The sequence below is a fragment of the Rhodamnia argentea genome, chromosome 3 (assembly GCF_020921035.1).
Source record: "Rhodamnia argentea isolate NSW1041297 chromosome 3, ASM2092103v1, whole genome shotgun sequence".
Lineage (NCBI taxonomy): Eukaryota > Viridiplantae > Streptophyta > Magnoliopsida > Myrtales > Myrtaceae > Rhodamnia > Rhodamnia argentea.
Window position 1 is genome coordinate 18939639 of NC_063152.1, and position 144179 is coordinate 19083817.

Sequence of the window (144179 nt, forward strand, 5' to 3'; positions counted from 1 at the left end):
TCAAGAGAAATCACTCAATCTTTCCATCATCGCATTCGATAAGGATCCAAGTAATCTCGCAATTGATACGACCGAGTCGATCTGGAGGTCTTGATTAGGACCGTAATGAGAGCTAGGTCAAAGGTTTACAAAGGGGACTCCAGGTTGAGTCAAGGTGCTTGAAATGAATTTCTTCATCATTTGCTCCGGATTTACAAGTCAAGAATCCTGCAAAAATGAGAGAGAAATAATCTTGCTCGAACTTCTTCGAGTGATGCTTAAAATCATTTAACTCTACGTTAACTCAAGTGCCCTAATCGGAAGAGACTTTGGAGGGTTATAACGTAGGCTAGGATTGGGGACCGAGGAACGAAAAGGCTCGTTTTGGCTCGGAAATTAAATGAGAAGGGGCTTGACGTTGGTGATCATCGCCGACCAGTCACCGATCTTGGTCTTCCGGAAATGTCTTGAGAAAGAATACCATCATTGAATGAGAGATGGTAGTTTTCTACGAAAATTGCACTTTACAAACCGATTTCTTGGGGAGTCTTCTTCACAACAAGTGTCTGTCAAGGATTTGCAAGAGACACAATGCAAACATGTACATGGAATTTACAACTTAACATGCAAAAATGTACATTCAAAATTCAGAAGTACTTTACAAATGAATGTGCATTGGCCTTACTTTTGGTAGGCACTTTGCTTTTCCTATGCTTGAAATTTTCATATGAGATCGGCCTTTGCTTTTCTTACTCCCGACTCTCATTTTTCTTTTTTTCTTCTTTTTTTCGAGAAAAGATTTCTTTTCCTTTTTCTTTGAGAGCCCTTCGACATCTCTTTATTTTGCTTTTTTTGTTGTTTTGTTGTTTTTTTTTTTTTAGAGCGGGCCCTTCTCCTTTAAGTCGAGTTTGCCTCTCCTTTTTTTTTTACAATCCCATGACTTTGAACCAGGAATTACAACAAGCATAATGATCATTCGGGAATTCTCTGTTGACTCGACCATCTCCAATTCTAATCCTTGGGAAAATGCTAACTTCGCCTTTGGAATGAGCAAATGATCACCAACGGGGGTTTAAGAAATGAATTTGCAGGCTCAAGTGGGCTATGCAAAGAATGAGGTGTATAGGATAGAGAAGTGAATGCTCTTCATCATCCTAAGGCACTTAAATTAAAATTCGAGTATAAATGCAAAGAAACACCCGCAGATTAATGTTAGTCCGAGCAAGAAAATTTCTAACCATTTACCTCTTGTTGCTTTGTTAGAATTAACTTAGTCCGGACCCCGATGTAGGGTGGTTCTTGAGGGGGTAAAGAAATGAAACCACCGCTCAAAAGGGATAATCAATGGATAACTTGTAGTGTTTAGGATAGAGAAATGAACGCCTCCGTCACTTCGGTTATCGTACCTTTTGCGAGAAAACTCTTTACCTCGGGGAATGCGGAATTTGGCCACCGTTCATCTCGCTTGAAAAAATGGGACGTGTTTGGAAAAAGATTGCCTTTCATCATCCCGCCCTGCCCCATTCTATACATTCGATGTATCTTATGCGGTTCATGTTCCTTATTCAGAGTTGGTAAATTAAACATGAGGAACAGTCATGCGCAAACTATGCAATGTATAAGTGTTTTTGAGCATGTAAAATGCAGCAACTTTTTATCTTGGTGGACAGAATTCGCAAGCACATAAGAAACTTCTTAGGGCGTGGATCGTGAGTTGCCCCTGCTCATGCAAATAAGTTGCAAAACTTCATTATCTGGTTCGAGACATGAGATTGTCAAAGGCTCCGGGAATTTCTCATTTCATTAATTTTAGGGAGAAGGGATACTTCCCTATCCTGGAAAGCGGTGACCCCTGTAAAAATCAAAAGGGAAAGCATCAATGTACGTTCTCATGTTCTAAACGAGTTGAAACGATACCGCTTTACCCTTGTACGTATTCCTTGTGAACTTTGAATTGAAAGGATCAACTCATCTTGATCGGATTGTATGTCCGGGATGTTATCTCTCCGGTTTTGTAATCATCTGGGCTGAGCTTCAACCGATCTTGGACTGCCAAGCAAAAAAATTTGGAGTCAACGTAAACCTCAATCTGAGACCGAACGGCATCACCCGGGAATTCTCCATGCCTTGTTTTTGCTATCATGTCATCAACGTAAACCTCAATCTCATTATGCATCATGTCGTGGAAAAGGGCAACCATGGCTCGTTGGTAAGTAGCTCCAGCATTTCTGAGACCGAACGGCATCACCCGGTAATGAAACATTCCCCATGGTGTGGTGAAAGTGGTTTTCAACTTGTCATTGACATTCATCGGGATCCGATTGTACCCGGAGAAACCATCCATGAATGAAAACAATTCAAACCTGCAGTACTGTCAACGAGCATGTCAATATGTGGGAGGGGAAAATCATCTTTAGGACTGGCCTTATTCAAATCTCGGTAATCGACACGGACTCGAATACGTCCATCCTTCTTCATGACTGGGACTATATTGGCAACCCAATCAGAATATTCTGTAGTCTCAAGGAATCTGACGTCAAGCGACTTCATGACTTCCTCTTTGATCTTCCGGACCAGTGCAGTCCGGCCCTCCTTGACTTTTGCACTAATCGGCTTAGCCGAAGGATCGATCGGCAAACAATATTCGACAATAGAACGGTCAAGACCGGGCATATCTGCATAGGACCAGGCGAAAATGTCCTGGTAATCCTTCAGGAGCTTAATCAAGCGCTCGGTCATCTCTTTGGACAGGTTTGCCCCGATCTTAACTTCTTTAGGGTTTTCCGCATCGCCTAGGTTGACCGAGATAGTTTGTTCACCTGTCAAGGGCTTGATCTCCTCATGTCGTTCGAAATCCCGACGAATTTCCTCATAATCTGGATTGGACTCATCTAGGTCGTATACTTCTAAATCCACTAGGTTTCCCTCCTCATGTTTCCCCCTAAAACATAAAGTAACAAAATCAGAAAAACAAACAAGGTTTAATTGCGGTGTGATTTTTTTTTTTTGGAACTTTATTTATTTATTTTTGTTATTTTTTTTTTCAAAACCGTGGGACATGAATTCTTGAAGAAGCTCAACCCTCGGTTCTTACCATGATGACAAACTTGTTGGTCGTTGGTTATCGTCATCGGGTTGGTTTGGGATACTTCAACAAAATTCGAAAAATGGTGCAATTTTATTGATATGAAATTACATCTTCTAGGAAAGAAAATCCAAGAGTGCAAGACATAATAGAAATCCAAATGCAATCCAAAATCTAAAGGAAACAGAAAATGTCCCACGTAGGGGATTGCATAAACATAATGATGTTACTCTGAATCTAAACCCTCCAGTGGATCATCACATATGGCATTAATGAATGATTTGGAAGGTTTAGGCGTCGGGTAAGGTTCCTCCTTATGCGCTCCGTCTTCGGATATAGCAGCAATGGTTACATCATCAAAACAACCGGCGATATCGAAGACTCTTTCATCCTTACTAGCACCAACCTGTCTGATTCCCAGCCCCAATACAACATTAATTTTACCGGAATGATCTGGCAAAGGATTATTCTGCATATTTGGCTGTTTGTTGTCTTGGAACGAGAATGCCTTAGAATCGAGAAGATCTTGAATCCGATGCTTCAGTATGAAACAGCCGTCAGTGTCATGTCCGAGCTCCCCGCAATGGTAATCACATTTCTTTGATGGATCATATCTCGGCGAGCTCGTGTCACCGGGTCGTAGAGGCTCGGAAGTCGGTAAACCTCTCTTACGCAGAACCGCAAGTACCTGCGACGGGGTTCCTGGTAGAGGAGATCGTTGATTCCCTCTTTGTCGTTGCATGCCGAAATTAGCATGCTGCTGATTAGGAATCTGTACGACCGGCGTCCGGGTCGTGGGTTTTTGGCTGTAGGTCATGTTGACCTGTGGGGCCGGCTCCTTGTCTTTCCTTACCACAAACCTCTTAGTTGTCATAGCGACATCACCGTACCATCCTTTCTTCATGCCGTTTTCAATTTCTTCAGCCATTGCGATGAGATGGTTGAATGACGTGGCAACAGATCCCAAAATTCGAGTTCTCATAACCGGCGGCGGGGTGGAAACAAACAATTTCATGAGTTCCCTTTCGGGAGGGACTGGTTTCATTTGAGATGCCACGTTCCTCCACCTGGTGGCATATTGCTTGATTGTTTCTTCCTTTTTCATCTCAAGCTGCTCAAGGTCCTCTCCGGTGTTGAGCACGTCCAAGTTAAAGCTGAAATGTTTGATGAAAGCATTAGCTGCCTTCTCCCAATCATCCATCCGGTAGATCTCGTAGTCTGTATACCATCTCATGGCAGCTTCTTTTAAACTAGCCTGGAAGGTCTGAACCATTAAGGGGCCGTTGGTCGCATGCTTATTCATTCTTGCCTGGTACATCCGGACGTGCTTGAACCGGGTTGGAAGTTCCATCATACTTCTCAAAGTCGGGCATCTTGAACTTCTCTCGCACCGTGACCTTTGAAAAAACAGACAGGTCAATCAGGGGTATGTTGTGAGTCCCTTCAACCTCTCGGATCCTCTGTTCCATTTGGGCCAATAGTTTGGCCGTATCAACATTCAATCCGAGGGCCACGGGGCTGGCTTGAGGGATTGGGACTACGGGCGGCGTGCTCGAGCTCATGCCTGTGATGATCACATCCTCTAGCGGCATTGTCGGATAGGGAGTAGCTTCCAAGGCTTTACCGAAGTTGTCCGTAGGAGGAACTAGAGCAGGAAGCGGCGGGCTGACGACGGATGATTGAAGTTTGGCGGTGAAGGTGGCCATCATTTCTTCCATCTTTCGGGACATCATCCCTTCAAAGCGCTCAGTCAAGAAGCCAAGTTTCTCGTCTAGGGCAGCACTAACGGCGGCGTTAATGTCGGCCATCCTCTTTGCGAGCGATCGAGTAATATGTGGAGGATCCGTGATAAATTACCTGTACGCAGTAACAAACCCAAAATGAGTACGGGGAGCAAGAATAGCGAGCCGGCCCATGACATCCCTCTAGACTCAAATGAACAAAGTGATTATGACCAAAGGATTGAAACATGTAATTTTCAGTTTGTCCGCTTTTACGAAAAAATTCGTATTAATTCGTACGTTGATTAAAACATGTCCAAATTTTACGAGCTTGTAGTTGAGAAGGTGATGAACAACTTTTATGTTGGCCAATCAGACTAGAAATACACGGATCAAATCAGTTTAATGTGTCTTTCCAAAAAAATCACGTTCAGAAAACTGTTATAACCGCATGTTGTTGAAAAAACGAAGGGCCATCTTAAATTATGAATTTAATTCTGAAATTTTGCAAGATATTAGTTGAAACATAGGTCTACAACTTTCGTGTTTGGCACTTACTCAAAGCTCGATCGTAGAATTTAGTAAAAATCGCACAACAGGAATAAGCCAAATCAGAATTGAGGACAACCGATGAAATTGTAAAAGCTACGGAAGCAAAGTGCGAAATTGGAAATAAGACAATGAAACTTCTAAACAATCAACCTAAACCATGGACCGGCCCAAAATAAAAATGAGATAACAGGGTACAAGAGACAAGAAATTACCTCTCATACGAAGAAAATGCCAATCACAAAGACATGCGCATGAATTGTGAGTTTAAATCTTATTCTATCTATCCAAAAGGCTTTTGCAAAGTGAAATGATGAACGAAATGACATGTCGCAGCCTCGCGCGCAATCATCATGACTAGTCGCAACCTCGCGTACAATAGTCATGACTAGTCGGGTCCAATCACTTCGGCTTGGTTCGGTCGACAAGGGCAATTCTCATGCATCGTAGCCTCACGTGTATGAGAACGACCCTTGAGCCATTTTTTGAAAAAATTTTCGGGATCCAAATGGGATAACCTTTAGCGAAACCTTACCGCCAAGGTTAAAGAACCATCTAAATACCATCTTAAAACTATTAGTGTGACCCGGGTCCGGTCACGGGTTGTGTGCAGTGTAGTGCAAATACGATAAATCATGCACAACAATTAGAGGCAAACACCGCTTCAATGATTCAAAAGTTAAATCACAATTCCAATTCACCAAGCCTGCAAAACAAAGGGTTAGCCGATCACTCCTCCCCTTATAACTCCCAATCTGCAAAAACATTTAACACCTAAGAATGAGAATTCAACCAAAGTTTACCAAATCAAGTGATTTCTTTTTCATGAAATTATCCGGCCTAAGTCCTCTTTGGGTCCTCAGCGGAGTCGCCAAGCTGTCGCGACCTAAAAAAAATAGACAAGTTAATTTTCGGGCTAATGGATTATCGGGTTAATTAATTAACTAACCTAACTCGGACTCTCCCAAGTCCATACCAAATCGCAACATAAGGTTCAAATAATTAACATGCAATGTGATTTGAATTTGGAGTCGCCACTAATCATTTTCGGTAGGTTGATTAGAAACCTAAATAAAATAGCGGGAGAAAACTATCTTATTTCCGCGAACCGGAGATTTTGAATTCGGGGATTTGGTTACGTCAGATTTCTCTAACGCCCTTTCGGTACCATTTTCATGAAAAATATTTGATTTGGCAATTTTGATGGATTTTACTTGAAATTCAAAGATGCAATTTTTTTGGTTTTTTCTTTTTTTTTATGGGGATGTAAAACATTGAACTTTGTACGATATACACCATGGGTGATTTAGAAAGAAAGAAAATGCAGCCGATCACGAGTATTTATAAAAATAAATTAACATGTAATAATGCTAAAATTTGAAACACGTGGCATGTCTAAAATAAACAAACAAATATTCAAACCAAACGATTACATTTTTGTAGATCGAGATGGAAAAGATTACCTTCTATTACACAAAATCTTACTCACATACACGTTATAGTTCCCTTCAAGATCTCGGAGTTGGAAGAACGCGGCTGTCGTCGAAAATGGCAAGCAATGGCCTTGTTGGGTTGCGAGGGGCGAAATATGTGTCGGGACTCGTCGAAGATGATGCTCGACTAAAACACTTTTCTTCACTCTCGAATTTTCTCTTCTGATTTTTCTCAAGAACTCTCTTTTTCCTCTCTAAAAATTCCTCTCAAAAACTCTCTCAAAACTCTCTCAATTCTCTTCCACTCTTCCTAAAAAACTCTCTCAATTCTCTTCTACTCTCTCTCTCAATTCTCTTCCACTTCCCCCCTTCTCAAACTCTTCTCAAGAGCTCTCTCTTTTATAGGCAAAGTTCTTCATCCTTCATTCTTCACCTTCATTTCTTCACCTTCCATCTTCATCTTCTCTTCTTCATCTTCATTTCTTCACCTTCCATTTTCATCTTCCCTTCTTCATCTTCATTTCTTCACCTTCCATTTTCATCTTCCCTTCATTATCTTCCCTTCATCATCTTCCCTTCTTCATCTTCTTTTCATTATCTTCCCTTCATCATCTTCCCTTCTTCATCTTCTTTTGGTATTTGCAATACAGTCCACGAAGTTCCAAGTATTTGCAATACACTCCCCGAAATTTTAAGTATTTGCAATACAGTCCTTGAAGTTTCAAATCTTCTCGGTGTATTTTTCCATCCCGTGCCTAGTCTAGACGCATGCTAAATTAAGTGTTCCGCTTGCCCGATTATATGCCAATGCAATGTACGCTAAAAATAAATATGTGAGATGATTTTTTATAATTTTTATGCAAAAAATAGATTAATCAAAATTTAGGCGTCAACACTTTGGCTATCTCGCCACTTTCATGAAACTTCAATATGAATCATAGAGTTACGAAAAAAAGATAAGTTTTGACTCATTTGTGCTTTTGTGACTTTGGATGTGAAGCGGAGAGCTACGGGGGAGAAGGAACTTCGACTTTCTCGTCATTTGCGTGGAGTTTTAATGTGAATAAAGAAATCTAGAGAAGCCGTAAAGCTTCAACATGAATTAATAATATGGAAAAGAAGGAGACAAAGTGAGTTAGAAAGATCCGTTTCAAGTTTGAATTTATTTATTTAAAATCGGAATTCTTCTACTTTATTTTTATCTACCTATGTTTTTATTATTTTTCTTCTCTTTTTATATTTCTTTTTTTATTCCCTCCATCATTCCTTAATGAAAAATTATTCAATAATACATTATATTACTATACCTAAAACATGTAACAAATATATGGCACAATCATATATATATATATATATATATGTGTGTGTGTGTGTCTTGTTGCGCACAAGCGCGCGCGCATATAGAAAGCATATATATTGTAGAATTAAAAGAAATTCAAAAATATAAATTAAATTAGAAATAGAAATAGAAATATGAGAATTTTCCTTTATTTTTTTCTTGTTATTTTATGTTCATTGTCATATTAGAATCCAAATGTTAGTTTGTATTTAATTATTATTTTAATATTTTCAATTTAAGAAATTTTTTATTCGAGAAAAATAGCTTTTATGTGATGGATATAAAAAAATCATGTACATATTTATCCAACCTTCCGCATGAGATATTTCTATCTGGGCAATATTGCCTCATATATGATTTTATTCTATCTTTAATAGGAACCAAACACACTCCATCTAAACCTTTAAGAAGAGAATCGTTGGTTGATCGACGAATGGGATATTATAAAACTATAATATCTTGACTTTTATCCTAATTATCAAATGTAACCTAAATGTTTAGCCTCAGATAATTGTTGGAAAAAATAAATCATGGAAAATTACCTCACGCTATCAAAACACCCATGCCTTCAATAAGACAAGCGATCTTAATTGGATGGATTGTACGGAGCACCGAGTAAAATCCACGAATAAGAGGCTATGAGTATAGGGATAATATAAAAAAAAAAGTCTTAAATATATTGTAGTTGTTCCAATATATGTTGGTGAATTCAACTTTGGTGAATTCTGTACAAGCCAAATTGGACTCTTATTCATGTGCGAGATATGTTGGTGAATTCTGTTTCAACTTTGGTTCATGGCCTATATATAATCCAAATTGTGCTTTTTGTGTTTAGTTGTTTTTTAGCGGCACAAAAGAAGTTCACAAACCGCTTGAATATTCAGCAAAAAATTACCAAAAAAGTCATTAATTTATTGCATTTGTTTCAATTCAATCCTTCACCTTTTTATTTCGTCAATCTAGTTCTAAATTTTTTAATAATTTGTCAGCATAGTCAATTCGACCAATTTTGACCGGAAATCGATAATGTGGACACTAGCCGTCCTACATGGCACAACCATTATGATGTTGACATTTTTAAAAATTTTATTTTCTTTTTCCTTTTCACTTTTCTTTTCTTCTCATTTGCTTCTTTTCTTGTTTTTCTTTTTCCACTATGATTGCCCATAGCTGGCTAGGCCATGGTGAGGCTAGCCTTGCCTGCAATTGCGATGGCTTTGCCAGCTGCGGACAAAGGCAGCCTCTCTCATGGCAATGATGATCTGGGTGAGGCCTCGCCGCCATGGAGGATGTTAGCCTTACCATGACCTTGCCCAAATCTAAGCAAGGAGACCTTGCCCATGGCTGCGATTGCCTTGCTTAGATTTGGAAGAGCGTAGGCGAGGGTGTCACGGCCCTTGCTCGGTGGTCGGCGAGCTCCAAGTACCCTCGCCTGCTATAATGAAAAAAGGAAAAAAAAGAAAAGAGAAATACAAATTAACTAAAATTTAGGAATACATCAAAAAATTTAAAAAAATTATTCAAGTCAAGGTTGCTTGTGTCATATAGGATAGTTGACGTCCATGTCGGTTTTCAACCAAAATTAGCTGAATGGATTACATTGACAAATTGTAAAAATGTATATTATTAAATCAGGCAAATTGAAAATTTAGAACTAAATTGGAACAACTACAATATATTTAAGACTTTTTTTTTTATATTATCCCTATACTCATAGCCTCTTATTCGTGGATTTTACTCAGTGCTCCGTACAATCCATCCAATTAAGATCGCTTGTCTTATTGAAGGCATGGGTGTTTTGATAGCGTGAGGTAATTTTCCATGATTTATTTTTTCCAACAATTATCCGAGGCTAAACATTTAGGTTACATTTGATAATTAGGATAAAAGTCAAGATATTATAGTTTTATAATATCCCATTCGTCGATCAACCAACGATTCTCTTCTTAAAGGTTTAGATGGAGTGTGTTTGGTTCCTATTAAAGATAGAATAAAATCATATATGAGGCAATATTGCCCAGATAGAAATATCTCATGCGGAAGGTTGGATAAATATGTACATGATTTTTTTATATCCATCACATAAAAGCTATTTTTCTCGAATAAAAAATTTCTTAAATTGAAAATATTAAAATAATAATTAAATACAAACTAACATTTGGATTCTAATATGACAATGAACATAAAATAACAAGAAAAAAATAAAGGAAAATTCTCATATTTCTATTTCTATTTCTAATTTAATTTATATTTTTGAATTTCTTTTAATTCTACAATATATATGCTTTCTATATGCGCTTGCACAAGCACACACACACACACATATATATATATATATGATTGTGCCATATATTTGTTACATGTTTTAGGTATAGTAATATAATGTATTATTGAATAATTTTTCATTAAGGAATGATGGAGGGAATAAAAAAAGAAATATAAAAAGAGAAGAAAAATAATAAAAACATAGGTAGATAAAAATAAAGTAGAAGAATTCCGATTTTAAATAAATAAATTCAAACTTGAAACGGATCTTTCTAACTCACTTTGTCTCCTTCTTTTCCATATTATTAGTTCATGTTGAAGCTTTACGGCTTCTCTAGATTTCTTTATTCACATTAAAACTCCACGCAAATGACGAGAAAGTCGAAGTTCCTTCTCCCCCGTAGCTCTCTGCTTCACATCCAAAGTCACAAAAGCACAAATGAGTCAAAACTTATCTTTTTTTCGTAACTCTGTGATTCATATTGAAGTTTCATGAAAGTGGCGAGATAGCCAAAGCACTACATTTTTTGTAATTGTCAATGTTGCTATAGTGTCACCGTTAAACTTGTGGCTCTGAAATGCTATAATGAGCTCTTTTTCTATTTAAGATGTAAATCGTTCACTAAATATGAATTAATTAATGGAGTTCACTTGCGTTTGTGCACTTGTGGTTTCTTTGGTAATGAATGATGAGAGATTCTTACTATTGTTATTTGTTCATTTACCAACAAACATATTGTGCAAAGTTGAAACAGAATTCACCAACATATTGTAGTTGTTCCAAAAAAGTCTTAAGCCAAAAGCCCTAAGAGCCATCACGGCTCAAGAAAGGCCCTCTTTAGTTTTCCTTTGCGAAACAAAAAATCAAGAAGGGGCAGTTCAGCGTGTAAGGAAAAGACTGAAGTTTGAGAACCAATGGGTGGTGAATCCAATCGGCATAAGTGGTGGCCTAGCTCTGCTTTGGAAGGATGACGTGGGTGTAGAAATACTTTATGCCTCAAATGAGTACATTGATTTGATATATGATGATCCAAACCGGGGTAAGCCCTTCGGACCGACTTGTGTTTATGCACCGACGAATTATCAAGACAGGCTCGGGGTTTGGGGGAATATTAAACAAATGAAATCTGACAGAAACCTCCCTTGGGTCCGGATAGGCGATTTTAATGAGACGCTCTATACTTGGGAGAAGGTGGGCAGAAGAGAGACCGAAAACTATAGGATGCAATCCTTTAGAGAATTATTAGCAGATCGCGCGATGATGGATATCGAAAGTAAGGGCTGCGCTTTCACCTGGTCTAACAATAGAGATGGGGAAAATGTGGTGAAAAAGAGGCTAGATAGGGTCTGTATGTAATCTCGCTTGGAGGGTGGCTTTCCCAAGAGCGGAGGCCTTTGCTTTGCCAAGAACGGGATCGGACCATAGTCCTATTCTGTTGTCTTTAACCTCTGACAGGGTAAAAAGGAAAAAATCCTTCAAGTTCGAATCCTTCTGGCTAGAAAGTGTTGAGTGTGGTCGAATAATTAAAGGAAAATGGCAGGAAGCGAGATAGAACAGGAGCCGATCCGGGTGGAGATATTACGTGTTGTCTCCGTAGCTTTGGAAGAATGGAGTAGAAATGAGTTCCCTAATAGTAAAAACCAGATTCGTAAGCTGCAAATGGAGCTTCAGAGGATCACAAATGACAGAAATATACCTGCAAATAGAAATACCCAAAAAGAAATTGTCGATCAAATCCAAACCTTGTGGCGGAGGGAGGAAATGTATTGGGGATTAAGGTCGCGTATCGGTTGGCTGAGATGGGGGGACAAGAACACCAAGTTTTTTCATGCGACAACTATCCAGAGACGCCAACGAAACAAAATATCGATGTTGAAGACAATGGAGCATGATACATGGATTAGAAATCCAAATCTCTTGAAGGAAATGACCGCGTCTTTCTTTGTGGACTTATATACTTCAGCTGGTCCTCGAAACTTTGAACCGGTGCTGGCCCAATGCCCCAAGCTAGTCCCGGATGAAATGAATGATGAGCTTGAAGCAGATGTTACTATGGAAGAGGTTCGGAAGGCTGTCTTCGAAATGGGCTCGGAAAAGGCACCTGGACCGGATGGTCTAAATGGCTTGTTTTACCAGCAGAATTGGGAGAATATCAAAGCTGGAATCTTCAAGGAAGTCAAGCGCTTTTTCGACACGGGGAAGATGAATCCAACTCTGAATAGAACTCATATCACACTTATTCCGAAAACCAGGAACCCCGAAAAACTCGACCGGTTCGGGCCTATTAGTACGTGTAATTTTGCGTATAAAATTATCTCAAAGACTCTAGCTAACAGGCTGAAGAAGTGGCTGCCCAAGATTATTGCCGAAGAGCAGAGTGCGTTTGTAGGAGGGAGGCAAATCCAAGATAATATCCTGATTGTACAGGAGATTCTCCATCAACCGAGAATTCGAAAGAGAAAAAAGAGGTTTCAAGCTATACTGAAGTTAGATATGAAGAAAGCCTATGACAGAGTGGAATGGGATTTCTTAGAAGCTTGTCTACTCAAGATGGGATTTAGTTCTAGATGGGTGTATAGAGTAATGGAATGTGTAACTTCAACCACATTAAGCGTGAAGTTCAATGGAGAACCTTTACCGTACTTTCAACCTTCGAGAGGCATAAGACAAGGTGACCCTATTTCTCCATATCTGTTCATTCTTATGGCGAATACTTTATCTATGCTGATGAAAAAGGCAGTCAAGTGAGGGGACAATCAGGGGTATTAAACTTAACAGATATCGCCCTCCTCTTTCGCATTTGCTTTTTGCGGATGACTCAATATTTTTTCTGGATGGCAAGCTAATGGAATGCCAGAACTTGGCGATAATCCTAAACCAATCTTGCTATGCCTCGGGTCAAGAGATTAACTTGAACAAATCGGGTATCTTTATGGGGCCGAACTGTCCCCAACAGCTTCAAGAAAGCCTAGCTTCTGCGCTACGAGTTCCAATTATGAGGAAAACGGGGCAGTATTTGGGTATTCCATCCGATCGGGGCGGAACGAAGAAACAGATGTTTTCTTGGATCAATGCGCGAGTAGATATGAAGCTTGAAGGGTGGAAGGAGAACTTGTTTTCAAAGGCTGGAAAGGAAACTCTCATTAAATCAGTGGTACAGGCAATCCCCCAATATGCCATGTCGATATTCAAAATTCCAATATCGATCCGTAAGTCCATCGAGAGAAGAATAGCCCACTTTTGGTGGAAGAATAGTGAAACAAAAGCTGGTCCGCATTGGCGCAAGTGGGAGCTCTTGAAATCTAGAAAAGATCACGGAGGATTAGGGTTCAGAGATATGGCTTCATTTGACAAAGCCCTATTGGGAAAACAGGCCTGGCGACCGATTCAAGATCAAAACTCCCTATGGAGTAAGGTTATTAAAGGCATGTATTTCCCAAATAGAAGCTTTCTAAAGGCAGAGAGAGGTACAAGACCTTCCTGGGGGTGGCTCGGCCTTCTACATGGCAAAGAGATTATAGCAGAATCACTACGTTGGTCCATTGGTACAGGTGAAGTTGTCAATATCAGAGAGGATTGTTGGCTGCGTAGGGGAATCATTGGGGGTCCGGCAAATAGATTGGATCCGGTGAAAGTATCGGATCTTATTCTCAAAGAAAAAGCAGAGTGGGATGTTGAAACAATCAAAAGCCTATTCGATGCCGAAATTGCCACAGATATCCTAGCTATCCCTTTGAGCCCTATACCCCGGGAGGACAAAATGAAATGGACGGAAAACGCAAGGGGGGAATTCTCCGTCAAGAGTGCCTATAATTCCATAAGAAAAAGAGAGTCAGAACAGAGCAAGTCTCTGACGTCCACCTCCTTTCAGCCTTCAAAGGGACTATGGAACGGGATCCGGAAGGCTAACATCCCCGCTAAAATACGGATCTTCCTTTGGAACACCGCCCGTAATGCCCTACCAACCGGAGAAAACCTCTTCCGACGAAATATAATTCCCCACCCACTCGTCCCTATATGCAGTAACCAACCCGAAACAGCAGAACATATATTCCTATACTGTCCGTGGACGTAACGTATCTGGAGAAGTCTCAATTTATGGCGCCGATTCTCTCGGACACACCGTATGGATGCGTGGATCCAAGAAATTTTAGAAGACCCCCCCTGTCCTATTACGATGGAGTTGATCGCCGTCACCCTCTAGGGTATCTGGAAGTCAAGAAATAACTTAGTTTTTCGAGGTGAAATACCACGCGTAGTTACTTTAATTGATGAAGCGGAAGCTTTACTTGAAAGCTATAGCAGATGGAGCTCTAAAGATCGAAACTTGATAAAGACAGAGACACGCACACCTACCCGTTGGGTTCCGCCCAAAGCCTCGTAGTTGAAGTTGAATGTCGATGCTTCGGTAGGTGAAGCCGAACTAGAAGGAACAATTGCAGGAGTTCTCGGGGATTCCAATGGGTCTTTGTTTGATGGCTTTTCCACGAAAATCCCATCCCGTGCAGCGTCGGTTGCTGAAGCGCGAGCCCTGGTTGAAGGGTTGAAGATGCTAGAAGATAAGGAAGAGATCTGCAAAAAGCAGATTCGTGTAACAGTGGAGTCCGACTCCCTAGATCTAGTTCGTGCGGTCAACAGGGAGATGGAAGCAAGCTGGGAAGCAGAAGCTCTCATTTTTCAAGCCCAACAAATCTTAGCCCGTCTCCACCACATATCTGTGGCCCATTGCAAGAGAACAGCGAACCAAGTTGCTGATTGGGTCTCAAAGACGCACCGTCGATTTGGTATTCCGACCCATTGGTGCTCTTCCCCACCTCAACCCTTATGGGATTTATTATGTGTTGATGCTCCTCGTTTAGCCTCTTATGTACGAGACTCTATTTAGTAGCAATGCCAGTCTTTTTCCGACCAAAAAAAAAAAAAGAATAAGAGTCCAATTTGGCTCGGATTTCGTATATTGGAGACATATATCAACAATATAACCATTTATATTAAGATGCAAATGTACTACCGCAAATTATTGAACTTGTCGACATATCTTGCCAATAAGAGTCCATTTTTAGCTCCGAAACACGGGCTTATCGTCCTCTTGGAGACAACACCGGAAAGCTTTGCTCGTTCCAGAAGAAGTTGGTCGGATCGGACGCCGTCTTCACTTTCACCAATCTCCTAAAATTGCTCTTGAAATATTTCAAACCCCAGACACTTGCTTGAGCATAACTAGCATTAATGTTATAGTTCCTCCCCAAGTCAAGATCCCTATAATTCATATAAGCTGTTCTTGGAAAATTTGAAACATAAGGTGCCATATAATGATACAGCTCTCTCATCCAGTTAATTTGCTGGCTGCTTTCCTCTTCACTGTCCCAAGTAACCATGTACTGAATTTGGTACATGTTCCCTCTCCGGTGTGGGAAAGGGGTCTCCGATTCGGAGATCAGGCTCATTAGCCCACCGTAAGGTGTTAAAATCAGGTAAGATGACTCGTCTTCGATAAGCTTATTCCATAGACCTTGCAAAGCGGTTTCCGAAATGGGCTTCATCACGTAGTCGGATTTCGCCTTGAAGAAGGATTTGGACGATTGAGTCCGGTTGAGCAAGACTCCAAGAGATTCGTCTTGAGAATATCCCGCAAAATAAAGGACGGATTGTATCCAACTCATCTCCGTGCAGCTTTCGCGTTTCAAACCCAACTCGGGAAAGCTTTCCCGGATTAAAGGCAGGAGTTTGTCAATCTTGCCGAGGTACAAACCCCCGAATGAGATGCTGATTGTGTTGTTCGCCAAACCTGAAGATGGAGTGACAACTCCTATTACAGCATGGAGAAAGATGTCTTCCTGAAGCTTGTGTGCAACATTTTGCCACTTGTGCAAGATCATAGTTCCATTTTCTTCAATGGTCTTTCTTGCTTCAAAGACAGTAACGGTTGGAGGGACAGGAACCAGCATAATTTTCCATGCAAAGATCACACCAAAGCTTGCTCCTCCACCTCCTCTAATAGCCCAAAAAAGATCTTCACCCATCGATTTCCGGTCCAAAATCTTTCCATTAACATCGATGAATTTGGCATTGATCACGTTGTCGGATGCTAGACCGTACTTTCGAAATATCGTGCCAAACCCGCCCCCGCTAACATGTCCTCCAACTCCAACAGTGGGACAACTACCAGCTGGGAATCCCAAAACCTTGCTCTTTTGAGAAATTGCATAGTACACTTCTCCTAATGTTGCTCCACCCTCCACCCATGCACTCTCTTTCTCTACGTCCACCTCGACCGACCTCATGTTCCTGAGATCGACTATGATGAAGGGGATTCGGGATACGTAGGAGAGGCCCTCGTAGTTGTGGCCCCCACTCCGCACCTGCACGTGCACACCCTGCTTCCGGGAGCATACTATGGCTGCTCGTATCTGAAGTGGATGGATTGGGGTCACAATGAGTTGTGGTTTTGGTAAGGAAGTGTTCAAGAATCGGAGGTTTTGAATGGAAGACTGCAAGAGAGAGATATAAGTTGGATCGTTTCTTGTTGCAATGGTTTTGGAAGTGGAGTTGGATTGGAGGGAATGAAGGGAAAAGCATTGGAGAAAGGCGACTTGATCAAAGCTTGAAGCCACATAGCAAAATGAAAGGAAGATGATGGAAATTAATGGAATATTATCTGCCATTGAAAACCCAGTGAAAAATAACGAGAGGGTGGCTTAATATATAATGTAGGAATGAGCTGTAAATTACGCGTATGAGTTGTAATTAGCTAAATTAAAAATTATACCTTTTAAGAGTCTTTCCTTCTTTTATATATGGGTGTGTGTGTGTCATTGTAACAGTTATAGAAGAAGATATACATAAAATTGAAGAATAATGTTTTTTCCTCTAAAACTCTCTGTGCTAACATATAAAGGGGCAACCAAATTATAGTTGAGAGGAAACCACCATAGAGAAGTGATGCAGGAGAATCAAGGCTGATGAGGAGACGTCATTTAAGATGTAGTGCTTCTCAATATGAGTGCTAGTTTTTTGTCCTAGCTACTCTATAATAAGAGGTGCTTCTCTATCATAAGATTCGGATTTGTGAGCTGATAATATACGAGAATTCCTCTCTTTTTTTTAATTGGTCAGAAGAGAATTCCTCGAGTGAGCGAATTTTTTTGGTTCTTTATCCAATTCACAGTGGCGATGAACCTTAAAATCTTTTGGTTCTTTGGCCAATTCATCTCGTGATAAACCTTAAAGGTGTTTATCCTTGACTGGTGGATTACTCTTTTATGTCTGGGTGGTGAACTCTTCTATCCCAAAGTTCTTTCTTCCGCAAACACATCAAACATTGTCGTCCAATCAAACACATTTATCATTCTCACCCAATCTCACCACGCATTAAGGAACACAATTCAATTTCTTTTCTTTTACAAACCAATTCATGGTTAGTTGTACAAGGTGGTATGAAGAATCGAATCCTTCTTATGTGCCTCATTCACGGACGCATGCCCTTGTTCTTTGAACTGATAAGCCTACCCCCATGTGGTTTTCGTCCAAGTTATGAATCGACTTTAGCCCATACCGAATGATGACAAATCCAAAGTTTGAAGACTTCTATTTTTTCCGAGGTTTGAATATGAAAGGAGAATATTGTTTGTTATAGCATTTCTCAGGTGGTATTTTGGCCTTATTCTCTCGGGGAATATTATGGGGTAGATCTCAATGGCTCCTACGGACAGCTTGTGACCTCTCGTATGTCGTGAGAAGAGAAAGAAAATGTTCCAAGTCTGTTTTCTGATAGTTTGACGTAGCTTGCACAGGGAATCCATCTTACAGCTTGAAGAAAAGCCGAAGAAATAGGGTTCCTAGAGATCGCTAATCTTTAGTCTTTAAAGATTAGTTTTGACATCTTATTCATGTTTCATGAGCCAAATCACAATGAACATGCAGCTTTCTTAGGACGGATTTGCATTGTAGCATTTATGTTTTAATGGTAAAAACGCCTTCAATGTAAAAAAAGAAAAGAAAAAAAAGAAAAAAAAGACACTCGCCTAAGTAACCTTAAAATGGAAAACCTACAAGCCAGAACTAGTTAATTGAATGTGATGTACAAAAACATGATCCCTTTTCATGGGGGAAACTGCCCAATAAGTCTTAAACCTCAGCATAAAATTTCTGTAACGACCCCAGGACCTTTCCCCTTATTTACCTATTTATAACTTTCCATAACCCCTTTTTTTTTTTTTCTGCCAGCCTTTATTTTTAACGGTGAGCGTATTGAAACAGTAGACATAGCAACCTTTATATATAAATACACATAATTTTACATATGCATCAATATATCTTACATCATCATATAGCCTCCCATTTACTTTTTATAAATAGAATACGAATGCGATTAAATACTCGTTCTCACATTTCATCTCTCCCAGCTACTATCATCCATATCTTCAAAACTCCACATCGATAGCATTGGTCGGGTAGTATGCATATGAGTGGACCGGCCGAACAGAGGAGCTCAAGGTGGTTCCATCAATTTCCTGAAAAATAAAAGGATGAGCGAGCAACCCAGTAAATGAAATTACTAGGCCTAAGGTAGGAATGGTAGCTTTATACTCAACGGATATGGAGATCGAAATCCACGCCCTCCGACCACGTCCAAATGTTATGCCCTCGGTCTCTAACCACGCCCAAATCAAACCTCTGAGATTGAAATCCCCACCAAGACAACATCAAACCTCCGAGGTTGAAATCTATGAGCTCAAAGCACGCGTGAGAAGGAAGCTCCCTCAACCTTCATTTCACATCTTTCCTCTTCATCTCTCGAGCTCCGTACCATCGCGGTTGCTGCATCTTCGATCCCACTTTGCCGTGATTTGCTTCGAATGAGTTCTAAGGTAGACACCCATTTTTCTTCTCTCTCTCTCTCTCTCTCTCTCTATATATATATATATATATATATTTCTGGATTCGTCTGCCAATATGTTTTGATCTCTCTGTTTCTCTTTGGTCCCCATTTTGCCGTACAAACAAGTGAACATGTAGAAGGCTTCTTGAGTATTTACCTTGGTGAGATGCGATTGCGAACACGATCGGCCAAAAGATAGAGCAAGAGAGGGAGGCGAGAGATGAGACCGCGAGATGAACTAAGGGAGTGGCATCGAGAGAGTTTTGCAGAGCGAGAGGGATTTTAGGGTACCGCTTCTTTGAGCCCTCTCTTCTTACTCAACTTTTATTGTTGGAACAAATGGACTTGGGTAGAAGTAATGGAATGGCTAGACTAAGAATCATTGGGAGTCGTCAAAAGTCCCGGGGAAGGTCAATTCTGTCAATTCTTTTCCTAACCGATTAAGACTTGTTGCTTGAGGAACTTTCTATCTATTCTTTCCCTAACTGCTTAAGACTTTTTGCTTGAAGAACTTTCTATCAATTCTTTCCCTAACTCTTCGCGGCTTCAATTCTTGTTTGCAAAGAGGTTTGTTGAGTAAATTGGATATTGTTCTTTAGCTGGTTAGTGTTGGCTTTGGCATTATGCGGCGGGGATTAAAGAAGAGGAACCCGATTGGTATTTAGCTCGTAGCTGTCAATGCAATTTCTAGATTGGTATTTGGTGGATTTTGAGGTGATTATGTTAGACTTCAAACGAAAATTGAGGCTAATTATCAATGTCATGGGCAATCCTTGAAGACATTTACTTGTCCACTTCTCTTGCCAGCTATCTTGATAGTAGGTTTTCCCCTTGGTTAATTGGGCATTTTCATGAATTTTGATATCATTTAGTTACTAACTTTGTTTATGCTATTTGTTAAAAATTACTGCAATTTACAAATGGTTTTGAGACTTCAATCTTTTTTGTTTGATTTTGTATGATGGTAGTGCATATCTATGTCTAGGCTATATAATGATATATAGAGTAATGGTTTAGACCCATTTGGTTTTGAATGGGAGGTCTATCTCTGTTTATTGCGTGGTGCTATAGAGGCTTCAAAGGGAGAGTTAGTGACAACGTTGTACGTGTTTGCAATGGAAAATTAATATTGAAAATCCAACCTAATCAAATCCAAAGAGAATTCAAATCGAATATTGCAATTATCTATATCGCGAAGTTTCCTAAAATTGAAAACTGTCCGAAAACTTATCTAAACAACTCTGAAACGCGAAAATACGACATACGTCACAGCATAGTTGTGTGTATTGATCAGAATGCCGTTTCACTTCAGCCAACCAAATTTGAACGCAATTCGCACTTGCTAGCCCCAATCAATGAATTAGTGGCGGAATCACCATGATTTCTACCGATCACGTTTTTTCAAGAAATCACATGCCGGTTGTTCTACATTAGTTAATTAATGGGAAGGTAGGATTTCAATTGGTTTGTGTTGGTTTTGTTTTGTTGTTTGAACAAGTTGTTCATATGTTGATGGCATGGTTTTTCTTTCCTCTTTCGATTTAAGGCTTGAACTGAACTTTATGTATAATCATGTTCATCATGGTTTCGATTGGTTTCTTACTATCTAGTATCTAGAGCTCAGTTGGATTTTTTTTAGCCATTTATTAATTTTTGTGAAGGTAGAACTTGCAAGTAATCTTGCCTCTGGGTTCGTCTGTTCTCTTGTCTGGATTCTAAATTATGAAAAGAACAAAAGATTTTTAAGATGTTTCAAGTATTTTTCTGGGAATATGTAAGGTCTTTCCAGCTCCATTTGTTTGTGTTTTTGTTATGCAAAACACATGAGACCGCAAATCCATGTTCGCCAACAAGACAGTTGTTGAATTTCGTAATTACCATCCTCGGCGGCTGAATTGGGTTTCAATGTAATATAGTTTCTTCCTTTAGTTTAGAACTCTCTAGATTCTATTGCCCGATGTGCTATTTTCTTGAGATGTTCCTTATGTTCAAATGAAGACAATCTCTATCCATGATGCTTTACAATGTGTGGCAGTCATTTGATTTGTCATGTATATGCTCCCCTTTATTTTTCATGGAATCTAATGGGGACAAGATTTCAATAAGTTTCTTCAATGCTGGAGATTGCTATTTATCAAAGGCAATAGCAAGTTTATTTCATTTTCTCAAGTTTCTCACTAGCTCTCCTAAACAAAATGGTAAGCTTCATGATGTACGTCATTATGTGTCCCCACTACATGTTCTTATTTTTGCCAATATTTGTCTAACCTTCCTACTTGTCAGTATAAATGTGGAGGTCACATGCGTGGTGTAGTTTCACAAGGAAGACTAGCCCCTTCCCCTTCCCCTTCCCTGTGACTGTCCGATTTTCCTGTCATTTCGAGATCTTTGACCGTAAGATATCCGTTGAAGTATTTCAGTTATATCTCACTCGGATCTGATCAATTGCGAGTTAACTAACCGAAGGGGAAAGGCTAACGCGTGACGAGATACGTGGACCTAGGAAATTCAATTCGAAAACGGCATTTTGACCATAAGTTTGGATTGGACGACGCCTAGTCGGGAATGAAAATCAGTGAAAAATGGATTTTCGGACGAAGGGTGTGAAAATACGATTTTGCCCCTGGAGCTTCGACCCTATTTTTATTAATCGGACAAGGGAATTATTGTCATTTGATTATTCCTTTTATATAAGCTGAAATTGGAGGGGCAAAATTGGAAGGAAAGTGTGATATTATGTGTATAATGCCAAATGTCATTAATCCATGGAGCTCAATTAATGAGCTTGACACCTAAGAGGATTTGGATGAGAATGAGCCATCTTCTTCTTCTACCTTCTGGATACTCACGTGCAAGAGCAGAACAGCACCACCATCACCTCCATTTTCTCCTTCCTTCACTCTCTCATGCACAGGAACAGTTTGCCCGACCAGTTCTGATCGCCAACTTCCCGGCCGTCCAACCTTTCAACCGTCGACAACCAGCCAGTGAGCCTCCTACCACTGCGAAGATTAACCTGTTGTAGAACTTTTCCAGGTGGAAGTACACCGTTTGAGCCACTGTGGAATTTAGGGCAGCCAATCTCCCGCGAGTCGCTGGAAACTGACTCAACCGGAGGTAGGCTGCTGTTGGTATTTCATTGGACCACCAAACGGACGAATTTTGAGCTCAAATTTTGGTGAAGTTTAGTAGACATGTAGGTGATGTTGCTGTAAATTTTTGGGCGAAAAAGAATGATATCTTGACCCTAAACCACTGTTGTGTTCAAAGGAGCAGAAACTGTCCAATAGCGGATCAGAAGGAATTAGTGCCAAACGAAGACCAACCGGTGTCGCCTTGAGCCAAAATTTTCGGTGAGGCCCCTTAATACATAGAACTTGGTGTTAGCAAGGATATTGATGGATAAATTGAAGGATTAGGTTGAGTTGTGGACTGTTTGAGCTGGATTGAAACAGAACAGGGGGTACCCTGTTTCGGTTCTGTTCTTACTGAGTTAGAGGGGCCTGTTTGTGGTGGAATTGAGATTTAATTTGATCCTTGAGGCATGTTAGGGTGTGGAGTGATATGTTGAGGAAGTGTGTGATCGATGATTTGGTGTTTAGGCGAAGGAATATTGATGAATTGATTGATTTTCTCTAGGCTGCTTGCTGCCCTTTTCTGAAATTGTGGGAGCCGAGGTGTTTAAGGGCTAAGAAAGAAGTGTTTTGCTGATCAAGCTTAAGGTAAGAAAGTTCTTATACCTTGGCTAGAACAATTGGGTTCAATTGGGTGAATACGATGAAGATTGTGCAAATTTTGGTGAGTTACGGTGATGTTGTTTGATATATGATTTCGTGTTGTGCCAATTGCTTAAAGACTCATTGAATAGCCTTGATATGTATTGATTGCCTCTTGTTTGTTGAAAATTCATGTTCTCGCATGTCTTTTATTGTTAGCTCTATGTATGAGCTATATTTGAACTTGAAGTCATGATTATGATGAATTGCTGGCATGCTTGAGAAATTGTGGTACCCCGATGCGTAAAGACGCGGGGTGGAAATGACCAACGTCCCGATGCATAAATGACGCGGGACGGAAATTATGATGTATCGACACGGGCCTAAGATGATTTTGAAAACCCGAGGCGTTTTATGTGGGTTTTATCAATGAGATGGTCTGATGCGTAAGTACGCGGACCTAGCCTAAGGCGTTTCACACGCGGGCTTGAATCAAATGAAGGTGGAAAGAAAGGAAGGCGTGACTTGGTTTCATTATATGCACCTGTCTTAAGTAAGTGATGAGATGTATTGCCATGATTGAGTAATTGATATTTATCGTTATACATGTACTTTGTATGGTTGTTGTATGCATCACGCTATCGTGCATATTGAGCTTATGTTGCTTTTACCTGAATGAACTGTCGGTCTAACCTAGGGGTAGAACTTGCCTTACCGAGATGTAAATCTCACCCCGTCGTGGGACCTTTTTTTTTCAAATCCTAGAAATTGAAGATGTTGCCTGTCCGACTAGGTGAACCCCAAGAAATGACTAGGTATATTGAGGAGTTTCCTGAAGGAGGAGATGTAATATATGATAGAAGGACGACCATAATTTGGGTAGATGAGCCTGAAGCATCTTATAAGCCTCATAGGTTCGAGGCATGGTTCCGTAGAGTAAACGGAGTTGTATCTGAACAGTTAAGGCCCCAAGATGTGCCGGAAGGGGTTGTACCTTCTTGGTGCCACCCTACCAGGGATGAGATAGAAGTTGAAGCGCCCAATGTAGGTTCAAGGAATATACCTAAAAAAGAACCGGTGAGAGAGGAGAATATATAAGTAATAGAGATTTCGGATTCAGAGGATGACGAGATGGACGAGGATTCAATCGAAGTGCGGTTGGAGTCTTTCTCTGAGTATGATCCTGGCGAGGACCCGAGTCAAGCCGAGGATACTAGTACTTTCTAGAGTCTCTGTTGTTGGTTGACTTTGATGCTACTTTTTGTTGGAGACGATGTTAGGTTAGGGCTTGGTGGTTTCATTTTTGGTTTGCCGTCTTGTCTCCTTGACCTCGGTTGTGTATATTGTTAGTTTTTTTTGATATCGTATGTATGGACCTGTATTTATTTATTTGTTTGTTTTTTTTTTTATGGATAAAGTCTTTTAGTTTCCCCGCATCTCATTAAGTGGATGTTTTGAGACGATGGACTGGAGTTGGGTTTATTTTCTTTCGCTTTTCGCTTGCACGTTTCATTTCATTCGCCGTACATGAAGAGCATCCTGGGATAGTACTTACGGCATGTTATGGATGTACGTGCTCGTAAGGAAAGCGGGGCGTTACATTCCCCTTCCCTAAACCCTCAACAACTACATGCTGATGGACAACATGGACACATTGGCCCTTCCTCTATCCCTCAAGAACATATTAGGGAACAACTTGGACACATACGAACCGAATCTCCTTTAGTTCCATCTCCTTCGGTTCCGCATTCCATGCAACACTCGAATGATGAGGGAGGTGAAGAAGATAGCCGATTCATCATATGCCCATATGGAGATTAGTGAGTACTTTTTTTTTTTTTTTTTAGTATATGTAATATTTAGGGTCATCCCTTCGTTTGGATTTTAGATATAGACGTCAACTGAATTGTCCATGTTGCAAATTATCCGTATGCATTTACTTACTTCTCCTTTTCATTTCATTGTTTCATTGTCCATAGCGTTCTAACCTGTTTGCGGATTCACGGATGCTACATAAGTTGTGAGGCAACTTAATAAAATAGTGAATAACTATTGGAGGGGGCCATGGATTAGTTACTGCATCATGCCAAAACAAGTAAAGGATTTGTGATGGAATGAGTTCAAGATAAGTTTGGTCTTCTATTTTCCCACAAACTAAGTTCGATGTAAATGAAGTCAATTGTTTTTCTATTGATTACAGCGGAAGTTCAGCTGGGATGAAATGGAAGAGGATGAAGTTAAAAGAATTTTTAAGAAAAAAGCTGGTGATCACATACAAAATGTGATGAATAAAGCAAAGAGAAATCAAGTGAAGCCACATTTTATTATTGGTGATGATTGGACAGAAATAAAGAGCATTTGGGAAAGTGAAAAGAATATGCAAAGGAGTGAATAGAACAAGAAGAATCGAGTTTCCAGTTCTAGTGAAAGGTCTATGACATCTGCTGGGGGCTCTATCAACATTGGAGAGCATAGAAAAAGAATGGTAAGTCTGTTTAACATGTTGTAAGTTAATTTAATTCAATTATTCATTTATGTTTCAATTTTGTAGGCAGATGAATTGGGAACGGAACCGACATATACAGCTACATTTGAACGTACATTTCAAAAGAAAGATAAGACATGGACTCGCGACCGAGCAAAAGCTATTAAGGTATGTAAGGTTATACTTTTGACTTTACGGAAACCGAAATGAAAACCATGAGTGCTTTCAATATTTATGGTAGTTATATATATGAAGTTATTTTATTTTCATATCTATTTTGTTTATGTAGGAAAAATATGATGAACTTTTAATGAGTACGGCTAGTGGTGGTGATGGTGGGGCTGCGTCTGAGCTAGTAGTTGACAATATGGCATTATGGTTGAAGGACAAGGGTATACACAGCAAAGGCTGCTGCAAGTTCATCCTCCAATGTGGCCGTTTCAAGGATGACACGACTTGAAGAGCAAATGACCCAAGAATTGACCCAACTAAGACATTTACTTATAGAGAAGGACGAAAGAAATAAAAGTGGTCAAAAAACAAATGTCATAGAAGGATGAGGAAATCAAAGTGGTCAATGAGTGACATAAATTTCTGGAGTCTCAAACGCAATTGGTCTTGCGACATCTCAACCTAAATCAAGATCATGTTCCTCTTGTACCTCCGACTAATCAAATAGGTGATGGGCACAACGATGAGCTACACAATGATGATGACATTGCTGCTGATGATAATGATTGTGTCGGTCGAATACTTGGATGAACAGTAATGTTTTAGGGTAACTATGAGACACTCTATATGGTGTGCCTTTTTGTTTTTCCCCTTCCTTTTACAGGAATGTTATTGATTTAACGTAATTCCCTATTTTGAAGTAACTCTATTATTTTGCATGCGGGGTGATTCCTAAAGCTCTCATGCGTACATTTAGATGTCTATGTGACCTTGGATGTATAATGGGGATGACCGTGATATTTGCACTTGGAAACAGTTAGTGGAAATATATATTTGGCAATGTTATTTGAATTCTCCATAGGATCGCGTGTTTGCCTGTTCCCTTTTCTTTTTCAGCTATTTGGCTATCTCTATATGTCACTGTGTGCAACAATTTTAGCCGGATTATTGTTTTGGTGATAATGACTACAAATCTGTTTTGTATCAAGTCAACGATGCAAAATTACCATGCATGAGATGTGAACATATGTTGAAACCTGAATTATCATCCCAATTGTAATATAGAGTTTCTCATAATCTGTTTACCATGATATATTGTGTTTTATCTATCCTCTTGACTGGTTGCATATGAAGAAATGTGGGTTGAAATCTGAAATTTTACTTGCTATTGTGTGCAGAATGTTCATGCGTGTCAAAATCTTTACAAAAATTCATTTACTTATCACTGCCTCCAAGATGACAAGCTAGACTTTATCCTTTGACGATGCGAACCAGTTCTTAGGTATGTCTACTCTTACCTGCAATACTCCTTTATGTGTTGATTGGTATGAGTTTGGATGCTTGCATTCTCTCTTTTTCGAAGTTCTAAACCTGGGAGTCATATTCATATTTGTTAGCAATGAGAACTCTTGAAGTGGTAGAATGATTCATGAAAGACCATGATGAAGGCCAGAAACAGCTGGTTTTAGTTCTAAAGAACTTTAAGTATGTAGAAGTTTGAGGATCCTATTATCCTTGTGCTTAGCAGGGTGTTTCTTTTTTTATTCTGGTCTTATCTTAGTGTGACCGGCTAGTTTGGAGTGATTAATATTGTGACCCTTACATTATGTAATCAACAAGGAATTCATGACTCTGTTTGACTCTGTGTTCTGGAAATTCTAGACTGAGATTTGGAGTATATGTTTGTGCTCAACTGTATCTTCCGCATAGGTGTTGTTAATATAGTGAGGATTGGACCTGCTTCCTTGTCCCCCATTTGAAGGGGTTATAGTTATTAAACTTTGGCCTGATATTTTCTGTAATAGAGAAATTGAGATAAGACACCAGTTAGGTTTTCGACATACAAAGTAGCATACATAGAAGTGCCACATGAGATAGATAATGTTACTTTTGGAAATTGATGACTGTGGACAAGATTTCAGAAATTTTTCTTCAAAGCAATGAAATTTGCGTGGAATTTATAGCTTCACCAGACGTTAATAAGTCTTTTTCGTGCGAAAGAATTGTTACGAGTTTGTCTGTTTCAATTCTGGGAAAATATAGTGAAAGAAATCTTCGCAAATCTTTCTCTGTCATTATTTTGACTCTGAGAGTTGATTAATACATCCTCATTCGAGTGACTTCTGCCTCATCTTAGTTGATGTCTCAATTCTATGATAATACTAAGGAAAAAGGAATATGGAAAGTATTTTCTAGTTTTTGGCATAGGTAAACAGAAGTTCACTGCAGGGCACCAAGGGGGAGCAAATCCATAGAGGCACCCTGTAGATTACCTGGTGCACGTCTCTTCAAGTACCTTGGACTTTCCTATTTAACTGAAGTTACTGAGGTGCAAGTTGTGCGACATGTAACTCGACCAGGTGGAGATTAGAACTTACCTCAACTAAAGCATGACTGATAGCCTCTGCTGCTGATCATGTGTCAATGGCATAAAATTGAACCTATTAAGTGCTTAATCTCCACGAGTTACTAACTCTCTTCTAGGCTAAAGGATTTTCCAGAAAATTAGCTGTTCTTTTGTCGTCTGATTTGTCTGATGGTAGACGCATTCGCTTGATTATCTACTGAGGAGTCCTGTCCAAGGTTGAACAAGATCATGTAGAGATTAAGATTTTTCATGACGCTGCGGAAAACTTTTCATGGTACGATAGGGCCGCCTGTTGACATCTTGTGTAAATTCGTGCCATGAATCAGAACAACGTTTTAGATGCTAAGGTTCCTCTAAGCACTTAAGATTGGATCTGAGAAGCCTGATAGAGAAATATCACACATCCAGCAACTAACTCGTATTTTCATTTTCTGTAAGTTTTGTATATTACTGTACCCAGGGTCAAATAGAGAATAATGACTGATAATGTTAGGGATATGGTTGTGCTAACCTTTTATGTTCTGGTGGCATCTGGGAAGCATGACTGGCAAGTTTGAAGAAGTGTGTATTTGAGCTGAACTCACTTAGATTGTTAGTGCAACAAGGTTATCCAGACACTGAAGAATTGCATTTTTTTAACCAATTTCTGCAGAACAAACTCTGTGGCAACCTCAAACGATCTATATATTTCAAGATTTACCTTCTGGTTAGGGGACATAGTGAAAATGCATTGCAGGGTTACTCTACTATCCTCTGACTCGCAATCTTTTCTTCCCAAAGGATTTCAAGAAACTGACTGACTTGGACTTTCTTTGTAGCTCAAGCAGTTCGTGGCTGTGGACAAGATTTCAGAAATTTTCCTTCAAAGCAAATGAAATTTCTCTAAATGATTTAATTCGTGTGACCTGCATGCTTGCAATTTCTTCGTTTGTATGATTATTTAGAATAATCAGATTAGTTCTGCCCATTGATTACATCTAATCTGTGGCAGGCGAATTCTCAATGGGAAAAGAGGCAGCAAAAGTCTTGGTAGGAAGCTTTCTTTATTTTTTGTTCAGCCTATTTTGGATAAGAATGTTATATGCTTAAATTCTTGGCATTAAGTGTTTCAAATGTTTCATCTGCTTTAGTAAGTTGACAAGAAAAGTCTCACAAGTTGTAGTTCAATTTCACACTGATCTAAAACACGTGAAGAGTTGGAAAGTTAATTTTTATCGAATCTTCAAGCTTGTTATGAAATGTTTCTGCAAAGGAATGCTTCATGATAGTGGATGTTATAGCATGTTCTCGGCTGTTTGAGTGAAGATTGTCAAGTGAAACTCAGTTGAGCCAACATTCTAGGTATGCTACGTATGTCTGTGGTTACATATGGCAATACATGTTATCAGAATGCCAGGTACCTTGCGTATGTGTGCTCTCCCCTGAATTGTTTATCTTTACTTTCGTTTGCAGCAGGTGGTCTTCCCAATAATTCTCTGATCTTTTGCTAACTCTGTGGGGGAAAAAACGAGACAATGGTATATGAATGTATTTCGTATTCATATTAGTATAATATTTAGATCTTATTACTTGCTTAATCAATGCTAAATATAAATTTTAGAAATTAATTTTACTTTTAATTAGATTTAAAATAAAAAAATAAAAGAAATTATTTTGTCATACGATCACAAAATTCGGCTCGTGCTTGGTCATCGTAAAATCCATCACTAGAGAAGATTAAAATTAAAAAAAATTCGTCGCCAAAAAAAATATGTCGTCGCTAATTTCATTACTAAATTATTTCAAATTCATCATTGTTACTAAACAGGAACAACTTTTGTGGTGAAAAAATTCGTCGCTAATCGGCAACAATTTTTCCCATAATTTAGCGACGAATCTCTATTTTTGTCGCAATTTAGCGACGGAAGTAACACCTTTTGTCGCTAAATTTCACCGCGCGCAATTGGCAACGAAAGAAATTTCGTTGCTATTTTTGTTGCAAATTAGTTTAGCCACGAAAGTTTTCGTGGCAAAAGCCGTTGCTAAACCTTCGTCGCTAATTAGCGATGAAATTGGCAACGAAATTATTCGTCGCTAATCAGCCACGAATTTGCAATTTGGCAATGAAAATTCAATTTTCCGTCGCTAAATTTTTGGACTGCAACTTGGCGACGAAAATTTTTTCATTGCTACTTTTGTGGCAAATCCTGAAATTAGTGACGATATTGGCCGCAAAAAAATTTCGTCGCAAATTAGCAACGACATTTACCACGAATAATTTCATCGCAAATTAGAGACAACTTTTTGCGACGAATATTGTCGTCGCAAATTAGTGACGAATTTTGCACCGGATATTTTTTGTCGCAATTTAGCGATAAAAGTTGGCTTTTTTCATCGCTAATTTTGTGACGCCCAATTGGCAACGAAATTTTTTTCGTCGCAACTTCATTTAGAGACGAATTTTGCCAAAATTTTCGTGGCAACTTCCAGGGTTAAATCCTTATTTTTTTGTAGTGAATGTAAATTGTACCAACAATGCTCACCACGGATACATAATGACATCAACCAAAAGAAATCTAACAAAAGCTATAGCGTTGATGGAATTGAAATGACACATCATATAGACACAAAACACTAGGAAAAAGTGTTAAAACAGTCATAAACCTATTACATTGGTACTAATTCAGTTCTAAATCTTTTATTGTTGTCAATTTAGTCTTAAATCTTTTAAATTTGTGCTAATTGAGTCCTTTCGGTCAATTTTAGCCGGAATTCGTTGACATGGACACTAGTCATACCACGTGGTACGACCGATGCTAACGTAAACATTTTAAATTTTTTTAAAAAAAATTTAATAATTTTTATACTTTGTTTTCTTTTTCTCATTTTTTTTTCCCTTTCTTCTCCTTTCTATGTTCTTTTTTCCTCCCCTCTTTTGCAACTTCTGCAATGGCCGGCCATCGCCCAGCCGCAAGCCACATGCTGGGACGATTGGCCTCCCCGGACCAAGGGCAAGCACCGGTAAGGGCGAGCCTCACAATGCCAAGGCGAAGGTGACGCCTACAGAGTGTCGGGCCTAGAACGGTCGGCCATGAATAATTTTTAATATTGACAATAGTTTTTTTTATTTTAATTTTTCTTTTCTTCTCTTTGTTCTTTTCTTTTCTTTTCTTTTTCATTGTGGCCGGTGAGGGTCGCTGGAGCTCGCCGCCCGCCGGCATGGGGCGCGAAGCCCTCGCCAACCGCAACTCTAGCACGACCTCTCCCAAATCTGGGCAAGGTGATTGTGGCCATAGGCAAGGCCACCTTGCTCAGATTTAGGCGAGGCTATAGCAAGGCTAGCCTCCCCCGTGGCAACGAGGTCTCAACTAGACCATAGTGGCCGTGAAAGGGCTACCTTTGCCTGCGTTTGGAAGGCCATTGCGATCGTGGGCAAGGCTAGCCTCGCAGCCACAATGGAGAATAGAAGAAGAACATAAGCAAAAGAGAAGAAAAGAAAAAGGAAAAGGAAAAAGAAAAAAAACTCAAGAAAATATTTTAAAAATTAAAAAAATTGTCAAAATCGCTCCGATTGTGCCACATGAGACCGCCAACATACACATCATTGATTTCTAGCCAAAATTGGCCGAATTAATTATACTTTTCGTTAAAGACTTTTTTGGTAATTTTTTGCCTAATGTTCAAACGGTTTGTGGACTTCTTTTGTGCTGCTACAAAACCACTAAAACCAAATACCGCCATTTGAACTGTATTATATGCCATGAACCAACGTTAAAACCGAATTCCCCAAGAGATATCTTGCACATGAATAAGAGCCCAATTTTGTTCGTGAAGGGAACGTATCCCTATTACATACACAGCGGAATTACTTTGAATCAACAAGCCCTAGAATCATTTTGAATCACTAATCGGAGAAATATATCCACGAACGGACATACCTCGGGTTTTCACAGATTAAATGTCCACAATGCAATTCCACGAGAGATTGTTCATCCGTCTGATGATCGGGGAGAAGATCGGGGAGTTCGTCGTCGTTCGTCACTCTTCTACATTCTCTGTTCTTCATTGAAAGAACGTCTAAACAACGTCTGACATTTAGAATGAGATAACTGCCTTTTTGGCAGTTTATCTATAATGGGTCAAGGATTGTGCTAGCCTACATGGCCGAACCACGGTCCTTCCCATGCACCCTCATTTTCTAACATCTCCTACTCGCCCATAAAGGGCTATCCATAACTCTCATTTGCCCACGAAAAGTTAACAACTCCTACTTACCCACGAAGGGTTAAACATAACTCTCTTTCTTTTCTGCAAAGTTCATATTGACAAATAATCCGTGCGACCAGCATACTACGATAGCTCGTTGCCATACATCCGTTGAAAGCATATGGCAGCTCAAAATAGGCATGTTAAGCGAGAGTAGATTCAATCAGTCACATTTACATCATATCTCTCTTGATCTCTTTGAGTACTCAAATGCAATACATTGTATTCACAATCGTGATTAAACTCAAATAATCATAATTGGTCGACCTGTAAATACAAGAATTGAATGTGACATGAAAATAAATTGATCTTCCTCTTCCCTTAAACCTCTTAATCTCGGTTCAGCTCGCTTTTCTAGAAATGTCCAATTAGATCGAATTAATTTCATGACCATTGGCAACACTCTAAGATAGCGAACACCGACAAGAAATCTTGAGAATAAGTAAGAGTCGTGAGGGAACTAAATTGAGGAACCTTTTTCCTCAAGAGTCTCACATGGCTATAGAGTTGGGATCAAAACTCTTGCCAACTCTTCTTGGTCATCTCATAAATACGTAATATGAAGTATGTATTACGGTATTCTCTCCTTTCCCATGGAGCGTATGTCTTTCCACTAAATACCGTACAGATGATAGCTTAGACATACTCAATGTCTAGCTTGAGTTCACAAATCTACTCTCTTTAAAAAAAATCATCGGAATTCACATTTGACATTAAAGACAGATAAAGTGAAATATGTGGGTTATTTCACTTTTGGATATAATAAAGATTATGACCTCATGTTAACATTCCGTCAAGGCGACATTTATAGTTTAAGCTCGAGCTCTCAATTATCACCTAGATAATAAGCTTAAAATTGTCTCATCTCCATTTATCACAAAGTAAATAGAGGCGATTATCCGTGTGAGTGGGCTAATCTCCATCTATCTGACATACCTTATCAAACAATGCACTAAGCATTAATATGCATAAATGTCATACAAACTCATAGGCATCAATAATGATAACATATACCATTAGCTGTGAACTTTGGGAAATATAAATATCTAGTACTCTCATTTCTACGCACTTCTACGGATTTTAATGTAGGGAACTAATCCATTTGTCAACACATGACCAAGGAAAACATCTCTAGGAATTGACTTTATCATATGATCTGCTATCATTCGATGAGTTTATATGTACTATGTGTTCACATCTTTTCATACAACCATGTCTTTCACAAAATTGTACCTTGCGACTATTTGTTTGGTCTTGCAATGGATCCTTAATGTAAGCTATTATTGCTTGGCTATCACAATCAACTAATAATTGTACCTGTAGCATCCTTAGCAACACCTCACCGACTCGAACATCTCTTAAACCAAACATTCTCTTGTACTGCTGTTGATAACACCACGAGGTCAATTTCTATCATGGATAATGTTATACACATTTGCTTCTTATTACTTCATGATACGGTGCCATTGCTAAGTAAGAACGCAAATCTAGAGGTTGAATCTCTCTCATCTAAACCTCTTTCTCGGTCAACATCAGTATAGCTTTCAAGACGCAGATCTCTACCTTGATAACTCAACAAAAATTGGCATTACATTTCGGATACTAGAGAATTCTCTTGACGACAATCCAACGTGATTGACCTGGATTAGAGTGGTACACATATCATTCCAACTACATAATAAATATCAGGTTTTATACACTTCATAGCGTACATTAAACTTCCAACAGCACTAATAGATGGAACACTTTCTATTTCTTCATTCACTTGTGCAGTCTTAGGATCCATTCTGTGGATCGGGCCTTCATCTCTTACAATAGGAGTATATTTGGGTTTACAATCTTGCATACGAAATCATTCAAGGACTTCATCTATATAAGTCTCTTATGAAAGAGATCACAATCTCTTTGGACAATCTCTCGAAATCTTAATTTCAAGAATGTATGCAGAATCACTCATATGTTTTATCTCAAAATTGGAACCAAACCAATTATTGACTGTGTTTAAACTCCATATTGCTCTTAGCAATTAGTATATCATCAACATATAATGATAAGATCACATATTGATCTTTGGATCTTTTGATATATATACGCAATGATCCTCATTAATCATTACATAATCACAAACCACTATGGCATTACGAAAAAGTATATATCATTATCTTGAAGATTGCTTGAAGCCATATATTGATCTCAAAAGTCGATATATGTTTTGTTCTTGGAATTCTGTAACAAAACCAATAGGTTGTTTTACATAGATTTGTTTTACTAATTCTCCATTGAGAATAGCAGTTTTTACATCCATTTGACGTAATCCAAGATCCATACTAATCACTACCAGAATAAGGTGAATTGATTATACCATTTCACCATAAGGCGAGCCTTATATCTCTCAATCAAGCCATCATCTTTACGGTTTATTTTAAGAACACATTTACTCCCAATGGCTTTGTGTCCATTCTAAAGATCAATCAATTTCCAAACTTGATTTGATCCTATTGATTCCATCTCTTTTTCCATTGCTTATATCCACTTTTCCTTATCGGGGTAAGTCGGAATCTCATTTGCATTTCTTGACTCATTTTCTTCTTGTGGAGCGATCATGAAAGCTTTGCCTTCAATGTTTAAATGTCAACAAGTCGACAAGGAACGCTTTTGTAACTTGTTCACCAAATAGGAGATTGTATACTTAGTACATCATGCTCCATTACTGTGACATCCTGAATTCCAACCCACTTTCGAAGCTTTGAATAAATGAAAGGTTTCATTGATGTATTTCAATCTAATCTCTCTCAGAGTTGATCCCTCTCGAGCGGACTAACCAAATGGGAATGGCTAGCTAGGAAAATCAAATACGTAGACCTAAGAACTTGATCCTGGATTGACTCTTTGGTCATGAAAATTGTCGAGGGAATATCCTGGACCAATATAGGCCGATCCTAGAATGATTAAGGAAAGATTTGGATAATACTCTATGCTTGGATCACGGGTGATTCCGTTTAACCTCGTATGGGTTCCGAACGTCCCTAAATTATTTTATAACGATCGTGTCTATCGGGACTAGTGATTGACCCTCGCAATTGAATGACAACCAAGATCGCCATGGCTCGAGTAATTCTTAAACGTGATTTTAATCACGGGTCGATACGCGTAACTCCTAAAAGCCGCCTGTTAGTTTGAGATACGCTGAAAATTCTATTGATCGAGATTGATCGCGAATCGAGCTTCAAAATTTGATATCGGACCTTCAAGGGTCTCAATAAATAAAATTTTAGACGTTTCCTCATCCTGTGTGCTATTCCTTCGCGGTTCGCCCCAAAGAGGTTCGGAAAAACTATATTTGATTTGGAAATGGGAAAGGACCCATTTGCCCTCGAAAAATACCCCATTTTTCACTTGAAACGAAGGGAATTTTGATCATTTTTCCCTTTGGCCGAGTTTGACTAGTCTTGGTGGGGAGGAAATTATTTTTTTTTATCCTTCTTGACTTTGTGGATCCAATAATTATCTTAACTTATATTAATTATTATTTTGGCCCCCTTCTTCTTCATTTTTCAAGAGCACACTCTCTCTCTAGCTCACTTTCTCTCTCTACCTCATACTCCCTCACTTGGCTGAATTCTCTCTCTCTCACCCTCCATTGCCGAAAATTCTTCAAGCCGCCGCCGGTGTCGCCTTGGACCGTCGGAGCTCAACCTTCTACCGTGAGCCACCTTGGACCGCCGGATTTTGTGGGTTTTAGCCGATTGAGGGAGTCGCCGGAGCCGCCGGATTGGAATCAAATTTTCTCTTGTTTTCTCGCCGGAAAATTCGCTAGAATTGTAGTAAGTTGGTCCCTAACCTTATATTAGGTACCTAGGGTGCTAATGGACTTGAGATTTGGTAGATTTGGGTGAAAAATTGGTTGTTTTTGGCCATTTTTATGCCTTGACCGAGAATGAAGATTGGAGGAGAGAGAGAAACCATGTTCTTGAATGAATAGTGAAGTCAAGAGGACTTGTGTGGTCAAAGTTGGACCATGGTTACTTTATGCTTAACTATAGTTACTTTATGCTATTATTTAATCATGGTTAGGTTAGTTATTGACTCTAGTTAATTTTTGAACCATAGTTAGATTATATCCTAACTAGAGTTACTTTTATGTGACAAGAAATTGTTATGCCATGGTGCTAATTAATTATGGTATTATTATAGTTTAGTACTATAGTAGCGTATTAATTGCACGTTAGAAAATTATTATTGTTCAGCCCTGATAAATTCCCACTTTAGTATAATTTTAATCGTACATTATTTATATATTGCTACGTTAGCATAATATGGTCGTATGGCGTAGATTAAATTCTATGGTAGCATAAATTGATCGGGTGGTCTGAATTAATCTTTGGATTAGTGTGAATTAATTGGGTGGTCCCGATTTATTAATTCTCTAACGTGAGCGAATCACGTGGTCCCGATCTATTCTCAGAAAATATGAGGGTCGTATTCAATCAAGTCGTCTGAGGCCAAAGTGAGCCGTATTCGTCTGATTGCTCGAGGCCGAGGAAGTATGAAAGTCGTGTTCAATTAAGTCGTCCGAGAACAAAGTGAGTCGTGTTCAACTAATTGTCCGAGACTTAATCCGGTCGTGTTCCTATGTGTCCGAGACCGAGATTTATGGGTCGTATTCAATCAAGTTCCTCGAGGCCAAAGTGAGCCGTATTCGTCTGATTGTCCGAAACCGAGAAAGTGTGAAAGTCGTGTTCAATTAAGTCGTCCGAGATCAAAGTGAGTCATGTTCGACTAATTGTCCGAGACTTAATCCGGTCGTGTTCCTATGTGTCCGAGACCAAGATTTATGGGTCGTATTCCTCCGTGTCTGAGACCCTGGTATATATATATAGAGCCGTGTTCTATAAAGGTCCGAGGCTCAATGTTATGAACTTATTTGATGGCGGTGGAGTAACGTGGAATATCCTGGAGTAGCGTGGAATATTTTTGGAGTAACATGGAATATTCTGGAGTAACGTGAAATATTTCTGGAGTAACGTGGAATATTCTGGAGTAGCGTGGAATATTTTTGGAGTAACGTGGAATATTTTGGAGTAACGTGGAATATTCTGGAGTAACGTGGAATATTTCTGGAGTAACGTAGAATATTCTGGAGTAGCTTGGAATGTTTTCGGAGTAACGTGGAATTTTTCGGAGTAACGTGGATATTTATATTATGGCCTGATGTGTTAAAAATGGGCCCTGGAGCACGTAGAATATTTTATTGTCAGACTAAGGTGTGGAACGCCGAGACGGGAGTAATGTAGAATATTTTAGAAGGTGTGGGAATTTTTGGAGAAAGAACAGAATTTTCTGGAATTAAATTGTGGAATTTTTAGTAAGAAAGAAGAGTTGTTGGAAATTGTTCATTGAAAATGTGTCTGGAGGCACTAGGGCCCTAATATAGGATTAGGGGCTAGCTTACTAAGATTTTATCTCACCCCCTCGTGGGTTCGTTGTTTTTCAGACCCTCCGCCGCAAGTATGAATGACCCGCCTCAAAGGTTCGGTATTCCACGAGGTCAGTACCGGGAGAAGATGAGGAGGTTGTAGAGCCATCGGATGCGGAACAGCCACCCGAGCTTGATGAGGATGAGTTGGAGGCGAGAGATGATATAGTACCGGGTAGCGAGGACGAGGCCTAGGGTAGTTGGCCTCTTCACTTTTGATGACTGTTTTATTTTGGATATATAGTAGGCTTCGATCACGTAATCTTTTTTGTTCTAGTGGTCGTAGGCTTGTACAGTGGCCTCCGAAGCCGTAGGTTTGGAAAATTGTATAGAACGTGTGGATATGTATATAAGTTTGTTTTTACCGTCCCAAGTCATCGTGATGTTAATTGTTTATGTACAGGGATTCGTTTTTGCTTCCGCATGAATTTGTTGGCCTTTGGATCCGGGAGAACTGTACATAAGCGTGGCCAGGTGGGATGTCGACGAGCTCGCGGGGTTCGGGTCGTGACAATTACGCTCCCACTCGGATTGGATAACAGTGATATCTTCATATCAAGTGGTTGCAATTAAGACCGGTTCGGAACAAATTCCCCACTTCCCACATTGCTCCCACTTGGATGAGATGCTCTAGTAAAATCATTATCACTATCCAAGATTTCAAACAAAGAAAAGTCTTTACCTATCTCGCCCTTTTTTGAAAATTCATCCACTAAGAATGTGATATCACGCGATTCAAATTCAGTTACATTTCCTACTTTCTTGCTCACTTATAACACATACCCTTTAAAGTATTCTCAATATCTCATTAAGATACTCATTTTGCCTCTAGGACCCAATTTTCCATAGTTGTGGGAAAACTTATGGATATAGGCAGCAGATTCTCAAGGTCTAAGAAAACTCAAATCTTATTTTCAACTTATCCACAGCTCATATGGAGTAAAAGTAACTGATTTAGAAGGCACACGGTTAAGTACCTAGACAGAAATCGACAAAACTTCACCTCAAAAGGTGATGGGTAATTTAGTCTGTGCCATCATAGACCTAACCATTTCCATTGAGACCTGTTTCTTTTCTCTGCAACTCCATTCTATTGAGGAATCGCTAGAATAGTCAATTGTCTTTCTATTCTTTTTTCATCACATAAACATCCGAACCGATGAGATAGTTTTTCTTGACCTCGATTGGATCTTAATTAATTAATTTTTTTAATTTATTTAAAATAATTTTCTAAAAGCTCAAAAAATTTCTCAAAATAACTTATGTGTCAGATTTATGAAAAATCAAAAAGCAACATGTCCAAATCGAATGTAACCACCTAATATGATGAAATAAACAGCTCCATGCCTTTCTCTCGTATTTATTAAATCACATATGTCCGAATGGATCAATTGCAAAGGAAATTCAACTCTTGTTCATTTTCCAAATGGTTTCCTCTTTGTTTTTCCCACAAGGCATGCTCATAAATAGGCAAATCGACAATTTCAATATTACCCAATAAGCCCTCTTTGGCCTATCTAATTATTCACTATTGGCCAATATGGGGCCTAGCATGCCATATATTCATATCATCACAAAAGATGAAAATATGGAATAACTTAGATTCACATTTTGTACTTAACAATCAGCACAATGAAACCATCCGGAACCATATTAACTTGATCCCAACGACAAGTCACCACCATCATTATGAAAGTTCAAACTAAAATCAAGTTTAACCAAAACTAACACGGTAACTAAATTCCGTTTATTTTTGGAGCATATAATACATCATGCGGGAGTAGGGTGCGACCACCGCGCATATCCAATAGGCAGGTGCCAATTTCTTTAATTTTCACTCAGAAATTGTTTCCCACATTTATTCAATTTGCTCCATGTGGAACTCATTGAAATTTCACTAAGGCATTTCTGTCCTTCACTACATAACTTATGGCCCTTAAGTCTATAATCCGGAAAGGATGAGATTCAATTACAAAGAATGAGCTGTAGACATAAGTAACACTCTCAAGTGCACAAAGGGTTTTTAACTTCTTTAACTCACCATAATTATGAGCAAAGGGATCCTTATTGCCATAGTTAAAACACTTCACATTTGATATGTTTTCCTTGAAAGGACATTTTCCTTTCTAATGTCGGTTAAACTTCGATTTCTATCCGGAAGGATCCGTTCCTTTATCCTTTCCACTTCTTAAACCCACCTTGACGCTTACGCTTGGAGCACAAAGCTCATTTGAACTAGAATTAGCATAACAAATGTCGATTTTAGGTTTCACCGCCAGAAGACGATTAACCTCTAGTTCAAGGCGTCGTGTAGCATTATCAAAAGTCTTTTAAGTTTTGTTATGGATCAAGTGGATATTCATATATGCACACAACTATGAGGTTAAGGACAGAATACTGCTTGCACTTGTTACTCATCAGTCAAAATGTGGCATGCATCTTACATTTCACTTATCATATTTGACACACGCCACAAAAGCTATTTTAAATTCTACCCATGTTGCATCATATAAGTGTCAAACCTTATAATGATCCATCTCAAGTTGGTGACCGATATTTAATCAAACTTAATTAATTTTTTTTTAATGCTCCCACTTGACTTTGGCATTACCATAAATGTCCGAACTTAAGCATAAAAAAAGATTTCCATACTACTCAACAACATAATGCGAGTGATAGAGTTCATCTTGATCCATGTAGCAAATGCCTCTTTTTCACTTCTAAATTGTGTGGTATTTTCATCTTCAGATTCTTCCATAACTAGGTTAAGAGTTTTTAGTGCTTGCTTTTCTAACGCATACTGGATTCTCATATTCCAATTTTCATAATTCTTACCGTTCAAAATTCTCTCCTTTGTCAAGCTCGTGTACGATACTCTAAGAAGCTAAAGCCATTGTATTTGAACATAAAGTTTTATAGTCATGTATTCACGAACCATTAATGCCTAACCTTTATGCATCTATTTTACACCAACTAATTATATTGATGAGTAATTTCACATAAGGCCTCATATTCGAAAGTTTATTATGTTCCCAATCACCGTCCAAGGATCCTCGCTTGAAATTACCATTAATATAATCATTTATGTAAAATTGAGTTCACCAAAGTTGGTAAGACTTTATAGAACTCCCCACTCAAACAAAGATCATAAATCAAATAATGATTTCTATATTTTGCAGCTATAATATGGCATAGTATGATTTGAACTTATACACAAATAATTCATGCATCAAATCATATATAGATTACATGATACAAATAGCAAGTACATTAAACATTATACATGCTAAACATGCTCTACACAATATGGCTATGTACATGTAAGTCATTATTTTTTTTTTATTAATACTCAAAAACACCTAAAATACTTGTATCATGGGTTTCATAAGTATGTTCATAATTTTATATTCAGCAAACATGTCTAAATAATATATCAAATTGAAGATAATTTCAAGACGAACGCAACGGTACCTTACATGCCCCAACGGAGTTCAAACGCGCTCATACGAACTGGTCAAAGTTGTGGCACATGCAGTCAACGCATGGTCAACGGTCAGAGTTGACTTTAGGGGTCAAAATGTAATTTCTCAAAAATACGGGGATCAAATTGCAATTATAAGAAAGTACGGGGATCGAATTGTAATTTTCGAAAAGTTTGGGGCTAATATTGCAATTTTTAAAATTTTGAGGATCAAATTGCAATTTCCAAAAAGTTCGAGGACCAAATTACAATTTTCAAAAAGTCCGGGGACCAAAATGTAATTTCGGAAAACTTGGTCTGACCGGTCAATGGTCAACGAAGACCAGTCAACGGTCAAAGGCCGATCAGTCAACCATTGACTGGGTCAAATTAGGGCTAAACCGGGTCTGGAATAACCCGAACTGGGTTTGGGATATTGATAAACCGGTTCCGGGATAGGGTAAACCAAGTCTGGTGCGGGCACATGTACCAAGTACGTGAGGGGTGTGAATCCCATGCGCGCCAGACCCCTTTGGTGCTTATTGCTCGTGTAGATCCGTTCGGCCACCTTCGGCGATGAGCCACCACTCAAAACAATCGTATCGACGATACGAATCCGATGGTATATTCAAATATAATTTTTGTTAAACGAAATTTCATGAAAATGCGTCGTTTCGCCGTTGCCCCGGGAACCCGATCCCGTGGTGGCGCATGCAGAGCGTGCGGGGTCGTCCGGCGTCGCCCAGCGACGAGCGACCACTCCAAATTCTCGTCTCGCCAAGCCCGTTCAATTGATGTAATAAAAAGTCATTTTCGTTGGATAAAATGTCACGAAAAATCCATGAACAATAGGTTTGAAAAACTGGTTTCTCGCACCGATTCGTGACCAAAAACTTGATAATCAATTAGGAAACAAGAATCGGCATTCTGATACCAATGAAGGGAATGTATCCCGATTACATACACAGCGAAATTGCTCTGAATCAACAAGCCCTAGAATCATTTTGAATCACTGATCGGAGAAATATATCACAGAACGGACATACCTCGAGTTTTTACAAATTAAATGTCCACAATGCGGTTCCACGAGAGATTGTTCTTCCATTTGACGATCGGGAAAGAAGATCGGGAGTTCGTTGTCATTCGTCACTTTTCTACATTATCTGTTCATTGTTGGAAGAACGTCTAAACAGCGTCTGACGTTTAGAATGAAATAACTACTTTTTTGGCAATTTATCTATAATGGGTCCAGGGCCGTGATAGCCTACATGGTTGGACCACGGTCCTTCCCATGCACCCTCATTTTCTAACGGTTCGGATTTCGTGTATGGAAGACATATATCAACAATATAATCACTTCTAGTAAAATCCAAGGGTACAACCGCAAATTATTGAACTTGTCGACATATTTTGCCAGTAAGAGTCCAATTTGGCTCCGAAACACGGGCTTATCGTCCTCTTGGAGACAACACCGGAAAGCTTTGCTCGTTCCAGAAAAAGTTGGTCGGATCGGACGCCGTCTTCACTTTCACCAATCTCCTAAAATTGCTCTTGAAATATTTCAAACCCCAGACACTTGCTTGAGCATAACTAGCATTGACGTCAGAGTTCCTCCCCAAGTCAAGATCCCTATAATTCATATAAGCTGCTCTTGGAAATCTTGAAACGTAAGGTGCCATATAATCGTACAGCTCTCTCATCCAATTGATGTGCTCATTGCTTTCCTCTTCACTGTCCCAAGTAACCATGTACTGAATTTGGTACTTGTTCCCTCTCCGGTGCGGGAAAGGGGTCTCCGATTCGGAGATCTGGCTCATTACCCCGCCATAAGGTGTTAAAATCAGGTAAGACGTCTCTTCTTCGATAAGCTTATTCCATAGAGCTTGCAAAGCGGTTTCCGAAATGGGGGTCATCACGTAGTCGGATTTTGCCTTGAAGAAGGATTTGGACGATTGAGTCCGGTTGAGCAAGACTCCGGGAGATTCGTCTTGAGAATATCCTGCGAAATAAAGGACAGATTTTATCCAACTCATCTCCGTGCAGCTTTCACGCATCAAACCCAACTCGGGAAAGCTTTCTTGGATTGAAGGCAGGAGTTTTTCGATCTTGCCGAGGTACAAACCCCCGAATGAGATGCTGATTGTGTTGTTCGCCAAACCTGAAGATGGAGTGACAACTCCTATCACAGCATGGAGAAAGATGTCTTCCTGAAGCTTGTGTGCAACATTTTGCCACTTGTACAAGATCATAGTTCCATTTTCTTCAATGGTCTTTCCTACTTCAAAGACAGTAACAGTTGGAGGGACAGGAACCAGCATAATTTTCCATGCAAAGATCACACCAAAGCTTGCTCCTCCACCTCCTCTAATAGCCCAAAAAAGATCTTCACCCATCGATTTCCGGTCCAAAATCTTTCCGTTAACATCGACGAATTTGGCGTCAATCACGTTGTCGGATGCTAGACCGTACTTCCGAAATATTGTGCCGAACCCGCCCCCACTAACATGTCCTCCAACTCCAACAGTGGGACAACTACCAGCTGGGAATCCCAAAACCTTGCTCTTTTGAGAAATTGCATAGTACAATTCTCCTAATGTTGCTCCACCCTCCACCCATGCGCTCTCTTTCTCGACGTCCACCTCGACCGACCTCATGTTCCTGAGATCGACTATGATGAAGGGGATTCGGGATACGTAGGAGAGGCCCTCGTAGTCGTGGCCCCCACTTCGCACCCGCACGTTCACACCGTGCTTCTGGGAGCATACTATGGCTGCTCGTATCTCAAGTGGATGGATTGGGGTCACAATGAGTTGTGGTTTTGGTGAGGAAGTGTTCAAGAATCTGAGGTTTTGAATGGAAGACTGCAAGAGAGAGATATAAGTTGGATCGTTTCTTGTTGCAATGGTTTTGGACGTGGAGTTGGATTGGAGGGAATGAAGGGAAAAGCATTGGAGAAAGGAGACTTGATCAAAGCTTGAAGCCACAGAGCAAAATGAAAAGAAGATGATGGAAATTAATGGAATATTATCTGCCATTGAATACCCAGTGAAAAATAAAGAGAGGGTGGCTTAATATATAACGTGGGAATGAGCTGTAAGTTACGTGTATGAGTTGTGATTAGCTAAATTAAAAATTATGCCTTTTAGGAATCTTTCCTTCTTTTATGGGTCAGTCAGTTTTCTAATAGTTTGTCGTAGTTTGCGCAGGGAATCCATCTCACAGCTTGAAGAAAAGTTGAAGAAATAGGGTTCCTAGAGCTCGCTAGTCTTCGGTCATTAAAGATTAGTTTTGACATCTTACTCATCTTTCATGAGCCAAATCACAATGAACACGCAGCTTTTTTTGTATGGATTTGCATTGTAGCATTTATGTTTTAATGGTAAAAACGCCTTCAATGTAAAAAAGAAAAAGAAAAATAGAAAACCTACCTGCCAGAACTAGTTGACTGATTGTGATGTACAAAAACATGATCCCTTTTCATGGGGGAAACTGCCCAATAAGTCTTCAGCCTTTGCATAAAATTTCAAAGAAACCTTTTCGGCCAATTTTCGTCAAAAATGTTTGACGTGCCATTGTGCAGCGTAGGATGGCCTATTATGACGGCCACATGCGTGATTTCCTGTAAAATTTGACCGGAATGACTATATTGTAATTTAATGCAATATATCAAATCATTTATTCGAACTTTGAAAAATCCTCGTGCGCTCTTATTTTTCCTGGTCAATCTAAATTTATGTGGTTGGAATCCAATGCCTTTGCTTCAAACCTTTATTGATCAGTCGTTTACCTAACCCAAAAAGGACTCCACTTCCAGCTTTCGTGTTGGACCACCTCGAACTGTACCGATTTTCAAGTCTGCCGGCTTTTCTTTACAATAAACTTGACGAATGGAAATTTTTGCGTCCTCTAATTTCGTCAACAAATTGGACAAGCAGAATTTAGCAATGCGAATTGGCCTAAAAATTTTCTAGTACGAAGTACTTTTCATGGTGGACTTTCCTGAAAAGCACCTGGACATGAAGAGATTACGTGAATTAGGATTAGACGCAATTTGGTTACGTTTACGTAACTAAGTATTCTATTTTTGAAATCAAGAAAGAAGGTTCTTTTTAAGTTTGAACGGCTAAATATAAAATTAGGAGTTATTATCGAAAAAGTCCTAAATTCATCATACAGCAGTCAATTCAATCTTTCACTTTTTAATTTGGCTATTTAATCGTAAAAACCTTTTGACAATTTTTCAATATGATCATTTCAGCGAATTTTGGCTGGAAATCACTAAAGTGGGCACCGTTTGTCTTACGTGACACCACCCGGTGAAGGGGAATAAAGAAAAGAAAAATAAAAATAAATCAGAAATTTTAAATATAATTGGAAAGATGGTCGTACAACATAGCCTGGTTTGCCCTTATTGTACCTTCATGTCAGCAATTTTAGCTCAAAATTGAGTGAAATGACTACATTGGAAAAACCTCAAAGGATTGATAATTAAATTGGCCAAATTGAAATGTTTATAATTGAACTGACCGTCGTACAATAAGTCTTGGACTTTTTGGATAATTTTTCTTATAAAATTGATTGGCGTAAAAATATAAACCAGCATAATCCATTATCTTGAAAGCAAAAAGCTTCTCCTTTTCGTAATCAAAGATTCTGTTTATCTCTAATGTAAGGTCATTGAACAGAAACTTTGGCTCCAAAATACTACAGATCTCTACTATTTAAGAGTATGTATTTTACTTTTCTTTTGGCATACTATCATCGTAATGGTGATCCCACTCATATCATGTAATTAAGAAATAGAGTATATGTTTTGTCCTTATACGCAAGAAATAAAGGTGGTGATAAAATAAATATAACAATATGTAAAATCTCGTAGATTAAAATAATTAAAGAGGAATTTAAATTCCATTATTTTTTCTGGGCACTTGGTCATGCCTTAAACCTATGATCAGCATCTCATCTTTATCGATCAATTTTTTATTTTTTTATTTTTTTTAGTATTCACCCATTAGTATTCTACTTCGTGGTAAAATAGTTGTGTTTTACCACAGTAAAATTCGCTCTAATCGTTGACTTATCTTTATCAAAAAATCATCAGTTATTTGTGTTGATTATAATAAAATTTCTTCAATATTTTTAACTGTTGGCTTGATGATTGTCTCGACTACTCTCCCTTGATTCAATTTCTTCACTATATTTTAACCGAGCTGTTTTAAAATAACAATACTGTTACGGCTTTGAAATGACGGTGTAGTCTAAAAGCCAGTATTACAATTTGAAGAAGAATCGGCCACCAAATGTTTACAAGCTGTTCAATTGCTTTCAATACAGGCAAACTCGAATACTTGGATCTCAACCTCCATCCCATCTTTTCTCTATGAACAATCTTTTGCAGTATAACCAGTTAAAAGTCCAACTTAGCAAACCTCATTTCCTGGAGCTTTTCTCTCTTCGCTAGTCTCTTTTCTGCATTTTGTCGTACACCGTTAAAAGTCCAACTTTCTTGTGTTAGTGGTTTTGGGCATATGGAGTAAACTGGAACTTTCATGATTCTATTTGCAAACCAAGAAATGAGATCATGCCTCTAGGAATTTCATCATGGACAATGCCTTCACGAGACACTCCCCTAGACATCCCGATGACGATGCGCGACGTCCCAAGCTTTCCTCAGGGACTCGCCTAAGGAAACATACATGGGATAGAACATGTTTTCCTAACAGCCTGCGGGTTTGTCGGTGTCCCTTCTCTAATACCTTTAGAGTACCGGGAGGTTTACACAGACGACCCATCGCGGGACCTTCCACAGTTGCCCCTGAAGTCTCCACTGGGACATTTTTTTTTTTTTTACATATATAGTAGAGACGTTTTTTTGCCAATAGGCATGTGCCCCTGCCGGTAAAGGGATCTCCCGCGATCTACCAAGAAACAGAGCAAAAGTCAGAGAGGGGAGAGAGTTACAAATGCAAATGCCTTCAACCTAAAGAGGTTCAGAAAAATGCTAACTACGTTTGGTAAAATCTCATTTGAAAATAGACTTTGGGTTAAATGGTGTTTGGTAAAAACAATATTACAAAGGGCTTTGAATGCGATTTTTTAATTTTTAATTAAAAAACTTACCATTTACCGGACCGACAAAGGTTTAAGGCCACCGGCGAGCCATATCTAGTGCCAGCGGCTGTCGTCCGAGGTCGCCCGACCTTAGGCGCCGTCGCCTAGGTTCACACGACCCAAGCAACGGTCGCGCGTCCCCAAGCACCATGGTTTGGGGTCGTACGAAGTCACTTGGGTCATGCAAACCCAAGCATCGTCATCCGGGTTTGGGTGACCCGGGTTGCGCTTGCTCGGGCGTCCGGCCCTCACCTGGCGACCGGCCTCTTGCCGGCCCCTTCCCGTCCCTTCGCCGACCCTTTACCGGCCAGATTTGGCCTCCTCAAGTTTGAAGAAGATAAACAGTAAAAAAGGAGGGCAAAATCGAAAATTTAGGGAATTGATGAGGTTAGTTTTGAAAGGGAAAAAATCTCTTAGCAATTGGCCAAATTCCGAAAGCCCAATGCCGGTCCCTACTAGTAATGGGCTTTCAGCATTTTTCTAATGGGCTTTGGGGGCTGAAAGTCCCTTGGAAATGTTGAACCAAACCCACCATTAGGGATAAAATAGATATAAAAAAAAAAATAGAGACCTTTTTCTAAGTTCCCAACGGGCACTTCATATTAACCCCTTTTTACGCTTCTACACCAGCCAAAGTTCACTCCTACTCCCATGTTAACCTATTATGCATTTTTATAACGCCACATAACTATAGACATTTATGACCCCACGGAAGGGACCGATCCCTGTCGTCACAACGAAATCGAAATATGTTCCACCACCAATCCATGAAAGAATATAATTTTAGTCCCAACCGCGCGGATGAATAACAACTGATAGCATGATAAAGCTAAGAAAGATACGAAACGTTTTTTTTTTTTTTTGGGTAAAAAATCCCGTAATGTATTCAAATCACTACAAAAAAGCAAGGAATTAGCCACGGAAAGTTAGCGACAAAAAAAAATTCGTCTCTAATTTGCGACGAACATAGCAATGAAGAGGAATTCGTCGTGAATTTGCGATGAAAATAGCGATGAAAATAATTCGTTGCTAATTTGCGACGAAAATAGCGATGAAAAAACATTCATCGCTATTTTACGATGAAAATAGCAACGAAAATAACTTTCGTGGCGCATTTGTCACAAAATTCATTGCCAAATTCGTCGCAAATTAGCGACAACAAAAATTTGTCACAAACTTAGCGACGACCAACAACGCCGTTGCTAATTGGCAACGAAATGTTTCGTGGCAAAAAAATTTGTCCCTAATTAGCAACAAAAAATCGTTCGTTGCAAAATCGAATTTCATCCGCGGAATTGTGAAATTAAAAGTTCGTCTCTAATTTCGTCACAAAATTATTTGTTGCTACGTTCATCACTAATTAGCGACAAAAAGCCGGTCGTCGCAAAATCGGTTTTATCCGCAGAATTGTGAAATTAAAATTTTGTCGCCAATTTCATTGCAAAACTGTTCGTCACTAAATTCGTTTCTAATTAGTGACAAAAAAAGCGTTCATCGCAAAATTGAATTTCATCCACGCAATAGTGAAATTAAAGGTTCGTTGCAAAAAAATTGTCACTAATTAGCGACCAAATAATGTTCGTCGCAAAATTGATTTTCATGCCTGGATTTGTGAAATTAAATGTTCATCGCTAATTTCATAGCAAAATTCTTCGTCACTAATTAGCGACAAAACACCGTTCGTCAAAAAATTGAATTTCATCCGTGGAATTGTAAAATTAAAAGTTCGACGCTAATTTTGTCACAAAAATATGCGTCATTAAATTCGTCGCTAATTAGCGACAAAAGGCCATTCAACGTAAATTCAATTTTATCCACGGAATTGTGAAATTAAAAGTTCGTAGCTAATTTTGTCTCAAAACCATTCGTCGCTAATTTCGTCACAAATCATACTCCTCGTTAAATTTCGTCGCTAAATCCACCAATAGTTTTTCGTCACTAATTTCAATAGTTCGTCGCTAATTTCGTCGCTAATTTCCTATGACACTTTTTCGTCACTAATTTCGTGACTAAGTAAAAATAAGCCCTTTACAATCCCTTTACCTTCTCTCTCCACACTCTTCTCTTTACCCCGCTCTCTTCTCTCATTTGTCTCCTGTCTTCTCTCTTCTCTATTCTTACTTGTGCCTTATGGTAATCATAGAACAAATTGTTGTTTATTTCACCATTTTCTTATATCAATTCCCATAAGCTTCATGAATCTTAATTAATTTTTCTTTTTTTTTAGGTACGTGTCCATTTGAAGGTCTCGCAATCCAAGTGAACGTTGCAATTCTCATCAAATTGACTACTTTCTATTTGGGTAAGTCTTCTTGACATGGTAATATTTTCATTTTTTCAATTTCAAAGTTATTATTTCGTCACATTCAGAATTGACATATTTATAATTCCATTCGTCGCTAAATTCGTCACTAATTAGCAACCAAAATGAAATTTTAGCGACGAAATCGAGTTTTCGGGGCTAATTGGCAATGGATAGCATTCATCGCAAATATATTCATCGCAAAAGTAATTTTCACGTAAGCTAACAATTCGTCTCGAATTTTTTTGCCAATAGCGACGAAAACTCTTTTCGTTGCTAATTAGTGATGCCAATGCTTTCTCGTCGCTAATTGGTGACGAAAAGAGTTTTCGTCGCTAATTAGCTATGACGACGCTATTTCATCGCTAATTGGCGATGGACATATTTCGTCACAAATGCATTCGTTGCAAAATTAATTTTCATATTGGCTAATAATTCATTGCTAATTAGTGACAAAATATCATTCGTGGCAAAGTTGGTCGTCGCAAATTTCGTCGCTAATTAGCGACAAAAGAAGTTCATCGTAAAATTAGCGATGAAAGACATGGTCGTCTCTAATTAGTGACGGAAAATATTTGTCGCCAAATTCGTCGCAAAACTTTTCGTCGCTAATTAGCAACAATATTTTTTTCGTTGCTAAATTTGTCGCTAATTAGCAACAAAAAAAATCGTCGCAAAATTTGGCGACGACAATTACCGTCGTTAATATCGGTCGCAAAATTTATATTCAACGCTAAATTTCGTCGCTAATATCGCTGATTACAAACGTTGCAATTTTTAAGTAATTTTTCTTTTTTTTAGGTACGTATCCATTTGAAGGTCTCGTAATCCAAGCGAACATTGTAATTCTCATCAAATTAACCATTTTCTACTACAAAGATTTTAGTCAAATACTTAGGTAAGTCTTCTTGACATGGTAATTTTTTCGTTTTTCCCAATTTCAAAGTAATTGTTTCGTCACAAACAGAATTTTGATTGTTAGAATTTCATGATTTTAATTAAGAATATTAAACAATACATATGATATTTTTAATATTTTATGATATTTTTTAATTTTTATACAGCCACAATGCAAAGAGACAGGGCTTGGATGTATAATAAGAACTTACCTGGACGTCGAGGATTGACCGATGAGTTTCGTCTTGGGTTGGAACAGTTTTTGGACTTTGCTGGTAGTAAATTTGAGTTCATGGATGGAAATAAGTTAAGGTGTCCGTGTAAAAAGTGCAGTAATGGTAAATTTCATATGTGTGATAACGTTAGAGAACATTTTTGTAGATTTGGGTTTACTCTGAACTACTATAATTGGACTTTCCATGGTGAACCATTTATATCCTACGAAGAATATCGAAGAAGTGACCAATTTTCAGTTAGGGAAGAATATAGCTATTATAACCAATTGAACCCATACCGGAGGATGGTGATTGATGCAGCTGGTCAGAATTTCATTTTAGAATCGAATCATGTAAGCGCTACTTTTGCTCCTACACTTGAATAAGTGGGTACTAGTTATGCATCACAATTGGAAGAGGTAGGAGTAACATGTGTTGATGAGAACGTGTATAGTGAAACTTTTCCATCTAATCGGTTCCGGGAAGTGTTGAAAGCACGAGATGAACCTTTATGGGCAGGTTGTGATAGCTACACTAAGTTATCGGTGACATCAAGACTATTAAATATCAAGGCAGAGCATAATGTCTAGGAGAATTACTTCAACTCTTTTGTTGACGTAATGCGGGAAGCAATGTCTTGTAATAACATCATGCTAAGTGATTTTTACAACATAAAGAAGCTAGTGGATAACTTAGGTCTTCCAGTTATGAGGATTCATGTATGTAGTAGGGGTTGTTTGTAATATTGGGGGGATGATGAAAATGTAGAATCTAGCAAATTACGTAGCCAACCCGGGTATAAGATTAGCAGGAGGCAAGGCCGTAATCAGAAGCGTAGACCATGCAAGTAAATGTTTCATCCGCCCTTAATCCCCATATTGCAAAGACTTTATACGTCTCAAGCCATTGCTAAACACATGACTTGGCATGCAAATCATGAAAGAGATGAGGGTCTGATGTGTCATCCTTTAGTTGCAGAGGTATGGAAACATTTTGATAGAACATATCCCGAGTTTGCGATGGAGCCTCGAAACATCAGGTTGGGTCTCAGTATCGATGGATTTGCCCCATTTGGGAAATCAGGAAAATGTTATTCATGTTGGCCGGTTATCTTAACTCAATACAATCTTCCATCTGGTATGTGCATGAAGACACCTTATATGTTTTTGACATTAATCGTGTCCGGCCTGCAAAATCCGAAAAAGTTTATAGATGTTTTTATGCAACCATTGATTGCGAAGTTACGTTAGCTATGGGATGAATGTGTTCTTACGTATGATGTTTCTATTGATCAAACATTTGTAAGGAAGGCTATTCTTCTTTGGACAATAAATGACTTTCCAACTTATGGAATGTTATCTGGATGGAGTACAATTGGGATCTTAGGATGTCTGATATGTATGGAGAGATCAAAGTCATTCAAATTAAAACACAATAAGAAAGCCAGCTATTTTGACTATCACGGACAATTTTTGCCGATAAATCATATATTCTGAAGGAATAAAAAAGAGTTTATTAAGAATAAGATTGAAAGAACACCCCCACCATTGAGGTTGACCGGTGATCAAATTTAGGAGCGAGTGTATGACTTTCCGACTGTAGTTGAAAACTCTCATGGCACAACTATTGCGTACGGAAGCACACATAAATGGACTAAACGCAGTATATTTTGGGATCTACCATATTGGAAAACCCATCTTATTCATCATAATCTTGACGTCATACACATAGAAAAGAATTTTTTCGACAATGTCATAAGTATTGTGATGGATGTCACTGAAAAAAAAAAAAAAGACAACTTGAATGCAAGAAAAGAAATGAGAGATATTTGTGATTGGCCAGCACTAGATGTGGATGCAAGCAATAAGGGACTAAAACCAAAAGCGGTTTACACATTGGACGGGGAGCAGAGACGGATTGTTTGGCAATGGTTGAAATCTGTGCGATTTCCCGATGGATACGCTTCAAAGATGTGTTGATTTGAATGAATGCAAGTTGTCGGGTTTGAAGAGCCATGATTGTCAAATTTTTATGGAAAGACTAATTCCAATAGCTTGTAAGGAACTTCTACCAAACTTTGTATGGGGCGTCATCACAGAGTTAAGTAATTTCCTTCATGATATTTGGTCAACAATGTCAAAAGCATCACACATGAAGAAACTGGAGAGAGATATTCCAATCATTTTTTGCAACTTAGAAAGGATATTTCTTCCATTGTTCTTTGATTCAATGGAGCATCTCTTAGTTCACTTGCCTTGTGAGGCCAAAGTTGCAGTTCCCATCCAATGTCTTTGGATGTATGCATTTGAGAGGTAAAATATATTTTTTAATAAATTTGAAATTACTTTATTACTTATTATGTTCTGATAAACTTCTTCCTATTTCAACTAGGTTCTTATATCATTTGAAGAAAAAAGTGAAGAACAATGCATGTGTTGAAACTTTAATTTGTAATGCATATATTGTGGAAGAAGTGACAACATTTGCATCGTATTATTTTGAGCCACACGTGCAGTACAAGAGGCGAAGAGCAGGAAGAAATGGTGAGGGCCCAATTGATCACAATTTCAAATCATTCTCTATTTTCAATTATTTTGGTCGACCAAGCGGCACATGTAAATTTCGTTACTTAACAGACAAAGAATGGCAGGCAGCTCATACATATATTCTATTGAACTGTCTAGAAGTGGAGCCATACTTCGAGTAAGTGCACTTTTGCAAATATATTTATTGTGTGTCAAACATTTGCTAATTTCGTTGTGGTATTTGTTAATAGGATTTTCCAAACTTCAATGTATGGACTACCACCAAATGAGTTTGACCGTTTGTGCGATGAAGAATTTGCAGCATGGTTCAAAACATATGTAAGTTGCCTATGGACGAAAACCAAGTTATTAATATCTTATACATCATTAATTAAAAAATATATTATTGACTTTCCGTGTGTGACTTTAGGTTCATAGTAATCATGATCAAGTTGAAGGGTAAGGATTGCTATATCATCCGTCATGGGGTCCACAACCAAGGGTACGAACTTGGCCAGTATATTTCATAAATGGGTATAATTTTCATACTCGAGAGTACGGAATGGGAAAAGCCACAATGAATAGTAGTGTGTGTTCGGTCATCTAATGGTGCAGTGCAAAAGATGATTTTTATGGCTGATTGGATGAAATCATAAAGGTAGAGTACCCTGGTCCATTAATGTGGGTTGTGTTATTTAATTGGATGTGGTTTGACCCCGTCAGAGGAATTAAGGTGCATACGAAGTTTAATTTGGTTGAAGTAAATCACAAGAAATTGTATATGAAATATGAACCATTTGTCTTGGTACAACAAGCAATTCAAGTATATTATGCATCATATCCTAGTTTGAAACATGACAAAGGCGATTGGTGGGCTGTATGTAAAACCAAAGCACGAAGAAAATCGAGGAATATTGGAAGGATACAGCGTATCAACAAGAGGAAGTTTGTAACACGGTTGAAACCGAGGAATATAGCATTCCAACTTTACAAGATCCATGTGGAGCGGTGATAGATGTGGATCCAATTGAAATTCGAGAATCAAATGTAGAAGAATCTGATTTTGAGATAGAGGATGAAGATGATGCTCATGAAGAAGAAGACGAAGGTGAAGGTGAAGATGAAGAAGAAGATGAATGTGAAGATGAAGATTGTGACTTTTGAAACTTTTTACTAATTATGCGTAATTATTATTATTATTATTATTATTATTATTATTATTATTATTATTGCGACATATGTTATTGTTTTTGTCATTATTATTATTATTATTATTGTTATTGCTATTATTATTATATATTATTATTGATTATTATTATTGTTATTCGTCGCAAAATTGATTTTCATCTGCGAAATTGTGAAATTAAAAGTTCGTCGCTAATTTCATCGCAAAATTATTCGTCGTTAAATTCATCGCTAACTAGCCACAAAACATCATTCGTCGCAAAATTTATTTTTGTTCGCGGAGTTGTGAAATTAAAAGTTCGTCGCTAATTTCGTCGCAAAATTGTTCATCGCTAATTAGCCACAAAACATCATTCATTGCAAAATTGATTTTCATCCGCGGAATCATGAAATTAAAAGTTCATCGCTAATTTCGTCACAAAATTATTTGTCGCTAATTAGCCATAAAACATCATTCGTCGCAAAATTGATTTTTGTCCGCGGAATTGTGAAATTAAAAGTTCATCATTAATTTCATCACAAAATTATTCGTCGCTAATTAGCCACAAAACATCATTCATCGCAAAATTAATTTTTGTTCGCGGAGTTGTGAAATTAAAAGTTCATCGCTAAATTCATCGCTAATTAGCCACAAAACATCATTTGTCGCAAAATTGATTTTCATCGGTGGAGTTGTGAAATTAAAAGTTCGTCGCTAATTTCGTCGCAAAATTATTCATCGCTAATTAGCCACAAAACATCATTCGTCGCAAAATTGATTTTTGTCCACGGAGTTGTGAAATTAAAAGCTCGTCGCTAATTTCATCGCAAAATTATTTGTCGCTAAATTCGTCGCTAGTTAGCCATAAAACATCATTCGTCGCAAAATTTATTTTCTTCCATGGAATTATGAAATTAAAAGTTCGTTGCTAATTTCGTCGCAAACTTATTCGTCACCAAATTCGTCACTAATTAGCAACAAAAAATCATTCGTCGCAAAATTTATTTTCGCCCCGAAATTGTTAAATCAAATGTTCATCGCTAATTTCATCACAAAATTAGCAACGAAATTAGCCATGACAATAATAGGCGACATTTTCAAACTTGTTCATTCATCGCAAAATGCGTCTCTAATTAGCAACAAAAAAGTCGTTCGTCGTAAACTTAGCGACGAATATGGTCGTCATTGCTAATTGGCAACGAAAAGTGGTTGTCGTAAAAATTATTTGTCACAAAATGCGTCGCTAATTAGCGACAAAAATGTTTTCGTCGCAAATGTGGTTTCTAATTAGCGACGAAAGTTTCGATCGTCGCTACTTTCGTCGCTAATTAGCGATGGACTCTTTTCGTCGCAAATTAATTAGCGACAAAAAACGTTTCGTCACAAAGTTTAGCTCCAAACGAGATCGAAATCCACGCCCTTTGACTATGCCCAAATATTATGCCCTCGGTCTCTGACTATGCCCAAATCAAACCTTTGAGATCGAAATCCCCTCCAAGATAACATCAAACCTCCGAGAGCGAAATCATGAGCCCGAAGCACACGCGAGAAGGAAGCTCCCTCAACCTTCATTTCACGTCTTTCCTCGTCACCCCTTGGCTCCGTACCGTCGCAGTTGCTGCGTCTTCGATCCCGCTTCGCCGCAATTTTCTTCGAACGAGTTCTAAGGTAGACACCCATTTTCTCTCTCTCTCTCTCTCTCTCTCTCTCTCTCTCTCTCTCTTTCTGGATTCACCCGCCAATATGTTTCGATCTCTCTATTTCTCTTTGGTCTCCATTTTACCTCACAAACAATCAAACATGTAGGGGGCGTCTTGAGTATTTACCTTGGTGAGATGCGATTGTGGACACGATCGGCCAAAAGATAGAGCAAGAGAGGGAGGCGAGAGATGAGACCGTGAGATGAACCGAGGGAGCGGCATCGAGAGAGAGTCGCGGAGCGAGTGGGATATTAGGGTACCGCTTCTTTGAGCCCTCTCTTCTTACTCAACTTTTTATTATTGGAACAAACGGACTTGGGTATAAGTAATGGAATGGCTAGACTAAGAATCACCGGAAGTCGTCAAAAGTTTCAGAGAAGGTCAATTCTGTCAATTCTTTCCCTAACTGCTTAAGACTTGTTGCTTGAAGAACTTTCTATAAATTCTTCCCCTAACTCTTCGCGGCTTCAATTCTTGTTTGCAAAGAGGTTTCTTGAGTAAATTGGATATTGTTCTTTAGCTGGTTAGTGTAGGCTTTGGCATTGTGCGGCGGGGATTAAAGAAGAGGAGTCGTACCTGTCAATGCAATTTCTGGATTGGTATGTGGTGGATTTTGAGGTGATTCTGTTAGACTTCAAGCGAAAATTGAGGCTAATTATCAATGTCATGGGTAAGCCCTAAAGACATTTACTTGTCCACTTCTCTTGCCAGCTATCTTGACAGTAGGTTTTTCCCTTGGTTAATTGGGCATTTTCATGAATTTTGATATTGTTTAGTTACTGACTTTGTTTATGCTGTTTGTTAAAAATTGCCGCTATTTACAAATGGTTTTGAGACTTCAATCTTTTTTGTTTGATTCTGTATGATGGTAGTGCATATCTATGTCTAGGCTATATAATGATATATAGAGTAATGGTTTAGACCCATTTAGTTTTGAATGGGAGGTCTATCTCGATTTATTGCGTGGTGCTATAGATGCTTCAAAGGGAGAGTTAGTGACAACGTTGTACGTGTTTGCAATGGAAAATTAATAATGAAAATCAAACCTAATCAAATCCAAAGAGAATTCAAATCGAATATTGCGATTATTTATATCGCGAAGTTTCCTAAAATCGAAAACCGCCCAAAAACCTATCTAAACGACTCCGAAACGCGAAAATACAACATACATCACAGCAAAGCTGTGAGTATTTGATCGGAAGGCCCTTTTGCTTCAACCAACCAAATTTGAATGCAATCCGAACTCACCAGCCCCAATCGGTGAATTAGTGGCGGAATCGCCCTGATTTTTCCGATCACGTTTTTCTAAGAAATCACGGGCCGGTTGTTCTACATCGGTTAATTAATGGGAAGGTAGGATTTCAATTGGTTTGTGTTGGTTTTGTTTTGTTCTTTGAACAAGTGGTTTATATGTTGATGGCATGGTTTTTTTTTTCCCTCTTTTGATTTGAGGCTTGAACCGAACTTTATGAATAATGGTGTTCATCATGGTTTCGATTAGTTGCTTACTATCTAGTATCTATAGCTTGGTTGGATTGTTTTTAGCCATTTATTAATTTTTGTGAAGGTAGAATTTGCAAGTAGTCTTGCCCTCGGGTTCGTCTATTCTCTTGTCTGGATTCTGAATTATGAAAAGACCAAAAGATTTTTAAGATGTTTCAAGTATTTTTTTGGGAATATGTAAGGTCTTTCCAGCTTCATTTGTTTGGGTTTCTATTATGCAAAACATATGAGGCTGCGAATCCACGTTCGCCAACACGACGGTTGCTGAATTTCGTAATTGCCATCCTCAATGACTAAATCAATGTAATATAGCTTCTTCCTCTAGTTTAGGACTCTCTGGATTCTATTGCCCGATGTGCTATTTTCTTGAGATGTTCCTTATGTTCAAATGAAGACAATCTCTATTCATAATGCTTTACAATGTGTGGCAATCATTTGATTTGTCATGTATATGCTCCCCCTTATTTTTCGTGGAATCTGATGTGGACAAGATTTCAATAGGTTTCTTCGGTACCGGAGATTGCTATTTATCAGAGGCGATAGCAAGTTTCTTTCATTTTCTCAAGTTTCTCACTAGCTCTCCTAAACAAAATGGTAAGCTTCATGATGTACGTCATTATGTGTCCCTACTACATGTTCTTATTTTTTCCGACATTTGTCTAACCTTCCTAATTGTCAGTATAAACGAGGAGGTTACATGCGTGGTGTAGTTTCACAAGGAAGACTAGCCCCTTCCCCTTCCCCTTCCCCTTCCCCTTCCCTAAACCCTCAACAACTACATGTTGATGGACAACATGGACACATTGGCCCTTCCTCCATCCCTCAAGAACATATTAGGGAACAACTTGGACACATGCAAACCGAATCTCCTTCAATTCCGCATTCCATGCAACACTCGAATGATGAGGGAGGTGAAGAAGATAGCCGATTCGTCATATGCCCATATGGAGATTCAGGAGTACTTCATTTTTTTTTAGTATATGTAATATTTAGGGTCATCCCTTCGCTTGGATTTTAGATATGGATGTCAACTGAATTGTCCATGTTGCAAATTATCCGTATGCATTTACTTACATCTCCTTTTCATTTCATTGTTTCATTGTCCATATCGTTCTAACCTATTTGCATATTCACGGATGCTACATACGTTGTGAGGCAACTTAATAAAATAGTGAATAACTATTGGAGGGGGTCGTGGATTAGTTACAACAGCGCGCCAAAACAAGTAAAGGATTTGTTGTGAAATGAGTTCAAGGTAAGTTTTGTCCTTCTATTTTCTCACAAACTAAGTTCGATGTAAATAAAGTCGGTTGTTTTTCTATTGATTACAGCAGAAGTTCAGCTGGGATGAAAAGGAAGAGGATGAAGTTAAAAGAATTTTTAAGAAGAAAGCCGGTGATCACATACGAAATGTGATGAATAAAGCAACGAGAAATCAAGTGAAGCCACATTTTATTATTGGTGGCGATTGGACAGAAATAAAGAGAATTTAGGAAAGTAAAAAGAATATGCAAAGGATTGAACAAAACAAGAAGAATCGAGCTTCTAGTTCTAGTGAAGAGTTTGTGACATATGCTTGGGGCGCTATCAACATTGGGGAGCGTAGAAAAAAAATGGTAAGTCTACTTAACATATTGTAAGTTAGTTTAATTCAATTACTCATTTATGTTTCAATTTTGTAGGCAAATGAATTGGGGACGAAACCGACATATACAGCTACATTTGAATGCACATTCAAAAGAAAGATAAGACATGGATCGGTGACTAAGCAAAAGCTATTAAGGCATGTAAGGTTATACTTTTGACTTTATGGAAACTAGAATGAAAACCATGAGTGCTTTCAATATTTATGGTAGTTATATATATGAAGTTATTTTATTTTCATATCTATTTTCTTGATGTATGAAAAATATGATGAGCTTTTAATGAGTACGGCTAGTGGTGGTGATGGTAGGGCTGCATCTGAGCCAGTGGCTGACAATATGGCATTGTGGGTGGAGGACAAGGGTATACACAGCAAAGGGTGCTACAAGTTCATCCTCCAATGTGGCTATTTCAAGGAGGACACGACTTGAGGAGCAAATGACCCAAGAATTGACCCAACTAAGACATGTACTTGTAGAGAAGAACGAAGAAATAAAAGTGGTCAAAGAACAAATATCACGGAAGGATGAGGAAATCGGAATGGTCAATGAGTTGGTCTTGCGACATCTCAACCTAAATCAAGATCAGGTTCCTCCTGTACCTCCCACTAATCAAATAGGTGATGGGCACAATGATGAGCGACACAATGATGATGACATTGCTGCTAATGATGATGATTTTGTCGGTCGAATACTTGGATGAACAGCAATGTTTTGGGGTAACTATGAGACACTCTGTATGGTGTGCCTTTTTGTTTTTCCCTTCCTTTTATATGAATATTATTGATTTAATGTAATTCCCTGTTTTGAAGTAATCTCTATTCTTTTGCATCCATGGTGATTCCTAAAGCTCTCATGCGTACAATTAGATGTCTATGTGACCTTGGATGTATGATGGGGATGACCGTGATATTTGCTCTTGGAAACAGTTAGTGGTAATATATTTGGCAATGTTATTTGAGTTCTCCATAGGATCGTGTGTCTGTCTGTTCCCTTCTCTTTTTCAGCCATTTGGCTATCTCTATATGTCACCGTGTGCAACAATTTTAGCCGGATTATTGTTTTGGTGATAATGACTACAAATCTGTTTTGTATCAAGTGAACGATGCAAAAATTACCATGTATGAGATGTGAATATATGTTGAAACCTGAATTATCATCCCAATTGTAATATAGAGTTTCTCATAATCTGTTTACCATGATATATTGTGTTCTATCTGTCCTCTTGATTGGTTGCTTATGATGATATGTGGGTTGAAATCTGAAATTTTACTCGCTATTGTGTGCAGAATGTTCCTGCGTGTCAAAATCTTTAGAAAAATTCATTTACTTATCACCGCCTCCAAGATGACAAGACTTTATCCTTTGACGATGCAAACCGGTTCTTAGGTATGTCTACTCTTACCCGCAATACTCCCTTATGTGTTGATTGGTATGAGTTTTCATGCTTGTATTCTCTCTTTTTCGAAGTTCTAAACCTAGGAGTCATATTCATATTTGTTAGCAATGAGAACTCTTGAAGTGGTAGAATGATTCATGAAAGACCATGATGAAGGCCAGAAACAGCTAGTTTTAGTTCTAAAGAACTTTAAGTATGTAGAAGTTTGAGGATCCTATTATCCTTGTGCTTAGCGGGGTGTTTCTTTTTTTATTCGGGTCTTATCTTAGTGTGACTGGCTAGTTTGGAGTGATTAATATTGTGACCCTTACATTATGTAATCAACAAGGAATTCATGACTTTGTTTGACTCTTTGTGTTCTGGAAATTCTAGACCGAGATTTGGAGTATATGTTTGTGCTCAACTGTATCTTCCGCATAGGTGTTGTTAATATAGTGACGATTGGACCCGCTTGTTTTCACCTATAGATATTCGTATATGTAAAATAACGTTAATCGACAAACCTGAATCCAAATGCAATGAGTAGTCCGAATGTAGAGGAATGATCCGAGCCCAACAAAATGACGTTGTCTCCTTAAGACAAATTTGTCCCCTCAATCGGTACCCAAGGTTCTTGGACAATTGCCTCCCAGGATAGAACGAATCGCCTTTTCTCCAAAGTGGTACTTTTTCATAGGAAATCTTCGAACGCACTTCGTAGAATAATCGCACAAATGATGAATAGTGAAATGAGAATGACCAAAATGGCGGTTATCTCTAATGCGACGGTCAATGCTCTATTTATAGACAATGATGCGAAGAGTCATGAACGAAATGTTGAGAACGTCAATGAAGAGTCACAAATCTGTACGGTTGATGAAGGGTTACGAACCTTCATGAAGGGACACGAACCAAACAACTCTAATGAAGGGTTACGAACCTTCATGAAGGAACACGAACCGAACAGCTCTCTTTATTCGAACGGACAAACATGTTCATTCAAATAAAAAAAAATTTTGAACATACCTGTTCGGACATGTCCATTCGAATTGTGTCCATTTGGTTTAAAAAGAATAGAATAAATAAAATTGATAGGTGTATAAAAAAATAGGAACGCGCGGACCTGGGCCCGGCTCGAACCGAACCGAGCCGACGGGCGGCGGTGGCGGCGCGCGTGCGTATGGGCTGACCTAGCTTTGCGTAGGTCCTCTCCCTTCCACAAAAGTGGGGTGCTCCTTGGGGCCCAAACCCATTTGTGAGGTTCCAATATTTAAACCCATCTTCCATCTACTCCTTTTCCCATGTGGGACTCTCCATCCTTCATTTCTCATTCAACTTCTTATGGAACTTTGAAACCAAAGTCCCAACAATCCCCCACATGAATGAGAAGTTTAATTATCATGACTCTTCGTAAATGCATGAGATGCAGTGTGTGATTACTCAATGAGAGACGATTGCATCGGGATAAGTAGTCTGAGACTTTGAACTTTCTCTAGTGAGACCTATCGGACTTACTCGGTCAATCAAGAGACTTGATGTCCTTGAACCGTCGACCTTTGATGTAAGCCTAGACAATAGAAATCACACAATTATCTCTCGAACAAAGTTGGTTCTCACTGTTGTGTTCGTTTTGGCCATGAACACCACCTGGTTTCATAAGTGCTTTAGAGAATTCGGCCTTTCAAATTCTCACAGAAGCGGCCCTCACTTCACACTCACATAGGTGATTTTTGAATATGTGGTATATCGTATACCCAATTTAGAATCATTAAAAGCTTATGCTTAACCTCCATATATTAGTACTGTTTTCATACGAGAATGCGTAAGAGTTAACAGTACTCTACACCGCCCGCATAACTTGGTTGTCCATTTGAACCTAGATCTTGGGATCTCCGATCAACTAGGTAGAGTTTCCGCTATGATGACTTATTTTATAGGCCTTAAACCTATTCCCCTTGATGTTTTCACAACCATATCTCTAGTTAGGCCTTTTGTTAATGGATCCGCTATATTATCTTTTGACTTCACATAGTCAATTGTGATAATTCCACTAGAGAATAGTTGTCTTACAGTATCATGCCTTCGACGTATATGTCGAGATTTACCGTTATGCATGACATTCCTTGCCCTACCTATTACCGCTTGACTATCACAATGAATACATACAGCTGGCACTAGTTTAGGCCAATTAGGAATGTCTTCTAAGAAATTTCGAAGCCACTCTGCTTCTTCACCGGCTTTGTCCAAAGCAATAAATTTTGCTTCCATAGTAGATCTTGCTATACAAGTTTGTTTGGATGATTTCCAAGACACTACTCCTCCACCAAGTGTGAACACATATCCACTTGTTGATTTTGTGTCTTTTGTGCTGGTTATCCAATTTGCATCACAGTATCCTTCAAGTACCGCTGGATACTTTGTGTAGTGCAAAACATAGTTTTGAGTATGCTTCAAATAGCCCAATACACGTTTCATAGCTTTCCAATGATTTTCATTTGGACTAATTGTAAATCGACTTAGCTTGCTTACTATACAAGCTATGTCTAGTCTAGTACAGTTCATGACATACATTAAACCGCATAGTATACTAGCATACTAACATACTCATTTTGAGCTTTGCTTTCACAAGTATTTTTCGAAAGATGTAAATTAACATCTATCGGGGTCTTTATTGGTACAATTTCTAGATTCTTGCACTTTTCAAGTGTCTTTTCTATATTGTGAGACTGTGATAGTGCTAATCCTTTAGATGTTTTGAGGATTTTAATTCCTAAAATAACATTTGCAACCCCCATGTCCTTCATATCAAATTTGCTTGTGAGCATGCGTTTGGTCACCTTGACGACCTCACTATCGCTGCCTATTATAAGCATGTCGTCTACATAGAGACATAAAATGACAAAGCTATTATGAGTGCTCTTAACATATACACATTTATCGCACTCATTAATTTTAAAACCATTCGACAACATTACTTGATCGAATTTAGCATGCCATTGTTTTGGTGTTTGTTTCAACCCATAGAGTGACTTGATAAGCCGACATACTTTCTTCTCTTGTCCTGGAACAACGAACCGTTCCGGTTGTTCTAGATATATTTCTTCTTCTAGATCCCCATTTAGAAAAGATGTTTTAACATCCATTTGATGGATTTGAAGCCTGTACACAGATGCTATAGCAATTAACATCTGTATAGATGTAATTTTCATGACAAGTGAATGAGTGTCAAAATAATAAAGGCCTTCTCGTTGTTTGTAGCCTTTTACCACAAGCCTAGCCTTATACTTATCAATAGTACCATCTGCTTTCATTTTCCTCTTGAAAATCCACTTGCTTTGTAGTGGTTTATTACCGGGAGGAAGGTCAACCAATTCCCAAGTATGATTTGACAAGATGGATTCGACTTCACTATTGATAGCTTCTTTCCAGAACGGGGCATCCGGCGATGTCACAGCTTCTTTGAATGTCCGAGACTCATTTTCTAAGAGATATGTTAAAAAATCATGTCCAAAAGACGTGAAAGTCCTTTGTCTTTTACTACGTCTAGGTTCATACTCCATTAGATCACTTCTAGATATAGTATCTCGAAACCTCTTATTATTATCAATTGGTTCATATACTATGTTATACGGAAATATATTTTCAAAGAACAAAGCGTCCCTTGATTGCTATTCTGAGCATAACCGATAAAAACACAGTCAACAGCCTTTGGTCCTATCTTAACCTTTTTAGGCTTAGGAACCGCAACCTTAGCCAAACACCCCCACACTTTAAAATAATTCAAGTTAGGCATTCCGCCTTTCCACTTCTCATAGGGAGTTTGTTGTGTCCTTTTGTGGGGTACTCTATTTAAAATAATATTTGCTGTCAAAACAGCTTCCCCCCACAAATTCTGCGGTAAGCCGGAACTATTCAACAATGCATTCATTGTTTCTTTTAAAGATCGATTTTTCCTTTTTGCCACACCATTTGATTGCAGTGTATAAGGAGCGGTGAATTGGTGAATGATGCCAAACTCAGAGCATATTTCCTCAAAAGGAAATTCATATTCACCTCATCTATCACTTCTTATCATTTTAATTTTGTTATTTAACCGAGTTTCAACTTCAGATTTATAAGTTCTAAAAGCATTAACTACCTCATCTTTGCTACTAAGCAAATAAACATAACAATACCTTGAGCAATCATCTATAAATGTGATAAAGTACTTATTACCACCCCTTAACGGTATTGATTTCATATCACATATATCTGTGTGTATTAAATCTAAAGGTTACGAGATTCTATTATCTACGTAATGAAAAGGAGGCTTAGAAAATTTAGATTCAACACATACTTGGCACTTTTCACTTAGACAGTCAAACTTCGGCAATAGTCCCATACTCATTAATTTCTTTGTTGATTTATAATTAACATGTCCTAATCTAGCATGCCAAATATTAGGAGACTCAAGCACATAAATAGAAGCAACTTTATTCATATCATCCTTGGATACAACAATCATTACATTCATCTTGAACAAACCATCACTCGGATAACCCTTTCCTACATACATCTCATTCTTGGAGAGTACAAACTTATTAGATACAAAAACCAACTTACCATTCTTGCTAAGGAGAGATCCGGACACTAAATTCTTATGAGCATCCGGCACATGCAGAACATTATTTAGTGTCACAATTTTTCCAGATGTCATTTTCAGACCAATCTATCCAACACCTTCAACCTTAGAGGTTGATGAATTACCCATATAGAGTTTTGCATCACCCCCCAAAGTAGTGTAGGACGAGAACATCGATTTGTTTGCATAGATATGACGAGTTACTCCAGTATCAATCCACAACTCCTTGGGGTTTCCCACCATGTTGCATTCGGATATCATAGCAATAAGATTGATATCATCAACACCATTGGAAATCTGTTCCACCACATTCGCTTGAGTTTTCTGTCTTTTCTTGGCTCTGTAGTCTTTGGCTCGATGTCCGGACTTTCCACAGTTAAAACACTTGCCAACGAACTTCTTCAGGCCTTAGGTGAATCCCTCTCCGGACTTGTTAGGCATTTTTCTCTTCTTGTTGGGTTTTGATCCTTCTTCAACAACATTGACCCTTGAAACCTCCAGATTCTTGCCAACTTTCTTTTCAGAGAGCCTATTGTCTTCCTCAATCGAACAATCAAGTCTTCAAGTGACAATTCCTTTCTCTTGTGTTTGAGATAATTTTTGAAGTCTCTCCAAGAGCGTGGCGCTTTTTCAATGAAAGCAGCCACTTGAAATGATTCATTTAAAATCATACCTTCAGCATGAATGTCATGCATGATCACTTGAAGTTCCCGAACTTGACTTAAGAGGGTTTTATGATCTACCATCTTGAAGTCCAGAAATTTGCCGACGATGAATTTCTTCAATCCAGCATCTTCTGTTTTGTACTTCTTGTCAAGACTTTCCCATAATTCCTTAGCCGTTTTTGGGGGACTATAAACATTGTAGAGGGAATTGTCGAGACCATTAAGGATGTAGTTACGACACAAAAAGTCGGAATGCTTCTACGCATCTACTGCAGCAAACCTTTCCTTGTCTACCTCTCCTTCATCCAACTTAGGAGCATCCTCATTGAGGAACCTTGCCAGATTCAAAGTCATGAGATAGAACAACATTTTCTGTTGCCATCTCTTGAAATCAGTTCCATTGAACTTTTATGGCTTTTCTCCATGAGTCGGAACCGACGGAATAGGTATAGGCGTTATTGATGTTGATGACATTTCTAATACGAAAGCAAAATTTATTCAAAAGAAAGCAACTATACAAACGAAGCAACTAATACCGAGAATATAAACAAAATTTGTCTTAAGATTGTTTTCGCCTATAGATGTTCGTATATGTAAAATAACGTTAATCGACAAACCCGAATCCAAATGCAATGAGTAGTCTGAATGTAGAGGAATGATTCGAGCCCAATGAAATGACGTTGTGTCCTTAAGACAAATTTGTTCCCTCAATCGGTACCCAAGGTTCTTGGACAATTGCCTCCCAAGATAGAACGAATCGCCTTTCCTCCAAAACGGTACTTTTTCGGAGGAAATCTTCGAATGCACTTCGTAGAATAATCGCACAAATGATGAATAGTGAAATGAGAATGACCAAAATGGCAGTTATCTCTAATGCGACGGTCAATGCTCCATATATAGACAATGATGTGAAGAGTCATGAACGAAATGTTGAGAACGTTGACGAAGAGTCACAAATCTGCACAGTTGATGTAGGGTTACGAACCTTCATGAAGGGACACGAACCGAACAACTCTGATGAAGGGTTACGAACCTTCATGAAGGAACATGAACCGAACAGCTCTCTTTATTCGAACAGACAAACATGTTCGTTCAAATAAAAAAAAATTCTGAACATACCTGTTCGGACATGTCCATTCGAATTGTGTCTGTTTGGTTTAAAAAGAATAAAATAAATAAAACTGATAGGTGTATAAAAAAAAAATAGGAACGGGCGGACCCGGGCACGAACCGAGTCGGCCGGCGGGCGGCGGCATGCGCGCATATGGGCTGACCTAGCTTTACGTAGGTCCTCTCCCTTCCACAAAAGTGGGGTGCCCCTTGGGGCCCAAACCCATTTGTGAGGTTCCAATATTTAAACCCATCTTCCATCTACTCTTTTTCCCATGTGAGACTCTTCATCCTTCATTTCTCATTCAACTTCTTATGGAACTTTGAAATCAAAGTCCCAACAACGCTTCCTTGTCCCCCATTTGAAGGGGTTATAGTTATTAAACTTCGGCCCGATATTTTTCGTAATAGAGAAATTGAGATAAGACACCCGTTAGGTTTTCGAGATAAAAAGTAGCATACATAGAAGTGCCACATGAGATAGATAATGTTACTTTTGGAAATTGATGATTGTGGACAAGATTTCAGAAATTTTTCTTCAAAGCAAATGAAATTTGCGTGGAATTTATAGCTTCACCGGACGTTAATAAGTCTTTTTCGTGCGAAAGAATTGTTACGAGTTTGTCTGTTTCAATTCTGGGAAAATATAGTGAAAGAACTCTTCGCAAATCTTTCTCTGTCATTATTTTGATTCTGAGAGTTGATTAATACATCATGTTGACACCTAAATTTTGACTACCTTTTTAGGATATCAAATTTTGCATATAAAATTAGAGAATGACACGTAGTTTGCATTTAGATCAATTTAATTTCAGCATGCATCTCATTTATATTTTAATTTGATCGGTGGTAGTGGATATAGTTCACGTGAACTTAATTGACAAGTTACTAGGCCCAAAGTGAGAGAAAATTTGATCATGCCCATGCATGTTAGGAGTGCCGAAATTCATATGGGAAATTGGTCCAATGATAAACCTCAGTCAAAATTCATTGAACTTATTTACTGCAAAAGGAAGATTTCGGGTGGAAAGTGTATACTTGAAAAAAAAAATGTTTAGCCAGCATGAGGGTTACAAATTGATTTTTCTTTGAGCAATCGAGGTTCATGCTCGTGATTGGTGGAGACCATGAACAAAACAAGAAAGAAATCAAAGCAGGACAGGTGCATTCGCGGCTCAAAGGAAGCAAGTAGATATCAGAGGAGTCAATGTGGGAAAGAAAAGAAAAGAAAAGGCAAGTTGGGAGATTCCTAGTATTTTTCACGTGCTCGGCTGCATGGGGAAGTAAGGGAAGGGCAAGAAAAGGATAGAGTTGTGAGATGGTTGGCCCACTTTGCATACACTCATAGAAGGATAAAAGATAATGGAGGAATCCGGGATTTTCCTTACTGCAGGAGGTAGTCCAGCTCACGAGACAGAGTCTCCAGAGGATTTTACGCAGCCAAATGAGAGAGCATTGATCAAGCAAAAAATTGGAAAAAAAGGATTTGATTCAATGGCAATTTGATCATAATCGTGAGAGCTGGACATGTTATCAAAAGGAACAAACAAAGGCAACAAAACTGTTTAAAAGATCTTCACCCGTGAATAGGGGCAATAAGGGGGCCACGAGAGGGAATGAAATCTACTTTCCTCCCTTAACAGGTTAGACCTTTTTCACCTATAAGAAGGAACCTTCACAGACTAGATGAGGGGAGTTTTTTTTTTTTTTCGGAAAATCTTACTCTGAGAATACGTGAAAGGCTTCATTTCATTCAGAGAGAGAAAAAGAAGAGAGAAGGTTCACTGCCATCCTTTTCTTTTTTTTTCACAGCCAAGAAAAGTGAGATTGAGGAGGGGTGATTCCGAAAACACGTACGGAGAGAAAAAAAAATGAGGGGACTATTGAGAGAAAAGTAGTGGAAAGCTACACGACCATACGGAGAAAGAGATTCAAAAGGAGGAGGAAAAGTAGTCGTTTCTTCATCTCCTTCCGTCAGATTTCTCCAGGGAAAACGCTTGCGGGATTGCAAGTTTTCCTCACTTTCCGCGACCGACCCAACGACGAAGCTGCTCGACCTCCCTGTTTAGCCGTGACACCTCTAGTTATGCTCCAATTTCCCTGCGCTGTGAGGCTTGTTAACCTGAACCATTGTCACCGTCATTGATCCTTGCTTTGCGAGACGATCCCCCGCACGTAAGGACGAATTTCCGGTTCTGTCCGTGACGACGAAGCTGCCGTGCGATGACGACCTGCAGCGACTCCCTTTTGGCGGAATTCACGTTGCTGATTTCCCGTGGAATCTTTTAGTCTTTCTACAGCTTGGAGAATTCTTTATTTTGCAGGTTTTTCTGGAATATCCCACCGAAAGAGCTGCAGGGTATTTTCCCCCTCGTCCACCAAAGCGACTCACGAGCATCGTTGGCAGCAGTCCAAATCATCTACGATTCGTTATCTCATTGCGAATTGGAAATCAAATTGTTTGAAATTAGGTGATTATTTGATCTAATTTTAAATTCCTTTTTTTTTTGTTTTCCTGATTTGGACTAATCTGATTTTATGTGATTTTAGGCATCATCCGACTAAGGGTTACCACATAAAAATCAAATTTGATTATTAATTTGAGCCGCGAGACGATGGATCATTTTTCTAATCAAATTTGAATTTATCACGGTCAATATTTTGTCAAGATTACGATATTCGTTAATGCGATACGATGGATTATTTTTTTTTTTTGGAGATCGTAGTCTCTTGCCTAGGATCTCGCAATATCTTTCTGCAGATTGAATTGTGTTATTATCCTATACTCAACCTTTTTTTTTTAAGGCATAAAAGAGAAGGTTGCATTTTTCAATACAAATCTGATAAGGAGCATGTTAAATTAGGTTGATTGTAGTCAGATTAATTTTTTCCTGCCATGTGACATATTAGAATAGCTGCATTTAATTTTAATCGTGCATCTCATGCATTGCATCTTAGCATAGTCATCACTTAAAAAAAACTAAAAAAAAAAATTAAGATTGCATTCTTGCATTAACAGTTTAGTTTGCATGTTAAGACCGAACAAAACAAAAAAGAAACTTGTTTTGCTTGATTTTTTTTTTCTCTCTTGCAATTTATCTATCATTTATTTTTATTTTTTTCATTGGTTGTATTGCATACCCGCATGGATATTTTCACATGTTAGGAGATAGGTTCTAAAATGAATCCCAACTGTCTGCCAAACAATTTTTTAAAAATGGTACCAAAAGGTAATCTAGCGTAACCAAGTCCACGGATTCATAATCTCCGGTTCGTAAGAATGAAGTATTTCTCCCGATACTTTATTCAGGTGTCTAATCGAATCGCCGTAAACAGATTAGTGGTGACTCCAAATAAAAATCTTTTGCATGAAATAATTGAAATATAAGTTGTGAATTGGTATGGACTTGGGGAGAGTCCAACCTAGGTTTAATAGCTTAGCAATCCATTAACCTGAAAAATTCCGATTTTTAGGTCATGACACATCCTCATTCGAGTGACTTCTTCCTCATCTTAGTTGATGTCTCAATTCTATGATAATACTAAAGAAAAAGGAACATGGAAAGTATTTTCTAGTTTTTGGCATAGGTAAACAGAAGTTCACTGCAGGGCACCAAGGGGGAGCAAATCCCTAGAGGCACCCCGTAGATTTCCTGGTGCACGTCCCTTCAAGCACCATGGACTTTCCTATTTAACCGAAGTTACGGAGGTGCAAGGCGTGCGACATGTAACTCAACCAGGTGGAGATTAGAACTTACCTCAACTAAAGCATGACTGATAGCCTCCGTTGAACCTATTAAGTGCTTAATCTCCACGAGTTACTAACTCTGTTCTAGGCTAAAGGATTTTCCAGAAAATTAGCTGTTCTTTTGTCGTCCGATTTGTCTGATGGTAGACGCATTCGCTGGATTATCTACTGAGGAGTCCTGTCCAAGGTTGAACAAGATCATGTAGAGATTAAGATTTTTCATGACCCCGTGGAAAACTTTTCATGGTACGATAGGGCCGCTTGTTGATTCATCTTGTGTCAATTCGTCCCATCAATCAGAACAACGTTTTAGATCCTAAGGTTCCTCTAAGCACTTAAGATTGGATCTGAAAAGCCTGATAGAGAAATATCACACATCCAGCAACTAACTCACATTTTCATTTTCTGTACGTTTTGTATATTGCTGTACCCGGGGTCAAATGGAGAATAATGACTGATAATCTTATGGATATGATTGTGCTAACCTTTTATGTTCTGGTGGTATCCGGGAAGCATGATTGGCAAGTTTGAAGAAGTGTGTATTTGAGCTGAACTCACATAGAATGTTAGTTCAACAACGTTATCCAGACAGTGAACAATTGCATTTTTTTAACCAATTTCTGCAGAACAAACTCTGTGGCAACCTCAAACGATCTATATATTTCAAGATTTACCTTCTGGTTAGGGCCGAGAGCGACGATGGGAAATTGACTTCCTAGGGCCCGGCTGCAAGCCGCACGCTGGGATGATTGGCCTTCTTGGGCCGAGGGCCAGCACCGGCAAGGGCAAGCCTCACAATACCAAGGCGAAGGTGACGCCTGGCGAGTGTCCGGCCTGGAATGGTCGGTCATAACGTGAATAATTTTTAATTTAATTTTTAATATTGACAATAGTTTTTTTAATTTTAAATTTTCTTTTCTTCTCTTTGTTCTTTTCTTCTTCTTTTTTCCTTTTTTTGTTGTGGCCGGTGAGGGTTGCTGGAGCTCGTCGGCCACTAGGCAAGGGGCCATGAAGCCCTCGCTAGCTGCAGCTCTAGCGCGACCTCTCCCAAATCTGGGTGAGGCGATCGTGGCCATGAGCAAGGCCACCTTACTCAGATTTAGGCGAGGCCATGGCAAGGCTAGCCTCCCCCGTGGCGACAAGGCCTCAACTAGACCATCATGGCGGTGAAAGGGCCACCTTTGCCTGCAGCTGGAAAGGCCATTGCGATAGTGGGCAAGGCTGGCCTCACGGCCAAAGTGAGAATAGAAGAAGTGCATAAGCAAAAGAGAAGAAAAGAAAAAGGAAAACGAAAAAGAAAAGAAAAATTCAAGAAAATATTTTAAAAAATTGAAAAAATTGTCAAAATCGCTCCGGTTGTGCCACGTGAGACGGCCAACGTACACATCATTGATTTCTAGCCAAAATTGGATGAATTGATTATACTGGTCATTAAAGACTTTTCGGTAATTTTTTGCCTAATGTTCAAACGGTTTGTGGACTTCTTTTGTGTTGCTACAAAACCACTAAAGCCAAATACCGTCATTTGAACTATATTATATGCCATGAACCAACGTTGAAACCGAATTCACCAAGAGATATCTTGCACATGAATAAGAGCCCAATTTGTTTGTGAAGGGAACGTATCCCGATTACATATAGCGGAATTACTCCGAATCAACAAGCCCTAGAATCATGTTGAATCACCGATTGGAGAAATATATCACAGAACGGACATACCTCGGATTTTTACGGATTAAATGTCCACAATGCGGTTCCATGAGAGATTGTTCATCTGTTTGACGATCGGGAGAGAAGATCGGGAGTTCGCGTTCGTTACTTTTCTACATTCTCTGTTCTTCATTGGAAGAACGTCTAAACAACGTCCGACGTTCAGAATGAGATAACCGTCTTTTTGGCAATTTATCTATAATGGGTCAAGGACTATGATAGCCTACATGGGCGGACCATGGTCCTTCCCATGCACCCTCATTTTCTAACATCTCCCACTCGCCCATGAAGGGTCATCCATAACTCTCATTTGCCCATGAAAAGTCAACAACTCCTACTTACCCATAAAGGGTTAAACATAACTCTCTTTCTTTTTCGCAAAGTTCATATTGACAAATAATCCATGCGACTAGCATATCATGAGAGCTCGTTGCCATACATCCGTTGAGAGTATATAGCAGCTCAAAATAGGCATATTAACTTAGAGTAGATTCAATATGCAGTACCTTAGATTAATTGGTCACATTTACAATGATGTATTCACGATTGTGAATACATCATTGTATTCACAATCGTGATTAAACTCAAATAATCATAATTGGTCGACACTGTGAATACAGAATTAAACTCAAATAATCATAATTGGTCGATTTGTGAATACAAGAATTGAATGTGACATCAAAATAAATTGATCTTCCTCTTCCCTTAAACCTCTTAATCTCGGTTCAACTCGTTTTTCTAGAAATGTCTCGTTAGATCGAACCAATTTCATGACCATTGGCAACACTCTAAAATAGCGAACACCGAAAAGAAATCTTGAGAATAAATAAGAGTCGTGAGGAAACTAAATTGAAGAACTTTTATCCTTAAGAGTCTCACACGGCTATAGAGTTGAGATCAAAACTCTTGCCAACTCTTCTTGGTCGTCTCATATATACGTAATATGAAGTACGTATTACGATATTCTCTCCTTTCCCATGGAGTATATATCTTTCCACTTAATACCGTACAGATGATAGCTTAGACATACTCAATGTCTAGCTTGAGTTCACAAATCTACTCTTTTTAAAAAAATCATCAGAATTCACATCCGGCATTAAAGACGGATAAAGTGAAATATGTGGGTTATTTCACTTTCGGACATAATAAATATTATGACCTCATCTTAACATTCTGTCAAGGTGACATTTATAGTTTAAGCTCGAGCTCTCAATTATCACCTAGATAATGAGCTTAAAATTGTCTCATCTCTAATTATCACAAAGTAAATAGAGGCAATTACCCGTGTGAGTGCGCTAATCTCCATCTGTCCAACATACCTTATTAAACAATGCACTAAGCATTAATATGCATAAATGTCGTACAAATTCATAGGCATCAATAATGATAACATATACCATTAGTCGTGAACATTGGAAAATATAAATATCTAGTACTCTCATTTCTACGCAATTCTAGAGATTTTAATGTAGGAAACTAATCCATTTGTCAACACATGACCAAGGAAAACATCTCTAGGAATTGACTTTATCATATGATCTGCTATCATTCTATGCGTATATATGTACTATGTGTTCACATTTTTTCGTACAACCATGTCTTTCACAAAATTATACCTTGCGACTATTTGTTCGGTCTTGCGGTGGATCCTTAATGTAAGCTATTACTGCTTGGCTATCACAATCAACTAATAATTGTACCTGTAGCATCCTTAGCAACACCTCACTAACCCAAACATCTCTTAAACCAAACATTCTCTTGTCTTGTTGTTGATAACACCACGAGGTCAATTTCTATCGTGGATAATGCTATACATGTTTGTTTCTTATTACTTCATGATATAGCGCCATTGCTTAGTAAGAACGCAAATCTAGAGGTTGAATCTCTCTCATCTAAACCTCTTTCTCAATCAACATCAGTATAGCTTTCAAAACGTAGATCTCTACCTTGATAACTCAACAAAAATTGGCAGTACATTTCGGATACCGGAGAATTCTCTTGACGACAATCCAACATGATTGACCTGGATTAGAGTGGTACACATACCATTGCAACTACATAATAAATATCAGGTCTTGTACACTTCATAGCGTATATTAAGCTTCCAACAGCACTAGTATATAGAACACTTTCCATTTCTACATTCGCTTGTAGAGTCTCGGGATCCATTCTGTGGATCGGGCCTTCACCTCTTACAATAGGAGTATCTTTGGGTTTACAATCTTGCATACAAAATCATTCAATGACTTTATCTATATAAATCTCTTGTGAAAGAGATCATAATCTCTTTGGACAATCTCTCGAAATCTTAATTTCAAGAACGTATGCAGAATTACCCATATGTTTTATCTCAAAATTGGAATCAAACCAATTATTGACTGTGTTTAAACTCCATATTGCTTCTAGCAATTAATATATCATCAACATATAATGATAAGATCACATATTGATCTTTGGATCTTTTGATATATATACGCAATGATCCTCATTAATCATTACATAATCACAAACCACTATAGCATTACGAAAAAGTATATATCATTATCTCGAAGATTGCTTGAAGCCATCTATTGATCTCAAAAGTCGATATATGTTTTGTTCTTGGAATTCTATAACAAAACCAATAGGTTGTTTTACATAGATTTGTTTTACTAATTCTCCATTGAGAATAGCAGTCTTTGCATCCATTTGATGTAATCCAAGATCCATACTAATCACTACCGGAATAAGGTGAATTGATTATACCATTTCACCACAAGGCGAGCCTTATATCTCTCGATCAAGCCATCGCCTTTACGCTTTATTTTGAGAACACATTTGCTTTCAATGGCTTTGTGTCCATTCTAAAACAATCAATTTCCAAACTTGATTTGATCCTATTAATTCCATCTCTTTTTCCATTGTTTATATCCACTTTTTCTTATAAGGGCAAGTCGGAGTCTCATTTGCATTTCTTGACTCATTCTCTTCTTGTGGAGCGATCATGAAAGCTTTGCCTACAATGTTTAAATGTCGACAAGTCGACAAGGAACGCTTTTGTGACTTGTTCTCCAAATAGGAGATTGTATACTTAGTACATCATGCTCCATTACGCTCCCATTCAAATTAGATAACGACGACATCTTCATATCAAGTGGTTACAATTAAAACCGATTCAGAATAAATTCCCCACTTCTCACATTGCTCCCACTTGGATGAGATGCTCCAGTAAAATCATGATCACTATCCAAGATTTTAAATAGAGAATAGTCTTCACCTATTTCGCCCTTTTTCGAAAATTCATCCACTAAGAATGTGACATCATGCGATTTAAATTCAGTTACATTTCCTACTTTCTTGCTCACTTATAACACATACCCTTTAAAGTATTCTCAATATCTCATTAAGATACTCATTTTTCCTCTAGGACCTAATTTTCCATATTTGTGGGAAAACTTATGGATATAGGCAACAGATTATCAAGGTCTAAGAAAACTCAAATCTTATTTTCAACTTATCCACAACTCATATGGAGCAAAAGTAACCGATTTAGAAGGCACACGATTAAGTACCTAGACAGCAATCAATAAAACTTCACCTCAAAAGGTGATGGGTAATTTAGCCCGTGCCATCATAGACCTAACCATTTCCATTGGGACCTATTTCTTTTCTCTGCAACTCCATTCTATTGAGGAATCGTTAGAATAGTCAACTGTCTTTCTATTCCTTTTTCATCACATAAACATCCGAACTAATGAGACAGTTTTTCTTGACCTCGATTGGATCTTAATTAATTATTTTTTTATTTATTTAAAATAATTTTCTAAAAGCTCAAAAATTTTCTCAAAACAACTTATGCCTCGGATATATGAAAAATCATAAAACAACATGTCCAAATCGAATGTAATCACCTAATGTGATGAAATAAACAGCTCCATGACTTTCTCTTGTATTTATTAAACCACATATGTCCGAATGGATCAATTGCAAAGGAAATTCAACTCTTGTTCCTTTTTCCAAATGGTTTCCTCTTTGTTTTTCCCACAAGGCATGCTCATAAATAAGCAAATCGACAATTTCAATATTGCCCAATAAGCCCTCTTTGGCTTATCTAATTATTCATTGTTGGCTAATATGGGGCCTAGCATGCCATATATTCATATCATCACAAAAGATGAAAATATGGAATAACTTACATTCACATTTTGTACTTAACAATCGACACAATGAAACCATCCAGAACCATAATAACTTGAGCCCAACGACAAGTCACCACCATCGTTATGAAAGTTCAAAATAAAATCAAGTTTAACCAAAACTAACACGGTAACTAAATTCCATTTATTTTTGGAGCATATAATACATCATGCGGGAGCAGGGTACGACCACCGCGCATATTCAATTGGCGGGTGCCAATTTCTTTAATTTTCACTCGGAAATTGTTTCCCACATTTATCCAATTTGCTCCATGTGGAACTCATTGAAATTCCACTAAGGCATTTATGTCCTTCACTACATGATTTGTGGCCCTTAAGTCTATAATCTACAAAGGATGAGAATCAGTTACAAAGAATGAACTGTAGACATAAGTAACACTCTCAAGTGCACAAAGGGTTTTTAACTTCTTTAACTCACTATAATTATGAGCAAAGGGATCCTTATTGCCACAGTTAAAACACTTCACATTTGATATGTTTTCCTTGAAATGACATTTTCCTTTCTAATGTCAATTAAACTTTGATTTCTATCAAGAAGGATATGTTCATTTGTCCTTTCCATTTCTTAAACCTACCTTGACGCTTACGCTTGGAGCACAAAGCTCATTTGAATTGGAATTAGCATAACAAATGTCGATTTTGGGTTTTGCCGCCGGAAGGCGATTAACCTCTAATTCAAGGCGTCGCATAGCATTATCAAAAGTCTTTTAAGTTTTGTTGTGGATCAAGTGGATATTCATATATGCACACAACTATGAGGTTAAGGACGGATCACTGCTTGCACTTGTTGCTCATCGGTCAAAATGTGGCATGCATCGTGACATCCTCAAATTCGACTCTATTCGGGATGTAATGAAGTGACGATTTTAATCAATGCAATATAGTCACGATCGATCGATCTTGACCATGAATTAGAATCCTAATATGAGCATCGAATCTTCGAGAATCTTATGACTAAACTATTGGGCGTCGCTTTATTGAGCTACGTATTTATCGATTTTCTCAAGACTCTTTGTTTAAGGATCGATGAGCCAAGATTTGGAGCCTATGAAGGAGCGGGCTGGACGAGGAAAAAGCGGGCATCAAGCCCAAGTGAGTTTCGGCCATCTAGGCCCAAGGGCAAGCGAAGTGGGCTTATTAAAGCCCATTAAGCTTTTTAAAGCCCAAACTCTTTTCTTTTGAGCCCAATTCCAATTTATACGAATTTGTATAAAATACTAGCTCCGATACTCGTATAGTACTTCATACTATACTTTGTGAAATTACCAAAATGCCCTTACCTTGTGAAATGACCAAATTGCCCTTCTTGCATTAATTGCAAAAGACAAGAAACCATAAATGAAGAGAGGACTTTGGGGGCATGCATTGATGAGGGATTTTTATTTTGGTTTTGGCTTGCTCAAGAAGCCTTAGAGAGATAAGACATGGTCTTTGTCTCACTCACTCTCTCTCCTCTCATTCTCTCCCAAAAACCAATGCCATCTCCCTCTCCCCCATTTCATTTTCGGTCAGCACCATTTCCAGCATATCTCAGCCCCTTTTGGCTGGTTTTAGCCGGCCAAAGTCACCCCCTAGCTCCGCCGTGAACTCCCTTTGCCGTGCGAGCTTCGTTCGAGCCGTTTCCGAGCCGATTTGAGCACCGTCAAGCCAAGAACAGCCCCTCCGGTTCTGTTTTCTGCTGTTCGGTGGTCCTAGGTGGTTCCGTGTTGATTTCGGATCAAGTACCGCGTAGCCCACGCCGCCGCCAAGGCACCAGTGTTCTCGGTTTTCTAATCGGGTGAGTTATTGCCCTAATCCCTTTATTAGTATGTTAAACTTGATTAGAATGTATTTAGATTAGTCTAAATGTTCTTAGTACTAATCTAATTAACCATGGTTGGGTTAATTAACCATAGTTGGGTTAGTTAACCATAGTTGGGTTAGTTGACCATGGTTGAGTTAGTTAACCTTGGTTAGGTTAATTAACCGTAGTTACTTTTATTAACTATGGTTGGGTTAGTTAACCATGGTCGATAAGCTATCTTGATAAGTGATAATCGATAAGTGATAAGTAATAAGTGGACTTGATAAGTTTTCAAAAATGTGATAAGCTATCACCTATTTTAATGATAAGCTATTACCTATTTTACGATAAGGTATCGCATATTTTAATGATAGGCTATCAAATTCTATGATAAGCTATCGGTATTTTGATAATTAATTATTATTTTCTAATTAAGTAATTTAATTTTAGCAATTTGATATTCTATTTATTAATATGCTCTAGTATCATATTTAGTATTATGTTATGAAGTAGTTAATGGGAATAGCCATATAAATTGGCATTTGTAATAAATTGATTGGCAATGTACAAGGATGGTGATTGAATTGCGTGTATTTGGTCACGTTCAATTTATTTGTTAAGTATTTAGTCACGTGTAATTTATTTACTAAGTATTTGGTCACGTGTAAATTATTTACTAAGTATTTGGTCACGTGCAATTTATTTGTTAAGTATTTAGTCACGTGCAAACGGGCGTGCCCTCAATCGGCCGCAATTGATCGAAAGGATATATACCCGAATGAGTCGGAAGATCCCCGTAGAAAGACGGGCATGCCCTCGATCGGCCATAATTGATCGAAATGATATATTCCCGAGTGAGTCGGAAGACCCCCGTAGAAAGACGGGCATGCCCTCGATCTGCCATAATTGATTGAAATGATATATACTCGAGTGAGTCAAAAGACCCCCGTAGAAAAACAGGCGTGCCCTCGATCGTCCGTAATTGATCGAATGAACAGATCTTGCCAAAACCGAAAAACCTCCGTGTGAGAACGGACATACCATGAGCGGCCGCAATGATGAGAGTATGCTTGAGCGCATTGTGCACGAGAAAGCGACATATGTTACGATCATACATTTATTTATTGCAATATATTGCTTGCAATGAGTTGTAACGTGCAAGGCGCGTACCAAGGCAAGTAAGGTTACCTATGATTGTGTGGTAGCATACTTGTACCTATATACCATGTTACATTACGGGTTCTAAACAGATCCGAGCTGAGTTGACCTCCTAATCGAGGCTTAGGCCGTTAACTTGCTAAGATTTTATATCTCACCGATTGTCGTTAACAATGTTTCGGGCCTTTAGCTTGGGAGAGCAAACCGACTTTGAGAAGGACGTGGATCTCTTTTGGAGTAGCTGAAAGTAATGTTAACCTAACCCTAATCTAGTACTTCTAAGGGTTGAAGGAAGTAGCCCTGAAGTGGGGCTTATATGTGTAAATGTACTTCCCGGGGTTAACGAGTAATTATTAATAAAATAGACTTTTGTTGATACGGAGTGGTGGGATGTCCTACTATCTATCCCTATTGTTATGTTTGTGCGGGGAAGTAGATCGCTTCCGTGTGTGTTTAATTGAAACATGAAATTTTAAATGGGTCGTTGACGCGTCCCGGGACATCACAACTTAACGACCGCGTAGGGATGTTGACATGCCAAAGGGAGCGGGGCGTGACATGCATCTTACATTTCACTTATCATATTTGACACGCGCCACAAAAGCTGTTTTATATTCTGCCCATAATGCATCATATAAGTGTCAAACCTTATAGTGATCTATCTCAAGTTGGTGACCGATATCTAATCAAACTTAATTAAATTTTTTTTAATGCCTCCCACTTGACTTTGGCATTACCATAAATGTCTGAACTCAAGTATAAAAAAAAATTTCCATGCTACTCAACAACATAATGCGAGTAATAGAGTTCATCTTGATCCATGCAGCAAATGCCTCTTTTTCACTTCTAAATTGTGCAGTATTTTCATCTTCAAATTCTTCCATAACTAGGTTAAGAGCTTTTAGTACTTCTTGCTTTTCTAACACATCTTGGATTCTCATATTCCAGTTTTCATAATTCTTACCGTTCAAAATTCTCTCCTTTATCAAGCTCGGGTACGATACTCTAAGAAGCTAAAGCCATTGTATCTGAACATAAAGTTCTATAAACATATATTCACGAACCATTAATGCATAACATTTATGCATCTATTTTACACCAACTAATTATATTAATGAGTAACTTCACATAATGCCTCAAATTCGAAAGTTCACTATATTCCCAATCATCGTCCAAGGATCCTCGCTTGAAATTACCATTAATAGAATCATTATGTAAATTTGAGTTCATCAAAGTTACTAAGACTTTATAGAACTCCCCACTCAAATAAAGATCATAAATCAAATAATGATCTCCATATTTTGCGATTATAATATGGCATAGCATGATTTGAACTTATACACAAATAATTCATGCATCAAATCATATACAGATTACGGGATACAAATAGCAAGTATATTAAACATTATACATGCTAAACATGCTCTACACAATATGGCTATGTACATGTAAGCCATTATTTTATTTTTATTAATACTCGAAAACATCCGAAATACTAGTATCATGGGTTTCATACGTATTTTCATAATTTTATATTAAAAAAAATGTCTAGATAATATATCAAATTGAAGATAATTTCAAGACGAATGGAATGGTACCTTACATCCCCCCAACGGAGTTCAAACACGCCCGTACGAGCCGGTCAAAGTTTTGGCATGTGCAATCAACGCGTGGTCAACTATCAGAGTTGACTTTAGGGGTCAAAATATAATTTTTCGAAAATACGAGGACCAAATTGCAATTATAAGAAAGTGCGAGGACCGAATTGCAATTTTCAAAAATTTTGGGGCTAAAATTGCAATTTTTAAAAATTTGAGGACCAAATTATAATTTCCAAAAAGTTCGAGGACCAAATTACAATTTTCGGAAAGTCCGAGGACCAAAATGTAATTTTAGGAAACTTGGTCTGATCGGTCAACGGTCAACGAAGACCGATTAATGGTCAAAGGCCGATCGGTCAACCATTGACCGGGTCAAATCAGGGCTGAACCGGGTCCGGAATAACTTGAACCAGATTTGGGATATTGATAAACCGGTTCCGAGATAGGGTAAACTAGGTGCGGCGCACGCGCATGTGCCGCGCACGTGAGGGGCGTGAATCCCACGTGCGCCGAACCCCTCCGGTGCGTGTAGATCTGTCCGGCCACCTCCGGCGACGAGCCACCACTCAAAACAATCGTATCGACAATACGAATCCGATGGTATATTCAAATATAATTTTTGTTGACCGAAATTTCATGGAAAGGCGTCATTTCGCCGTTGCCCCGATAACTCGATCCCACCGTAGCGCGTGCCGCGCGTGCGGGGTCGTCCAGCATCACCTTGCGACGAGCAACCACTCCAAATTCTCGTCTCGCCAAGCCCGTTCAATTGATGTAATAAAAATTCATTTTCGTTGGATAAAATGTCACGAAAAATCCATGAACAATAGGTTCGAAAAACTAGTTTCTCACACTAATTCGTGACCAAAACCTTGATAATCAATCAAGAAACAAGAACCGGCGCCCTGATACCAATGAAAGGAACGTATCTCGATTACATACACAACGAAATTACTCTAAATCAACAAACCCTAGAATCATTTTGAATCACCGATCGAAGAAATATATCACGTAACGGACATACCTCAGGTTTTCACAAATTAAATGTCCACAATGCGGTTCCACGAGAGATTGTTCGTCCATTTGACGATCGGGAGAGAAGATCGGGAGTTCGTCGTCATTCATCACTTTTTTACAATTCTACGCTTTTCGTTGGAAGAACGTGTAAACAACGTCTAATGTTTAGAATGAGATAACTACCTTTTTGGCAATTTATCTATAATGGGTCAAGGATTGTGATAGCCCACATGGGCGAACCACGGTCCTTCCCATACATCCTCATTTTCTAACAGTTCGGATTTCGTATATGGGAGACATATATCGATAATATAATCACTTCCGGTAAAATCCAAGGGTACTGTCGCGACCTAAAAAAAATAAACAAGTTAATTTTCGGGCTAATGGATTATCGGGTTAATTAATTAACTAACCTAACTCGGACTCTCCCAAGTCCATACCAAATCGCAACTTAAGGTTCAAATAATTAACATGCAATGTGATTTGAATTTGGAGTCGCCACTAATCATTTTCGGTAGGTTGATTAGAAACCTAAATAAAATAGCGGGAGAAAACTATCTTATTTCCGCGAACCAGAGATTTTGAATTCGGGGATTTGGTTACGTCAGATTTCTCTAACGCCCTTTCGGTACCATTTTCATGAAAAATATTTGATTTGGCAATTTTGATGGATTTTACTCGAAATTCAAAGATGCAATTTTTTTGGTTTTTTCTTCTTTTTTATGGGGATGTAAAACATTGAACTTTGTACGATATACACCATGGGTGATTTAGAAAGAAAGAAAATGCAGCCAATCACGAGTATTTATAAAAATAAATTAACATGTAATAATGCTAAAATTTGAAACACGTGGCATGTCTAAAATAAACAAACAAATATTCAAACCAAACGATTACATTTTTGTAGATCGAGATGGAAAGGATTACCTTCTATTACACAAAATCTTACTCACATACACGTTATAGTTCCCTTCAAGATCTCGGAGGTTGGAAGAACGCGGTCTGTCGTCGAAAATGGCAAGCAATGGCCTTGTTGGGTTGCGAGGGGCGAAATATGTGTCGGGACTCGTCGAAGATGATGCTCGACTAAAACACTTTTCTTCACTCTCGAATTTTCTCTTCTGATTTTTCTCAAGAACTCTCTTTTTCCTCTCTAAAAATTCCTCTCAAAAACTCTCTCAAAACTCTCTCAATTCTCTTCCACTCTTCCTAAAAAACTCTCTCAATTCTCTTCTACTCTCTCTCTCAATTCTCTTCCACTTCCCCCTTCTAAAACTCTTCTCAAGAGCTCTCTCTTTTATAGGCAAAGTTATTCATCCTTCATTCTTCACCTTCATTTCTTCACCTTCCATCTTCACCTTCTCTTCTTCATCTTCATTTCTTCACCTTCCATTTTCATCTTCCCTTCTTCATCTTCATTTCTTCACCTTCCATTTTCATCTTCCCTTCATTATCTTCCCTTCATCATCTTCCCTTCTTCATCTTCTTTTCATTATCTTCCTTTCATCATCTTCCCTTCTTCATCTTCTTTTGGTATTTGCAATACAGTCCCTAAAGTTCCAAGTATTTGCAATACGGTCCCTGAAATTTTAAGTATTTGCAATACAGTCCTTGAAGTTTCAAATCTTCTCGGTGTATTTTTCAATCCCGTGCCTAGTCTAGACGCATGCTAAATTAAGTGTTATGCTTGCCCGATTATATGCCAATGCAATGTACACTAAAAATAAATATGTGAGATGATTTTTTATAATTTTTATGCAAAAAATAGATTAATCAAAATTTAGGCGTCAACAGCTGCCCCTCTTTGAGTGGATGCTCGTAGAGGTTCCGCTCAAAGACAAAATTGAATCCTAAATTTTGACAGTGCAAATTATGGATGAACTTTTTGGCGGGAGTTTTAATCCCATTTTTTATGTAATGAAGTGATGCATGATATGCAAGACTGTAAATAACACGTGTCATAATTTCCCTTTTTCATGTTAGAGAAACCTGCACATGGATCGCATACAAGAATACCTGTTTTACCAAATTTCTCGTAAGCTAATGGTTCTCTTAATTTCCAAGCTTCTTTTTGCAGATGCAAGGATTTTAAGGTATTTGGCCTATCTGTTATCGGAGACTTCTCCCTAATGCAAGACAGCGCAAGATATGTGTGTCGTTTGAGATCACAAGAGCTACGTCGTTGTGAGTCGAAAGAAGTGGGATCAAGTTCACAAGAGCTACGTCGTTGTGAGTTGATTAAATGTCGAAATCGCCAGTGCATATGTCTTCACGATTCGATAAAGGGGAACCAAAATCATAAGAGCTACGTCGTTATGATTTGGTTTGGATCAAAAATATGGGTGCTTATGTCTTCATGATTTGATAAAGGGGCCGAAAATCATAAGAGCTATGTCATTATGAGCCGACTAAAGGTCAAGATCACCAGTGCATACGTCTTCGTGATTCGATACTGAAATCATAAGAGCTACGTCGTTATGATTTGAAGAGATGTCAAGATCGCCAGTGCATATGTCTTCACGTCTTGAGATTGAAACCATAAGAGCTACGTCGTTATGATTTGATAAGATGTCAAGATCGCCAGTGCATATGTCTTCACGTCCCGAGATTGAAACCATAAGAGCTACGTCGTTATGATTTGATAAGATGTCAAGATCGCCGGTGCATATGTCTTCACGTCCCGAGATTGAAACCATAAGAGCTACGTCGTTATGATTTGATAAGATGTCAAGATCGCCAGTGCATATGTCTTCACGACCTGACAGAAGAGGCATATTGCCTGAATTAAACAATATTTGATAGGAGCACCATCGAATAGAATCGATAAGTACAAAAGGGGCATATTGCACGAATTGAATCATAACAACTATCATCGGAAGAGTTGTTAATTTGAAAAGGGGTTCAGAAAACTTACCTGGGTTCTCCAAACGATTAATCAAGGAACGAAACAGATTGCTCGTATCGTACCTGGTAGGCATTTGCCAGCAAAACTTGCTCATTCAATAATCCTTGGATGAATTTCGAGACCTTGGGAGGGAACTCGAACATCGGGAATGTATTACCTATCATAGAATGTCAGAGGTAACACACACAAACATATTCAACAATGAGTATAATGCAATCACTCATACTATGGTTCATGCATAACCATTCTGTCAAGTTTGCATTACCAATTTTGTCCAGAGAGGTTCTCACATTACGAATACCTCGAATATGAGCTGAATGGGGGGACTTCGGTCCGAAAGGGCTTTCTCTCACTCTTGAGAAAAGCTATTTATCCTGTCTGAAGGATTCAAGAGAAATCACTCAATCTTTCCATTATCGCATTCGATAAGGATCCAAGTAATCTCGCAATTGATACGACCGAGCCGATCTGGAGGTCTTGATTAGGACCGTAATGAGGGCTAGGTCAAAGGTTTACAAAGGGGACTCTAATTGAGTCAAGGCTGCTGAAATGAATTTCTTCATCATCTGCTCCGGATTTACAAGTCAAGAATCCTGCAAAAATGAGAGAGAAATAATCTTGCTCGAACTTCTTCGAGTGATGCTTAAAATCATTTAACTCTACGTTAACTCAAGTGCCCTAATCGGAAGAGACTTTGGAGGGTTATAACGTAGGCTAGGATTGGGGACCGAGGAACGAAAAGGCTCGTTTTGGCTCGAAATTAAATGAGAAGGGGCTTGACGTTGGTGATCATCGTCGACTAGTCACCGATCTTGGTCTTCCGGAAATGTCTTGAGAAAGAATACCATCATTGAATGAGGGATGGTAGATTTCTACTTGAAAATTGCACTTTGCAAACCGATTTCTTGGGGAGTCTTCTTCACAACAATGTGTCCGTCAAGGATTTGCAAGAGACACAATGCAAACATGTACATGGAATTTACAACTTAACATGCAAAAATGTACATTCAAAATTCAGAAGTACTTTACAAATGAATGTGCATTGGCCTTACTTTTGGTAGGCACTTTGCTTTTCCTATGCTCGAAATTTTCATATGAGATCGGCCTTTGCTTTTCTTACTCCCGACTCTCATTTTTCTTTTTTCTTCTTTTTTTTCGAGAAGAGATTTCTTTTCCTTTTTCTTTGAGAGCCCTTCGACATCTCTTTATTTTTTTTTTTTTTTTTTTTTTTTTTTTTTGAGAGCGGGCCCTTCTCCTTTAAGCTGAGTTTGCCTCTCCTTTTTTTTACAATCCCATGACTTTGAACCAGGAATTACAACAAGCATAATGATCATTCGGGAATTCTCTGTTGACTCGACCATCTCCAATTCTAATCCTTGGGAAAATGCTATCTTCGCCTTTGGAATGAGCAAATGATCACCAACGGGGTTTAAGAAATGAATTTGCAGGCTCAAGTGGGCTATGCAAAGAATGAAGTGTATAGGATAGAGAAGTGAATGCTCTTCATCATCCTAAGGCACTTGAATTAAAATTCGAGTATAAATGCAAAGAAACACCCGAAGATTAATGTTAGTCCGAGCAAGAAAATTTCTAACCATTTACCTCGTGTTCTTTGCTAGAATTAAATCGTCCTGGACCCCGATGTGGGGTGGTTCTTGACAGGGGTAAAGAAATGAAACCACCGCTCAAAAGGGGTAATCAATGGATCACCCGTAGTGTTTGGGATAGAGAACTGAATGCCTCTGTCATTTCGGCTATCGTACCTTTCGCGAGAAAACTCTTTACCTCGGGGAATGCGGAATTTTGCCACCGTTCATCTCGCCTGAAAAAATTGGACGTGTTTGGGAAAGGATTGCCTTTCATCATCCTGCCCTGCCCCATTCCATACATTCGATGTATCTTATGTAGTTCATATTCCTTATTCAGAGTTGGTAAATTAAACATGAGGAACAGTCATGCGCAAACTTTGCAATGTATGAGTGTTTTTGAGCATATAAAATGCAACAACTTTTTATCTTGGTGGACGAATTCGCAAGCACATAAGAAACTTCTTAGGGGCGTGGATCGCGAGTTGCCCTGCTCATGCAAATGAGTTGCAAAAACTTCATTATCCGGTTCGAGACATGAGATTGTCAAAGGCTTCAGGAATTTCTTATTTCATTAATTTTTCGGGGAGAATGGATACTTCCCTATCTGGAAAGGCAGTGACCCCTGTAAAAATCAAAAGGGAAAGCATCAATGTACGTTCTCATGTCCTAAACGAGTTGAAACGATACCGCTTTACCCTTGTACGAATTTCTTGTGAACTTTGAATTGAAAAGATCAACTCATCTGGATCGGATTGTATGGCCGGGATGTTATCTCTCCGGTTTTGTAACCATCCGGGCTGAGCTTCAATCGGTCATTGAACTGCGAAGCAAAAAGGTTTTTATTAATCTTTGTACATTGATGCCAAATCCCGGGATTGAACCCGGAATGCCTCGGACCACTGTCATTCCCCCAACCACCAGGCTGTGGTGTTGTTGGCGTCCACGAGTGATTCGCTTTTTGTTATATTGTTCTCAAAACAGTTGGCAATCCCTCGTCGAGAATAAAATAAGCATAATTTAGAGTTTGAAATGATCGAGAGCCAATTGGGACGATACGGAGTTACCCATCTTTGAGTCCGCTTGGCCTTTTACTCGTATTCTCCCAAGTAAGGCTATTCGGAATCTCTCTTTACGGGCGTTCAGGGGCGTCGTCCACAAATTGATTTTCTACGGGCCTAGCTTAACAAGGAACTCACGCATTTGATAAGGGAGGAGAAAATTCGCCCTTTAACTCTAGGCAAATTCTAGACAGCTAGAAAGTAAAAAAAATATCCCACGCAGGGGAACTATACATGGAATCAAAGAAGTATTCATGCGAGATTGGTTCCACCTCTCTTCTTGGCCATTCCAATGATCGATCGATTTTGTCTTGGATCATACACCAACGATCGTTGTTCAAGGATCCATAATCACTTGCTTCGGATCACAACTCGGGAGGTCCTTCACTCCGAACCCGGCTGATCAAGGTGGTGAGCTCATCATCAAAGTAATCTTCGATTGATACTCGAATTGGGTAGTGTTACTTGCTAACACTAGCGACGGATTTCCCACTTTGTTTTCACCGTGAGCGATCGACCCCTTGAGCTTGAGCTTCCGCCGTTGCTCGGAAACTTGTAGGGATGATCAACCGGTTCGCTGCTAGAACCACCAGCGGAAGGTTGGTATGACATGTATTCTTGATTGGGAAGTGGCCGAGTACCTTTTGCTCGGTAGATTTTCCCGGTATTGATCTTCCAATCAACTTTGGTCCGGTCGCGTTGGTCCCAACCTCGCATCGTGCTTCCTCGCCTTATCTCTAACCCTTTGAAGGTGATTCGTGACACTTTGCATGGTGAGTCCGTCTATATTCATTATTACGTGTACAGCCATTGGTCGTCTTGAATTGATTCCTAGCTGTCGAACTGCGTCAATGAATATAGAATGAAACTTGGCGGACCAAAGGGGCCTTTTCTTTTGGACAAAATCATCGTCATCGGCTTGGTCGTAGTTTTTTTGTTCGAGTAATTGCTTCCTTCTTACAGCATGCTGCCAAATGTTTTGGAGCATTCGAACGCAGCCCGGCTTCTGTAGGACGTCTCGAGCACCATGCAATGTGGCCCTCGTTATGAACTGCCGATCATTACTTGCTGATACTACGATGACCTGTATGTCTAACTCGGAATCAATGATCTTTAAGAGATCGAAACCGTCCATATTGATCCCTACCACGGCCGTGACGACGATGTCAAACTCTTCTTTGTACCGCCTCAGCACTTCTAAGGCATCCGTTGCCTTCGCATAAGCAAAAACCCCGTACATGCAACTTCTCAGCATAGCAACGAGGATTGAGAGGGAAACGGGGTTGCCATCAATGGCCATGACTCGCAGATCCTCGGGATAGGAAGGTTCCCATACTTCCGCTTGGAATGAACGTGTTTTTCTTTTAAAACCTTCCATATGTAGACCGAAAATGGCTGTTTCGACTAGAGAATGAGCTTTAGATGTTCTTGGACTTGCAAAAACAAATTGCCCGAAAATCACAAAAGCGATGATGGCCTTTCGTGACGGATTCCGAAGGTCGCTAGGTGCATGGAGACTTCAAGTTCTTTATAAACTTCCTCTCTCTTTTTTTTTTATTAGTCTTGCAGACGGGTTTTCGCTTTCTCTACGAAAGAGGACAGCTTTTTCTCTCCTTTTCGGTCTTAGTGCCTTGGATCCGTTTCGTAATAACTCTCATCTCTCACTCCATCTATCATCTTCTTCCTTTTTCGATATGGAGGAGCCCTCAAATCTTTTCACTTTCTCTACAAACGAGGCAGTTACTTCCCTCCTCAAATCTTTTCGCTCCCTCCTACGAGCGAGGCAGTTATTTCCCTCTTCAAATCTTTCCGCTTTCTCCTACGAACGAGACAGTTATTTCCCTCCTCAAATCTTTTTGCATCTACCTATGTGAAGGCTTTTAATGCTTTTTCTTTCGGCGTTCGGTCAAATCTGACAAAGAATTCACGCATTTAAGCATGACGATATTTGCGAGATAGTCTTGTTCTTTGCCCCTTGATTATCTCTAGGCGTAAAAGGAAGAATGTCTCGCATGGGGACTTTGTAACAAACAGTACATTCATTCACGCATGTCTCTACTCTTCTTGAGGATTCGTAAGGGCTGGCTAGTAATGCTCAAAAGAGCGACATTTTGAGAGCCCATAATAAAAACTCAAGCTTCATGTAGGCTACTGATTCGGAGTTTCATCGGTGTTGAATTGGCCGATCGTGACATCGGGGAAACTCCAATTGTAGTGATGCATGTCACTTCCCTCGAAGGGCATCGGTTACGCCTCCGCAAGGCCGACTTTCCGGGATGTATCCCCAACGAAATCCGATTGTGCGAGAACTTGCTCGGGAGGATGAATCGATAAATGAGCATTTTCAATGCTCGGATGTGGCTCATCAAGGAACATGCCACTAAAGGTGATGGGGTTGCTGCAGACATGGCAAAAAGCGATGTTAAGAGCATCCCTATACCTCTTGATCTCTGCTCGAAGCTCTTCATTTTCTTCCTTTAGAGACGCAAGTTCATGACTTTCACTCCGAACTTTCACTCGGGCCCGCTTGTTTTGAAACCAAAACCTGACCTTCAAGGGCACCATTCCTAGCTTCCGGCTCAACTCATTTTTTCGTTTCCCGTTCACGTAAGGGCACTCCTTGAAGGCAGCTTCGAGCTCTTTGATTTGATGTTTTCTTTTACGGGGTTGACTACGGCTGCTGCTGCTGCTATTGTTGTTGCTTGTTATCGAGATCTTGAACTTCACCGCCAAGGGAGTTGGGTTTTACGGCCTGCGGCTGGATCGGCCTCGAAATTCAGCAGTTCATTCTCGGGGATGTCTAGGTTGGTTGCCTCCGGTAAGTGCTGGTAGCCTCCAAACATGTTGGATTGAAATACTTCTTACTTCCTTTTGTTCACTCTACTCTCCGCTGTATGCTTACTCTCTCCAAATTCTTCCGAGTAAACATGCATGTTCCGGAGTCTCCTTTTTAACGTGGATGAAAACCACCAAGCCAGTGCTTCTCCCAAGATTTCATGTTTCCCGCTCTGTCTTCTTCATTTCCTTCGACATCTTTGGGACCCTCAAATCTTTTCTGCGGTATGTTTGTCCCTCTTTTAATATGGCGAGACCTTTAAGTCATTTCGCAACTTTTTCGAATTGGTGAGCCTCGAGATGGTAGATCCGTGATTCACGGACGAAACGTCTGTAGTTTTGCCCGGATAATTAACTCGGCCCCCACAATAATTATTGCTATAACTTTTTCTGCCCTTTAAATTAGGATTTAACGCCGAGACGATTATCGCTTTCATATCTTCATCTCCAACCTTCTAAGCACTCTTTCGCATCCACTCTTTTTTAGCAGCTTCAGCAACAATGGCCTCCCTCCCCGCACACGTCTCCTCGGCTGAGGTTTTAGCCAAATGGGAGAAACTTTATAATCTCTTAGGCCAGGGCTATTCTTATATAGCCAACCATCCGGAGGTCGAAACCGAAATCCGTCTCATGTTTACGGATATGGACACCGTTTCTATTCAAGGTACCAAGTTAGAAAAAGAATATAGGATCTTCCCTACCCTCTTCACTAACTTCCTGGAGGCTTACCATCTTGCTCATCAAGATGTTACTTTGGCTCATCTTGTGAGAGCTCGCTATCGGGATCGGTCGGACAGCTTGGTGTTGGCCGGTCTTGTAGCCGACAATCATAAGAAGGCCCTTGACTATGGTAATGAACAAGTCTCGCTGCTGATTCGTGAGAGGGGGAACTTGGTGGAACGTTTGGCCATGTCCCGGACCATCTTCGAGCGCGATCCGCTCGATATCGTTTTGAAATTCCAATGCACATGGCTGGAAGAAAGGCTGGACGATCTGACCCTGGATATAGCCCGCGGGAGAATGCTGATCCATGACTTGGAATCTGCTGCCGAGTATCACGAGGACGGGGTGGCCAAGCTTAAAGAGAAATGTGAGCTCCTCCTCTTTAAGGCTGGCGGATCTCGATTCTCGAAGCGATCGGTGTAGGCGGAGCATCAACCGTATGGAGAGTCGGTTAAACTCCTTTGTGATGCTCATTAGGGCTCGGTTTGGCTTTACGTTCCCACCCCGATGATCCGTTTGTAAGGTTTCCCGATGGATGGAATAAATGCAAGTTTTTCTTGATTTGCATTTCGCTTTCGCATTATTCCTTCTTCCATGTGTCGACGGATTTTATCTTGGTCGTCATATTTTTTTGCAAGATAACCCCTTTACTTTGTGGATATGTAAATCTCACGCTCCCGATGATCAATTCAATTGGGCCGGAGAAACCCCCATTTGAAATAATCTCTCAACAAACGAATGCCCGAATGTGAACAACTCATGAACTGTCTTAATATTATAACTCGATTATGAAAACATGAGAGTAAATCAAGTATAATATTTTTTTACAAGCATCGAAATTGATTGGATTGGTAAAGACACGACCATCCATCTCGGCTAGAATTAAAGCACCACCGGGGAGCACCTTCTTTACTATATATGGACCACCATAGTTTGGAGCGAACTTCCCTTCTGGGAGTGGGACCATTGGCAACAATTTTCGCAAGACCAGGTTATTGATCCGAAAATATCGAGGCCGAACTTTTTTGTTGAATGAATTAGCAACCCTCTGCTGATAACACTGGCCATGACATATAACCTTAAGTCTCTTTTCATCGATCGGATTCAATTGGCTCGCCCTCTGCTGGATCCATTCAGCTTCCGTCAGCATAGCTTGAGACAGTATACGTAAGGAAGGAATTTCCACTTCAACCGGTAGAACAACCTCCATTCCATATACAAGAGAATACGGGGTTGCCCCGGTAGATGTCCGGATCGAGGTCCGATACGCCATAAGTGCAAATGGCAACCTCTCATGCCAATCGCGATAATTTTCAGCCGTCTTCGCTAAGATTTTGTTGATGTTCTTATTGGCGGCTTCTCTTGCTCCATTCATCTGAGGACGAAATAGGGAAGAGTTCGGATGCTTGATCTTGAACAATTCGTCCATTAGCTTGTTGTTTAAGTTCGAGCCATTGTCGGTGATTATAGCTTCAGGTGAACCGTATCGAGCAATGATATCCCGGCGGATAAAATTCACGATATTTCGTGCCGTGACCGCTAAATAGGATGCGGCTTCGATCCATTTGGAGAAATAGTCAATCGCCACCAAGATGAATCGATGGCCATTGGATGCTTTAGGGTTGATAGGGCCGATAACATCAATGCCCCACATAGAAAACGGCCATGGTTCGGATAACTGATGCAACTCGTTTGGAGGGACATTAATCTTGTTACCATGAATCGACATTTGTGACAGCTTCGGACATGCTTGAACCGGGTTGGAAGTCCCATCATACTTCTCGAAGTCGGGCATCTTGAACTTCTCCAGACCTTGTGACCGAAGTTGTCCGTAGGGGGAACTAGAGCAGGAAGCGGCGGGCTGGCGGCGGATGATTGAAATTTGGCGGTGAAGGCGGCCATCATTTCTTTCATCTTTCGGGACATCATCCCTTCAAAGCTCTCGGTCAAGGAGCCAAGTTTCTCGTCTAGGGCAGCACTAACGGCATCGTTAATGTCGGCCATCCTCTTTGCGAGCGATCGAGTAATATGTGGAGGATCCGTGATAAATTACCTGTACACAGTAACAAACCCAAAATTAGTACAGGGAGCAAGAATAGCGAGCCGGCCCATGGCATCCCTCTAGACTCAAATGAACAAAGTGATTATGACCAAAGGATTGAAACATGTAATTTTCAGTTTGTCCGCTTTTACGAAAAAATTCGTATTAATTCGTACGTTGATCAAAACATGTCCAAATTTTACGAGCTTGTAGTTGAGAAGATGATGAACAACTTTTATGTTGGCCAATCAGACTAGAAATGCACGGATCAAATCAGTTTAATGTGTCTTTCCAAAAAAATCACGTTCAGAAAACTGTTATAACCGCATGTTGTTGAAAAAACGAAGGGCCATCTTAAATTATGAATTTAATTCTGAAATTTTGCAAGATATTAGTTGAAACATAGGTCTACAACTTTCGTGTTTGGCACTTACTCAAAGCTCGATCGTAGAATTTAGTAAAAATCGCACAACAGGAATAAGCCAAATCAGAATTGAGGACAACTGATGAAATTGTAAAAGCTACGGAAGCAAAGTGCGAAATTGGAAATAAGACAATGAAACTTCTAAACAATCAACCTAAACCATGGACCCGCCCAAAATAAAAATGAGATAACATGGTACAAGAGACAAGAAATTACCTCTCATACGAAGAAAATGCCAATCACAAAGACATGCGCATGAATTGTGAGTTTAAATCTTATTCTATCTATCCAAAAGGCTTTTGCAAAGTGAAATGATGAACGAAACGACATGTCGCAGCCTCGCGCACAGTCATCATGACTAGTCGCAACCTCGCGTACAATAGTCATGACTAGTCGGGTCCAATCACTTCGGCTTGGTTCGGTCGACAAGGGCAATTCTCATGCATCGTAGCCTCACGTGCATAAGAACGACCCTTGAGCCATTTTTAAAAAAAAATTTCGAGATCCGGATGGGATAACCTTTAGCGAAGCCTTACCGCCAAGGTTAAAGGACCATCTAAATACCATCTTAAAACTATTAGTGTGACCCTGTGTCCGGTCACGGGTTGTGTGCGTGTAGTGCAAAGACGATAAATCATGCACAACAATTAAAAGCAAACACCGCTTCAATGATTCAAAAGTTAAATCACAATTCCAATTCACCAAGCCACGCAAAACAAAGGGTTAGCCAATCACTCCTCCCCTTATAACTCCCAATCTGCAAAAACATTTAACACCTAAGAATGAGAATTCAACCAAAGTTTGCCAAATCAAGTGATTCCTTTTTCATGAAATTATCGGCCTAAGTCCTCTTTGGGTCCCCAGTGAGTCGCCAAGTCTGTCGCGACCTAAAAAAAATAAACAAGTTAATTTTCGGGCTAATGGATTATCGGGTTAATTAATTAACTAACCTAACTCGGACTCTCCCAAGTCCATACCAAATCGCAACTTAAGGTTCAAATAATTAACATGCAATGTGATTTGAATTTGGAGTCGCCACTAATCATTTTCGGTAGGTTGATTAGAAACCTAAATAAAATAGCGAGAGAAAACTATCTTATTTCCGCGAACCGGAGATTTTGAATTCGGGGATTTGGTTACGTCAGATTTCTCTAACGCCCTTTCGGTACCATTTTCATGAAAAATATTTGATTTGGCAATTTTGATGGATTTTACTCGAAATTCAAAGATGCAATTTTTTAGTTTTTTCTTCTTTTTTATGGGGATGTAAAACATTGAACTTTGTACGATATACACCATGGGTGATTTAGAAAGAAAGAAAATGCAGCCAGTCACGAGTATTTATAAAAATAAATTAACATGTAATAATGCTAAAATTTGAAACACGTGGCATGTCTAAAATAAACAAACAAATATTCAAACCAAACGATTACATTTTTGTAGATCGAGATGGAAAGGATTACCTTCTATTACACAAAATCTTACTCACATACACGTTATAGTTCCCTTCAAGATCTCGGAGGTTGGAAGAACGCGTGCTGTCGTCGAAAATGGCAAGCAATGGCCTTGTTGGGTTGCGAGGGGCGAAATATGTGTCGGGACTCGTCGAAGATGATGCTCGACTAAAACACTTTTCTTCACTCTCGAATTTTCTCTTCTGATTTTTCTCAAGAACTCTCTTTTTCCTCTCTAAAAATTCCTCTCAAAAACTCTCTCAAAACTCTCTCAATTCTCTTCCACTCTTCCTAAAAAACTCTCTCAATTCTCTTCTACTCTCTCTCTCAATTCTCTTCCACTTCCCCCTTCTAAAACTCTTCTCAAGAGCTCTCTCTTTTATAGGCAAAGTTATTCATCCTTCATTCTTCACCTTCATTTCTTCACCTTCCATCTTCACCTTCTCTTCTTCATCTTCATTTCTTCACCTTCCATTTTCATCTTCCCTTCTTCATCTTCATTTCTTCACCTTCCATTTTCATCTTCCCTTCATTATCTTCCCTTCATCATCTTCCCTTCTTCATCTTCTTTTCATTATCTTCCTTTCATCATCTTCCCTTCTTCATCTTCTTTTGGTACTTGCAATACGGTCCCTAAAGTTCCAAGTATTTGCAATACGGTCCCTGAAATTTTAAGTATTTGCAATACAGTCCTTGAAGTTTCAAATCTTCTCGGTGTATTTTTCCATCCCGTGCCTAGTCTAGACGCATGCTAAATTAAGTGTTATGCTTGCCCGATTATATGCCAATGCAATGTACGCTAAAAATAAATATGTGAGATGATTTTTTATAATTTTTATGCAAAAAATAGATTAATCAAAATTTAGGCGTCAACGGGTACAACCGCAAATTATTGAACTTGTCGACATATTTTGCCAGTAAGAGTCCAATTTGGCTCCGAAACACGGGCTTATCGTCCTCTTGGAGACAAAACCGGAAAGCTTTGCTCGTTCCAGAAAAAGTTGGTCGGATCGGACGCCGTCTTCACTTTCACCAATCTCCTAAAATTGCTCTTGAAATATTTCAAACCCCAGACACTTGCTTCAGCATAACTAGTATTGACGTTAGTGTTCCTCCCCAAGTCAAGATCCCTATAATTCATATAAGCTGCTCTTGGAAATCTTGAAACGTAAGGTGCCATATAATCGTACAGCTCTCTCATCCAATTGATGTGCTCATTGCTTTCCTCTTCACTGTCCCAAGTAACCATGTACTGAATTTTGTACTTGTTCCCTCTCCGGTGTGGGAAAGGGGTCTCCGATTCGGAGATCTGGCTCATTACCCCGCCATAAGGTGTTAAAATCAGGTAAGATGTCTCTTCTTCGATGAGCTTATTCCATAGACCTTGCAAAGCGGTTTCCGAAATGGGCTTCATCACGTAGTCGGATTTCGCCTTGTAGAAGGATTTGGACGATTGAGTCCGGTTGAGCAAGACTCTGGGAGATTCATCTTGAGAATATCGTGCGAAATAAAGGACGGATTGTATCCAACTCATCTCCGTGCAGCTTTCGCGTTTCAAACCCAACTCGGGAAAGCTTTCCCGGATTAAAGGCAGGACTTTTTCAATCTTGCCGAGGTACAAACCCTCGAATGAGATGCTGATTGTGTTGTTCGCCAAACCTGAAGATGGAGTGACGACTCCTATCACAGCGTGGAGAAAGATGTCTTCCTGAAGCTTGTGTGCAACATTTTGCCACTTGTACAAGATCATAGTTCCATTTTCTTCAATGGTCTTTCCTACTTCAAAGACAGTAACAGTTGGAGGGACAGGAACCAGCATAATTTTCCATGCAAAGATCACACCAAAGCTTGCTCCTCCACCTCCTCTAATAGCCCAAAAAAGATCTTCGCCCATCGATTTCCGGTCCAAAATCTTTCCATTAACATCAACGATTTTGGCGTCGATCACGTTGTCAGATGCTAGACCGTGCTTCCGAAATATCGTTCCGAACCCGCCCCCGCTAACATGTCCCCCAACTCCAATAGTGGGACAACTACCAGCTGGGAATCCCAAAACCTTGCTCTTTTGAGAAATTGCAAAGTACAATTCTCCTAATGTTGCTCCACCCTCCACCCATGCACTCTCTTTCTCGACATCCACCTCGACCGACCTCATGTTCCTGAGATCGACTATGATGAAGGGGATTCGGGATACGTAGGAGAGGCCCTCGTAGTCGTGGCCCCCACTTCGCACCCGCACGTTCACACCGTGCTTCTGGGAGCATACTATGGCTGCTCGTATCTCAAGTGGATGGATTGGGGTCACAATGAGTTGTGGTTTTGGTGAGGAAGTGTTCAAGAATCTGAGGTTTTGAATGGAAGACTGCAAGAGAGAGATATAAGTTGGATCGTTTCTTGTTGCAATGGTTTTGGAAGTGGAGTTGGATTGGAGGGAATGAAGGGAAAAGCATTGGAGAAAGGAGACTTGATCAAAGCTTGAAGCCACAGAGCAAAATGAAAGGAAGATGATGGAAATTAATGGAATATTATCTGCCATTGAATACCCAGTGAAAAATAAAGAGAGGGTGGCTTAATATATAACGTGGGAATGAGCTGTAAGTTACGTGTATGAGTTGTGATTAGCTAAATTAAAAATTATGCCTTTTAGGAATCTTTCCTTCTTTTATGGGTCAGTCAGTTTTCTAATAGTTTGTCGTAGTTTGCGCAGGGAATCCATCTCACAGCTTGAAGAAAAGCTGAAGAAATAGGGTTCCTAGAGCTTGCTAGTCTTCGGTCATTAAAGATTAGTTTTGACATCTTACTGATCTTTCATGAGCCAAATCACAATGAACACGCAGCTTTTTTTGTATGGATTTGCATTGTAGCATTTATGTTTTAATGGTAAAAACGCCTTCAATGTAAAAAAGAAAAAGAAAAATAGAAAACCTACCTGCCAGAACTAGTTGACTGATTGTGATGTACAAAAACATGATCCCTTTTCATGGGGGAAACTGCCCATTAAGTCTTCAGCCTTTGCATAAAATTTCAAAGAAACCTTTTCGGCCAATTTTCGTCAAAAATGTTTGACGTGCCATTGTGCAGCGTAGGATGGCCTATTATGACGGCCACATGCGTGATTTCCTGTAAAATTTGACCGGAATGACTATATTGTAATTTAATGCAATATATCAAATCATTTATTCGAACTTTGAAAAATCCTCGTGCGCTCTTATTTTTCCTGGTCAATCTAAATTTATGTGGTTGGAATCCAATGCCTTTGCTTCAAACCTTTTATTGATCAGTCGTTTGCCTAACCCAAAAAGGACTCCACTTCCAGCTTTCGTGTTGGACCACCTCGAACGGGACCACCTCGAACTGTACCGATTTTCAAGTCTGCCGGCTTTTCTTTACAATAAACTTGACGAATGGAAATTTTTGCGTCCTCTAATTTCGTCAACAAATTGGACAAGCAGAATTTAGCAATGCGAATTGGCCTAAAAATTTTATAGTACGAAGTACTTTTCATGGTGGACTTTCCTAAAAAGCACTTGGACATGAAGAGATTACATGAAATCGGATTAGACGCAGTTTGGTTACGTTTACGTAACTAAGTTTTCTATTTTTGAAATCGAGAAGGTGGGTTCTTTTTATGTTTGGATGGCTAAATATAAAATTAGGAGTTATTATCCGAAAACTCCTAAGTTCATGATACAGCAGTCAATTCAATCCTTCATTTTTAATTTGGCTATTTAATCGTAAAAACCTTTTGACAATTTTTCAATATGATCATTTCAGCTAATTTTGGCTGGAAATCACTAAAGTGGGCACCGTTTGTCTTACGTGACACCACCTGGTGAAGGGGAATAAAGAAAAGAAAAATAAAAATAAATCAAAAATTTTAAATATAATTGGAAAGATGGTCGTACAACATAGCCTGGTTTGCCCTTATTGTACCTTCATGTCAGCAATTTTAGTTCAAAATTGAGTGAAATGACTACATTGGAAAAACCTCAAAGGATTGATAATTAAATTGGCCAAATTGAAATGTTTATAATTGAACTGACCGTCGTACAATAAGTCTTGGACTTTTTGGATAATTTTTCTTATAAAATTGATTGGCGTAAAAATATAAACCAGCATAATCCATTATCTTGAAAGCAAAAAGCTTCTCCTTTTCGTAATCAAAGATTCTGTTTATCTCTAATGTAAGGTCATTGAACAGAAACTTTGGCTCCAAAATACTACAGATCTCTACTATTTAAGAGTATGTATTTTACTTTTCTTTTGGCATACTATCATCGTAATGGTGATCCCACTCATATCATGTAATTAAGAAATAGAGTATATGTTTTGTCCTTATACGCAAGAAATAAAGGTGGTGATAAAATAAATATAACAATATGTAAAATCTCGTAGATTAAAATAATTAAAGAGGAATTTAAATTCCATTATTTTTTCTGGGCACTTGGTCATGCCTTAAACCTATGATCAGCATCTCATCTTTATCGATCAATTTTTTATTTTTTTATTTTTTTTAGTATTCACCCATTAGTATTCTACTTCGTGGTAAAATAGTTGTGTTTTACCACAGTAAAATTCGCTCTAATCTTTGACTTATCTTTATCAAAAAATCATCAGTTATTTGTGTTGATTATAATAAAATTTCTTCAATATTTTTAACTGTTGGCTTGATGATTGTCTCGACTACTCTCCCTTGATTCAATTTCTTCACTATATTTTAACCGAGCTGTTTTAAAATAACAATACTGTTACGGCTTTGAAATGACGGTGTAGTCTAAAAGCCAGTATTACAATTTGAAGAAGAATCGGCCACCAAATGTTTACAAGCTGTTCAATTGCTTTCAATACAGGCAAACTCGAATACTTGGATCTCAACCTCCATCCCATCTTTTCTCTATGAACAATCTTTTGCAGTATAACCAGTTAAAAGTCCAACTTAGCAAACCTCATTTCCTGGAGCTTTTCTCTCTTCGCTAGTCTCTTTTCTGCATTTTGTCGTACACCGTTAAAAGTCCAACTTTCTTGTGTTAGTGGTTTTGGGCATATGGAGTAAACTGGAACTTTCATGATTCCATTTGCAAACCAAGAAATGAGATCATGCCTCTAGGAATTTCATCATGGACAATGCCTTCACGAGACACTCCCGTAGACATCCCGATGACGATGCGCGACGTCCCAAGCTTTCCTCAGGGACTCGCCTAAGGAAACATACATGGGATAGAACATGTTTTCCTAACAGCCTGCGGGTTTGTCGGTGTCCCTTCTCTAATACCTTTAGAGTATCGGGAGGTTTACACAGACGACCCATCGCGGGATCTTCCACAGTTGCCCCTGAAGTCTCCACTGGGACATTTTTTTTTTTTACATATATAGTAGAGACGTTTTTTTGCCAATAGGCATGTGCCCCTGCCGGTAAAGGGATCTCCCGCGATCTACGAAGAAACAGAGCAAAAGTCAGAGAGGGGAGAGAGTTACAAATGCAAATGCCTTCAACCTAAAGAGGTTCAGAAAAATGCTAACTACGTTTGGTAAAATCTCATTTGAAAATAGACTTTGGGTTAAATGGTGTTTGGTAAAAACAATATTACAAAGGACTTTGAATGCGATTTTTTAATTTTTAATTAAAAAACTTACCATTTACCAGACCGACAAAGGTTTAAGGCCACCGGCGAGCCATATCTAGTGCCAGCAGGTGTCGTCCGAGGTCGCCCGACCTTAGGCGCCGTCGCCTAGGTTCACACGACCCAAGCGACGGTCGCGCGTCCCCAAGCACCATGGTTTGGGGTCGTACGACAGTCACTTGGGTCATGCAAACCCAAGCATCGTCATCCGGGTTTGGGTGACCCAAGTTGCGCTTGCTCGGGCGTCCAGCCCTCACCTGGCGACCGGCCTCTTGCCAGCCCCTTCCCGTCCCTTCGCCAGCCCTTTACCGGCCAGATTTGGCCTCCTCAAGTTTGAAGAAGATAAACAGTAAAAAAAGAGGGCAAAATCGAAAATTTAGGGAATTGATGAGGTTAGTTTTGGAAGGGAAAAAATCTCTTAGCAATTGGCCAAATTCTGAAAGCCCAATGCCGGTCCCTACTAGTAATGGGCTTTCAGCATTTTTCTAATGGGCTTTGGGGGCTGAAAGTCCCTTGGAAATGTTGAACCAAACCCACCATTAGGGATAAAATAGATATAAAAAAAAAATAGAGACCTTTTTCTAAGTTCCCAACGGGCACTTCATATTAACCCCTTTTTACGCTTCTACACCAGCCAAAGTTCACTCCTACTCCCATGTTAACCTATTATGCATTTTTATAACGCCACATAACTATAGACATTTATGACCCCACGGAAGGGACCGATCCCTGTCGTCACAACGAAATCGAAATATGTTCCACCACCAATCCATGAAAGAATATAATTTTAGTCCCAACCGCGCGGATGAATAACAACTGATAGCATGATAAAGCTAAGAAAGATACGAAACGTTTTTTTTTTTTTTTTTGGGTAAAAAATCCCGTAATGTATTCAAATCACTACAAAAAAGCAAGGAATTAGCCACGGAAAGTTAGCGACGAAAAAAAATTCGTCTCTAATTTGCGACGAACATAGCAATGAAGAGGAATTCGTCGTGAATTTGCGATGAAAATAGCGATGAAAATAATTCGTTGCTAATTTGCGACGAAAATAGCGATGAAAAAACATTCATCGCTATTTTACAATGAAAATAGCAACGAAAATAACTTTCGTGGCGCATTTGTCACAAAATTCATTGCCAAATTCGTCGCAAATTAGCGACAACAAAAATTCGTCACAAACTTAGCGACGACCAACAACGCCGTTGCTAATTGGCAACGAAATGTTTCGTGGCAAAAAAATTTGTCCCTAATTAGCAACAAAAAATCGTTCGTTGCAAAATCGAATTTCATCCTCGGAATTGTGAAATTAAAAGTTCGTCTCTAATTTCGTCAAAAAATTATTTGTTGCTACGTTCATCACTAATTAGCGACAAAAAGCCGGTCGACGCAAAATCGGTTTTATCCGCAGAATTGTGAAATTAAAATTTTGTCGCCAATTTCATTGCAAAACTGTTCGTCACTAAATTCGTTTCTAATTAGTGACAAAAAAAACGTTCATCGCAAAATTGAATTTCATCCACGCAATAGTGAAATTAAAGGTTCGTTGCAAAAAAATTGTCACTAATTAGCGACCAAATAATGTTCGTCGCAAAATTGATTTTCATGCCTGGATTTGTGAAATTAAATGTTCGTCGCTAATTTCATAGCAAAATTCTTCGTCACTAATTAGCGACAAAACACCGTTCGTCAAAAAATTGAATTTCATCCGTGGAATTGTAAAATTAAAAGTTTGACGCTAATTTTGTCACAAAAATATGCGTCGTTAAATTCGTCGCTAATTAGCGACAAAAGGCCATTCAACGTAAATTCAATTTTATCCACGGAATTGTGAAATTAAAAGTTCGTAGCTAATTTTGTCTCAAAACCATTCGTCGCTAATTTCGTCACAAATCATACTCCTCGTTAAATTTCGTCGCTAAATCCACCAATAGTTTTTCGTCACTAATTTCAATAGTTTGTCGCTAATTTCCTATGACACTTTTTCGTCACTAATTTCGTGACTAAGTAAAAATAAGCCCTTTACAATCCCTTTACCTTCTCTCTCCACACTCTTCTCTTTACCCCGCTCTCTTCTCTTATTTGTCTCCTGTCTTCTCTCTTCTCTATTCTTACTTGTGCCTTATGGTAATCATAGAACAAATTGTTGTTTATTTCACCATTTTCTTATATCAATTCCCATAAGCTTCATGAATCTTAATTAATTTTTCTTTTTTTTAGGTACGTGTCCATTTGAAGGTCTCGCAATCCAAGTGAACGTTGCAATTCTCATCAAATTGACTACTTTCTATTTGGGTAAGTCTTCTTGACATGGTAATATTTTCATTTTTTCAATTTCAAAGTTATTATTTCGTCACATTCAGAATTGACATATTTATAATTCCATTCGTCGCTAAATTCGTCACTAATTAGCAACCAAAATGAAATTTTAGCGACGAAATCGAGTTTTCGGGGCTAATTGGCAATGGATAGCATTCATCGCAAATATATTCATCGCAAAAGTAATTTTCACGTAAGCTAACAATTCGTCTCGAATTTTTTTGCCAATAGCGACGAAAACTCTTTTCGTTGCTAATTAGTGATGCCAATGCTTTCTCGTCGCTAATTGGTGACGAAAAGAGTTTTCGTCGCTAATTAGCTATGACGACGCTGTTTCATCGCTAATTGGCGATGGACATATTTCGTCACAAATGCATTCGTTGCAAAATTAATTTTCATTTTGGCTATTAATTCATTGCTAATTAGTGACAAAATATCATTCGTGGCAAAGTTGGTCGTCGCAAATTTCGTCGCTAATTAGCGACAAAAGAAGTTCATCGCAAAATTAGCGATGAAAGACATGGTCGTCTCTAATTAGCGACGGAAAATATTTGTCGCCAAATTCGTCGCAAAACTTTTCGTCACTAATTAGCAACAATATTTTTTTCGTTGCTAAATTTGTCGCTAATTAGCAACAAAAAAAATCGTCGCAAAATTTGGCGACGACAATTACCGTCGTTAATATCCGTCGCAAAATTTATATTCAACGCTAAATTTCGTCGCTAATATCGCTGATTACAAACGTTGCAATTTTTAAGTAATTTTTCTTTTTTTTAGGTACGTATCCATTTGAAGGTCTCGCAATCCAAGCGAACATTGTAATTCTCATCAAATTAACCATTTTCTACTACAAAGATTTTAGTCAAATACTTAGGTAAGTCTTCTTGACATGGTAATTTTTTCGTTTTTCCCAATTTCAAAGTAATTGTTTCGTCACAAACAGAATTTTGATTGTTAGAATTTCATGATTTTAATTAAAAATATTAAACAATACATATGATATTTTTAATATTTTATGATATTTTTTAATTTTTATACAGCCACAATGCAAAGAGACGGGGCTTGGATGTATAATAAGAACTTACCTGGACGTCGAGGATTGACCGATGAGTTTCAGTCTTTGGGTTGGAACAGTTTTTTGGACTTTCTTTGGTAGTAAATTTGAGTTCATGGATGGAAATAAGTTAAGGTGTCCGTGTAAAAAGTGCAGTAATGGTAAATTTCATATGTGTGATAACGTTAGAGAACATTTTTGTAGATTTGAGTTTACTTTGAACTACTATAATTGGACTTACCATGGTGAACCATTTATATCCTACGAAGAATATCGAAGAAGTGACCAATTTTCAGTTAGGGAAGAATATAGCTATTATAACCAATTGAACCCATACCGGAGGATGGTGATTGATGCAAATGGTCAGAATTTCATTTTAGAATCGAACCATGTAAGCGCTACTTTTGCTCCTACACTTGAATAAGTGGGTACTAGTTATGCATCACAATTGGAAGAGGTAGGAGTAACATGTGTTGATGAGAACGTGTATAGTGAAACTTTTCCATCTAATCGGTTCTGGAAAGTGTTGAAAGCAGCAGATGAACCTTTATGGGCAGGTTGTGATAGCTACACTAAGTTATCGGTGACATCAAGACTGTTAAATATCAAGGCAGAGCATAATGTCTAGGAGAATTGCTTCAACTCTTTTGTTGACGTAATGCGGGAAGCAATGTCTTGCAATAACATCGTGCTAAGTGATTTTTACAACATAAAGAAGCTAGTGGATAACTTAGGTCTTCCAGTTATGAGGATTCATGTATGTAGTAGGGGTTGTTTGTAATATTGGGGGGATGATGAAAATGTAGAATCTAGCAAATTATGTAGCCAACCCGGGTATAAGATTAGCGGGAGGCAAGGCCGTAATCAGAAGCGTAGACCATACAAGTAAATGTTTCATCTGCCCTTAATCCCCATATTGCAAAGACTTTATACGTCTCAAGCCATCGCTAAACACATGACTTGGCATGCAAATCATGAAAGAGATGAGGGTCTGATGTGTCATCCTTTAGTTGCAGAGGTATGGAAACATTTTGATAGAACATATCCCGAGTTTGCGATGGAGCCTCGAAACATCGGGTTGGGTCTCTGTACCGATGGATTTGCCCCATTTGGGAAATCGGGAAAATGTTATTCATGTTGGCCAGTTATCTTAACTCGATACAATCTTCCATCTGGTATGTGCATGAAGACACCTTATATGTTTTTGACATTAATCGTGTCCGGCTCGCAAAATCCGAAAAAGTTTATAGATGTTTTTATGCAACCATTGATTGCGAAGTTACGTTAGCTATGGGATGAATGTGTTCTTACGTATGATGTTTCTATTGATCAAACATTTGTAAGGAAGGCTATTCTTCTTTGGACGATAAATGACTTTCCAACTTATGGAATGTTATCTGGATGGAGTACAACTGGGATCTTAGGATGTCTGATATGTATGGAGAGATCAAAGTCATTCAAATTAAAACACAATAAGAAAGCCAGCTATTTTGACTATCACAGACAATTTTTGCCGATAAATCATATATTCTGAAGGAATAAAAAAGAGTTTATTAAGAATAAGATTGAAAGAACACCCCCACCATTGAGGTTGACCGGTGATCAAATTTAGGAGCGAGTGTATGACTTTCCGATCGTTGTTGAAAACTCCCATGGCACAACTATTGCGTACGGAAGCACACATAAATGGACTAAACGCAGTATATTTTGGGATCTACCATATTGGAAAACCCATCTTATTCATCATAATCTTAACGTCATGCACATAGAAAAAAAAATTTTCGACAATGTCATAAGTATTGTGATGGATGTCACTGAAAAAAAAAAAAAAAGACAACTTGAATGCAAGAAAAGATATGAGAGATATTTGTGATTGGCCAGCACTAGATGTGGATGCAAGCGGTAAGGGACTAAAACCAAAAGCGGTTTACACATTGGACGGGGAGCAGAGACGGATTGTTTGGCAATGGTTGAAATCTGTGCGATTTCCTGATGGATACGCTTCGGAGATGTGTTGATTTGAATGAATGCAAGTTGTCGGGTTTGAAGAGCCATGATTGTCAAATTTTTATGGAAAGACTAATTCCAATAGCTTGTAAGGAACTTCTACCAAACTTTGTATGGGGCGTCATCACAGAGTTAAGTAATTTCCTTCATGATATTTGGTCAGCAATGTCAAAAGCATCACACATGGAAAAACTAGAGAGAGATATTCCAATAATTCTTTGCAACTTAGAAGGGATATTTCTTCCATCGTTCTTTGATTCAATGGAGCATCTCTTAGTTCACTTGCCTTGTGATGCCAAAGTTGCGATTCCCATCCAATGTCTTTGGATGTATGCATTTGAGAGGTAAAATATATTTTTTAATAAATTTGAAATTACTTTATTACTTATTATGTTTCGATAAACTTCTTCTTATTGCAACTAGGTTCTTATATCATTTGAAGAAAAAAGTGAAGAACAATGCATGTGTTGAAACTTTAATTTGTAATGCATATATTGTGGAAGAAGTGACAACATTTGCATCATATTATTTTGAGCCACACGTGCAGTACAAGAGGCGAAGAGCAGGAAGAAATGGTGAGGGCCCAATTGATCACAATTTCAAATCATTCTCTATTTTCAATTATTTTGGTCGACCAAGCGGCACATGTAAATTTCGTTACTTAACGGACAAAGAATGGCGGGCAGCTCATACATATATTCTATTGAACTGTCTAGAAGTGGAGCCATACTTCGAGTAAGTGTACTTTTGCAAATATATTTATTGTGTGTCAAACATTTGCTAATTTCGTTATGGTATTTGTTAATAGGATTTTCTAAACTTCAATGTATGGACTACCACCAAATGAGTTTGACCGTTTGTGCGATGAAGAATTTGCAGCATGGTTCAAAACATATGTAAGTTGCCTATGGACGAAAACCAAGTTATTAATATCTTATACATCATTAATTAAAAAATATATTATTGACTTTCCGTGTGTGACTTTAGGTTCATAGTAATCATGATCAAGTTGAAGGGTAAGGATTGCTATATCATCTGTCATGGGGTCTACAACCAAGGGTACGAACTTGGCCAGCATATTTCATAAACGAGTATAATTTTCACACTCGAGAGTACGGAATGGGAAAAGCCACAATGAATAGTAGTGTGTGTTCGGTCATCTAATGGTGCAGTGCAAAAGATGATTTTTATGGCTGATTGGATGAAATCATAAAGGTAGAGTACCCTGGTCCATTAATGTGGGTTGTGTTATTTAATTGCATGTGGTTTGACCCTGTCGGAGGAATTAAGGTGCATACGAAGTTTAATTTGGTTGAAGTAAATCACAAGAAATTGTATATGAAATATGAACCATTTGTCTTGGCACAACAAGCAATTCAAGTATATTATGCATCATATCCTAGTTTGAAACATGACAAAGCTGATTGGTGGGCTGTATGTAAAACCAAAGCACGAAGAAAATCGAGGAATATTGGAAGGATACAGCGTATCAACAAGAGGAAGTTTGTAACACGGTTGAAACCGAGGAATATAGCATTCCAACTTTACAAGATCCATGTGGAGCGGTGATAGATGTGGATCCAATTGAAATTCGAGAATCAAATGTAGAAGAATCTGATTTTGAGATAGAGGATGAAGATGATGCTCATGAAGAAGAAGACGAAGGTGAAGGTGAAGATGAAGAAGAAGATGAATGTGAAGATGAAGATTGTGACTTTTGAAACTTTTTACTAATTATGCGTAATTATTATTATTATTATTATTATTATTATTATTATTATTATTATTATTATTATTGCGACATATGTTATTGTTTTTGTTATTATTATTATTATTATTGTTATTGCTATTATTATTATATATTATTATTGATTATTATTATTGTTATTCGTCGCAAAATTGATTTTCATCTGCGAAATTGTGAAATTAAAAGTTCGTCGCTAATTTCATCGCAAAATTATTCGTCATTAAATTCATCGCTAACTAGCCACAAAACATCATTCGTCGCAAAATTTATTTTTGTTCGCGGAGTTGTGAAATTAAAAGTTCGTCGCTAATTTCGTCGCAAAATTGTTCATCGCTAATTAGCCACAAAACATCATTCATTGCAAAATTGATTTTCATCCGTGGAATCATGAAATTAAAAGTTCATCGCTAATTTCGTCACAAAATTATTTGTCGCTAATTAGCCATAAAACATCATTCGTCCCAAAATTGATTTTTGTCCGCGGAATTGTGAAATTAAAAGTTCATCATTAATTTCATCACAAAATTATTCGTCGCTAATTAGCCACAAAACATCATTCATCGCAAAATTAATTTTTGTTCGCGGAGTTGTGAAATTAAAAGTTCATCGCTAAATTCATCGCTAATTAGCCACAAAACATCATTTGTCGCAAAATTGATTTTCATCGGTGGAGTTGTGAAATTAAAAGTTCGTCGCTAATTTCGTCGCAAAATTATTCATCGCTAATTAGCCACAAAACATCATTCGTCGCAAAATTGATTTTTGTCCACGGAGTTGTGAAATTAAAAGCTCGTCGCTAATTTCATCGCAAAATTATTTGTCGCTAAATTCGTCGCTAGTTAGCCATAAAACATCATTCGTCGCAAAATTTATTTTCTTCCATGGAATTATGAAATTAAAAGTTCGTTGCTAATTTCGTCGCAAACTTATTCGTCACCAAATTCGTCACTAATTAGCAACAAAAAATCATTCGTCGCAAAATTTATTTTCGCCCCGAAATTGTTAAATCAAATGTTCATCGCTAATTTCATCACAAAATTAGCAACGAAATTAGCCATGACAATAATAGGCGACATTTTCAAACTTGTTCATTCATCGCAAAATGCGTCTCTAATTAGCAACAAAAAAGTCGTTCGTCGTAAACTTAGCGACGAATATGGTCGTCATTGCTAATTGGCAACGAAAAGTGGTTGTCGTAAAAATTATTTGTCACAAAATGCGTCGCTAATTAGCGACAAAAATGTTTTCGTCGCAAATGTGGTTTCTAATTAGCGACGAAAGTTTCGGTCGTCGCTACTTTCGTCGCTAATTAGCGATGGACTCTTTTCGTCGCAAATTAATTAGCGACAAAAAACGTTTCGTCACAAAGTTTAGCTCCAAACGAGATCGAAATCCACGCCCTTTGACTATGCCCAAATATTATGCCCTCGGTCTCTGACTATGCCCAAATCAAACCTTTGAGATCGAAATCCCCTCCAAGATAACATCAAACCTCCGAGAGCGAAATCTGCGAGCCCGAAGCACACGCGAGAAGGAAGCTCCCTCAACCTTCATTTCACGTCTTTCCTCGTCACCCCTTGGCTCCGCACCGTCGCAGTTGCTGCGTCTTCGATCCTGCTTCGCTGCAATTTTCTTCGAACGAGTTCTAAGGTAGACACCCATTTTTTCTCTCTCTCTCTCTCTCTCTCTCTCTCTCTCTCTCTCTCTCTTTCTGGATTCACCCGCCAATATGTTTCGATCTCTCTATTTCTCTTTGGTCTCCATTTTACCTCACAAACAATCAAACATGTAGGGGGCGTCTTGAGTATTTACCTTGGTGAGATGCGATTGTGGACACGATCGGCCAAAAGATAGAGCAAGAGAGGGAGGCGAGAGATGAGACCGTGAGATGAACCGAGGGAGCGGCATCGAGAGAGAGTCGCGGAGCGAGTGGGATATTAGGGTACCGCTTCTTTGAGCCCTCTCTTCTTACTCAACTTTTTATTATTGGAACAAACGGACTTGGGTATAAGTAATGGAATGGCTAGACTAAGAATCACCGGAAGTCGTCAAAAGTTTGGGAGAAGGTCAATTCTGTCAATTCTTTCCCTAAGCGCTTAAGACTTGCTGCTTGAAGAACTTTCTATAAATTCTTCCCCTAACTCTTCGCGGCTTCAATTCTTGTTTGCAAAGAGGTTTCTTGAGTAAATTGGATATTGTTCTTTAGCTGGTTAGTGTAGGCTTTGGCATTGTGCGGCGGGGATTAAAGAAGAGGAGTCGTACCTGTCAATGCAATTTCTGGATTGGTATGTGGTGGATTTTGAGGTGATTCTGTTAGACTTCAAGCGAAAATTGAGGCTAATTATCAATGTCATGGGTAAGCCCCGAAGACATTTACTTGTCCACTTCTCTTGCCAGCTATCTTGACGGTAGGTTTTTCCCTTGGTTAATTGAGCATTTTCATGAATTTTGATATTGTTTAGTTCTTGACTTTGTTTATGCTGTTTGTTAAAAATTGCCGCTATTTACAAATGGTTTTGAGACTTCAATCTTTTTTGTTTGATTCTGTATGATGGCAGTGCATATCTATGTCTAGGCTATATAATGATATATAGAGTAATGGTTTAGACCCATTTAGTTTTGAATGGGAGGTCTATCTCGATTTATTGCGTGGTGCTATAGATGCTTCAAAGGGAGAGTTAGTGACAACGTTGTACGTGTTTGCAATGGAAAATTAATAATGAAAATCAAACCTAATCAAATCCAAAGAGAATTCAAATCGAATATTGCGATTATCTATATCGCGAAGTTTCCTAAAATCGAAAACCGCCCAAAAACCTATCTAAACGACTCCGAAACGCGAAAATACAACATACATCACAGCAAAGCTGTGAGTATTTGATCGGAAGGCCCTTTTGCTTCAACCAACCAAATTTGAATGCAATCCGAACTCACCAGCCCCAATCGGTGAATTAGCGGCGGGATCGCCCTGATTCCGCCGATCACGTTTTTCCAAGAAATCACGGGCCGCTTGTTCTACATCAGTTAATTAATGGGAAGGTAGGATTTCAATTGGTTTGTGTTGGTTTTGTTTTGTTCTTTGAACAAGTGGTTCATATGTTGATGGCATGGTTTTTTTTTTCCCCTCTTTTGATTTGAGGCTTGAACCGAACTTTATGAATAATGGTGTTCATCATGGTTTCGATTAGTTGCTTACTATCTAGTATCTAGAGCTTGGTTGGATTGTTTTTAGCCATTTATTAATTTTTGTGAAGGTAGAATTTGCAAGTAGTCTTGCCTCTAGGTTCGTCTATTCTCTTGTCTGGATTCCGAATTATGAAAAGACCAAAAGATTTTTAAGATGTTTCAAGTATTTTTTTGGGAATATGTAAGGTCTTTCCAGCTTCATTTGTTTGGGTTTCTATTATGCAAAACATATGAGGCTGCGAATCCACGTTCGCCAACACGATGGTTGCTGAATTTCGTAATTGCCATCCTCAACAGCTAAATCAATGTAATATAGTTTCTTCCTCTAGTTTAGGACTCTCTGGATTCTATTGCCCGATGTGCTATTTTCTTGAGATGTTCCTTATGTTCAAATGAAGACAATCTCTATTCATAATGCTTTACAATGTGTGGCAATCATTTGATTTGTCATGTATATGCTCCCCTTTATTTTTCGTGGAATCTGATGTGGACAAGATTTCAATAGGTTTCTTCGGTACCGGAGATTGCTATTTATCAGAGGCGATAGCAAGTTTCTTTCATTTTCTCAAGTTTCTCACTAGCTCTCCTAAACAAAATGGTAAGCTTCATGATGTACATCATTATGTGTCCCTACTACATGTTCTTATTTTTTCCAACATTTGTCTAACCTTCCTAATTGTCGGTATAAACGAGGAGGTTACATGCGTGGTGTAGTTTCACAAGGAAGACTAGCCCCATCCCCTTCCCCTTCCCCTTCCCCTTCCCTAAACCCTCAACAACTACATGTTGATGGACAACATGGACACATTGGCCCTTCCTCCATCCCTCAAGAACATATTAGGGAACAACTTGGACACATGCAAACCGAATCTCCTTCAATTCCGCATTCCATGCAACACTCGAATGATGAGGGAGGTGAAGAAGATAGCCGATTCGTCATATGCCCATATGGAGATTCGGGAGTACTTCATTTTTTTTTAGTATATGTAATATTTAGGGTCATCCCTTCGCTTGGATTTTAGATATGGATGTCAACCGAATTGTCCATGTTGCAAATTATCCGTATGAATTTACTTACATCTCCTTTTCATTTCATTGTTTCATTGTCCATATCATTCTAACCTATTTGCATATTCACAGATGCTACATACGTTGTGAGGCAACTTAATAAAATAGTGAATAACTATTGGAGGGGGTCGTGGATTAGTTACAACAGCGCCCCAAAACAAGTAAAGGATTTGTTGTGAAATGAGTTCAAGGTAAGTTTTGTCCTTCTATTTTCTCACAAACTAAGTTCGATGTAAATAAAGTCGGTTGTTTTTCTATTGATTACAGCAGAAGTTCATTTGGGATGAAAAGGAAGAGGATGAAGTTAAAAGAATTTTAAAGCAGAAAGCCGGTGATCACATACGAAATGTGATGAATAAAGCAACGAGAAATCAAGTGAAGCCACATTTTATTATTGGTGGCGATTGGACAGAAATAAAGAGAATTTGGGAAAGTAAAAAGAATATGCAAAGGAGTGAACAAAACAAGAAGAATCGAGCTTGTAGTTCTAGTGAAGAGGTTGTGACATATCTTTGGGGCGCTATCAACATTGGGGAGCATAGAAAAAAAATGGTAAGTCTATTTAACATATTGTAAGTTAGTTTAATTCAATTACTCATTTATGTTTCAATTTTGTAGGCAAATGAATTGGGGACGAAACCGACATATACAGCTACATTTGAATGCACATTCAAAAGAAAGATAAGACATGGACTGGTGACTAAGCAAAAGCTATTAAGGCATGTAAGGTTATACTTTTGACTTTATGGAAACTAGAATGAAAACCATGAGTGCTTTCAATATTTATGGTAGTTATATATATGAAGTTATTTTATTTTCATATCTATTTTCTTGATGTAGGAAAAATATGATGAGCTTTTAATGAGTACGGCTAGTGGTGGTGATGGTAGGGCTGCATCTGAGCCGGTAGGCGACAATATGGCATTGTGGGTGGAGGACAAGGGTATACACAGCAAAGGGTGCTACAAGTTCATCCTCCAATGTGGCTATTTCAAGGAGGACACGACTTGAGGAGCAAATGACCCAAGAATTGACCCAACTAAGACATGTACTTGTAGAGAAGAACGAAGAAATAAAAGTGGTCAAAGAACAAATATCACGGAAGGATGAGGAAATCGGAATGGTCAATGAGTTGGTCTTGCGACATCTCAACCTAAATCAAGATCGGGTTCCTCCTGTACCTCCCACTAATCAAATAGGTGATGGGCACAATGATGAGCGACACAATGATGATGACATTGCTGCTAATGATGATGATTTTGTCGATCGAATACTTGGATGAACAACAATGTTTTGGGGTAACTATGAGACACTCCGTATGGTGTGCCTTTTTGTTTTTCCCTTCCTTTTATATGAATATTATTGATTTAATGTAATTCCCTGTTTTGAAGTAATCTCTATTCTTTTGCATCCATGGTGATTCCTAAAGCTCTCATGCGTACATTTAGATGTCTATGTGACCTTGGATGTATGATGGGGATGACCGTGATATTTGCTCTTGGAAACAGTTAGTGGTAATATATTTGGCAATGTTATTTGAGTTCTCCATAGGATCGTGTGTCTGTCTGTTCCCTTCTCTTTTTCAGCCATTTGGCTATCTCTATATGTCACTGTGTGCAACAATTTTAGCCGGATTATTGTTTTGGTGATAATGACTACAAATCTGTTTTGTATCAAGTGAACGATGCAAAAATTACCATGTATGAGATGTGAATATATGTTGAAACCTGAATTATCATCCCAATTGTAATATAGAGTTTCTCATAATCTGTTTACCATGATATATTGTGTTCTATCTGTCCTCTTGCTTGGTTGCTTATGATGATATGTGGGTTGAAATCTGAAATTTTACTCGCTATTGTGTGCAGAATGTTCCTGCGTGTCAAAATCTTTAGAAAAATTCATTTACTTATCACTGCCTCCAAGATGACAAGACTTTATCCTTTGACGATGCAAACCGGTTCTTAGGTATGTCTACTCTTACCTGCAATACTCCCTTATGTGTTGATTGGTATGAGTTTTCATGCTTGTATTCTCTCTTTTTCGAAGTTCTAAACCTAGGAGTCATATTCATATTTGTTAGCAATGAGAACTCTTGAAGTGGTAGAATGATTCATGAAAGACCATGATGAAGGCCGGAAACAGCTAGTTTTAGTTCTAAAGAACTTTAAGTATGTAGAAGTTTGAGGATCCTATTATCCTTGTGCTTAGCGGGGTGTTTCTTTTTTTATTCTGGTCTTATCTTAGTGTGGTGGCTAGTTTGGAGTGATTAATATTGTGACCCTTACATTATGTAATCAACAAGGAATTCATGACTTTGTTTGACTCTTTGTGTTCGGAAATTCTAGAGCGAGATTTGGAGTATATGTTTGTGCTCAACCGTATCTTCCGCATAGGTGTTGTTAATATAGTGACGATTGGACCCGCTTGTTTTCACCTATAGATATTCGTATATGTAAAATAACGTTAATCGACAAACCTGAATCCAAATGCAATGAGTAGTCTGAATGTAGAGGAATGATCCGAGCCCAACAAAATGACGTTGTCTCCTTAAGACAAATTTGTCCCCTCAATCGGTACCCAAGGTTCTTGGACAATTGCCTCCCAGGATAGAACGAATCGCCTTTCCTCCAAAGTGGTACTTTTTCATAGGAAATCTTCGAACGCACTTCGTAGAATAATCGCACAAATGATGAATAGTGAAATGAGAATGACCAAAATGGCAGTTATCTCTAATGCGACGGTCAATGCTCTATTTATAGACAATGATGCGAAGAGTCATGAACAAAATGTTGAGAACGTCAATGAAGAGTCACAAATCTGTACGGTTGATGAAGGGTTACGAACCTTCATGAAGGGACACGAACCGAACAACTCTAATGAAGGGTTACGAACCTTCATGAAGGAACACGAACCGAACAGCTCTCTTTATTCGAACAGACAAACATGTTCATTCAAATAAAAAAAAAATTCTGAACATACCTGTTCGGACATGTCCATTCGAATTGTGTCCATTTGGTTTAAAAAGAATAGAATAAATAAAACTGATAGGTGTATAAAAAAATAGGAACGCGCAGACCTGGGCCCGGCTCGAACCGAACCGAGCCGACGGGCGGCGGTGGCGGCGCGCGTGCGTATGGGCTGACCTAGCTTTGCGTAGGTCCTCTCCCTTCCACAAAAGTGAGGTGCCCCTTAGGGCCCAAACCCATTTGTGAGGTTCCAATATTTAAACCCATCTTCCATCTACTCCTTTTCCCATGTGGGACTCTCCATCCTTCATTTCTCATTCAACTTCTTATGGAACTTTGAAACCAAAGTCCCAACAATCCCCCACATGAATGAGAAGTTTAATTATCATGACTCTTCGTAAATGCATGAGATGCAGTGTGTGATTACTCAATGAGAGACGATTGCATCGGGATAAGTAGTCCGAGACTTTGAACTTTCTCTAGTGAGATCTATCGGACTTACTCGGTCAATCAGTAGACTTGATGTCCTTGAACTGTCGACCTTTGATGTAAGCCTAGACAATAGAAATCACACAATTATCTCTCGAACAAAGTTGGTTCTCATTGTTGTGTTCGTTTTGGCCATGAACACCACCTGGTTTCATAAGTGCTTTAGAGAATTCGGCCTTTCAAATTCTCACGTGAGCGGCCCTCACTTCACACTCACATAGGTGATTTTTGAATATGTGGTATATCGTATACCCAATTTAGAATCATTAAAAGCTTATGCTTAACCTCCATATATTAGTACTGTCTTCATACGAGAATGCGTAAGAGTTAACAATACTCTACATCGCCTGCATAACTTGGTTGTCCCTTTGAACCTAGATCTTGGGATCTCCAGTCAACTAGGTAGAGTTTCCGCTATGATGACTTATTTTATAGGCCTTAAACCTATTCCCCTTGATGTTTTCACAACCATATCTCTAGTTAGGCCTTTTGTTAATGGATCCACTATATTATCTTTTGATTTCACATAGTCAATTGTGATAATTCCACTAGAGAATAGTTGTCTTACAGTATCATGCCTTCGACGTATATGTCGAGACTTACCGTTATGCATGACATTCCTTGCCCTACCTATTACCGCTTGACTATCACAATGAATACATACAGCTGGCACTAGTTTAGGCCAATTAGGAATGTCTTCTAAGAAATTTCGAAGCCACTCTGCTTCTTCACCGGCTTTGTCCAAAGCAATAAATTCTGCTTCCATAGTAGATCTTGCTATACAAGTTTGTTTGGATGATTTCCAAGACACTACTCCTCCACTAAGTGTGAACACATATCCACTTGTTGATTTTGTGTCTTTTGTGCTGGTTATCCAATTTGCATCACAGTATCCTTCAAGTACCGCTGGATACTTTGTGTAGTGCAAAGCATAGTTTTTGAGTATGCTTCAAATAGCCCAATACACGTTTCATAGCTTTCCAATGATTTTCATTTGGACTAATTGTAAATCGACTTAGCTTGCTTACTACACAAGCTATGTATGGTCTAGTACAGTTTATGACATACATTAAACCGCATAGTATACTAGCATACTAACATACTCATTTTGAGCTTTGCTTTCACCAAGATTTTTCGAAAGATGTAAATTAACATCTATCGGGCTCTTTCTTGGTACAATTTCTAGATTCTTGCACTTTTCAAGTGTCTTTTCTATATTGTGAGACTGTGATAGTGCTAATCCTTTAGATGTTTTGAGGATTTTAATTCCTAAAATAACATTTGCAACCCCCATGTCCTTCATATCAAATTTGCTTGTGAGCATGCATTTGGTCACCTTGACGACCTCACTATCGCTGCCTATTATAAGCATATCGTCTACATAGAGACATAAAATGACAAAGCTATTATGAGTGCTCTTAACATATACACATTTATCGCACTCATTAATTTTAAAACCATTCGACAACATTACTTGATCGAATTTAGCATGCCATTGTTTTGGTGTTTGTTTCAACCCATAGAGTGACTTGATAAGCCGACATACTTTCTTCTCTTGTCCTGGAACAACGAACCGTTCCGGTTGTTCTAGATATATTTCTTCTTCTAGATCCCCATTTAGAAAAGTTGTTTTAACATCCATTTGATGGATTTGAAGCCTGTACACAGTTGCTATAGCAATTAACATCTGTATAGATGTAATTTTCATGACAAGTGAATGAGTGTCAAAATAATAAAGGCCTTCTCGTTGTTTGTAGCCTTTTACCACAAGCCTAGCCTTATACTTATCAATAGTACCATCTGCTTTCATTTTCCTCTTGAAAATCCACTTGCTTTGTAGTGGTTTATTACCGGGAGGAAGGTCAACCAATTCCCAAGTATGATTTGACAAGATGGATTCGACTTCACTATTGATAGCTTCTTTCCCGAACGGGGCATCCGGCGATGTCACAGCTTCTTTGAATGTCCGAGACTCATTTTCTAAGAGATATGTTAAAAAATCATGTCCAAAAGACGTGAAAGTCCTTTGTCTTTTACTATGTCTAGGTTCATCCTCCATTGGATCACTTCTAGATATAGTATCTCGAGACCTCTTATTATTATCAATTGGTTCATATACTATGTTATACGGAAATATATTTTCAAAGAACAAAGCGTCCCTTGATTGCTATTCTGAGCATAACCGATAAAAACACAGTCAATAGCCTTTGGTCCTATCTTAACCTTTTTAGGCTTAGGAACCGCAACCTTAGCCAAACACCCCCACACTTTAAAATAATTCAAGTTAGGCATTACGCCTTTCCACTTCTCATAGGGAGTTTGTTGTGTCCTTTTGTGGGGTACTCTATTTAAAATAAAATTTGCTGTCAAAACAGCTTCCCCCCACAAATTCTGCGGTAAGCCAAAACTATTCAACAATGCATTCATTGTTTCTTTTAAAGATCGATTTTTCCTTTTTGCCACACCATTCGATTGCGGTGTGTAAGGAGCGGTGAATTGTTGAATGATGCCAAACTCAGAGCATATTTCCTCAAAAGGAAATTCATATTCACCTCATCTATCACTTCTTATCATTTTAATTTTGTTATTTAACCGAGTTTCAACTTCAGATTTATAAGTTCTAAAAGCATTAACTACCTCATCTTTGCTACTAAGCAAATAAACATAACAATACCTTGAGCAATCATCTATAAATGTGATAAAGTACTTATTACCACCCCTTGACGGTATTGATTTCATATCACATATATCTGTGTGTATTAAATCTAAAGGTTCCGAGATTCTATTATCTACAGAATGAAAAGGAGGCTTAGAAAATTTAGATTCAACACATACTTGGCACTTTTCACTTAGACAGTCAAACTTCGGCAATAGTCCCATACTCATTAATTTCTTTGTTGATTTATAATTAACATGTCCTAATCTAGCATGCCAAATATTAGGAGACTCAAGCACATAAATAGAAGCAACTTTATTCATATCATCCTTGGATACAACAGTCATTACATTCATCTTGAACAAACCATCACTCGGATAACCCTTTCCTACATACATCTCATTCTTGGAGAGTACAAACTTATTAGATACAAAAACCAACTTAAAGCCATTCTTGCTAAGGAGAGATCCGGACACTAAATTCTTATGAGCATCCGGCACATGCAGAACATTATTTAGTGTCACAATTTGTCCGGATGTCATTTTCGGACCAATCTATCCAACACCTTCAACCTTAGAGGTTGATGAATTACCCATATAGAGTTTTTCATCACCCCCCACAGTAGTGTAGGACGAGAACATCGATTTGTTTGCATAGATATGACGAGTTACTCCAGTATCAATCCACAACTCCTTGGGGTTTCCCACCATGTTGCATTCGGATATCATAGCAGTAAGATTGATATCATCAACACCATTGGAAATCTGTTCCACCACATTCGCCCGAGTTTTCTGTCTTTTCTTGGCTCTGTAGTCTTTGGCTCAATGTCCAGACTTTCCACGGTTAAAACACTTACCAACGAACTTCTTCAGGCCTTGGGTGAATCCTTCTCCGGACTTGTTAGGCATTTTTCTCTTCTTGTTGGGTTTTGATCCTTCTTCAACAACATTGACCCTTGAAACCTCCAGATTCTTGCCAACTTTCTTTTCGGAGAGCCTATTGTCTTCCTCAATCCTCAATCGAACAATCAAGTCTTCAAGTGACAATTCTTTTCTCTTGTGTTTGAGATAATTTTTGAAGTCTCTCCAAGACGGTTGCGGTTTTTCAATGAAAGCAGCCACTTGAAATGATTCATTTAAAATCATACCTTCAGCATGAATGTCATGCATGATCACTTGAAGTTCCCGAACTTGACTTAAGAGGGTTTTATGATCTACCATCTTGAAGTCCGGAAATTTGCCGACGATGAATTTCTTCAATCCAGCATCTTCTGTTTTGTACTTCTTGTCAAGACTTTCCCATAATTCCTTAGCCGTTTTTAGGGGACTATAAACATTGTAGAGGGAATTGTCGAGACCATTAAGGATGTAGTTACGACACAAAAAGTCAGAATGCTTCTACGCATCTACTGCAGCAAACCTTTCCTTGTCTACCTCTCCTTCATCCAACTTAGGAGCATCCTCATTGAGGAACCTTGCCAGATTCAAAGTCATGAGATAGAACAACATTTTCTGTTGCCATCTCTTGAAATCAGTTCCATTGAACTTTTATGGCTTTTCTCCATGAGTCGGAACCGACGGAATAGGTATAGGCGTTATCGATGTTGATGACATTTCTAATACGAAAGCAGAATTTATTCAAAAGAAAGCAACTATACAAACGAAGCAACTAATACCGAGAATATAAACAAAATTTGTCTTAAGATTGTTTTCGCCTATAGATGTTCGTATATGTAAAATAACGTTAATCGACAAACCTGAATCCAAATGCAATGAGTAGTCTGAATGTAGAGGAATGATTCGAGCCCAATGAAATGACATTGTGTCCTTAAGACAAATTTGTTCCCTCAATCGGTACCCAAGGTTCTTGGACAATTGCCTCCCGGGATAGAACGAATCGCCTTTCCTCCAAAACAGTACTTTTTCGGAGGAAATCTTCGAATGCACTTCGTAGAATAATCGCACAAATGATGAATAGTGAAATGAGAATGACCAAAATGGCGGTTATCTCTAATGCGACGGTCAATGCTCCATATATAGACAATGATGTGAAGAGTCATGAACGAAATGTTGAGAACGTTGACGAAGAGTCACAAATCTGTACGATTGATGTAGGGTTACGAACCTTCATGAAGGGACACGAACCGAACAACTCTGATGAAGGGTTACGAACCTTCATGAAGGAACATGAACCGAACAGCTCTCTTTATTCGAACAGACAAACATGTTCGTTCAAATAAAAAAAAATTCTGAACATACCTATTCGGACATGTCCATTCGAATTGTGCCCGTTTGGTTTAAAAAGAATAAAATAAATAAAACCGATAGGTGTATAAAAAAAAAATAGGAACGCGCGGACCCGGGCACGAACCGAGTCGGCCGGCGGGCGGCGGCACGCGCGCATATGGGCCGACCTAGCTTTACGTAGGTCCTCTCCCTTCCACAAAAGTGGGGTGCCCCTTGAGGCCCAAACCCATTTGTGAGGTTCCAATATTTAAACCCATCTTCCATCTACTCTTTTTCCCATGTGAGACTCTTCATCCTTCATTTCTCATTCAACTTCTTATGGAACTTTGAAACCAAAGTCCCAACACTGCTTCCTTGTCCCCCATTTGAAGGGGTTATAGTTATTAAACTTCGGCCTGATATTTTCTGTAATAGAGAAATTGAGATAAGACACCTGTTAGGTTTTCGAGATAAAAAGTAGCATACATAGAAGTGCCACATGAGATAGATAATGTTACTTTTGGAAATTGATGACTGTGGACAAGATTTCAGAAATTTTTCTTCAAAGCAAATGAAATTTGCGTGGAATTTATAGCTTCACCAGACGTTAATAAGTCTTTTTCATGCGAAAGAATTGTTACGAGTTTGTCTGTTTCAATTCTGGGAAAATATAGTGAAAGAACTCTTCGCAAATCTTTCTCTGTCATTATTTTGATTCTGAGAGTTGATTAATACATCCTGTTGACACCTAAATTTTGACTACCTTTTTAGGATATCAAATTTTGCATATAAAATTAGAGAATGACACGTAGTTTGCATTTAGATCAATTTAATTTCTGCATGCATCTCATTTATATTTTAATTTGATCGGTGGTAGTGGATATAGTTCACGTGAACTTAATTGACAAGTTACTAGGCCCAAAGTGAGAGAAAATTTGATCATGCCCATGCATGTTAGGAGTGCCGAAATTCATATGGGAAATTGGTCCAATGATAAACCTCAGTCAAAATTCATTGAACTTATTTACTGCAAAAGGAAGATTTCGGGTGGAAAGTGTATACTTGAAAAAAAAAATGTTTAGCCAGCATGAGGGTTATAAATTGATTTTTCTTTGGGCAATCGAGGTTCATGCTCGTGATTGGTGGAGACCATGAACAAAACAAGAAAGAAATCAAAGCAGGACAGGTGCATTCGCGGCTCAAAGGAAGCAAGTAGATATCAGAGGAGTCAATGTGGGAAAGAAAAGAAAAGAAAAGGCAAGTTGGGAGATTCCTAGTATTTTTCACGTGCTCGGCTGCATGGGGAAGTAAGGGAAGGGCAAGAAAAGGATAGAGTTGTGAGATGGTTGGCCCACTTTGCATACACTCATAGAAGGATAAAAGATAATGGAGGAATCCGGGATTTTCCTTACTGCAGGAGGTAGTCCAGCTCACGAGACAGAGTCTCCAGAGGATTTTACGCAGCCAAATGAGAGAGCATTGATCAAGCAAAAAATTGGAAAAAAAGGATTTGATTCAATGGCAATTTGATCATAATCGTGAGAGCTGGACATGTTATCAAAAGGAACAAACAAAGGCAACAAAACTGTTTAAAAGATCTTCACCCGTGAATAGGGGCAATAAGGGGGCCACGAGAGGGAATGAAATCTACTTTCCTCCCTTAACAGGTTAGACCTTTTTCACCTATAAGAAGGAACCTTCACAGACTAGATGAGGGGAGTTTTTTTTTTTTTTTCGGAAAATCTTACTCTGAGAATACGTGAAAGGCTTCATTTCATTCAGAGAGAGAAAAAGAAGAGAGAAGGTTCACTGCCATCCTTTTCTTTTTTTTTCACAGCCAAAAAAAGTGAGATTGAGGAGGGGTGATTCCGAAAACACGTACAGAGAGAAAAAAAAATGAGGGGACTATTGAGAGAAAAGTAGTGGAAAGCTACACAACCATACGGAGAAAGAGATTCAAAAGGAGGAGGAAAAGTAGTCGTTTCTTCATCTCCTTCCGTCAGATTTCTCCAGGGAAAACGCTTGCAGGATTGCAAGTTTTCCTCACTTTCCGCGACTGACCCAACGACGAAGTTGCTCGACCTCCCTGTTTAGCCGTGACACCTCTAGTTATGCTCCAATTTCCCTGCGCTGTGAGGCTTGTTAACCTGAACCATTGTCACTGTCATTGATCCTTGCTGCGAGACGATCCCTGCTCGTAAGGACGAATTTCCGGTTCCTGTCCGTGACGACGAAGCTGCCGTGCGATGACGACCTGCAGCGACTCCCTTTTGGCGGAATTCACGTTGCTGATTTCCCGTGGAATCTTTTAGTCTTTCTACAGCTTGGAGAATTCTTTATTTTGCAGGTTTTTCTGGAATATCCCACCGAAAGAGCTGCGGGGTATTTTCCCCCTCGTCCACCAAAGCGACTCACGAGCATCGTTGGCAGCAGTCCAAATCATCTACGATTCGTTATCTCATTGCGAATTGGAAATCAAATTGTTTGAAATTAGGTGATTATTTGATCTAATTTTAAATTCCTTTTTTTTTTTGTTTTCCTGATTTGGACTAATCTGATTTTATGTGATTTTAGGCATCATCCGACTAAGGGTTACCACATAAAAATCAAATTTGATTATTAATTTGAGCCGCGAGACGATGGATCATTTTTCTAATCAAATTTGAATTTATCACGGTCAATATTTTGTCAAGATTACGATATTCGTTAACGCGATACGATGGATTATTTTTTTTTTTTGGAGATCGTAGTCTCTTGCCTAGGATCTCGCAATATCTTGCTGCAGATTGAATTGTGTTATTATCCTATACTCAACCTTTTTTTTTAAAGGCATAAAAGAGAAGGTTGCATTTTTCAATACAAATCTGATAAGGAGCATGTTAAATTAGGTTGATTGTAGTCGGATTAATTTTTTCCTGCCATGTGACATATTAGAATAGCTGCATTTAATTTTAATCGTGCATCTCATGCATTGCATCTTAGCATAGTCATCACTTAAAAAAAACTAAAAAAAAAAATTAAGATTGCATTCTTGCATTAACAGTTTAGTTTGCATGTTAAGACCGAACAAAACAAAAAAGAAACTTGTTTTGCTTGATTTTTTTTTTCTCTCTTGCAATTTATCTATCATTTATTTTTATTTTTTTCATTGGTTGTATTGCATACCTGCATGGATATTTTCACATGTTAGGAGATAGGTTCTAAAATGAATCCCAACCGTCCGCCAAACAATTTTTTAAAAATGGTACCAAAAGGTAATCTAGCGTAACCAAGTCCACGGATTCATAATCTCTGGTTCGTAAGAACGAAGTATTTCTCCCGATACTTTATTCGGGTGTCTAATCGAACAGCCGTAAACAGATTAGTGGTGACTCCAAATAAAAATCTTTTGCATGAAATAATTGAAATATAAGTTGTGAATTGGTATGGACTTGGGGAGAGTCCAACCTAGGTTTAATAGCTTAGCAATCCATTAACCTGAAAAATTCCGATTTTTAGGTCGTGACACATCCTCATTCGAGTGACTTCTGCCTCATCTTAGTTGATGTCTCAATTCTATGATAATACTAAGGAAAAAGGAACATGGAAAGTATTTTCTAGTTTTTGGCATAGGTAAACAGAAGTTCACTGCGGGGCACCAAGGGGGAGCAAATCCCTAGAGGCACCCTGTAGATTTCCTGGTGCACGTCCCTTCAAGCACCATGGACTTTCCTATTTAACTGAAGTTACGGAGGTGCAAGCTGTGCGACATGTAACTCAACCAGGTGGAGATTAGAACTTACCTCAACTAAAGCATGACTGATAGCCTCTGTTGAACCTATTAAGTGCTTAATCTCCACGAGTTACTAACTCTGTTCTAGGCTAAAGGATTTTCCAGAAAATTAGCTGTTCTTTTGTCGTCTGATTTGTCTGATGGTAGACGCATTCGCTGGATTATCTACCGAGGAGTCCTGTCCAAGGTTGAACAAGATCATGTAGAGATTAAGATTTTTCATGACCCCGTGGAAAACTTTTCATGGTACGATAGGGCCGCTTGTTGATTCATCTTGTCTCAATTCGTGCCATGAATCAGAACAACGTTTTAGATCCTAAGGTTCCTCTAAGCACTTAAGATTGGATCTCAAAAGCCCGATAGAGAAATATCACACATCCAGCAACTAACTCACATTTTCATTTTCTGTACGTTTTGTATATTGCTGTACCCGGGGTCAAATGGAGAATAATGACTGATAATCTTATGGATATGATTGTGCTAACCTTTTATGTTACGGTGGCATCCGGGAAGCATGATTGGCAAGTTTGAAGAAGTGTGTATTTGAGCTGAACTCACATAGATTGTTAGTTCAACAACGTTATCCAGGCAGTGAACAATTGCATTTTTTTAACCAATTTCTGCAGAACAAACTCTGTGGCAACCTCAAACGATCTATATATTTCAAGATTTACCTTCTGGTTAGGGCCGAGAGCGACGATGGGAAATTGACTTCCTAGGGCCCGGCTGCAAGCCGCACGCTGGGATGATTGGCCTTGCTGGGCCGAGGGCCAGCACCGGCAAGGGCAAGCCTCACAATACCAAGGCGAAGGTGACGCCGGGCGAGTGTCCGGCACGGAACGGTCGGTCATAATGTGAATAATTTTTAATTTAATTTTTAGTATTGACAATAGTTTTTTTAATTTTAATTTTTCTTTTCTTCTCTTTGTTCTTTTCTTCTTCTTTTTTCCTTTTTTTGTTGTGGCCGGTGAGGGTTGCTGGAGCTCGTCGGCCACTAGGCAAGGGGCCATGAAGCCCTCGCTAGCTGCAGCTCTAGCGCGACCTCTCCCAAATCCGGGTGAGGCGATCGTGGCCATGAGCAAGGCCACCTTACTCAGATTTAGGCGAGGCCATGGCAAGGCTAGCCTCCCCCGTGGCGACAAGGCCTCAACTAGACCATCATGGCGGTGAAAGGGCCACCTTTGCCTGCAGTTGGAAAGGCCATTGCAATAGTGGGCAAGGCTGGCCTCGCAGCCAAAGTGAGAATAGAAGAAGAGCATAAGCAAAAGAGAAGAAAAGAAAAAGGAAAAGGAAAAAGAAAAGAAAAATTCAAGAAAATATTTTAAAAAATTAAAAAAATTGTCAAAATCGCTCCGGTTGTGCCACATGAGACGGCCAACGTACACATCATTGATTTCTAGCCAAAATTGGATGAATTGATTATACTGGTCATTAAAGACTTTTCGGTAATTTTTTGCCTAATGTTCAAACGGTTTGTGGACTTCTTTTGTCTTGCTACAAAACCACTAAAGCCAAATACCGTCATTTGAACTATATTATATGCCATGAACCAACGTTGAAACCGAATTTACCAAGAGATATCTTGCACATGAATAAGAGCCCAATTTGTTTGTGAAGGGAACGTATCCCGATTACATATAGCGGAATTACTCCGAATCAACAAGCCCTAGAATCATGTTGAATCACCGATTGGAGAAATATATCACAGAACGGACATACCTCAGATTTTTACTGATTAAATGTCCACAATGCGGTTCCATGAGAGATTGTTCATCTGTTTGACGATCGGGAGAGAAGATCGGGAGTTCGCGTTCGTCACTTTTCTACATTCTCTGTTCTTCATTGGAAGAACGTCTAAACAACGCTCGGCGTTCAGAATGAGATAACCGTCTTTTTGGCAATTTATCTATAATGGGTCAAGGACTATGATAGCCTACATGGGCGGACCATGGTCCTTCCCATGCACCCTCATTTTCTAACATCTCCCACTCGCCCATGAAGGGTCATCCATAACTCTCATTTGCCCATGAAAAGTCAACAACTCCTACTTACCCATAAAGGGTTAAACATAACTCTCTTTCTTTTTCGCAAAGTTCATATTGACAAATAATCTATGCGACTAGCATACTGCGAGAGCTCGTTGCCATACATCCGTTGAGAGTATATAGCAGCTCAAAATAGGCATATTAACTTAGAGTAGATTCAATATGCAGTACCTTAGATTAATCGGTCACATTTACAATGATGTATTCACGATTGTGAATACATCATTGTATTCACAATCGTGATTAAACTCAAATAATCATAATTGGTCGACCTGTGAATACAAGAATTGAATGTGACATCAAAATAAGTTAATCTTCCTCTTCCCTTAAACCTCTTAATCTCAGTTCAACTCGTTTTTCTAGAAATGTCTCGTTAGATCGAATCAATTTCATGACCATTGGCAACACTCTAAAATAGCGAACACCGAAAAGAAATCTTGAGAATAAATAAGAGTCGTGAGGAAACTAAATTGAAGAACTTTTATCCTCAAGAGTCTCACACGGCTATAGAGTTGAGATCAAAACTCTTGCTAACTCTTCTTGGTCGTCTCATATATACATAATATGAAGTACGTATTACGATATTCTCTCCTTTCCCATCGAGTATATATCTTTCCACTTAATACCGTACGGATGATAGCTTAGACATACTCAATGTCTAGCTTGAGTTCACAAATCTACTCTTTTTAAAAAAATCATCAGAATTCACATCTGGCATTAAAGACAGATAAAGTGAAATATGTGGGTTATTTCACTTTCGGACATAATAAATATTATGACCTCATCTTAACATTCTGTCAAGGTGACATTTATAGTTTAAGCTCGAGCTCTCAATTATCACCTAGATAATGAGCTTAAAATTGTCTCATCTCTAATTATCACAAAGTAAATAGAGGCAATTACCCGTGTGAGTGCGCTAATCTCCATCTGTCCAACATACCTTATTAAACAATGCACTAAGCATTAATATGCATAAATGTCGTACAAATTCATAGGCATCAATAATGATAACATATACCATTAGCTGTGAACATTGGAAAATATAAATATCTAGTACTCTCATTTCTACGCAATTCTAGAGATTTTAATGTAGGAAACTAATCCATTTGTCAACACATGACCAAGGAAAACATCTCTAGGAATTGACTTTATCATATGATCTGCTATCATTCTATGCGTATATATGTACTATGTGTTCACATTTTTTCGTACAACCATGTCTTTCACAAAATTATACCTTGCGACTATTTGTTCGGTCTTGCAGTGGATCCTTAATGTAAGCTATTACTGCTTGCTATCACAATCAACTAATAATTGTACCTGTAGCATCCTTAGCAACACCTCACTAACCCAAACATCTCTTAAACCAAACATTCTCTTTTCTTGCTGTTGATAACACCACGAGGTCAATTTCTATCGTGGATAATGCTATACATGTTTGTTTCTTATTACTTCATGATATAGCGCCATTGCTTAGTAAGAATGCAAATCTAGAGGTTGAATCTCTCTCATCTAAACCTCTTTCTCAATCAACATCAGTATAGCTTTCAAAACGTAGATCTCTACCTTGATAACTCAACAAAAATTGGCAGTACATTTCGGATACCAGAGAATTCTCTTGACGACAATCCAACATGATTGACCTGGATTAGAGTGGTACACATACCATTGCAACTACATAATAAATATCAGGTCTTGTACACTTCATAGCGTACATTAAGCTTCCAACAGCACTAGTATATAGAACACTTTCCATTTCTACATTCGCTTGTAGAGTCTCGGGATCCATTCCGTGGATCGGGCCTTTACCTCTTACAATAGGAGTATCTTTGGGTTTACAATCTTGCATACAAAATCATTCAATGACTTTATCTATATAAATCTCTTGTGAAAGAGATCATAATCTCTTTGGACAATCTCTCGAAATCTTAATTTCAAGAACGTATGCAGAATCACCCATATGTTTTATCTCAAAATTGGAATCAAACCAATTATTGACTGTGTTTAAACTCCATATTGCTTCTAGCAATTAATATATCATCAACATATAATGATAAGATCACATATTGATCTTTGGATCTTTTGATATATATACGCAATGATCCTCATTAATCATTACATAATCACAAACCACTATGGCATTACGAAAAAGTATATATCATTATCTCGAAGATTGCTTGAAGCCATCTATTGATCTCAAAAATCGATATATGTTTTGTTCTTGGAATTCTATAACAAAACCAATAGGTTGTTTTACATAGATTTGTTTTACTAATTCTCCATTGAGAATAGCAGTCTTTGCATCCATTTGACGTAATCCAAGATCCATACTAATCACTACCAGAATAAGGTGAATTGATTATACCATTTCACCACAAGGCGAGCCTTATATCTCTCGATCAAGCCATCGGTTTTACGCTTTATTTTGAGAACACATTTGCTTTCAATGGCTTTGTGTCCATTCTAAAATCAATCAATTTCCAAACTTGATTTGATCCTATTAATTCCATCTCTTTTTCCATTGTTTATATCCACTTTTTCTTATAAGGGCAAGTCGGAGTCTCATTTGCATTTCTTGACTCATTCTCTTCTTGTGGAGCGATCATGAAAGCTTTGCCTACAATGTTTAAATGTCGACAAGTCGACAAGGAACGCTTTTGTGACTTGTTCTCCAAATAGGAGATTGTATACTTAGTACATCATGCTCCATTACGCTCCCATTCAAATTAGATAACGACGACATCTTCATATCAAGTGGTTACAATTAAAACCGATTCAGAATAAATTCCCCACTTCTCACATTGCTCCCACTTGGATGAGATGCTCCAGTAAAATCATGATCACTATCCAAGATTTTAAATAGAGAATAGTCTTCACCTATTTCGCCCTTTTTCGAAAATTCATCCACTAAGAATGTGACATCATGCGATTTAAATTCAGTTACATTTCCTACTTTCTTGCTCACTTATAACACATACCCTTTAAAGTATTCTCAATATCTCATTAAGATACTCATTTTGCCTCTAGGACCTAATTTTCCATATTTGTGGGAAAACTTATGGATATAGGCAACAGATTATCAAGGTCTAAGAAAACTCAAATCTTATTTTCGACTTATCCACAACTCATATGGAGCAAAAGTAACCGATTTAGAAGGCACACGATTAAGTACCTAGACAGCAATCAATAAAACTTCACCTCAAAAGGTGATGGGTAATTTAGCCCGTGCCATCATAGACCTAACCATTTCCATTGGGACCTATTTCTTTTCTCTGCAACTCCATTCTATTGAGGAATCGTTAGAATAGTCAACTATCTTTCTATTCCTTTTTCATCACATAAACATTTGAACTAATGAGACAGTTTTTCTTGACCTCGATTGGATCTTAATTAATTAATTTTTTTATTTATTTAAAATAATTTTCTAAAAGCTCAAAAATTTTCTCAAAACAACTTATGCCTCGGATATATGAAAAATCATAAAACAACATGTCCAAATCGAATGTAATCACCTAATGTGATGAAATAAACAGCTCCATGACTTTCTCTTGTATTTATTAAACCACATATGTCCGAATGGATCAATTGCAAAGGAAATTCAACTCTTGTTCCTTTTTCCAAATGGTTTCCTCTTTGTTTTTCCCACAAGGCATGCTCATAAATAAGCAAATCGACAATTTCAATATTGCCCAATAAGCCCTCTTTGGCTTATCTAATTATTCATTGTTGGCTAATATGGGGCCTAGCATGCCATATATTCATATCATCACAAAAGATGAAAATATGGAATAACTTACATTCACATTTTGTACTTAACAATCAGCACAATGAAACCATCCAGAACCATAATAACTTGAGCCCAACGACAAGTCACCACCATCGTTATGAAAGTTCAAAATAAAATCAAGTTTAACCAAAACTAACACGGTAACTAAATTCCATTTATTTTTGGAGCATATAATACATCATGCGGGAGAGGGGTACGACCACCGCGCATATTCAATTGGCGGGTGCCAATTTCTTTAATTTTCACTCGGAAATTGTTTCCCACATTTATCCAATTTGCTCCATGTGGAACTCATTGAAATTCCACTAAGGCATTTATGTCCTTCACTACATGATTTGTGGCCCTTAAGTCTATAATCTACAAAGGATGAGAATCGGTTACAAAGAATGAACTGTAGACATAAGTAACACTCTCAAGTGCACAAAGGGTTTTTAACTTCTTTAACTCACTATAATTATGAGCAAAGGGATCCTTATTGCCACGGTTAAAACACTTCACATTTGATATGTTTTCCTTGAAATGACATTTTCCTTTCTAATGTCGATTAAACTTCGATTTCTATCAAGAAGGATATGTTCATTTGTCCTTTCCATTTCTTAAACCTACCTTGACGCTTACGCTTGGAGCACAAAGCTCATTTGAATTGGAATTAGCATAACAAATGTCGATTTTAGGTTTTGCCGCCTGAAGGCGATTAACCTCTAATTCAAGGCGTCGCATAGCATTATCAAAAGTCTTTTAAGTTTTGTTGTGGATCAAGTGGATATTCATATATGCACACAACTATGAGGTTAAGGACAGATCATTGCTTGCACTTGTTGCTCATCGGTCAAAATGTGGCATGCATCGTGACATCCTCAAATTCGACTCTATTTAGGATGTAATGAAGTGACGATTTTAATCAATGCAATATAGTCACGATCGATCGATCTTGACCATGAATTAGAATCCTAATATGAGCATCGAATCTTCGAGAATCTTATGACTAAACTATTGGGCGTCGCTTTATTGAGCTACGTATTTATCGATTTTCTCAAGACTCTTTGTTTAAGGATCGATGAGCCAAGATTTGGAGCCTATGAAGGAGCGGGCTGGACGAGGAAAAAGCGTGCAACAAGCCCAAGTGAGTTTCGGCCATCTAGGCCCAAGGGCAAGCTAAGTGGGCTTATTAAAGCCCATTAAGCTTTTTAAAGCCCAAACTCTTTTCTTTTGAGCCCAATTCCAATTTATACGAATTTGTATAAAATACTAGCTCCGATACTCGTATAGTACTTCATACTATACTTTGTGAAATTACCAAAATGCCCTTACCTTGTGAAATGATCAAATTGCCCTTCTTGCATTAATTGCAAAAGACAAGAAACCATAAATGAAGAGAGGACTTTGGGGGCATGCATTGATGAGGGATTTTTATTTTGGTTTTGGCTTGCTCAAGAAGCCTTAGAGAGATAAGACTTGGTCTTTGTCTCACTCACTCTCTCTCCTCTCATTCTCTCCCAAAAACCAATGCCATCTCCCTCTCCCCCATTTCATTTTCGGTCAACACCATTTCCAGCATATCTCAGCCCCTTTTGGCTGGTTTTAGCCGGCCAAAGTCACCCCCTAGCTCCGCCGTGAACTCCCTTTGCCGTGCGAGCTTTGTTCGAGCTGTTTCCGAGCCAATTTGAGCACCGTCAAGCCAAGAACAGCCCCTCCGGTTCTGTTTTCTGCTGTTCGGTGGTCCTAGGTGGTTCTGTGTTGATTTCGGATCAAGTACCGCGTAGCCCACGCCGCCGCCAAGGCACTAGTGTTCTCGGTTTTCTAATCGGGTGAGTTATTGCCCTAATCCCTTTATTAGTATGTTAAACTTGATTAGAATGTATTTAGATTAGTCTAAATGTTCTTAGTACTAATCTAATTAACCATGGTTGGGTTAATTAACCATAGTTGGGTTAGTTAACCATAGTTGGGTTAGTTGACCATGGTTGAGTTAGTTAACCTTGGTTAGGTTAATTAACCGTAGTTACTTTTATTAACTATGGTTGGGTTAGTTAACCATGGTCGATAAGCTATCTTGATAAGTGATAATCGATAAGTGATAAGTAATAAGTGGACTTGATAAGTTTTCAAAAATGTGATAAGCTATCACCTATTTTAATGATAAGCTATCACCTATTTTACGATAAGGTATCGCATATTTTAATGATAGGCTATCAAATTCTATGATAAGCTATCGGTATTTTGATAATTAATTATTATTTTCTAATTAAGTAATTTAATTTTAGCAATTTGATATTCTATTTATTAATATGCTCTAGTATCATATTTAGTATTATGTTATGAAGTAGTTAATGGGAATAGCCATATAAATTGGCATTTGTAATAAATTGATTGGCAATGTACAAGGATGGTGATTGAATTGCGTGTATTTGGTCACGTTCAATTTATTTGTTAAGTATTTAGTCACGTGTAATTTATTTACTAAGTATTTGGTCACGTGTAAATTATTTACTAAGTATTTGGTCACGTGCAATTTATTTGTTAAGTATTTAGTCACGTGCAAACGGGCGTGCCCTCAATCGGCCGTAATTGATCGAAAGGATATATACCCGAATGAGTCGGAAGATCCCCGTAGAAAGACGGGCATGCCCTCGATCGGCCATAATTGATCGAAATGATATATTCCCGAGTGAGTCGGAAGACCCCGATAGAGAAAGACGGGCATGCCCTCGATCCGCCATAATTGATTGAAATGATATATACTCGAGTGAGTCAAAAGACCCCCGTAGAAAAACAAGCGTGCCCTCGATCGTCCGTAATTGATCGAATGAACAGATATTGCCAGAACCGAAAAACCTCCGTGTGAGAACGGACATACCATGAGCGGCTGCAATGATGAGAGTATGCTTGAGCGCATTATGCACGAGAAAGCGACATATGTTCTGATCATACATTTATTTATTGCAATATATTGCTTGCAATGAGTTGTAACGTGCAAGGCGCGTACCAAGGCAAGTAAGGTTACCTATGATTGTGTGGTAGCATACTCGTACCTATATACCATGTTACATTACGGGTTCTAAACAGATCCGAGCTGAGTTGACCTCCTAATCGAGGCTTAGGCCGTTAACTTGCTGAGATTTTGTATCTCACCGATTGTCGTTAACAATGTTTCGGGCCTTTAGCTTGGGAGAGCGGACTGACTTTGAGAAGGACGTGGATCTCTTTTGGAGTAGCTGAAAGTAATGTTAACCTAACCCTAATCTAGTACTTCTAAGGGTTGTAGGAAGTAGCCCCGAAGTGGGGCTTATATGTGTAAATGTACTTCACGGGGTTAACGAGTAATTATTAATAAAATAGACTTTTGTTGATACGGAGTAGTGGGATGTCCTACTATCTATCCCTATTGTTATGTTTGTCTAGGGAAGTAGATCGCTTCCGTGTGTGTTTAATTGAAACATGAAATTTTAAATGGGTCGTTGACGCGTCCTGGGACATCACAACTTAACGACCGCGTAGGGATGTTGACATGACAAAGGGAGCGGGGCGTGACATGCATCTTACATTTCACTTATCATATTTGACACGCGCCACAAAAGCTGTTTTATATTCTGCCCATAATGCATCATATAAGTGTCAAACCTTATAGTGATCTATCTCAAGTTGATGACCGATATCTAATCAAACTTAATTAAATTTTTTTTAATGCCTCCCACTTGACTTTGGCATTACCATAAATGTCCGAACTCAAGTATAAAAAAAAATTTCCATGCTACTCAACAACATAATGCGAGTAATAGAGTTCATCTTGATCCATGCAGCAAATGCCTCTTTTTCACTTCTAAATCGTGCAGTATTTTCATCTTCAAATTCTTCCATAACTAGGTTAAGAGCTTTTAGTACTTCTTGCTTTTCTAACACATACTGGATTCTCATATTCCAGTTTTCATAATTCTTACCGTTCAAAATTCTCTCCTTTATCAAGCTCGGGTACAATGCTCTAAGAAGCTAAAGCCATTGTATCTGAACATAAAGTTCTATAAACATATATTCACGAACCATTAATGCATAACATTTATGCATCTATTTTACACCAACTAATTATATTAATGAGTAACTTCACATAATGCCTCAAATTCGAAAGTTCACTATATTCCCAATCATCGTCCAAGGATCCTCGCTTGAAATTACCATTAATATAATCATTATGTAAATTTGAGTTCATCAAAGTTACTAAGACTTTATAGAACTCCCCACTCAAATAAAGATCATAAATCAAATAATGATCTCCATATTTTGTGATTATAATATGGCATAGCATGATTTGAACTTATACACAAATAATTCATGCATCAAATCATATACTGATTACGGGATACAAATAGCAAGTATATTAAACATTATACATGCTAAACATGCTCTACACAATATGGCTATGTACATGTAAGCCATTATTTTATTTTTATTAATACTCGAAAACATCCGAAATACTAGTATCATGGGTTTCATACGTATTTTCATAATTTTATATTAAAAAAAATGTCTAGATAATATATCAAATTGAAGATAATTTCAAGACGAATGGAATGGTACCTTACATCCCCCCAACGGAGTTCAAACACGCCCGTACGAGCCGGTCAAAGTTTTGGCATGTGCAATCAACGCGTGGTCAACTATCAGAGTTGACTTTAGGGGTCAAAATATAATTTTTCGAAAATACGAGGACCAAATTGCAATTATAAGAAAGTGCGAGGACCGAATTGCAATTTTCAAAAATTTTGGGGCTAAAATTGCAATTTTTAAAAATTTGAGGACCAAATTATAATTTCCAAAAAGTTCGAGGACCAAATTACAATTTTCAGAAAGTCCGAGGACCAAAATGTAATTTTAGGAAACTTGGTCTGACTGGTCAACGGTCAACGAAGACCAGTTAATGGTCAAAGGCCGACTGGTCAACCATTGACCGGGTCAAATCGGGGTTGAACCGGGTCCGGAATAACTTGAACCAGATTTGGGATATTGATAAACCGGTTCCGAGATAGGGTAAACCAGGTGCGGCGCACGCGCATGTGCCGCGCACGTGAGGGGCGTGAATCCCACGTGCGCCGAACCCCTCCGGCGCGTGTAGATCTGTCCGGCCACCTCCGGCGATGAGCCACCACTCAAAACAATCATATCGACAATACGAATCCGATGGTATATTCAAATATAATTTTTGTTGACCGAAATTTCATGGAAAGGCGTCATTTCGCCGTTGCCCCGATAACTCGATCCCACCGTAGCGCGTGCCGCGCGTGCGGGTCGTCCCGGCGTCACCTCGCGACGAGCAACCACTCCAAATTCTCGTCTCGCCAAGCCCGTTCAATTGATGTAATAAAAATTCATTTTCGTTGGATAAAATGTCACGAAAAATCCATGAACAATAGGTTCGAAAAACTAGTTTCTCACACTAATTCGTGACCAAAACCTTGATAATCAATCAAGAAACAAGAACCGGCGCCCTGATACCAATGAAAGGAACGTATCTCGATTACATACACAACGAAATTACTCTGAATCAACAAACCCTAGAATCATTTTGAATCACCGATCGAAGAAATATATCACGAAACGGACATACCTCGGGTTTTCACAAATTAAATGTCCACAATGCGGTTCCACGAGAGATTGTTCGTCCATTTGACGATCGGGAGAGAAGATCGGGAGTTCGTCGTCATTCATCACTTTTTTACAATTCTCTGCTTTTCGTTGGAAGAACGTCTAAATAACGTCTAATGTTTAGAATGAGATAACTACCTTTTTGGCAATTTATCTATAATGGGTCAAGGACTGTGATAGCCCACATGGGCGAACCACGGTCCTTCCCATACATCCTCATTTTCTAACAGTTCGGATTTCGTATATGGGAGACATATATCGATAATATAATCACTTCTGGTAAAATCCAAGGGTACAACCGCAAATTATTGAACTTGTCGACATATTTTGCCAGTAAGAGTCCAATTTGGCTCCGAAACACGGGCTTATCGTCCTCTTGGAGACAAAACCGGAAAGCTTTGCTCGTTCCAGAAAAAGTTGGTCGGATCGGACGCCGTCTTCACTTTCACCAATCTCCTAAAATTGCTCTTGAAATATTTCAAACCCCAGACACTTGCTTCAGCATAACTAGTATTGACGTTAGTGTTCCTCCCCAAGTCAAGATCCCTATAATTCATATAAGCTGCTCTTGGAAATCTTGAAACGTAAGGTGCCATATAATCGTACAGCTCTCTCATCCAATTGATGTGCTCATTGCTTTCCTCTTCACTGTCCCAAGTAACCATGTACTGAATTTTGTACTTGTTCCCTCTCCGGTGTGGGAAAGGGGTCTCCGATTTGGAGATCTGGCTCATTACCCCGCCATAAGGTGTTAAAATCAGGTAAGACGTCTCTTCTTCGATGAGCTTATTCCATAGACCTTGCAAAGCGGTTTCCGAAATGGGCTTCATCACGTAGTCGGATTTCGCCTTGTAGAAGGATTTGGACGATTGAGTCCGGTTGAGCAAGACTCTGGGAGATTCATCTTGAGAATATCGTGCGAAATAAAGGACGGATTGTATCCAACTCATCTCCGTGCAGCTTTCGCGTTTCAAACCCAACTCGGGAAAGCTTTCCCGGATTAAAGGCAGGACTTTTTCAATCTTGCCGAGGTACAAACCCTCGAATGAGATGCTGATTGTGTTGTTCGCCAAACCTGAAGATGGAATGACGACTCCTATCACAGCGTGGAGAAAGATGTCTTCCTGAAGCTTGTGTGCAACATTTTGCCACTTGTACAAGATCATAGTTCCATTTTCTTCAATGGTCTTTCCTACTTCAAAGACAGTAACAGTTGGAGGGACAGGAACCAGCATAATTTTCCATGCAAAGATCACACCAAAGCTTGCTCCTCCACCTCCTCTAATAGCCCAAAAAAGATCTTCGCCCATCGATTTCCGGTCCAAAATCTTTCCATTAACATCAACGATTTTGGCGTCGATCACGTTGTCAGATGCTAGACCGTACTTCCGAAATATCGTTCCGAACCCGCCCCCGCTAACATGTCCCCCAACTCCAATAGTGGGACAACTACCAGCTGGGAATCCCAAAACCTTGCTCTTTTGAGAAATTGCAAAGTACAATTCTCCTAATGTTGCTCCACCCTCCACCCATGCACTCTCTTTCTCGACATCCACCTCGACCGACCTCATGTTCCTGAGATCGACAATGATGAAGGGGATTCGGGATACGTAGGAGAGGCCCTCGTAGTCGTGGCCCCCACTCCGCACCCGCACGTGCACACCGTGCTTCCGGGAGCATACTATGGCTGCTCGTATCTCAAGTGGATGGATTGGGGTCACAATGAGTTGTGGTTTTGGTGAGGAAGTGTTCAAGAATCGGAGGTTTTGAATGGAAGACTGCAAGAGAGAGATATAAGTTGGATCGTTTCTTGTTGCAATGGTTTTGGAAGTGGAGTTGGATTGGAGGGAATGAAGGGAAAAGCATTGGAGAAAGGAGACTTGATCAAAGCTTGAAGCCCCATAGCAAAATGAAAGGAAGATGATGGAAATTAATGGAATATTATCTGCCATTGAATGCCCAGTGAAAAATAAAGAGAGGGTGGCTTAATATATAATGTGGGAATGAGCTGTCAATTACGCGTATGAGTTGTAATTAGCTAAATTAAAAATTATGAATTTTAGGAATCTTTCCTTCTTTTACGGGTAAGTCTGTTTTCTAATAGTTTGTCATAGCTTGCGCAGGGAATCCATCTTACAGCTGTGACCTCTCGTAGGTCGTGAGAAGAGAAAGAAAATGTTCAAGTCTGTTTTCTGATAGTTTGTCATAGCTTGCGCAGGGAATCCATCTTACAGCTCGAAGAAAAGCTGAAGAAATAGGGTTCCTAGAGCTCGCTAGTCTTCGGTCATTAAAAAGATTAGTTTTGACATCTTACTTTTGTTTCATAAGCCAAATCACAATGAACATGCAGCTTTTTTTGTATGGATTTGGATTGTAGCATTTATGTTTTAATGGTAAAAACGCCTTCAATGTAAAAAAGAAAAAGAAAAATAGAAAACCTACCTGCCAGAACTAGTTGACTGAATGTGATGTACAAAAACATGATCCCTTTTCATGGGGGAAACTACCCAATAAGTCTTCAGCCTTTGCGTAAAATTTCAATGTAACCTTTTCGGCCAATTTTCATTGAAAATGTTTGACGTGCTATTGTGCAGTGTAGGATGGCCTATTATGACGCCCACGTGTGTGATTTCCTGTAAAATTTGACCGGAATGACTATATTGTAATTTAACGCAATAATTTAGGACTAAATTGATAAAATTGAAAAGTTTGGAACTAAATTGGCATCCGCACAATAAGTTTAGAATCAATTGAGTAATTTTCCTGCAACCTAGTGGAACTAGTTTGACAAATGTAATGTACAGAAACATGATGATGTTCATAGATCCAACCAAATAGGGTTGACACTATTTTAATCTGAGGCTGGATCTCACATGGTAGAAATTCAAGGGTGCTTGATATATTCAAGTCGTTTATTCGAACTTTGAAAAATCCTCGTGCGCTCTTATTTTTCATGGTCCATCTAAATTTATGTGGTTGGAATCCAATGCCTTATCTTCAAACCTTTCTTGATCAGTCGTTTGCCTAACCCAAAAAGAACTCCACTTCCAGTTTTCGTGCGGGACCACCTCGGACTGTTCCGATTTTCAAGTCTGCCGGCTTTTCTTTACAATAAACTTGACGAATGGAAATTTTTGCGTCCTCTAATTTCGTCAACAAATTGGACAAGCAGAATTTAGCAATGCGAATTGGCCTAAAAATTTTCTAGTACGAAGTACTTTTCACGGTGGACTTTCCTAAAAAGCACTTGGACACGAAGAGATTACATGAAATCGGATTAGACACAATTTGGTTACATTTACGTAACTAAGTTTTCTATTTTTGAAATCAAGAAGGTGGGTTCTTTTTATGTTTGGATGGCTAAATATAAAATTAGGAGTTATTATCCGAAAATTCCTAAGTTCATGATACAGCAGTCAATTCAATCCTTCATTTTTAATTTGGTTATTTAATCATAAAAACCTTTTGACGATTTTTCAATATGATCATTTCAACGAATTTTGGCTGGAAATCACTAAAGTGGGCACCGTCTGTCTTACGTGACACCAACCAATGTAGGAGAATAAAGAAAAGTAAAAAAGAAAGAAAATAAAAATAAAAATAAATCAGCAAATTTAAATATAATTGGAAAGATTGTCCACATCAACATTGTTCGTACCACATAGGCTGGTTGGCCCTGATTGCACCTCCATGTCTTCAATTTTAGTCCAAAATTGAGTGAAAGGACTACATTGAAAAAACCTCAAAGAGGCTGATAATTAAATTGGCCAAATTAAAGTGTTTAAAATTGAACTAAATGTCGTAGAATATGTCTAGTACTTTTTGGACAATTTTTCTTATAAACTTGATCAAAGTAAAAATATAAACCAGCATAATCCATTATCTTGAAAGCAAAAAGCTTCTTCTTTTTTTTTTTTTTTTGGTAATCCGGGATCCGCCAATCGTAATCGGGTCAACTCACCACCACCCGAAGGGCGGTGAAGACCCTTTCCGATGGCGACTATACCTGGAGGGAGGCTAGCCCCGCAGCCCACCAGCAAGGGCCCCCCACTTAAGTCCAAGAAACGCGTTGGGAGGGTTTTGAACCTTTGACCAGCTTGCGCCTTAGGGCCAAAGAGCTCAAAGCTCACCAAACGCGCCATGCCCGTGGTGGGTGCAAAAAGCTTCTTCTTTTCATAATCAAAGATTCTAATTATCCCTAATGTAAGGCCATTGGACAGAAACTTTGGCTCCAAAATACTACAGATCTCTACTATTTAAGAAGATGTATTTTACTTTTCTTTTAGCATACTATCATCGCAATGGTGATCCCACTCATATCATGTAATTAAGAAATAGAGTATATGTTTTGTCCTTATAAGCAAGAAATAAAGGTGGCGATAAAATAAATATAACAATATTTAAAATCTCGTAGATTAAAATAATTAAAGAGGAATTTAAATTCCATTATTTTTTTCTGGGCACTTGGTCATGCCTTAAACCTATGATCTGCATCTCATCTTTATTGATCAATTTTTTATTTTATTTTTTTATTTTTAGTATTCGCCCATTAGTATTCTACTTCGTGGAAAAATAGTTGTGTTTTACCACAGTAAAATTCATTCTAATCTTTGACTTATCTTTATAAAAAAAAAATCATCAGTTATTTGTGTTGATTGTAACAAAATTTCTTCAATATTTTTTACTGTTGGCTTGATGATTGTCTCGACTACTCTCCCTTGATTCAATTTCTTCACTATATTTTAACCGAGCTGTGCTAAAATAACAGTACTGTTTGGCTTTGAAATGACGGTGTATTCTAAGCCAGAATTACAATTTGAAGAAGAATCGGCCACCGAATGTTTACAGGCTGTTCAATTGCTTTCAATAGGGGCAAACTCGAATACTTGGATCTCAACCTCCATCCCATCTTTCCTCTATGAACAATCTTTTGCAGTATAACCTGTTAAAAGTCCAACTTAGTAAACCTCATTTCCTGGAGCTTTTCTCTCTTCGCTAGTCTCTTTTCTGCATTTTGTCGTACACCGATAAAAATCCAACTTTCGTGGGTCAGTGGTTTTGGGCATATGGAGTGAACCGGAACTTTCATGATTTTATTGTTGCGCGAAACCAAGCGATCTAATAATAAAGTTGACAGAATAAGAAAATAAATCGAACATCGGATGTATATGATTTGGTTGTAGAGACCTACGTGCACGGGGAGAGCAACAACAAATTTCACTATAAATTAAGCGATATACGGAGATTACAAACCACACTTGAGTTACTCAAACACTCTCAATATTTCCCAAACTTCAATTACATCCAAGAACGCACACAGTATTTAGCCTCCAATTCCTAACGAAATAATCTCTCAATCTCGCAAAAAAATTACGCAAATCTAACTTCAAGATTTAATTGGCTTCGATACTTGAATTCTTGATGCAATTCTGCGAATAAAACCCATTAAGAAAATCCTTGCCAAGCACTTGATCATAAACCGGTGCTTTAAGACTTCGTACGATCAACAAAGGCGCACAACTCACGGAGAATTCTCTGCAAGCCCCAAAATCATCTTGCAACCACGAGCATATATATGTGTGTGTCAATTCTTGGACCACATGAAACCAGAAAAGAAAACTTCAAGTAATATTCGGTCAACCACTTCAAGGCCTGGACTTATCTATTTCCTTCTTTGACCAAGTCCACGCTAGACTTTTCAAAATTGCCCAACTCTCCAACGTAGATTCCATTTTGCTTTTCCTTTATATCAATTCTTGGACCACGTGACACCAGAGCAGAAACCTTCAAGTAATATTCGGTCAATCACTTCAAGGCTTGGACTTAACTGTTTCCTTCTTTGACCAAGTCCACGCTGGACTTTTCAAAATGCCCAACTCTCCAACGTAGATTCCCTTTTGTTTTTCCTTTCTTTTTCATGATCAAACCGTGGATTTCAATGTGCAATAGGTTTAGTAGATTTCAAACTTTATCCAATCTTGCCAAAAGATATTCAACGCAAGATATTCTAGTTTGCTCGACTTTGGATGTTCATAAAATATTCAATTCGAAATATTTACATTTTCGTTTCGGGCTCAAACTCGAGATATATTTCTAACAATCTCCACCTTGGCTCGATATTTGAGTCAAGTCACAATCGCTTTATGATAATCTAAATTTCACCTGCTACTCTCCCACAGCTCCAATGAGCTCAATCGCCACGACCACTTTCCAAGTTCAAGCCACGCTTGAAGTTCTCTATAACCGTGGACCTCATCAGAACACCAACTCCACATGCTCTTTTAACTGCTCCATAAAGACTTTTTAATACAAGCTCCTCTATCACGGATAAAACAAAACCATCATTGCATCCATATATGTTAGGAGTCCGAATACATACCTTGTCAACATCAGCGATTACAGCAACTATTGGCTCTATAGGCTCCACCTTGCTACAAGCACCATCTATATTGACTACTGTGCTAGTACTTGTTACCTCAAGAGTTTCTGGTTGCAACTCCATCTCAAACCGAACACCACCAAAATCCGTATGAACACCGTTATAATCACTCCTAGCTCGAAATAATAGAGACTTGTCAAAGGTAACTTTTATGCTGCAAATAGGTGAATTTATATTCGGCCACTACAATTGATAACCCCACTCACCTCGTGCATATCCATGGAATATGCACATTGTCCTCACATCGAGTTTACCACCACTTACTCAATAATAACACGTGCAACCAAACATTCTAAAAATAGAATAATCAGCAACGTTACCCGACCACACTTCTTCGGGAGTCCGATATTCGATTGCGATCGATGGAGATCTGTTCACTAGGTAGCTCACCATATTAAGCGCATCCGCTAGAATTCTCTTAGGCATACTAGCACTAAAGATCATTTTATGGGCCGTCTCTAGTAATGTTCTGCTCATCAATTTTGCAAACTGTTGTGGTCTGCTGGCACTAGTGCACTGTTTCACTATGCCCTTTATCATGCAGAATTTATTTACCAACTTCAAGCAAGACTCCATGCTACTGTCAATTTGCACATGCTTGATCAACTTACTAGTCTCTGTTCGATCAAAGCTCTCGACCGCTTATTCCCGACAACAATATCAAATTGTGTCTCGGCACAAACACCTGTGTCTTCCTCAAGCGGTCATTAGACTCTCAAAGATATGCTGATGTCTCCGGAGCGAAACCTATCAATGTTTCACATTGAAGCTCATACGAGCCACCATACTTGACTCCTTTCATTATCACCAGAGCACCTCGATCAACCTTCAGAACTCCACCTTGTGAAGAATACCCGCATCCAACTGAATCTATGGCACCCAAGGAAATTAAGTTCTTTTTCAATTCTAGAACATATCTTACTCCGGTCAATGTTTTCACAATACCATCATGCATCCCGATTTTAACATCACCAACATTCACAACATCGCATTTAGCGTTGTTCCCCAATTGCATTTTACTACTATTCATGTATTGATAAGTAACAAATCGGTTCCTGTTTAGTATAGTATGAAAAGAACAACCATAATCCATAGTTTATAATCCATCCGTCAAATGACGAATTCTCGATGAGAGACAAGACCTTATCGACACCATCGTAATTATCAGCTCAAGTTGCAACATCATCTGCAGATTCAACTCTAATTTCCTTGCCCGTTTCGTTTTTCAGCTTAAAACAATTCCTTCTAAGATGCCCTCTGTTACTACAATTCCAAATGACAGCACCACCAATCCTAGACCGATTGCGTCTATTCGAGTTCATACTACTTCTACTACCACTAGTATTAGTTTTTCCTCTATTTTCACCTACTAAAGCAGTAGATACATATTCGCCATATTCTCTTTTATGGATGTCCTCACTTAAAATTAAATCTCGAATACCATCAAATGTTAAACTTGTTGATCGAGAGGAATTACTAATAGCGAGAATGATAGTATTCCAGCTATCGTGCAATGAGGATAATAAAATCAAAGCACATACCTCATCTTCAAAGTCAATATCAATTGAACTCAATTGACGTTCACATTGAATTCATTGATATGATTAGCAATAGACGCACCTTCGCTCATCTTCAAATTAAATAGATGTCAATCAAATAGTCTTTGTTGATCGTAGAGGGCTTCTCGTACAAATCGACGGGGGCTTTTATCAAATCTGCAGTGGTATTCTCTTTGACGATGTTAAACGCGATGTTACAAGCCGGCGTTAGTCGAACAACACCTAGCGCTCATCTATCCAGCAATTCCCAATTAGCTTGCTTCATCGTCTCTGGTTTCTCTCCGGACAGGGCAAATGGAGCTTCATCCGATATAGATAGTATTCAATTTGCATCTTCCGAAAACCAAA

At 38.7% G+C, this 144179-nt stretch overlaps 5 protein-coding genes and 2 long non-coding RNA genes across 8 annotated transcripts; 3 read left to right on the top strand and 4 right to left on the bottom strand.

Annotated features, from left to right (window-relative positions):
• Positions 1-15301: 15301 nt before the first annotated feature.
• On the bottom strand, positions 15302-17044 carry LOC125314248 (tetrahydrocannabinolic acid synthase-like). The gene has a single exon (XM_048276130.1). The coding sequence runs from the start codon at positions 17035-17037 to the stop codon at positions 15451-15453; it is 1587 nt and encodes a 528-aa protein (XP_048132087.1). The 5' UTR covers positions 17038-17044; the 3' UTR covers positions 15302-15450.
• An 8056-nt stretch (positions 17045-25100) lies between these two features.
• Positions 25101-113264, top strand: LOC115727961. Its single transcript, XM_048275613.1, has 3 exons — positions 25101-25454; positions 25521-25622; positions 113094-113264. The coding sequence occupies exons 1-3, from the start codon at positions 25404-25406 to the stop codon at positions 113262-113264; spliced, it is 324 nt and encodes a 107-aa protein (XP_048131570.1). The 5' UTR covers positions 25101-25403.
• Positions 42491-44215, bottom strand: LOC115727959 (tetrahydrocannabinolic acid synthase-like). 2 transcript variants are annotated; one of them, XM_048276311.1, is made up of 2 exons: positions 43333-43697; positions 42491-43173 (listed from the first exon to the last, which is right to left on the bottom strand). In XM_048276311.1, exons 1-2 carry the CDS (start codon positions 43565-43567, stop codon positions 42623-42625), a joined length of 786 nt encoding a protein of 261 aa, XP_048132268.1. In that variant the 5' UTR covers positions 43568-43697; the 3' UTR covers positions 42491-42622. The 2 variants fall into 2 exon arrangements, with proteins under 2 accessions (XP_048132268.1, XP_030514142.2); XM_030658282.2 differs by having other exon boundaries at positions 42491-44215.
• On the top strand, positions 58060-59077 carry LOC125314320. Its single transcript, XR_007197842.1, has 2 exons — positions 58060-58847; positions 58924-59077. It is a non-coding gene; the product is annotated as an uncharacterized LOC125314320 (long non-coding RNA).
• On the bottom strand, positions 96135-97794 carry LOC125314319 (berberine bridge enzyme-like 18). The gene has a single exon (XM_048276310.1). The coding sequence runs from the start codon at positions 97785-97787 to the stop codon at positions 96201-96203; it is 1587 nt and encodes a 528-aa protein (XP_048132267.1). The 5' UTR covers positions 97788-97794; the 3' UTR covers positions 96135-96200.
• LOC125314321 lies at positions 112758-112973 on the top strand. Its single transcript, XR_007197843.1, has 2 exons — positions 112758-112805; positions 112872-112973. It is a non-coding gene; the product is annotated as an uncharacterized LOC125314321 (long non-coding RNA).
• Positions 113265-136165: 22901 nt separating the features above from the next.
• Positions 136166-137816, bottom strand: LOC115727960 (berberine bridge enzyme-like 18). The gene has a single exon (XM_030658284.2). It carries the CDS (start codon positions 137783-137785, stop codon positions 136199-136201), a length of 1587 nt encoding a protein of 528 aa, XP_030514144.2. The 5' UTR covers positions 137786-137816; the 3' UTR covers positions 136166-136198.
• Positions 137817-144179: the final 6363 nt, after the last annotated feature.

Excerpts from the sequence above, each read along its gene's own strand:
- LOC115727959 (XM_030658282.2), bottom strand. The coding sequence starts at position 44,209 with ATGGCAGATAATATTCCATTAATTTCCATCATCTTCTTTTCATTTTGC.
- LOC115727960 (XM_030658284.2), bottom strand. The coding sequence starts at position 137,785 with ATGGCAGATAATATTCCATTAATTTCCATCATCTTCCTTTCATTTTGC.
- LOC125314319 (XM_048276310.1), bottom strand. The coding sequence starts at position 97,787 with ATGGCAGATAATATTCCATTAATTTCCATCATCTTCCTTTCATTTTGC.
- LOC115727961 (XM_048275613.1), top strand. The coding sequence starts at position 25,404 with ATGACATCTGCTGGGGGCTCTATCAACATTGGAGAGCATAGAAAAAGA. Across the intron at positions 25,455-25,520 it reads GAGAGCATAGAAAAAGAATG|GCAGATGAATTGGGAACGGA; the intron begins GTAAGTCTGTTT and ends TCAATTTTGTAG. Across the intron at positions 25,623-113,093 it reads ACCGAGCAAAAGCTATTAAG|GAAAAATATGATGAGCTTTT; the intron begins GTATGTAAGGTT and ends TTCTTGATGTAG.
- LOC125314248 (XM_048276130.1), bottom strand. The coding sequence starts at position 17,037 with ATGGCAGATAATATTCCATTAATTTCCATCATCTTCCTTTCATTTTGC.